General features: G+C 41.4%; 1 protein-coding gene across 2 annotated transcripts; it reads right to left on the bottom strand.

Annotated features, from left to right (window-relative positions):
* Nucleotides 1-15,013: 15,013 nt before the first annotated feature.
* On the bottom strand, nt 15,014-109,244 carry LOC126174282 (histone-lysine N-methyltransferase, H3 lysine-79 specific). 2 transcript variants are annotated; one of them, XM_049921022.1, is made up of 7 exons: nt 108,885-109,244; nt 108,575-108,788; nt 71,292-71,486; nt 68,976-69,151; nt 49,269-49,444; nt 17,157-18,468; nt 15,014-15,720 (listed from the first exon to the last, which is right to left on the bottom strand). In XM_049921022.1, exons 1-7 carry the CDS (start codon nt 109,134-109,136, stop codon nt 15,496-15,498), a joined length of 2,550 nt encoding a protein of 849 aa, XP_049776979.1. In that variant the 5' UTR covers nt 109,137-109,244; the 3' UTR covers nt 15,014-15,495. The 2 variants fall into 2 exon arrangements, with proteins under 2 accessions (XP_049776979.1, XP_049776980.1); XM_049921023.1 differs by having other exon boundaries at nt 49,269-49,441.
* Nucleotides 109,245-136,508: the final 27,264 nt, after the last annotated feature.

The raw sequence follows: 136,508 nt of genomic DNA, 5'->3' as shown, positions 1-136,508 counted from the left end.
CACCTAATTGGGCATCATCATTTGTTGCAGGTCGTGGTTGACATTTCACATGTGGCTGCACACTTCCTGTTTCCTTAAATAATGTAACTACCTGGTGAACTGTCCGGACACTTGGATGACGTCGTCCAGGATACCGAGCACACGCCCGTTGGGCATTTTGATCACAATAGCCATACATCAACACAATATCGAGCTTTTCCACAATTGGTAGATGGTCCATTTTAACACGGGTAATGTATCACGAAGCAAATACCATCAGCACTGGTGGAATGTTATATGATGATGATGATGAGTCCCATACTCCTTTACAGAGCGTAGGGGAGCGACGCGGGAGACCCGCGCCGCCTTACTAGGCAAGGTCCTAGTGGAGGTGGTTTGCCATTGCCTTCCTCCGACTGTAATGGGGATGAATGATGATGATGAAGACGACACAACAACACCCAGTCATCTCGAGGCAGGAAAAATCCCTGATCCCGCCGGGAATTGTACCCGGGACCCCGTGCTCGGGAAGTGAGAACGCTACGGCGAGACCACGAGCTGCGGACATGTTACGTGATACCACGTACTTATACGTTTGTGACTATTACAGCACTATCTATCACAAAGCGAAAAAAGTGGTCCAACTAAAACATTCATATTTCTTTATGTACTACACGAATATGTAATAAAAAATGGGGGTTCCTAAATTAAAAAACACAGTTGATATCCGTTTAACCTATGGCAGTGCCATCTAACGGGCCAACCATAGTGCCATCTGGTTTCCCCCTTCAAGCTAGACGAGTTTCGTTCTTTGTAGTTTTTTCGTTTGACGCTTATTTCTTGAGATACGAGGGTTGTTTTTTAAGTAAGGGCCGTTCGCGCGTATAGTCCTGTAGTTTGCGCGGACGCCGCAACAAGCCACCGCGCCATTTGCCGGCATCCTTCCCGTTCACACTGATGCAAGTTGCAGCTCTGTAGCTGACGTGTACGCACTGTGCTACTTTAGTTTACGATTATTGAATCGCCCGCCGCGTGTGAAATACAGTCAGCGATACGTTTTTTGACCGCGAGAAGCCTATCAGCTGCAGAAATTCATCGTCAGTTAACAGAAGTTTATGGCTTGAATGCAATGAGTGAAGGTAAAGTGCGTCAATGGGTTAGAGAATTTAAAAATGGCCATCAAAACGTCCATGACGAAGAACGCTCAGGCCGGCCCTCTGTGATCACTGATGATTTGGTGGCTGCAGTCGAAACAAAGATTCGTGAGGACAGAAGATTCACAATTTCCACTCTTTCTTTGGAATTTCCACAAGTTTCAAGATCGGTTTTGTACAAAATTGTGTCTGAAAACCCAAACTTTAAGAAACTGTGTTCTCGGTGGGTACACAGACTCCTCACAGAGGACCACAAAGGGAAGAGATTTGCCACTTCGTTGGACTTTTTGATTCATTACGAGGAAGAAGGGGATGACATGTTGAGTCAAATTGTCACTGGAGATGAAACATGGGTATCCTATATCACTCCCGAAAGCAAGCGACAATCGATGGAATGGCGACACACCACCTCACCCATCAAGGTCAAAGCCAAACAGACGCTGTCTAAGTGCAAGATTATGGCAACTGTGTTCTGGGACTGGCGCGGTGTTTTGCTAGTGGACTTTATGCCACGAGGAACGACAATCAACTCTGATGCCTATTGTGCAACCCTAAAGAAGCTCCGCAGACAGGGTGTATACAGGAACAAGGAAAAAAAATTCCCGGATTATTCCCGGATTTCTCCCGGATATCCCGTTTAAAAAATATGCTTTTCCCAGGCGACCTACTGTCACTTAGCACAGAAAAAGTTCCCTCGGAACTGTAAAACTTATCAATCCTTTGAATGGTTAATGTTTTATATAATCGCGTAGAACTTCCCGAAAAAGAAAAGAAAAGAAAAGACGGAGCAGAGAAGTTTTGGAAAGACCTTTGATTTGCAGCAACATATACGCTGCATATTTTCGTATTACGAAAGTATAAATTCGAATTGCACCAAACACAGCTTGTTACCTTTTGTAAGCGAGTCATATCTCAAGCCACGAGATCTCGCCAGCCGATGACAGCAGCTATTCAGAGCATAGGACACGTGTTCTAGTCAGCCACTAGCAAGATTACTGGTTACATAGCGTGAACACACAAGAGGAAAAATTAACGGTTTACATTAATGTACACAGTACCGTATATCTACAAGAAAAGCTAAGCTTTCACATGTAATATTGGTCTTTTTTTGGTGTGATATACTTTAAGATACATCACACAAATTTGCCAGTAAATTTAAAATTGTGACATAAATGCCTCGGCTCGAAATTCTTGAAGTGGCTGGTCCTCAAACTGTTCAGTTTCGAACGCTCTGTGATTTAGATATCCATCCCACTTTCACACACGTAACATAATTCATCTTGCGTAAAAAGAAATTTACTTTGAGAGTAACGCTTTTCTAACCACCGTTCGCAATACTGTTAGATATAGGTTCGATTTACCAGTTGCCAGAGAGCGCCAAAAACGAATTATTGTGCGTGTGCAACTGCAGTGGTGTAGGAAGCCCGCATGTTCGTGTGTATAAAGCACTAAGAGAGCTTACACTACACCATAAAAGAAACAGGGCATCAGAGGATACTCCAAAAAGCATCAAAATTTCGTGAACCATACTAAAATGCATAATTCGGCTTGAAGTGCAAATTTGCTTTTTCCAGATTCACAATGAAGTAGGTCCCATCTGACATTAAGCTTTTCAGTGTGGTTTTTGGGATGTAAATTTTCTTGGTGTACCAGTACTCTACGATCTCATGTTTGGTTCTTTATTATGGCATAATGCCATACATGGCAAAAGATGATAACGTGCACTTGAAATTCACCGAACAGTTGGAAGTACCCAAAATTGTTAAATGAAACACTTCGTTTCAAATAAAATGTTTGCCTCGGCGGAATTTCTTTAGCAAACTTGCAAAAATAACTTCATTCTTCTGCAAGGCGATTAATGCTTGACTGCTACTAACTTGGAAAGAAAATAAAATCAGAAACTGAAATTAATAATATATTTTTGCCCTCTGTAATTATGTGAATGTATTTTAATTCACTTGACAGCTCCCGGCCACAGAAATCCGTTTTGTTTTCATTTGACGTGGGAGCTGTACACGAAGAGAAGCAGCGGAATCACTTAACGTAAACACACACACGGGTTACGTGGAGAGTAACCCCCTCCCCACTACAACTCAGACAACTCTGTGCAAGCGCGAATCTGGCAGCTAGGGCGCGCGAGAAAAATTTTTCTCGTTTGCATCTGGCTGCTTGCTGCTACTACCGATGCAGCTAACAGCCAAACTTCAAGAAGCGGGAAGCGGGAGAAGGTACTGCTTATACGCGAGTCAAATGCGCATGCGCAACAGACCGCTGGCAACTGGTCAAACGAACCTAATGTGAGCAGTTGTGACGTCATGCTCATAGCAAGCAGTTTATTATTACGAAGAATTACAGTCTGCGCCCTACGGCCTTTAACATATTTTTGCTACTTGTAGACGCTTGTGCGTGCACGGTGTTTTGTTGTCGTAAAATGCACATTTCCTTTGCCACTACAGTTTTATTTTTTTCCCTCTCGTTTATATTTTATTGCTGCAGTATTATTCTCCAGTAGCAGGATTGTATTGTATTCTTTGCTAGAGAATCAATTCTGCAGTCAAAATTACAAAAAATGTAACTGAAAGCTAAAACAATGAAAAATTCCCGGAATTCCGAAAAATTCCCGGGTTTTTCCCGGTTTTCTCCCGGATGAAAAAACTCCCGGGTTTTTCCCGGAATTCCCGGTTGTCCCGGGTCGTATACACCCTGGCAGAGCAATACAAAACAAAAGGCATGCTGACAAAAGGTGTTTTGCTCCTGCACGATAACGCTAGGCCTTACACCTCTCAAAAGACTCGGGATTTGATTGATTCTTTTGGCTGGGAAGTTTTGGACCATGCACCATACAGCCCCGACCTTGCTCCTAGCGATTTTCACCTTTTCCGGTACCTGAAACACCGTCTTGGTGGGCAGCGCTTCAATGACGACGATGAAGTGAAAGCGGCCGTGAACTCTTGGCTGTCGGAGCAGGCGGCCGAATTCTTTGAAGAGGGAATTAAAAACTTAGTTGTACGGTATGACAAGTGCTTAAATAAACAACTATGTAGAAAAATAGGTAAAAGTGTGTAGAATCAGAAAATAAAAAGTTTTTTTACAAAAGTATTTGTATCTTTTTTTAAAAATAAAAACGGGCCTTACTTAAAAAACAACCCTCGTATTTGGCCTGCTTTTATATATATATATAAAATAAAAAAACAGTGAATAATTTTATTAGAGCTTACATGGAATTTGATTTAATCTCCTTCAAAGTAATGTCCTTGGTTAGCAATGCACTTATACCAACATTGAAAGCCTGACTAAAGGGCTTTTTTTGGAAGGGCATTCAGCTGCTCTGTCATGGCCCTCTCAATGTCAGGAATTATCAAAACATTATCCTTTCAGCACAGTTTTAATTTTTGAGAAGAGTCAGAAGTTGCACGGTGCCAAATCTGGTGTGTAAGGGGGATATGGACAGACAGGAACACTTTCTGGCTGAAAACTTATGAAAAAAAACTGAGGAGCGGCATAGCGCACTGTTGTGATGAAGAACGAAACCACTGGCCCATTTTTCTGGTCTCTTTCTTTGTACATTGTTTCGCAAACTCTGAAGTATGCCCTTATAAAATTTGGTGTTTACAGTTGTTGCCTCTTGAGCAAACAATTATCATGACTCTGATATGATTTTGACTGGCGTTCCTTTTTAAGGCAAGGAGATTCACATGTTTTCCAGTGAGAACACTCAGTTTCCATCTGCATCTGAATGAAGATGATCCTTCAACTCTGTGCAAACTGACATACAATTTTCCTTCTGTTCATCACTCAAAAATCTGGGAACAAATTTTGCACTCACTCATCTCATTTGCAAAACATCGGTTAAAATGCTTTGCCAAACTTGTATGAGATGCTAAGTTTTTCGGTAAGCTATTGAATAGTTATTCACCTGTTTGAATGAACAATTTTTGTCACTTTCTGCAAGCTTTCTTCTGTTTTTGAGGTTAATGGTTGTCTGCAATGTTGCTCATCATCTACCAACTCATTTCCGCTATTAAAACGCTCATACCACTTGTAAGCAGACTTCAGAGTCACAGCATTATTGCAACACACCAATTTCAACATTTCATGAGTTCATTTTGTAGTTTTTGGAAATCTGAAACAGAATTTAATTTTATGCACTGTTTGAAATCCGTGATGAATGACAGATAGGTTTAAATACGACCTCACACAAGTGTGTCTGGGTGCTGACCGACACATTAGATTGTCTTCCAACTCAACACTGCCTGTCTCAACAGATCAGGCTGTGAGACAAATTACATCAAATGGTTGTAGCATCAGCAATTGCTGCTAAAAATTTTTTTGATCATACCTTGTATTTCACTCAAATCTACTCAAATTTTGAATGTTGTCTGCACCCAAAATAACTCATCTAACCAAGAATCACTTTTAGTGCTCTGTCTTCAGGTACTGCTCATTCTGAAGGATAGAGCCAGCTTGCAAAGTAATTAGTGGTGAGCAGGTTTGCCACCACTTCCCATTTAAAAAGGACCTGCAAGTTATAGAAAACAAAAGTGTGATCATTGACAGCAAATGACTATGATGCTATGCTAAAATGGGCCATGCTCATTTTGATTAAAGGCTTTTGTGTTTCATATGAGTGAGCTTCCTGGCAGTTAAACATGGCTCATAGCACACAACTTGCACTGAGAACTCCTGGAAGGAAAAATAAACTGGTATGTTGATTGATAAGCTTTGAGGTCCTCACAGTCATGAGGTTAATGTGATGGTAAGTACAAAGCATAGTTTTCATCACAGAGCACTTTTTCTGGAAGCTGAGATTTCGAAGCATTACGATTGGAATCTCCAAATTCCTCTGGTTGAGTAGGAAGAGCAGGAAGTTCAAAGAGGTGGATAAGATGGCTGCATTCATTTATATAGGAAGTTACTGATAAATCTGCATACAGATTATTTGTGTTTGTCATTGAGAGAGATTAAAAATGAAGATAAAAAGAAAAAAGTGTCTAAAATGTATTGCTATCTTTTAAATAGAAAGTCCAAATTCATAATAGTGAATTCTGTATAAACTTGCTCAGTGGCCAGTATGAAGTGAATTTTGTTCTCTATGAGGATGTAACAGCAAATACTGTACAAAAAGGTCTGTTGATTTGTGATCGAGTTTAAATTAACATTAATATTGCTAGACTTGGTGTGGAGAACAGGAAAAAAAGGCTCCAGTGAGGGCAGCTAAAACAGCCTCAGAACAGTGCACTACACATTTTTTTCTGTAGCAAGGAAAAAAGTTATTGTCTTTGGACAATTGCATTAAAAATAGTTTTACTATCAGTGAAATCAAAGTAAGTTACAAACAATCAACAGAAACTTGATACTTTGCTTTTGGGTTAAAAAATTACCACATATACGATCTTCCTTTTAATATTATGAAAATAATTTAACTGATTATTACAAAAGCAGCAGTGTTCTTAGAGACAAGGCTGATCTACGTGGCATATAGCTAGTTCTGGAACATATAGAGGGAATGAATGTTCACAGTCTTTCATCAAATTAATGCCTCCTATGTTTCCTCACTGTTTCTACGACTAACTGATACACCCATGGTATTGTCTGTAACCCCTCATCTACTAGCCAGCTCTTATTTCGGTCAAATAATTGTTTCTTTTGTTTCCTATGGCCAACTTTTGAATTCCCCATTGCCTCCAATGTGAGTGCTGGAGATCGTCAGTGTGAGCATTCTGTCATCATGCCAAATGGTGGTGCTGAAGCACTTCCAGAGTTTACAGCTGCTGAAGGACACTCCCCACTCACCAGCTCCACCCGTTTCAGTAAAGCTAATCCCAGACGATCTGGACCAAGCCTCCTGGAGCGCTCACTATTGAGAAAACCCAAAGACTGTTGCAGCTGTGTAGAACATTGTGGACACAGCAAGCCCATCATCATATCACTAGTAAATTTTCTAGATTGTTGAACAAATCAGTAGGACATCACAGGAAGATCACAGTCACAAAACATAGGGCATGCACATTATAATGTGTGTTTCACATATAAGAGCACTGGTTAGAAATGAAGAGCATATAAGGAAATGAAGTATTAATGGTCATATAATCCACTCAAAAATGTTTTACTCCATTCTAATGATTTGCATAGTACTTTTTTGACTGGAAAATTTTTTCTCTACTCTTTTGAACACAATGACCACTGTTTTTTTAAAAAAAAAAAAAGTGCAAAAACAATTAGGGCCATACACACCCATGTCGGAACTGTAGAATATGAAGACGAAAAACAAGTTAAAAGTGACTCCACGTTATGCCCAATCAACTGAAGGAAAGTCAGCTAAAAGCGGGGAGTTGGAGAAATATCCATAAAATACACCATAGAGACAACAGACGTCCTGAAATAAAGATTAAATGTCCTTTGCCATATTGCTACAACTGATAAAAAGTAAAATGCGGCTGAAGCTCGTGCATCAATCACTAAAACAGCCAATAACTCAGATGGCAAACATAAATTAGAACATAAGTGGTTAAAAAATAGGGCATTCTGTCTGGAAATGGTGAACCATCAAAGATTGAGCACAATGAGTACAAAGTGGTGCGGATCACAACCTAACAAATGGCAATGGCTAAATGAACAGTGCCAATGTGCAACCTAGTTAAAATGATCTCCTCACGGCGAGAGGACGTCAGCCAAACCGATGAGAGGGGTTTAATTCACTGGAGCTTGTTCCCATGAAGGTAAGACCAGTGGTGATGCCAAAGTAACACCACATGCTGACAGACTGCAACATATTGATCATTGGAGGGAATGGAAGAACTAGCAAGCCTAGGTACGAGGACTGCAGCCTTGGCATCAGCATCAGTGGCCTCATTTCCCGTCAGACCACCGTGATCGTGAAAGCTTTCCTGGACCCGTTGCATGAACGAATGTACATTGTAGAGCACACAGAAGCTCTAAAGAGCATTGAGAGAGTCAGAGCAAATGACACAATTGAAAAGCCTGTGTCGCCGGATGTACTGCATGGCCTGATAAAGAGCGAAGAGCTCTGCTGAAAATACTGAGCAGTGTTTTGGCAGCCGATACAGAAAATAGTTGGTGCCAATGATGAAGGCACACCAAACACCATGATCAGTCTGAGAGCCATCAGTGTACACAAAGGTACTATTGTGAAGTTCCGTGTGAAGGTCAAGAAACTTATGGCGATAGAGCGATTCTGGGGTAGTGTCCTTAGGAAGCGAATGGCGTCCAACGTGAACATGGGCCGCTGCACAAAGCCAAGTTGGTGTAGGGTTCACACCCACTGGGAAAGTGGCAGATAGCATGAAGTCTACCAGAGCAATAGCCAGGCGGTACCAGAGAAGAGAGACACATCCCACAATGGCGATCAAAGGAGTCATTGAAGAAGGAGGCATAAAATGGGTGGCCAGGCATGACAGACAAATGGCATGCGTATCTGCTAAGGAGGAAATCATTGTGGTATGACAGCGGTGGTCTGGTAGCTTCTGCATACAGACTCTCAACTGGGCTAGTGTAAAAGCTGCCAGTGGCCAAATGGATGCCATGTTGGTGGACTGTATTGAGACGGTGTAAGATGGACAGATGTATGAATGAAACTCCCATAGTCTAGTTTCGAATAGACAAGGGGCCAATACAAACAGGGGAAGATGGTCTGATCCGCTCCCCAGGAAGTACCACTGAGGAGATGTAGGGCGGCCAGGTAAGACATGTGGGAGGGCCAAAAAAGTTTCTTATCAAGCATGAGTCCCAGGTAATAGGTTCAATGAATGGAAGAGCAATAGGTTCAAGATGTAAAGGTGCTGGAAGAAACCAATTGTGCCACCAGAAATTCATACAAATGGTTTTGTCAGTGAAAAAGCAAAAGCCAATGTCGATGCTCCACAAGTAAAGACAATTGAGACAATGCTGAGGAGATAAGTCTGTGGAGAATAGATGGCAAAATCGTCAACCAAAAGGGAGACCGAGATGCCCTGTAGGGAAAGGTCATGATAAGGTTAATGGCAATAGCAAAGAGGATGATGCTCAGGACGGAACCCTGGGGCACACCATTTTATTGGATAACAGTGTCTGACTAGGCAGAACCTTCATGTACCTTGAAAACTCGGTCTTTTAAAAATCCCTGAGGCAAATGGGACAGGTGGCCTCAGAAGCACTACTTGTAGAAAGTACAGAGGATATCAGTCCTTCAGCAGTTGTCATAGGCTTTCTCCAAATCAACAAACATGGACACAATCTGGTATTTCTGCAGAAAACCGTTCATTACATGGCTCGACAAAGTGACAAGATGTTCAACTGCACAATGGTGTGCTTGAAATCCACATTGTGCAGTGATTAGTAAATTGTGAGACTTGAGCCATCATACCAGCTGGGCACAAATCATACGTTCCATCACATCCCAAACACAGCTGGTAAGAGAAATGGGGCAATAGTGAGAAGGCTGGGCTTAGGTATGGTTATGACAAGTGGCTTCATGTCAGCACCTGGTAAATGTGCCCTCTGCCCAGATGCAATTGCACGTATGAAGGAGAAAGTGCTTGCCTGCAAGAGAAAGATGCTGCAACATCTGAATGTGAACATTGTCTGGCCCTGCAGTGGAGGATCGGGGTGAAGTGAGAGCATGATCTAGCTCCCTCATAGTAAAAGAGGCGTTGTAGCACTCATAATTCTGAGAAGATTTGGGTATCTCCCTAGTTTTGTCCACTCGTTTTTGATGAAGGAAGGCAGGGTGATAGAGGGTGGAGCTCGAAACCTCCCCAACATAGCGGCCCAAGATGTTGGAGATAGCAATAGTGTCCACCATGACATTACCTGCTACTGTCACGCCAAAAATTGGGGAATGAACCTCGGTCCTAAGAGCTGTCAGAGGTTGTCCCATATGATGGAAGAGGGATTGAAACTATTAAAAGTACTAGTAAATGAAATCCACCTAGCTTTTTTGCTATGCCAAAGAACATGATGACTCTGCACTTGCAACTGTTTGTATCAAATACAGTTCGTCATCGTAGGATGATGGTTAAAAATAGAGAGAGCATGTTTTTGCATGCAAATTGCATTGTGGCATGCCTCAGTCACTAAGGGACCAGAAAACAGTGCTGTAAAGATGAAGTTCGAGAAATGGAATATTCTGCAGCGGTGAGGGTAGCATTCATAAGGTATTCGACTTGTTCATCACAACTGGAGAAATGTCGTTTGTCGAAGATCGCCAGGGAGGAGTAGAGCCTCCAGTTGACCTTAGAAAACTGCCATTTGGGTGAGCACATAGCTAGAGAAGGAGTGCAACGATCACTGCTTTCAGCCATCTGTTTAACAGAGGTGGAAGTAAACCAGTATTCGCACAGCAGTTCAGTGGAATGGGGCTGTGACTCCAATCGTCAGCAGAAAATGCGGCTTGTGCACACTGTCCATTCTGTCAACATGCCACAAAGAGTCATTTTAACCTTCGACCCGACACTCATTGTTACTTTACAGCAAGAAGATTTGACAACACAGGAAGTTGCCCACTGCAATGGTGTACACAATAGCAAATTCGTCTGAATATTCAACTGCTACTGTGAGGTATAAAACACTGAAGATCTGCCTTGTAGTAATAATCTGTAGTCAACAGCACCCGCAAGTTATCACTGCCTGCAAACTGTGGCTAACAGGTAATCCAAGGAGAATGCAATAGGACCGCGTGCAGCATTTTTTGAAGCAAATGGAGGCCAGTTCAACCCACACAGCATAGAACCATTGGGACACAATCACTTTGGCCTGTAATTGTTGGAAACAGCAGTACATATTTCCCAGAACCTTGCTGCGTGAAGAATGTAGGTGAGGAAAAACCTGTAACAGAACCCGCATTAATGGTGTTGAGTGCAGGATTTGTTTGAGGCCAAATGATCATTGTAGAAGAAAGTGTAGATAATCAAGTGTAATTGTACATTTCAGACATGCAGTCCCGTAAGTTCTGCATGAATGTGGGCCCGTCATATCACTTCCACTACCTGCTGATGTAAATCCAACTGAGCATGCCTGGCACCAGCTGAAATTTGGAATTTGTCATGGCAGGAATCCTCCTGGCACACAGTATGACTTCTGAAGGACAACTGCCACGAAGCAGGACAGGCTCGAGCAGCAAGGTCTTGACCATCTTGGGCCAGCATGCCAAGCATTCCAGTGTATTACAGTGCACAGTACAGAGAGCAGTGAGATTGTCTGTTACCTGACAATATTTTTTTTTTACACAGATGTGTAAAGATATATACTTCTGAACTAAACTTTGGATATTATTTTGTTTTTGTTTCACAGTAAAGTTACTTTTTAAATTTCATACGGCTTGTTTTTCATTTCTTCCTAAGTCTATTCATTGATATGCAGATGAAGCAAAACATTTATTGAGCAGTTTATACCTAAAGTTATTAATTACATTTATATTACCATGAAACAATTTTATAAAATAATCCTGATCTAATTAACCACTTCCAAAAGCAATTTTGCATCCTGATATTAAGAGGTAACATTGACTGATCTTATAATCACTAAACACTGGCTAGATGACCAACAATTTCCCATTTTTTCAGCTTTCATAAAATTAATGAAGGAGAGACTTTCTGGGGTCAAAGCTAGGACTGTTGATATTTTTAAAAACATCGGGAATCCACTATATCAACAGCAAAAAAAAGTATCATTATCGGCTCTCGATATATCAGAAACAAGTATTGATATATCGACGAAAAAAATATCGGCTGCACATTGTAAATATGCCACTTTTAGATCCGTATATTTAAGTATTGATTTATTATTCGATATTCTGTAAATCAACAAGTTTGCAGCCTGCCTATCCCCCTTAGAGCAAGAACTGAAAGGAAAATGATGCATGTTCATGCTTGACAACAACCACTTCACTAATAATGGTAACTGAAAGTAAGTGACAATAGAAGGTGTCCAATGGGTCCGTCATTCAGTTTTGTCACATATCGGATCTGCCTAGGATACCTCCCTGTTTTTTCGTTTCTGCCAATGCCAGTGACCTAGCAGTTGTAATGTCGAAATTGCATGGTGAAACTAAATGTTGCAGTTCCTGTTGGTAGCGTGAAGAGCTGATTACGTAGTTATTTCCCCTCGCAAGTCTACGCCCGCCACAAAGACCAATCTTGCCACTTGAAGAAATAGCACACGAGTTGCACTAAAAATTGTTTTTAACCACGACTAGTGTGCTATTTCTTCACGTCAAAAATCCTGTTATTCCACTCACACCGCCCAACCCCAATAGTGCAATCAGACTACTTCTTCTGTGCCACATATACTTGCTTCCCACAGTGAAAGACTGAACATGATGAAAGTTCAAAAGGCAGTAAGGTTCCTTCACACACTGAAAGTAAAATTATGCTCTACTATACTTTCAATAGAACAACTTTAAGTATTTATCAAAAATTGTGAAAAAAATATGATATAAAATAAAAATATTGGCAGTGGATATTGTCATTTTGACATTCAAATTTTATTAAAAGCCCTATCAAAACATACTCTGTCATTTTCCTTTGAGACCAGCTTTCTCTGCATTTATTTAGATGAATCAGCTGTAAACACAGCACTGGAACAAGAAATCCATATGGACCCACCAATGACGATACTAGACTCCATTACACTTATGAAGGCGGTTCAAAAAGACACACAATATTGTCAATCTCCAATTCCTGAGCATTATAAATGCTAACTTGCTGGCAAGCACCCATACACTATATGGTAACCTAGTTTGTCAGGCACAGTCCAGAGCATTGTTGCTGCTAATTGTTTTAGAAACTCTATGTAGAGATCACTCAAAGCAAAGCACCCACTTTTCCCCATTGACACACACATATAATTCAGGAGACGATCAGCCTGAAATGGAGGACAGACAATCTTCTCCTTATCAAAAACAATTTAACAACCTTTCTGAACGTCATAGCATGACTACCTCATTTTGTGTTTATTTATAGTTGCAACAATAACAGTCTGCTTGAGATCCATGTAGCAAGTGATATTATTTATCACCAAATGGCAAGAAGAGGTGAGAAAATCTGTAAGATACTTTCTAATATTGTGTCGGACCTCCCCCTGCCAAGTGTAGTGCAGCAACTTGACATGACTTACGAGTCAACAAGTCCCCTGTAGAAATAATCAGCCACGCTGCCTCTACAGCCATTCACAGCTGCAAAAATGTTGCTGGTGCAGGATTTTGTGCACAAACTGATCTCTCAATTATGTCCCATAAATGTTTGATGGAAATCATATCGGGTGATCAAATTAATCATTTGAATTGTCAACAGGCTCTTCAAACCCATTGCGAACAATTGTGGTCCGATGACAGTGCATTGTCATCCATAAAAATTCCATCTTTTTTGGGAACATGACGCCCATGAACGGCTGTAAATAGTCTCCAAGTAGCTGAACATAAACATTCCCAGACAATATATGGTCCAGTTGGACCAGAGGACCCAGTCCATTTCATGTAAACACAGCCCATTCCATTATGGAGCCACCACCAGCTTGCACAGTGCCTTATTGACAAATTGGGTCCATGGCTTCATGGGGTCTTCACTACACGCAACCCATACCATCAGCTCTTACCACCTATCAGGACTCATCTGATCAGGCCACTGTTTTCCAGTCATCTAGGGTCCGACCGATGTAGTCATGAAACCAGGAGAGGCGTTGCAGGCAATGCTGCGCTGTTAGCAAAGGCCCTCACGTCACTGTTGTCATAGGGTTTTGATACCAAATTTCACTGCACTGTCCTAATGGATATGTTTGTCATATGCCCCACATTGATTTCGGCATTTATTTCAAGCAGTGTTGCTTATCTGTTAGCACCGACAGCTCTACATAAACACCACTGCTCTCAGTTGTTAAGTGAAGCCTGTCAGCCACTGCATTGTCTGTAGGGAGAGGTAATGCCTGGAATTTGGTATCCTCGGCACACTCTTGTTACTGTGGATCTCAGCAAATTAAATTCCACAACAATTTCTGAAATGGAATTACCCCATGAATATAGCTCAAACAAGCATTCCACATTCTAAGTCTGTTTATTCCAGTCATGTGGCCATAATCACATCAGAAACATTTTCACATGAATCACCTGAATACAAACGACACCTCCACCAATGCACTGGCCTTTTATAACTTCTGCATGTGATACTACCACCATCTGTATATGTGCATGTTGCTATCCCATGTCTTTTGTCACCTCAGTGTTCCCTGACCAGTTATCAAAACAGTGTGCACAGAAAACTGTCAGTATGGCTGGAAATCTGAAAATGTGCAGTCTAACAAGATTATTGACAGGCTGGAATTTCCATGCTCTACAGGTGAAAAGTTACAAAACATGCACAATCTGACTCACCAAAGCATTTTCACCTTTGTTCTTGGAATGAATCTCACATGAAATGTATTTCAGTTGGGTTACTATCACAAAGGAACACTTTCGTGCAACACTGAAAAGCTCACAACTATGGAAGGACTGACGGAATGCATTTATCTTAGCATTTAGTCTTCTATTATCAAATTAGAAGTCACTTGGAGGTGTTTTAGTTTGGAAGGCTACCTATGTAGCTACACAAAATAACAAACAATGATATCATACATTACTGATGATCTGATAGCTAATAATAATATATGTACAACCACACTTTTATGCTAACAGGCTAAATGAGACCGTAACTCCAGAATAACAGTGGGGTTTGTATCAAATGGAGTTAAAACTTAATGTAAACTGCATCATTTGTGTAATACTAAGGTTGTGTGACAAATGGGAGCAACAGTAACACTAAAACAGAAAGAAACAGCATGAAGTGGTACCTGCGAAGAAATATTATCATCAATCAGAATAGGATTTCTATGTAAATATAAAAAAAAACAAAGAGTGATGGAAATAGCATCTTTATTATTTTCCTCAACAACTATCATGTTTCATGTCAACAATTCCTCTTGTTTCTGAGTTACTTATACAAAGAGATTTTCTTGCCACGTCTTTGCCATTCTGTTTTACTTTTTGAAAACAAATTTAAAAGATGTTTCATACAATTTACATTGCTGTTGTACAATGGATCATTTATCTGAAAATCAAAGTAAGAATTCTTGTCAGTCAATAAGATACATATGTCAGCCTCTCACTGAGCATTAGCTATCATCCACATGTATGATCACTCTGTACCATCACAATCATCACTGACATCTGTATCAAGAACAACATGTTTTTAACTGAAGGTAATAACACATTTCCATTACATGCATGTGTATTTCAGTCATCTAGGGCGCCAACACAGAAAGACATGACCAGGAGTAAAATATTCCACCTCAGAGAAGCAGCTTCAAATGTAATTACCAAAGTTATTTGCTTCTGCGCTTATTTTTCACGGCTAACACTACGTTTGAAGGTCATGGAACGAAGTTCTTGGCCTGCCCTACTTCTGCTTGCAGAAATTGGGCGTAAAGACGGCGAAGGAGATGGGCTTGTCGAAGGTGAATCCTGTTCCAGGCTACTACCAGTAACTGCACTTTTTTCACGTTCTTTACGCTGCATACTGAATCTTCCCATACCTGGTCTGTAGATTTCGATACTTGGTCGATCCTGCAAGGAAAACCAATTTTGCACATGATTTCATTTGTTCTCATTTGGAGAAGAAATTTATTAAAATTTTTATTCTACACTGGAATAAGCTATGCCCAAAATGCACTTCTAAGCAGGAAGAACAACCAAGGTATTGAAACTAGCCTGTCAGGATGTTTATTATTTGTGGTTTTCATCTCTTACCCTTAGGAATGTGGGATTACAACTACATTTAAATTCTATACAAAGGAAAAAAATGCTGAAACTGTAGTCCTTTGTTACAAAACACAACACAGATGACAGAGAATGGCCTCTCCATCCAAACAGAAAAAAATTCACAAGTACACACAGCCCCAACCTGCAGTTCTTTCCACTATGTTTCATCACTCTATGAATCCTTCCATTATTTTCATCATCCCCTGTCCTCCTCCAAAATCATTCCTACCCTTCCAAATCTAGACCACCATTGAGTCCAGAGACTTAAACACAAGCAATCACTGACTTTGTAATTATGTGACAATCAACACTTCACTTCATCTTAAAAGTACCACAATCATTATTTACACTTTATAGTAAAATTAGCACACAGAGGTCATGAATGACAGTGTGTGTCCAAAAAGTAGAAACTTTATCTCAAAAGACAGACCAAATGACATAAAGAAACAGGTTTCATGCATGATATTTTATTTGATGTTAAGCTGACACATTGTCTGATTTACTATGAGCTGAGTCAAATGAAAATATAAATAAATTCCTTTTTTAATTTTTATTGTTCACACATGGCGCAAAACTGTATCTCTCTTCGACATAGTCTCACCCATGCCCACTGAAAGTTCATCAGCATTTACAAAGAGCCTAAATTGTTGTATAAGAGAAATCTTTTATGGTCTTCATAATCACATATGCTTCACGTGGCATACCTTTCCAATAGAGTGGCACTTCTTCCAACCCAGTGCTTCTCTGAGTGGATCAAACATATCAAAATAAATCTGGGAAGGATGTGGTGTTGAGTATAGTTGATGCTGAAGACACTCAAAATTCTAGTCTGCTATTGTTGATAAATGGCCCATGCAATGTCAGGTTGCAACACAACACCTGCAGACCACAATCTACTTTGTTTCAATCTGACTGCAGACCAAAGATGATTTTTAATGTCAGCAGTTGCAAAGTTTTACCAATTTAAGGCTACTGGCACCATTTTTTATTTTTTACTGCTACACTTATAATTTTTATTTGACCCTCCTTCATGGGAAAAAAACAGTTATTTATCAATCGTGTTCAGAAAGCTAGGAACAGAGTTTTTTCAACATACCTTAACACTGAGTATTTCCACTTTGAACTTTTACATGTGTAAACTTAACCTGTGAGCCTGAGCATACACACTGGCTCTTCATATTCCTCATATGAATGTTAACAGCATACGTAATAATTGCCATTGCATTATACATTTTACTCACCTTATTTCTAATTCTTCTCTCAGCACGAGGATCTCGCTTACTTTCTGATTCTGTAATATTGCCAGATGCGTTCCCCGAAGTTGTGGAAGAGACTGAACTATCATTACTTTTTACATCTCTGGATTTGTTCACAGACTGGTCATCTCTCAGTTCGCAGTTTTCACAAGCAGACATTTCATTTTCATTTATATTCTGCACACTGTCTGCTTCCTGGTCTTGATTTTCTCCATTCTCTTGATCTAGTGTCTGTTCTTTTTCTTCCTTGCAGCTGACTGCTTCCTCATCTGTGTTAATGTTGTGGCTGTCTGTATCATTTTCACCACAGTCGGGAAGGAGCATGCCATTTTCTGGGTTGGTACTTCCTTTTTGTTCATTATTGTCATCAAATTGGTAGGTTTTTCTGTCTTCAGCTCTGCTAACATTCTTGGAAACAGTCTCCTCAGTTAATAAATTGTCCGGTTTATCAGTTTTTTCATGCACTACAGTATCTATGCCCTTGCTGTTTGAATCAATACAAACATTAGTAAAATCTAGTGAATTACTTCTTTTCAGTGGCTGACCAGCTTTCGTTTTTATATCAACAATTATTTTTTCGTTGGCCTTAACTTGAGATGACTGGTTACTGCCATGTCCGCCCACAGAACTGCTCCTCTTCGCAGATTTCTTGTTATCCTGCTGACTAGCTGCTTCTTCAACAATGTCTAATTGTGCACTATTATCTTCAACACCAGACACTGCTTCCTGTTCAGTTTCTTCATGACACTGTTCCTTATTTTCTTTGTCCTCTGAGGCACCATCAGTAGGCTCTCCAGGGTCATCAACTAGTTTCTTAGCACTGATGTCTTTTTCTTGAACTTTGCTGTCTATAGATTTTTTCCTTGTCTCTGATTCACTATGTGAATTAGATGACCTCCTGTGTTCATTGCCATAGCCACTCCTCTTATGTTCTGCATCTTTTCCATATGTATATCTGTCATGTCTTCTTCCTTCATTTTCTCGATAACTTCTCCTGTTTTCTGACTCTTTAATATTTTTATCATCTTTGCTACTGTGTCTTTCATTACCACCCTTTCTATCTATATCTCTCATTTCCTTATAAGATTTTCTGGGATGTGTGTCCTTTGAAGAAACAGATTTATCGAGTTCTTGACTGGCATGAGCATCCCCAGATTTTGTATTCTGGTTCCTCTCATTTACAACCTTCTTCCGTTGGTCATCTAATAATTTTCTATGTATTCTCCCTTCAGCAAGTTTTTGTCGTTCATCTCTGTAGCTTTTTGGCCCACTTTCCCGGCTCTTCACATCACGTGTCCTGTGAAAATTGATTTACTTTTAGTGACAGGAAAAAGACATATGAAAGAAAGGGCTGTGTACAAGTGCAAAATTATCACAAACATTAACTGGGGGCCATGTACATGCGCAAAATTATCACAAACATTAACATATCATAAGTCTTGTTTTTCTTATTGATGTGAAAGCACTCCATTTAACATCTTCCGTGCCAGTTTTTGTTGGCTTTTATAATATGCAGTTAATGAGTGCACTACAGCTGCCCATTTTCTGCTAATTAGTAATGATATAAAACTTGGGCTGGCTTGTTAAATAAATACAGAAAACCCCTTCCCTTACTTAGCAATTTTTGCAGGAAAAGGTGAGACTTGATGGCTTCATATTTTCAAATCAAAATATATTTGTGTTATAACTTAGAGATATTTGCAGCAGCCAAAGACCCGAAGGAAATTAAACTATGAAGTGTACACTAGGGACTCCATCTACAAAATAAAAGCCCTTCAAAATCTTATAAGAATCCACCACACCAGCTTACATTACAGCACTTAGATACTGTTCTATGGTGGCTTCTAAAAGAGTACATTTAATCATGAAAATGGAACAACACTATTCTCAAGACTTGCAGAAGTGGTAAAGAAGTGGAGGAAATGCTAAGTTTGGATTGGTCAAATAGTTAATTACGATTTAGAATTCTTAACATTCATACAGACTTTTTAATGTTGAAATAGTAGGCCCTCTTGAAGTTACATTCCTATATGGTCATAAATGAGTGAGAATTACTTCCAAGAGCTGTAAGATACTGAGTTGAAGAATATGCTACAGCTGCATCACTGTCTCCACTAAAATCAAAAGTGTATGCAGTTTCTAATTGTGATAGTAACTTAAGAAATGTACACACTTAACAAAAAGAAATTATTCCCAAAACTCTAGACATTACTTCAATTTACTACAGAGCAAGGTTAAAAGACTCTCTATGTCTCTGGATGGTAGAACAATTGTGCAGTTCAGCTTGAGAAACAAAAACAGTTCTTCACAGATACATACAAATTGTTATCATTAGATAACAGAAACAAGAGACAGCATTTAAAGATAGGGTCTCACTTTTGCTAGTTTCAGCTTAGAATAAGACAGAACAATACTCTTCCATAACTAACAGAAGAATCATACTTTCACTGCTTGCTGAACATGAATAGTGCCACAGAGATCCCCTGTTGGTTCTGCTGCTCATACTGATAAATGTTCTCCCATCAACTGTTTCACAGACATCCTGTGACAAACTGCTGCTTCAGTGGGCACCAATTATAAGTTTTCAACCTAGATGAGTTCTTACCAAATGCATAAAACATACGTCGCTTCTTACTGCATCTGACTGGGAGGTTAATTTTGTAGGCTCATGTCATTAAATACAATCTGCCTGTGACTTACTCAGTGCTCACCAAAGGACAAGGCTATCAAGTAACTTACTATGTGAAAGGAAACTTACGCATTAAGAAAAGTTATGTCACAGCCAGTAAGGGAAAGTACAACACTGGTTCATCCATTGAAAGCTGCCTTGTTTCCCAGAAGTTACAGCAACATCTGGAAAGTCTGACACACTTCCAGCTGCTGGGATAGTTTTATTAAGGAAGTTATTGAAATTAAATTAGCAAGTAACCTTATGAATAGAGATGGTGGTTTTTGTTTAAATTCTGTCTAGAATCCTGCTGTCTCACTTGTCAAAAAACTGAGGGATAGAATTTAAGCAACCTCATCCACTGATTCTTAATTTCACTATCGATAACTTCTGACACTGGTCATCTTCACTTTGTGATGGTGCTAGTGTTTACTGTGTGTGTGTGTGTGTGTGTGTGTGTGTGTGTGTGTGTGTGTGTGTTTTTTTTATCTTTACAAAGTTTCTCTGAAAACCTAAGTTTTAAATTCGCTTGCACAGTGCTTACTTGCTGCAGTTTTGCCTTGAAAATGGCAGGGTGTGCTCTTATCAAAATATTGGCAGTTGTTGACAATATCACCTACCTGCACTCCTGTAAGGTCCTCAGATGTAACACTTTTGATAGCATTGTGTACTGCGTACATTAGAGGACTGATTCGGAGACAACAATTGCTTTTATCACCATGACAATGTACCCTGTCTTAATGCAACATTTGTGAGGCACTGGTTTATGGACAATAACATTCCTGCAATGGACTGACTGGTCTGCCCGGAGTCCTGACCTGAATTGCTTCAGACCCCAACGTCCAACTTCGCTACCTTCTCTGGTTTTTTGAGGAAGAATGAGCTGCCATTTGTTGTCAGAACCTCACTGAAAGTGTCCCCAGCAAAGCTCAAGCTGCCATAAAGGTGTAGGGTGGACACCCACCCACTAACAGGTGTCTTGATACTTTTGATCCAATAGTGTTTTGCAAAAGGGTGAATGAAAATGTTTTAAAGCAAACTTTCATGACATCATTCAAAACTTGAACAACAACAACACAAGAATCAGGGACTTCTGTTATAGCTATGACTTTTGGTGCTCTAATTACATTATTCTTGAGGTGTTCTCATGTTTGTGGAATTGGTTCACTGCTTACGTAACTTGTAAAGCTTTCACTGATTGTTTGTGCTTGAAACGTTTGTACATTGCGTTTGGTATATTCATTGGTGTTGTGAAGGAAAGAGACCTTGATTTTTGAGAGATAGGACGCAGAATTTATTTTGACATTCACAATCACTCTTGGTACCTTACAGGAGATAGCCACAGAATCTTTCAGAAGTGCACCAAATACGACTTTAGCGAGTGCCTCGGTTTATCTTTTACTCATCCACAGATTCTTGATCAGTGTGGTGTGTGCATATTAATGGAAGAGCACTTCTTGTTAGAGTCTTGGAAAGTGAAAGATGAAGTTCAATAACTCTCTGATGTGAAATCCATGATGGAAGAAAGTTTTAATTTGTTGTTGAAAATTACTGACTTCCTTGCTCTTTTCAGCATTCTGCATTGGAAGGAAGGAAGATCAGGGTTTAACGCATCATCAACAATGACATCATTAGAGACTAATTCTGCACTGCAGTAGTCTAGACTGTTTTGAATCAAAGACATCCTCATCCAGTTACCTAATTATTTATGATGAGTATTTTTCGCTTCTAAAGAGAAATGAGCTTTCTATGTTTTAAGTGATTAAATCATGTTAATGATTCCAAAATAAGTGATATTGCAATACTGCATAAGGACAGTATATCCAGGGATTCCAAAATCCTCCAGCATGGCAGTGCTGGCTACCCAGAATCAAAAATTCTGCTTACCTTATTGCCAAGGGTAGACAGATTATCAACTGGTGTACATTTCTGTAGTGACTGATTCCATACTTAAAAAGCAAAACAGAGTTATGAGATAGGCAGCCCATTTGCAGCAAGCCCTTCCAATTCTGCTCCATGGGGCGGGGCCACCAGCATGCACCTCTCAGGTCACCAGGGACAGGGACAGGCACAGGTAATATAGTGAAACCCATATCTTACATTTTCATGCAGTTCAGATTTAAAAAATACAAAATAGAGAAAAATGAGGAATTGAGGAAAACATGAAAACCCCAAAAATAAAAGCAAAAACATGTGTAATTGGCATATATGATCAAAAATCGTAATCCTCTTCAATACTTTGTATAAAATCTGTATAAGTGAAGGAAATTAAATATACAAGACAAAGATTATACAATAATTTGAGGTAACAAATTTCATCAGTTTTTAAAAGATCACAGATGTGTAACAGCAAATAAAAACACATCAAAAAACTGAAACTGATATCCAGGTAAAAGGTAATCAAGCTATTTTCCGACGTAATATGAACACAAATTATATGTCAAAACACACTTTTTGTGAGATCTTTCCTTTGAGCTCACACAGGAAAAAGCAAAAATTGATGAACATGGTGAATTAAACCAAAAACTGTGAGGTATGGTGAAAGGCATTGGAATCTAACATGTGGTGATGTGTGGTTTCCTTCTGTAGCTAATGGTAAAGCAGCATACTCTGGTGACACAAGTGCAGTGACCTCTAGTGTATTGATTGTAAACTTTTCCTTGTTTATTGTGCTAAGTGGTTGAAGTGGAGTGTTCTGAAGTATTGCCAACGCACACTGTTTGCACTTCAAACTCGTCGTTTGCTGTAGTGTAAACAGAGCTGGTTTTGTAAAAGCATGTATATACACAGAAGTTTTCCTTCACATATAGTACTTATATATACCAAAGAATATGAAATAAAGTTAAGTGTGCTGTGATTTCAGTGTTTCTCTAGCCCAGCAATCCGTTACATTTACAACTACCTGTCTGCCATCACAATATATTACACACCACTGAGGAATGCAACAAAGACAAAAAATGGCTCTCAGCACTATGGAACTTAACATCTGAGGTCATCAGTCCCCTAACAAAGACAAACAAGCCATTACACAACTGTTCACTGAATACATTCAGTTAATTGTGATTCTGCACATAGCAAATGGAGTAGGCTACATTGGCTGCAGTCAGCAGAGGCACAACACATTCCAGATTCTGTCGACAGGTTCCAAACTCCACTACTGCAAGTAAAATTAATGCAAGATATTGAAGGGCATTAACTATATAAATTAAACCTAAGTGGAAAATGCAGTCTCTCCATTTGATATAGCTTGCTGTTTATCACTCTATATGCTAGAAGCCACCACATTAGCATGACATCACCATGATATAAAACTATTGGCTGCAGGTGGAAAACAAACATCTGAGATGTTACAAACATCCGAGATGTTCTAACCCAGCAGTTTCCACTGTATATCATAGCTTTCAGTTTATTTTAACATATAGGCTATACATTTTTGCTATTTTCAAGGTGAATATAAAAAAAAGGCAGTAGTGTGTTGGAAAATGGCTCTTAATTATTTTGTACATGATTAGCAAAAGTGATACTCTTTTCAATTACGTACCCTACTGTATTACTAGTGGCAAAACTCACTTCTCTTCCTAAGAGGTCTCGTATCTGATGTACAATTTTGAAATTTTTTCTTGTTTGTTTATGGATTTGTGATTTGGTTATGTAGTAACCACAACCAACTGCGGGAACGTCTTGGGCTGCGGATCGGAGCCACCAGGCGGGGAAGCTGCCGGCGGTGGAGCACGCACCACCGGGTAAACACCAGGACAAGTTGGACGACAGACCAACAACAATCGACAACAACCGACCACGACCGACTATGACCGACACAACAAGGAAGAGATAAACAACGGAGGTTTGTAGAAACCACAACACCAAACACCAACAGTAAATCCACTCGGAACCAGAGCCAGGCAAAAGTCAACAACAAGCAACGACAAGAACGCAGTACCGCCGAGATAGAAACTCAATTCAGAGCGAGTACCAGACTGACTGGACTAGGGCAGAGCAGGTCCCTATATACGAAACCAGAGGGAGCGGCTATTGGCCGCTGTCTGCACGTGACGTAGCGGTGGTGCCCTCACTGCGCGAGAGCCGCTGCACGGAATAGCCGCCGCGGACGCGGAGCCCTCTATGGGATGACCACGTCCATTTGTTCTGGCGCGTGTTCGACTTCCGCGGCGTGAGGTACTAAAGGTTATGTCAGTTGACATATGAGTGTTGGTAGAATTGCTACCTATGAGGAGAAGAATTAAATTCTGGGATCGATTCACTTATAATTTGTTCAATCACTTCAATGTCAATAGGAAGAAAACTAGATGAATTCAAGTGAGACATCAGCTAGAACATAGAATCGAGGTAAACCAACAAGGAAGAAACGTGAATTTGGGAATTTTTAGCATTGATCACGTGGGTTTTTCACAGGGGCTACAAATTTCTGGTGCAGAATCAGTAAAAAACATAAAATAGGAGAACCTAAAATCGAGGTTCCACTGTATTCGCTATATGGCAGGCAGCCCTACTGCACAGAAGAATTTTAAGACAACTAACGCAATTAAGTGGAATCACTATCACTCTAGACAAACTGTTCTCAGAAACTTAAAGAAAGGAAGCCTTACGATATGTATACGCTGCAGCCTCACTGCTGGCACCTTGCGCCATCTGCTGGCACATCATACCTTGCCACATTCATTTACACTGCAGCCTCGCTGCTCACTGCCTGCTGGGAAAATTATCCTGAAGTTGTTCACATATTGAGCAGAGTACTAGCAGAGGCAAACATCACACTTCTGGAGTGACCTCGAAGCAGCCAATCACGGCTCACATTTCAAGACATGTGGTGATGGTTGTAATGCGAAACACAAACCAGCTCGATATCATCGCTTGGCAAGGATCAGAGCGAGCAGTGATGGTCCAAGTTAAATGGACCAGTAAGACGCAATGGGTTTGATTCATCATCGCCATACCATGCCTGTGAGCCATAAGGTAGAGCAAAAATGCACCGTTAGAGCAACATGTGGGCTGGCCATGGCAGCACAAATCACTGAGTCACATTGTCACAACTTCCTTAAAAAGATATTGGTGACAAGACAGAGTAAGAATGATGATTCCACATACGAACAGTGTATTATCACCATCAAGAAAAACACAGAAAATTTGTTATCTGCCTGAACATAACGAATTTTTTTACTACATTTTGTATAATATAGTTCTGGGTGTATGCAGAATTCTTTGTGACATGAATATCTTAACTTACAAATGCCATTAACAAAACTTATAAAAGACTAAGTTAAACTGTACTGCCTAACACAGATTCAAGAAAGATACCCTGAATTTCTAGATGATTGTGGAACTGCTGCTTAAAACTGAGATCACCATCCACATTTCAAGGGTGTCCAGAGCAACAAGCAGAACAGATTTTAGATGGCTTGTCTTAGTTACCTCACCCTACATAAATTTCTACAGTTACTGCCTCAAGCTTGTTGGTGAGACGGACAAAGAAATAATATATATATCTTCCACTGTTACTGACATTTTTCCCTTAACTCTGCATCCAGACGGTGTCTGATGGTTTAAAATCAGTTTCTTGCAAGCACAACAAAGTGCCCCGCCCCCCTCCCCAAATGCAAATAACTTAATTTCCTGCATATGATTCAGAAAACCTTTCACATTTCACTTACTGTTCTATCGGTTGTTCAAAAAGAGTTGTCCTCTTCATCTTTCTTTTTAAGTGAAGCATCTGAGGAAGGATATGAAACAAGAGGAGCATCAGTGTGTTCATCTGCATAGGAGTCAGGTACATCATTCAAATGTGATAGTATTAGTTACCATACATCTGATGATTAACTGTTGTTTTTATTCTCTACTAGCTGGGTACCTGGTGTCCGAGTATGTATTTATTCCAGTCTTCTGTTTGTGCATCTCCTCTTTCACCTCCTGACTTTCCTCCTTCCCTCTTCACCTTCTCCTCCCCTTCTCTGTTTATTTCGTACTCCTCTTTTCTCTATCCATTTCCTTCTCTCACCGTCCACCTCTAACACCGCTTTGTCTATCTCCTCCTCTTTCCACCTCTCTCTGCCCATCTCCTTCTCTTTCCCCTTCTCTTTCTGCCTGTATCCTCCTCCTCCACATCTTCCCCCTCTCCCTGTCCATCTCCTCCTCCCCCTTCCCCTCTTCCTGCCCATCTCCTCCCCCCTCTGCCTCCACTTCTTCCTCACCCCCAACCTCCCTCCGTCTCCACCTCCCCCTATCTCTGAACATCTCCTCCTTCCCCCTGCAGTTTCATTTACATGCAGCTCACTGTTCATGATGTCTTATATTCTGAACTGTGTGTCATGCAATGAAATAATTTTACAGATACATTCAGCGGCATGTGTAGATACTGTCTGCATAAAGTGTTGGGAATAGAATTAGCAGCAAAGAAGTAATATATTGAAACTTCTACCTCATGTGGCGGTTTTACTGCACCAACAGTGAAAATGTAGTTATCCATAAACTTATTCCTTCCGTCATTTTTTGGTGAATACTCATGAGAAAAAGTTTTGTAAAGATATGAAATTATGTGTAACTTCTTTTTTTCATCTCCACTGCTTTGATATGTTGGTGATTCTTACCTCCACGATACTTCTTTCCAGGCAGTAAGCAACATTTGCATCAAATTTGGTTCGAATTGATCCATCAGTTTAGGAGGGTATGTGGAACAAACGAACGAATGAAGATACACACATACATACATTTTTATAATACATATGAATGACTTGCTCTTTACCAAGGTGTTTTGTTTTTGTTATGGAGTTTTAGGTTAGGAAGTAAGAGCAACTCTACTATGCACATCAGGTTTTTGTTTGAGGCTACTTCCTGTAAAATAGTACCCACATGCGAGGAGCTGTTCCTGATGCATTTACATCTCTACAGTTTACAATACCTTTACTTACACTAAAGCACTGTACCTCTCTGATATTATGGGATACTGGCCCAGACTCATGGTGCTCTGGTAGAATGCTGCTGTTTCTACCGAGTGGCATAGGACAGCTGTTTAACAACTCTGAAACTGTAAGATTTTTTCCAAAACACCTTTTCAAATGCTCCTGTTCTCTATTTATCACAAAATGAATGTTATGACACTCTTGTGCACTGTAACATTCAGTAATTTTGATTTACTTATACCATTTTCTGGAGGACTAGCTTGTCAATTGCTGCTTGTTATTGTGGATTTTGGTGCTCTGTGATGATCCACCAAAGCTGTGGAGAGTTTGGTTTGGCAGAACCCATAAAATCTTAACATGGGCAGCTATGAGGAAGACAATTTATCCCAGTCCCCATTCTCTGAGACACACAATGTTTATCAGCATGGCTCATGGTGGTCAATGACACATGCCCACATTCAACAGTACTAGAGGACTGGTGGCACTTCAGATTCAGGAACCCCAAATGCTAGAAATTTTTTATATCCCCACTGTAAAATAATTTTGATGCTGATGCTATAGATGGTGTTAAGGCAAACAATCACACCACACTCTGCGCTACTCATGAAGATCATGACAAATATGTTTGATGGCTAGCGCCAGGGGCACATGTAGCTGATTAAACATCACCATGAAGTGATGGGCAAGCAGTTCATTAACTTATACCAAACTGTTTGTCAAACATCATATTAGTCCCTTGTTTACAAGCGATCACTGTTATTTCAATTTATTTTGGAATGCTTATACTAAAGTGTATGGTTATACTATGCATACGACGATTTTGGTAAGTGCCTTCGAATTTGATTAGGTTGATAACTTTTGACAGCCAAGTTGCATGCTCTTTTTATTTAGTGTTGTCTGGAATCTACACCCAATAGCGACTTTCACTACAGAATATAATCTTCTGCATCTAGCTGCACAGGAAAGTGGTGAGAAGACCTTTATTCCATGAACATTAACATGATCAGTTTCTTGATTTTTGCTGTCAGCAGTTAAAATAGCAAAGTGGTGAGAAGACCTTTATTCCATGAACATTAACATGATCAGTTTCTTGATTTTTGCTGTCAGCAGTTAAAATAGCAACAACAGCAGCAGTAACAACAACATTAATGAAGATGATTAAGCAGAAACTGTCAGCATAGCTTGTTCCATCTTCCCTATTTGAAAGTTTTCAAAGATTATTGGGTTAATTATTTACTCCATTTTCTACTCTACTGTGAAGCAAGTAATAACATTGGTTCTACTCATAAAAGAGCTTTACAGTTGTCTTCAAATAACTACTTACATGAAGTAATCCAGAAACTAATATCACTCTTAAATCCTAGTAGTATTTTATTTGGTTATATTTGTGACTTACTAATCAACCAACTCCTTCAGGCATCAATCTCACAAAGTATAAGCTGGACTACATGTCAATAAATATCGTAAGAAAACAGATCAATCTCATGCAGTCTTGGTCACAGACTCAGTTGGCAAAGCTACTTTTTTTTGTAAAGAATTCATGATAAGCTATGCTTTGTGACTGTCTTCTTGGTCCTTGACCTATGCCTCACTGATATTGCTGAAAAAGCTCTGTTGTATGATGCAGCACCATAAATGCATAAAGCAATTGGTGATGACATAGAAATTGCTCGTAGTTCCAAAGAATAATAAAAAAATGGCTCTGAGCACTATGGGACTTAACTTCTGAGGTCATCAGTCCCCTAGAACTTAGAACTAATTAAACCTAACCAACCTAAGGACATCACACACATCCACACCCGAGGCAGGATTCGAACCTGCGACTGTAGCGGTCGCGCAGTTCCAGACCAGCACCTAGAACCGCTCGGCCACACTGGCCAGCAAGAATAATCATCAATCATTGAATGACAATAGTTCATTATCTTCTGGTTCACACAATATTGCACCAAAATAAGTCAATGACATGTGAAACAGTAGTTAGTACGAAAATAGTAGTATCAAAACTTCATCATCATTTGATGCTCCGAGCATTGAGCAAATAAGACACTATCATTCCTATTTAACAGATGTGGCAACAGTTATGGGCTGCCTCCTCCACTATGTTAGTGAACAGACTACCTAAGCACTGATAATCTTGATGATGAGCACCCTAAACCCAAAAACAACAACCACCGCATTATCTCTATAGTTGAGGTGAAGTTTGCTATGTATGAAACAGGTAAGGACACTGATGGACATGTCTGTAAAAAATGCTATTGATAGCATTTCCCCATTATCTTTCACTGTTTGTATCAGAACTTGTGTGTATGATATTGTCACAGAAGAAGCTGAGTAGCACTGTGATGAAGTGGACATGATACTAAACTGTTGCATCAAAGGTTGTGAGTTCAAAACACACCTGGACTGCACAATTTTAATTTCTATATTCGGTTCAAGTACAGTCTAGAAGTATCCACAAATGGCAAGAATCACTGTACTGGAATGTTCTGTAGCTGTATATATACTGTACATGTTCTGGCCGGAGGCAATTCGCTCCACGCTCTTGTATGTGCAAGTGCTGAATAAACCTTCATTACGTGAAGTTAGTGTTCGTCATTCATCTACTTCCACCATCCTCTATGTGACACTACTCTGGTGGAGATGTTGGGCATTGGAACTTGTGATACCGCACATTATTGATGACACAGTGGCTCCCCTCAGGCCGCGACAGAGCCGTCGTTTACATGGCGAGAAACCTGAGTTCAATTCATATTCAGTAGATTGCAATCTATCGGAGACAGAAGAAGAAGACATCACGATGACAGCAACCATGTGCCACCACATGAGACATCCTTGCAGGTTCTTTGGTGACTATGGCCAAGATTCAAACAAGTGGCTGAAGGTATATGAGTGTATAGCCAAATTTAACAAATGGGATGACACCGTGTGTTTGGCTAATGTGTTTTTCTGCTTGGAGGGCACTGCCAAGCAATGGTATGAGAACAATGAGGAGAAGTTCACAAGCTGGCAAGGATTCCAGGCGGAACTGCGCAAGTATTTTGGTGACACACAACGACAGAAGTGCAAGGCTGAAGATAAATTAAAGTGCAGGGCACAGCATCCAGGAGAAACGACAGCATCCTACATTCAAGATGTTTTGGAGCTGTGTAAAATAGTGGATCCTCGAATGAAGGAGGAAGATAAGGTTGCACATCTCCTGAAGGGTGTTGCTGAGGACACATACCAGGCCCTACTCCTGAAAGAGGTTTTGACAGCAGACAACTTCATAAAATGGTGCCAGTATATCAAGACAAAGCATCAAAAAGGAACTATACGCAAGAAGTTTGAATGGCTTCCAAACATCGTATCGATGTATGTGGTGGAGGAAGAAACTAATTTCACAAGTGTTCTTCTTCAGATAGTGATAGAGGAAGTTCAGAAGGCACTTGGATTGCACGGCGAGCAAAAAACAGAGACATTTTAAGAGGTCATAAGGGAGGAAGTGGAACAGACATTGAACCCAATCTCTCATCCTTCATTTCCTTTTAAAACGGTAAAAAAGTCGAGACCCAGGCAAACTCACATTCCCACAATGCCACATAAGGAACCTGTTTGGACACCAAGGAAGACTGATGTCTGGAGGACCCAGGATAACCAACCAGTATGTTTCCACTGTGGATGACCGGGACATGTGCTGCACTATTGTCGAGAAAGGCAGCAGATATTTGATGACGCCCACGCTAAAAGACCGATCTTAGCCGACGCCAATTCCAGGATAACAAAGATGAACAAGAAGATGTGGATGCAGGACGATGTAGGTCACCATCGCTGCAAGCTACCCGCTGGAGGACACTCCCCAACATGCCGATCAAGGTCTCCATCGCCGTTTAGAAGCTCCAGCCGATCACCTGGCTGCCGCAACCTGGAAAACTAAGGGTGCGACCTTTCTTGGAGGTGAGGCCGCCAAAGAGAAAAATCATCCACCGTCAATCACTGCAAAAATGATAGGAAACTACGTTGATATCCTCATGGATAGCCGACCAGCCCAAGCTCTTCTGGACTCTGGATCATCATATTCAGTCATTTCGGAGAAGTACCATTACCAGTTGCAGAAAACCATATTTGTCGACAGCAAAACGTCTTCTGCTGAAGATCGCTAATGGGAAATATGCAAAACCTACAAGAAGATGTGTCATTCGTGTGGGTATAAGTGGCCATACACAGCCCTTATAATTCATCGTCTTACACGATTGTAGTCATGACTTCATTCTCGGATGGGACTTTTTGAAAGCTTCTCAAGCTATTATAGATTGTGGTCGCTCGAAGATTATGCTAGACGAGATGAGATACGGTGGACAGGAAGATGCGCATCTGACTGTGTGGAGACTGTGTACTGGATGAAGTGATCATTCCTGCAGTCAGCACTAGAAAGGCAGCTGTCATGTGTCATGTCATGCATCAACCCATGGATCTTGTTGTGGAATGTAAGAGAAGCATACCACTGAAGAATAACTTGGTCTCCCAGCCTCTGTCGTTTCATTTAAGAACAGATTCGGTGGATTGCGGATAGTTAACTGTCACCGAGAACCACAGATCCTTCCAAGACACATGTGCGTAGCAAATGCTGAGCCATTAATTGCAGAACAGCTGAATGTCATAGAAACCTCCCATGCCAAGTCTGTGGGCGAAACTGGCACTACCGCTACGAAAAAAAGATCTTCTAGCTTGACTATCACCGATCTCACTAAGGAACAACAGGGGAAGCTACTTGCCGTTCTTCAAGAGTTCTCTGAATGCTTCAATCAACAGGACAAGAGCAAATTAGACAAATCAACAGTGAAGCAATGGATTAGCACTGGAGACTATCAACCAATAAGCTAGAGAGTATACCAAGTGTCAGCAACAGAATGTCGAATAATTTGGGACGAGGTAAAGAAAATGATGAAGAATGACATCATTCAGCCTTCGCAGAGCCCATGGTCATCACCAGTGGTTCTCGTTAGGAAGAAGGATGGCAGTTGGCACTTTTGTGTTGATTACAGGAAACTTAATGAGATAATTATAAAAAGGACTTTTATCCTCCTCCATGAATTGACAATACACTAGACTGTCTGAAGGGGGCTAAGTTTTTCTCAACCATGGACATGTACTCAGGATACTGGCAAATCGATGTAGATGAGGCTGATCGTGAGAAAACTGCATTCGTCACCCCTGAGGGCACTTATGAGTTTAAGGTAATGCTGTTTGGTTTGTGTAATGCACCAGCAACTTTTGAACAACGATGTGTCTTTGTTATTTAGATGACATTATAGTGTTCTCAGGGACATTTGATGAACACATAAAAAGACTGAGGGCCGTTCTTAAGTGTCTCCAAGAAGCTGGACTGAAACTTAATCCAAGAAAGTGTCTCTTTGGAGCAAAAGAAATCAAAATACTTGGGCACCTTGTGTCAAATGACCCAGAAAAGATGAGAGCTATAAAGGAATTTCCAATTCCTTAAAGTATTAGAGATGTGAGAAGCTTCCTTGGATTGTGTCCTTATTACCGTTGTTTTATCAAAGACTTTCGTATCAAAGCCAGGCCACTCAAAGAGTTGTTAAAAGCTGATGCCAAATTTATCTGGGATGGTGCTCAACAAGATTCTTTCAATGTGCTGCGAAAAGCTCTGATGATTGGCCCTGTACTTGGTCTGTATGATGAGAGAGCACCTACAGAACTACACACAGATGCCAGTTGGTATGGGATTGGCGCTGTTTTTGTGCAGATTTTGGATGGAAAAGAGTAGGTTATAGCCTCTGCTTCTAGGACACTTACAAAAGCTGAGAGAAACTACTCAACTACAGAAAGAGAATGTCTTACTGTTATCTGGACCATGTACAAATTTCGACAGTATCTCTATGGAATGCCATTCACAGTTCTTACAGACCTTCTCTTTGTTGGTTGACAGGTCTTAAGGATCCAATAGGACGACTCACCAAGTGGGCGCTACATCTTCATGAGTATGACATTACTATAGTGTACACAGGTGGAAGAAAACACCACGATGCCAACTGTCTCTCAAGAAATCCTGTGCAAGATCATCAAGACTTTGATGAAGATAGTGACTGTCTCGCTGCACTCCAGGATCTCTCTGTTGAGCAGAAGAAGGATGCCAAGATATCTCAAATTATGCTTGCCTAAAGTCAGTCAGAGGATGTGAAAGGAGAATTTAAGGTAGTTTATGGATTACTTTGCAAGAAAAACTTTGATCCGTTTGGAAAGAGGTGGCTACTGGTGATTCCTAAACACATGCGCTTAGATGTTGTACAGAAATTCCATGACACATCTGAGGCCGGACGTTTAGGATATATTAAGGCATATGATAGGATCCACAAGAGATTTTTCTGGCCAGATTTATTTAGGAGTGTCCGTCACTATGTGTCGCACTGCCAGATGAGAAAGGCAGTTCCTCAGAAACCACCTGGGCAACTCATACCAATTCCACCAGCCGAAATGCCTTTCCAGCGTGTTGACATTGACCTCCTCAGATGATTTCCAACGTCTGCTAGTGGCAATAGATGGATTATTGTTTGCATTGATTATCTGATGCACTACGCCGTTACAGAAGCCGTGAAAACATCCGAAGCATTCGAGGTAGCCAAATTCACTGTGGAAGGCATTGTATTAAAACATGGTGCCCCAAGGTCATCAATTATGGACTGAGGAATAGTTTTTTAATTGAATCTTGTGACAGAGATTAAACCATCAGTGCAACATTACTCATCACATGACGACTGCCTACCATCCACAAACTAATGGGCTTATTGAACACCTTAATAAGACCTTGGCCAACATGCTATCAATGTTCGTCAATGTTGAGCAGAGTAACTAGAATGAGGTGCTACCTTTTGTGACATTTGCCTACAACACTGCCAAACAAGACACCACAGGATTTACACCATTTTTCCTGGTGCATGGGCATGAGGCAACGATCATGGACACTGTGTTTCCGTTGCGTCTTGATGACGTGGATGGCGACTACATTGGCCAAGTGTTAACCAGAGTTAAGCTCGGCAGTTAGCTCGACTCTGCACACTGCAGGCTCAAGAAAACGACTGCCACCGCTCTGTTGTCTACCAGCCTGGTGACCTCGTCTGGACCTTCACTCCTGTTCGGAAGGTTGGTCTCTCTGAGAAGCTCCTCAGGTGCTACTTTGTACCTTATAAGGTTGTAAGACAGTTGTCCGATGTTACTTATGAAGTTGAAGATTTCGACCCTGACGCAAGACGATGGATCAGAGACACGATCCACGTCGTTCAAATGAAGCCCTGTAAGGATCCTGCAACCCAGGGTAAATTTGAAGTTCCAGCAACAGGCAACAAGCGGAAAGGTAACAAAGAATGTAGCAGCAAGGGAAGTTCTAAGAAGATCACCGCCAGGGCGAACATCAGTCATCGAGAGTCGGAGTATGCAGAACTGATGATTCATTCCCAGACTAGGAGGATGTAAAACCGAGATGCTGTTCTCTTAAGGAGGGAGCAATGTCACAGAATAAGCTGAGTAGCAGCGTGGTGTAGTGGATATGATACTAAACTGTTCCATCGAGTTCAAAACTCACCTGGACTGTACAATTTTAATTTCTATATTCGGTTCCAGTACATTCTAGAAGTATCCACAAATGGCAAGAATCACTGTATTGGAATGTTCTATAGCTGTATATATACTCTATTTGTTCTGACCGGAGGCAGTTTGCTCTGCGCTCTTGTATGTGCAAGTGCTGAATAAACCTGCGCAAGGTGAAGTTAGTGTTCATCATTCATCTACTTACACCTTCCTCTACGTGACAATACGATATACAGTGTATTTTCAAATACGTGTAATTGCTGTGCAAAATTCATACTTTATTCTCAGTGATAAACTATATTTGATTTAAGACATATTCTTGATAACTTTCAAGTGTTTTGAACACTGTGCACAATACATTTCTCAGTAAATCAACAGCTGCAAGCTGAACCTGTGTGTTCTGCAAACTTTTTTCAGCCATATCTAGTTCTGAAAATGGCCCTAACGGCAGTGTAAGTTCACCTGTAGTTAGTACAATACTTCCATCTTTCTTTTATGACTGCACTGTGAACTTAGTCTTTACAAAGTCTAATCCTGTGGCACAATAAAGTGTTGTGTGCACATTACAACTGTAATGTGTTCCATTTTGTTGTGCCCTTCAGTAGCAGTATAGTGAGATGCATGTACTTAGACAACTGCAAGCCAAGGGATGGCCTTATGACGGGACCTGGTCTAAAACCGGTGGTCATTTACATAAATAAAAGTGTGATTGTAGACTAATGATTTTTCCTGACTCTGTTGGTTGCTCATCCAATCAACAGTATGTGGGAAATACATTCCTGGAAATTGAAATAAGAACACCGTGAATTCATTGTCCCAGGAAGGGGAAACTTTATTGACACATTCCTGGGGTCAGATACATCACATGATCACACTGACAGAACCACAGGCACATAGACACAGGCAACAGAGCATGCACAATGTCGGCACTAGTACAGTGTATATCCACCTTTCGCAGCAATGCAGGCTGATATTCTCCCATGGAGACGATCGTAGAAATGCTGGATGTAGTCCTGTGGAACGGCTTGCCATGTGATTTCCACCTGGCGCCTCAGTTGGACCAGCGTTCGTGCTGGACGTGCAGACCGCGTGAGACGACGCTTCATCCAGTCCCAAACATGCTCAATGGGGGACAGATCCGAAGATCTTGCTGGCCAGGGTAGTTGACTTATACCTTCTAGAGCACGTTGGGTGGCACGGGATACATGCGGACATGCATTGTCCTGTTGGAACAGCAAGTTCCCTTGCCGGTCTAGGAATGGTAGAACGATGGGTTCGATGACGGTTTGGATGTACCGTGCACTATTCAGTGTCCCCTCGACGATCACCAGTGGTGTACGGCCAGTGTAGATCGCTCCCCACACCATGATGCCGGGTGTTGGCCCTGTGTGCCTCGGTCGTATGCAGTCCTGATTGTGGCGCTCACCTGCACGGCACCAAACACGCATACGACCACCATTGGCACCAAGACAGAAGCGACTCTCATCGCTGAAGACGACATGTCTCCATTCGTCCCTCCATTCACGCCTGTCGCGACACCACTGGAGGCGGGCTGCACGATGTTGGGGCGTGAGCGGAAGATGGCCTAACAGTGTGCGGGACCGTAGCCCAGCTTCATGGAGACGGTTGCGAATGGTCCTCGCCGATACCCCAGGAGCAACAGTGTCCCTAATTTGCTGGGAAGTGGCGGTGCGGTCCCCTACGGCACTGCGTAGGATCCTATGGTCTTGGCGTGCATCCGTGCGTCGCTGCGGTCCGGTCCCAGGTCGACGGGCACGTGCACCTTCCGCCGACCACTGGCGACAACATTGATGTACTGTGGAGACCTCACGCCCCACGTGTTGAGCAATTCGGCGGTACGTCCACCCGGCCTCCCGCATGCCCACTATACGCCCTCGCTCAAAGTCCATCAACTGCACATACGGTTCACGTCCACGCTGTCGCGGCATGCTACCAGTGTTAAAGACTGCGATGGAGCTCCGTATGCCACGGCAAACTGGCTGACACTGACGGCGGCGGTGCACAAATGCTGCGCAGATAGCGCCATTCGACGGCCAACACCGCGGTTCCTGGTGTGTCCGCTGTGCCGTGCGTGTGATCATTGCTTGTACAGCCCTCTCGCAGTGTCCGGAGCAAGTATGGTGGGTCTGACACACCGGTGTCAATGTGTTCTTTTTTCCATTTCCAGGAGAGTATGTTACTAGTAATTACCACTGTACATGGAAATGAAGTTGGCTTAGCATTAACTATATATTATGGAATGTACAGGTATAACTGGTTATTATTTGGGGTAAAAACATGCCTCTCATATTCCAAAGACGTTTGGAACAGCTCATCCAAAGAATAACACAATATGTAAACTGCCTAGATGACATCACAGGAGCAGCATGTTACAAATTTAGAAGTTTCTTTCAATAGATTTCAGTCCAATTGCAAAATACACTTTCTTTGTTTATTGTTAAATATTTAAGCCATAACTTCAGCAAAGTGCATCTTAAGCCAGTGGCTAAGTACATCACAGAAGAAAATAGTCTGTGAGACCATAAAAATGTAAAATAATACAACCCATCTTCAGTAAAGTGACATACAATGGAAATTTTATTCCTTAGGACACCCAAACAGAGCAACCATTGAACTGGTTGTGCAAAAAAGATATTGCCTTTTACTGGTCCACAAACTGCTAGAAGGTCTTCATATAATTAAGAAAGTGTGTTACATTTGCTTCTGCCTAGCAACCTTCATGCCATTTAAAATGCTCGCATCATGAATAGGTGCACTGCAACATGGTACCTGCACACTGTTGCTGCACTGAATGCTGATGCCATTTAACGATTGGTGGTGTATGCCTCTAAAACATTATCAATGTTGCAATAAAAATTTTCCCAAACAGAAATGGAGGCACAAGGCCTTAATTATGGGCAAAAAAGTTTCATTTATACCACTAAGGGACCAAGTCCCACCTGATTACCGTATTTACTTGAATCTAAGCCGCACTTTTTTTCCAGTTTTTGTAATCCAAAAAACCGCCTGCGGCTTAGAATTGAGTGCAGAGTACGCGGAAGTTCTGCAAAATGTTGGTAGGTGCCGCCACAACCAACTTCTGCCGTCGAATATATAGCGCTACACAAGCATGCTTTGCAGGCACAAAGATAAATACTGGCGCCAAAACCTCTGCGTTAGTAAATAAATTAAAAAAAAAAAAAAAAAAAAAAAAAAAAAAAAAAAAAAAAAAAAAAAACGGAGCGGAAGACGAGCTTTTTTTCTCTGCCCCGAGTTTCGACCACTGCATTTCCTACATTATCCAACGAAGTAAATACAAATTCCGTATTGTAAATCTTCAAATGTAGCAGCATTTCAATGAACAACGAAAATCGTACTGGCAAGACTGTTTGGGATGTTAGTCAATATGGCCAACTGTACGTTCTGAATTTTTTCCTACCTGTGAGAAGAGATGGTTGCTACTAGGAACTTTTATGAATTGTGAATCACATGCAGTATTCTCTTCACCATATGAATAATGCGAATATAAACATTTTGCCATGTATTCTTTCGTGTTTGCTGCTATCTCATTTAAATACTGTCTGCCTAATAAACTATGAAACTAGAGTGAGACAACAGCAAACGCGGAAGGATATTTATATCCTTATTTCATGTTTATATTCGTATTATTCTTATGCCTAATAGTGATACAGTCAGAAATAAAGCACGGCAATTGACTAGATTTTTAAATCTAAGATGACTCTAATTTCTGTGCAGAATGTAATGTACTAAACAGGCGTCTGCAAAGATTTTCAAACGGAGAAAGATTTTCGCTATTCTCTCGTTCAGAACGTCTTCTATCATCCGCAATCTATTATTTGGTTCTTGTTGATCATTATCAAAGAAAGCAGTAGTGTAAGTAACAACAAATAGCAGTCTCTTGCCATTGTTTCGCTAATGAGACGATTCCTCTCTCTCTCTCTCTCTCTCTCTTTTTTAATAGTAAGCGGCGGTAGCGCGCATAAAAGCAAGCCATGTCGCGAGCGGCGACAGGCCGTAAACATCCATTATCAGAATGCGAAAACAATGCATGACGCAGTACACTAATGCATTTTCAGCTTAAAACACCTATAACAAAGAGAACGACATTTATCAGATCAAAGAAAAATAAGTTATCAATTCAAACCAGACGAAGCACGTGGAAAAGGAAGGGTACCCGTATAAATACGGACGGAGCGCCTGACTCATAGCAATGGCTACCTGGTAAAGCTTAACTGCTAAGCTTACGACTCGAACCAAACTACTGTAGCTGCATCGTCATTCATTTGGCCTAAATTTTGTCTCATATTGCAATGGACCAACTTCGTTTCGATTTGGAGGTGCGGCCTAAATCTTTTCTCTCCCCTTGAATTTCGAGTCTCAAATTTCAGGTGCGGCTTAGATTCGGGAATTTTTTTTTTCCCCTTGATTTCGAGTCTCAGTTTTCAGGTGCGGCTTAGATTCGAGTGCGGCTTAGATTCGAGTAAATACGGTATAGCCCATAAACTACTGATCTCTCTGCTCAGCCTTCAAACAAGCAGAGAGATCAGCGCAGCACCTATGGATGTAGGTCTTGTTTCTTTGTAATTAGCATGATACTCATTACATGCCCAACTCTCAACATTTCGAGGCAGATGCACTCTCCCACTTGCCCAGGGCACCCGACTACAATTTTGACATATCTGAGGCACTGTGTTACCAAATAGAAGACAACATGCAATTGATGTGAATTTCTCATAATCACTCATGAAGGAGCTCAATTCATGAGGCAATATATAACAATCTGAAGGGTGAGATTCTGTTCTATGGAAGTGATTCAAACAATTGGCAAAGGAAATACATCCAGTGCATTGAATAATTTTTTTCTGTGTGACACCTATTAAATATCAGCACTGGAGTATTACTGTGGAATACAGATGAAGCTTATTGCAAGGATTGTTCAGGCCCAAACAGCATGCCCACATGAAGCTGCTCCTGTTTAGCCTTTATATGTATGGCCTAAACCACACCACCATTGAGAGTGGGTAAATTTATATTATAAAGGACAGCTCAAGAGGGCAATTTGATTCTGGGTGGTTGATGCTACCTCAAATTTACTGTATGACGATGCTTACAACACAAGTACTGACACAGACCTCATCAAATGTCTTTGTTACAGAAGGAACTCCTGAAATAACAGTGTAACAGTTGTCTGCAATTAGAATCATCTGAGTTTCAGTAATTTTGCGAGTGTAACAGTATCCAACACCTGACCACTGCTCTGTTCTATCAAATGTCCAATTCATGGGTGGTGCAACAGTGTAATCTGATGAAAAACATGATGTTGTCAGTGTAATCCAACATAATTGACAAGCTTCCTCGGATATTTTAGGTCCAGCTATGGTAACATCGGCAGCCCAGTCATATGGACCCAGACATTGGATGCACCCAGGCCAGAGCCCACAGATGAGGCATCATCATTACACAGGGTTGCACGTTTAGCCCAACACCAGGGTGCCATTATCAGTAACAAATGTTACAAGTCAAAACTTGTCAGAGCCAGGATCTGCCAACACAATCAGCTCCAGCCACGATACTGAGATGAGCAGAAACTTCAGCAAGCTCACCCAACGCTGAATTGCTACATACATGTACCACTGCGTGCCAACTCCCACTTAGCCCCCCTCCAACCATCTTTCCGTCAGCTATAGGCTCAGGTCCACACACTCATATCAGCCTATTCATTACTATAACTAGTGTACGTGGCACAGGTCAGAGTGACATCTAGTTGTTGCCAGCTGTTGTCCACCTGGCATGTCACACTGAATGTTCAATATTTTAGAGGAGATACAGGGTTAGACACAAAACATGGCTGCTGGCCAGCCATCACAGAGACTAATTCTAAATCATTCACACAAAGTGCCAATAAAACAGGCTGCACTTCAGAATTCTAAGTTCTTTGTACAATCTGGCAACACTGTAGGTTACCAAAGTGTCTGGAGGAAGTGTAGCTTTCCACTTGAGGTATTACAGTGCTGTATCTGCTTTCAGTCTAGTGGAAAATGTTTGCAATGTACACAAAATCGTGAGTTCTAGCCCATGACTTCCTTCATTATTTAAACTGCATTGTAGCTGTCTGCTAAAGGTAGCAATCTCACAGAACCTCAAAGATAATTTGCTTCATTTTCTAACCTACCAGCAATACCAAAACTTTCTGCAAAAGAACTCGTGGCTGTGTCAAGATCAGGACAATTTAAACTCGAGAGTTTCCTCACTCTACAGTGGCCAGCAGCCACTGCCACCCACAACCAACCACTTAACAATGGTTGACATCCTAACAGGTGAACATGGTGTGGAGTATCTTGAGCACATTTCTGCTTTCCCATGGGTATGCATAAAATTGTTTCTTATTTTAGTTTGATTTTCCACATGAAATAACTTTGATAAATAAAGTCATCAGTGTGCAGTACACGCATGTTGGCTGCTATGAGAGTTTTTATCAAGTGTCATTTTCTTATTTGAAGTTATATTACATGTCTTGCTATTAAAAATTGGATTCTGTACACTTGAGTCTTATGAAAGTCGTTTAAGTGTTATAAAATAGTGTCACAAGTGGAAAAAGGTGTAACATTTGCAACATATTCACTTTGAGTTTAATGGAGAGATACAGGCAGGGAGGCACCTCAAAACATTTGTATTGTGTGGGGAGAGTGCTACTGGACAAAACACATCAGAAAAGGGTCTTCTTGTTTCAAGAAAGATCATTCTGGCAAGAATGATTTTCCACAACCAAGAAGTCTTAATAATTAAGATATGTGGTGAGCTGTGAAATTTGCATGCAATAGGCTCAGTGCAGAGACTGGTGTAGATGTAACACTCGCTTAATTAAAAGCAACAAAAATCAAAGCATTGAGTGTTACTGTATTTTTGCTTGAATGTTATGTTTGCTCACTGAACATTCCTAAGCCATATTATAAATGGTGATGAGTTTTGATGGTTTTATGTTAATGTCTTAAGAAGAAACTAAAACCCATCTCCTCATTTACATAGTATTTGAAGAGAAAATATTTTGCACATTTTGGCACAAAAAATGGTGTTGTGCACAACAAATTCCTCCCCAGGGGTGTTTCATTGCAACTGGCATTTTGCAAAAAAACTGAGACACCTTTTAGTTGCATTATAAGAAAAACAACCAACAAAACTGCATCAAGTATTGGTACTACAAAAGAGGAGTTAGTTTTGTAAATCATCGTTCTCGCACGCTGTTTCATTTGAGCTTGTGCCTTCAAATGTTTAATGTTCCCACTCCTCACAAAAATTCCTTTCTGGTTGAAAATACAATCTAAACCTAGCTTGAAGACACCTTTAACTCCAAACGAGTAGGTTTCTGCAAGTGTGGAATTGGTTAACTACAGGAGCACTGTCAGACTGTTTTACATAATGTGAGAGAATATAAAATGATGTTGAAATATGCAATGTACTAATGCAAATGGCTTACAACTTAGCATCAAAACCTTACAACAAAGGCTTAATTTAATAAAATAAAGTATCAGTAACATGAGCATGCCTAAATCAACATGAATTAGTAAGATATTATGCACTTTGGACTTTGGAACGGTCTGTGTTTAAGTGCTGCCTGTGTCATAGTCAAGTCATATGGAAATTTGACTGTTGGAGTAGATGCATAAAGAAGCTCTATTAAGAAATTAGTCAGTACCACAATTTCATAAATAAAATTGTGCATTCACAAAAGCCAGAAACTAAGTTGGCAGAAATAGAAACAGGAATTATCAAGTTTGCAGTATCGTAAGTTTTGTGCCCTTACTCTCTGGGGTACTGGAAGTAGTGGAAGGACTTATGATTGAGAGGTTTTTTAATATTTCCTTATTGATTTTCAATTTTGCTACTTGTAGCTCTGTTACAGGGCAAAACTTGAATTATGGCATGTAAAGAAAACTTTTATTAAACTAGCATGTGCCACATCATTACGAAGTTTCATATTCATGAACTGTAGAACAAGCATTGATCTATCTAACCTACAGTAGGTAAGAAACTGGCCTCCATCACATAATGCTACAGTTTTGACTTTATGTGCTGGAAGTGCTCTGTTGTGTCATATTATGAGACAGCCTGAAAGCTTAAGTAACTATGTGAATCAGCCCCGCAACTTACAAAAGGTTGCTCATGCCTGGTATAGAGCACGATTACTAATAATAACCAGATGCACTGTCTACAGACAAACATCATAAATAACTATCACAATAATTTATGTTTTTCACCCTTAAGTGTCCTGAAAACTGAAAGCTGATTCAATTTTTGGAGAGTTTCCAGTGGTTATACCGCAAACATTATGAGCAGCAACATGTCTTTTGATTGTTACAGATGTAGAAAATATTTTCTTAAGAATACTGTCACTATCCACAAAACAGAGGAAAACAAATGAAAAGACACAACACAGCAGTGGCTCTGAGCACTATGGGACTTAACATCTACCGTCATCAGTCCCCTAGAACTTAGAACTACTTAAACCTAACTAACCTAAGGACAGCACACAACACCCAGCCATCACGAGGCAGAGAAAATCCCTGACCCCGCCGGGAATCGAACCCGGGAACCCGGGCGTGGGAAGCGAGAACGCTACCGCACGACCACAAGATGCGGGCACACAGCAGTGATAGTAAAACATGAACAAACACAGAGACTTTACAAGCTATGAATAATATGACCTAAAAAGCAGGCTAAGAAAGCTGTGGAGAAAATTAATGTAGTAAATGTGTGCAATTCAAGTTTGATTCCACATTCTGCTAACACGAAAGGAGGAACAGTCATCAGAACACTGAACAAAGAATGCAAGATGCTGACAATAATGCCTACAATAAATTAACCTTAAGCAAAATTATCATTCAGTTTATAAATACTGAAAGAATGAAAAGTATCATCTACTCATAATGATTGCAATATAACCACTGCTTGTGCTTTGTCAATGACAGAGGAAAGCATCTATTGTATATTGAAGAGCTTTACAGCTTGCAGTGTTCAGATACAGAGAGAACCCGAAATAACAAAAAGTTTACCAACCTGAGCAAGGGAATAATTCGTTATGCAGTGCTTCACATCAGTGCAGACTTTATTAATTTAATCCCTGATGGTTTCATATGTACAACACCTAAGGGCTGTCACGATGTTCATATCAGAATTATCAAGGTGTAATGCAATGGTACACAAGGGCAGATACCTTTAGTATCTGCCGATACTATCCACACATGCTTATGCATGATGTCCAACTATCACTATCTTGGAATATAGCCCTGACTCGGTTTTTGCCTGTGTAAGAATTTCTCAACTGTGGGTGAATAGCATTAACACCCCGGCAACAAACACAGATACATTATATGCCAATAATCACAGCAAACTGCCCTAAGCTTGTGTCTTCCTGCCAATGAGCCTTCCCCCCCTCCCACATCCCACAGCAGACTGTCCGTTGTGGAGGCGATGAAGTGTTACAGTGCTGAAGATCGCTGTGAATGGAGACATCTAGTTGAAGATGTGATTGTACAAAAAATGAATGAAAAAATGAGGTAACAACACAAAGCAATGAGTAAACCAACTAATGATGATGACAATGATGGGCGGTCATGAATTGAGTGAGTACTATATTCCTGAAGTCATATTATTCAGATTGATGCCGATTACAAGACACATTGTTTTCAAGTTGATCTTGAGGTGTGTTTTGCAAACAATGGTGCCCAATTTAAACTACAAAGTCTGCAATTTTAAATTGTCGTATAACATATAATATTATTCTTAAAAGGAGGTGCATAAAGAACCATTATACTGCAAAAATGATACTATGATAGGCCTTATAAAAGTATGAAGCAAGCTATATTGAGTATTATTATTTACAGTAGTTACTTATTTCATGAAAAATTGCAGTTATGATCTATAAGTATGTTTTTGAGTGAACTACATTACATATATGTATTACAGCTACATGTGAGAAATTATGCCATTTTAAAGGTGTTATGGAACTTTTATTTGCAATTTCTGTAAAAGGAACAAACAAGAGTTTGCACCATTGCAGAGGTGATATGTAGGCCTTTAACTTTTCATTTTTCAGTCTTTAGAATCTGTAGAATGTCTTGTTCCAGTAAAATGTATACTTCCCAGAAAGATGACAGCGATAATGGGTTAAGTAAATTTGCCACAAGCTATACACAACTTACAGTTGTAGCCAAAATTTATCTTTACTCCCCCAGACTGAAGCTTACATTTAATTAGTCTTAACAACATTACACATATTGCATTAACAGTATCAAAATAGTCATTAAAGACAATGGAGAAGAAATTATTAACACTGATGGTTAATATAACTGCCAATGACATTTCATTGCACTCACTAACTGTAAAATATGAAAACCAATGACATCATTAGAATATGAATATTTCAAGGCACATGTCACCAAAAGAACTTAAACATTCTCTCATTGTTATAGTAAATTACGTAAAAGATGGGAGAAATCATAATTTGCTCAAAAAATAATTTTTTTGCAGTCAAAGAATTAAGTTTTCTAACTCAATGCCATTTGCTGTGCAAGAATTGTTCAGATTAGTTCATCAAAACCACAAGTAAATATCTAGTGAACATATATCTAAAAACAAAGATGATGAGACTTACCAAACAAAAGTGCTGGCAGGTCGATAGACACACAAACATACAACCATACACACAAAATTCAAGCTTTCGCAACAAACAGTTGCTTCGTCAGGAAAGAGGGAAGGAGAGGGAAAGACGAAAGGATGTGGGTTTTACGGGAGAGGGTAAGGAGTCATTCCAATCCCGGGAGCGGAAAGACTTACCCTAGGGGGAAAAAAGGACAGGTATACAATCGCACACACACACACATATCCATCCGTACATACACAGACACAAGCAGACTAGTGAACATAGTAAGATAATTCAGCTCCAGTCCAGAAAGTTCATCAACTACGTATTCTTTCCTTAGTCATCATTTTGTGATGCTGCCAAGCCATGACAAATACAAGTAAAACAGAGAAAAGAGCATTCTATTTATTCAAATAATAAGTGGTCAGTATATTTTAAAAGAGTGGAACCAGGAGTGCAGAAAACTGATTAACTAGATATAACATAATGAACTTGTATAGTTACTGCCATTTCAGCTACACAGCAACCCGTAATATGCAATTATCTGCAGAATTAATGTAATTATAACAATGAACTCTGTTGTCATTTTTGTTTCATTAGTAGCTCATGAACTGAAGGCTATGTTTGTTAAGTCATTTCTCCAAGCACATCCAATATTACCTGAATGACACCTTTCCAGGATGTTGGATTGGAAGACGAGGAGTAGTAGATAAACTTCATTATTGGTGGCCTCCCAGGTCTCCAAACCTCACACATTATGACTTTTATATGTTTGGTTATGTAAAAGACTGCCCCCCCCCCCCCCCCCCCCTTCCCTGTGCCTGACACTCTTGAGAGTCTGTGACATCACACCGTTGAAACCATGAATTCAATAACGAAAGACCAGCTGCTTCGTGTGTGGCAGGAAATGAGCCACTGTTTTCATATTTGGCATGTAACACATGTTGCTCACATTGAATGCATAAAATTTTGAACTTTTCTCTTTACAGGAATGTTATAATTATGTTACTATCTTTTGTAGTTTGGAAGCAACAAATGTTTGAAATCTGTTCCATTTTTTTTAATAGCCCTGTATAGCCACTGGAGGCTCTCCAAAAATGCAATAGTGTCTGGTGAATAAGTTTCCCAGTTTACAGGATGCATATGAGAGAAAAATAAAAATAACTGTGATAATTATCAATTTACGATGTTTAATTTACAGTTGGAGCATCTGAGTATTATTAGCCAGCACACTGTAAACACTAAACCTAGTTAGGGAAATGGAAATAAAACTTGCTGATATATACTTTTCATTTTCTGGTCCTCGGTGGCCACATCTTTCAAATGCAAACTATAGTCACTGATGACATTCAAGCAAAAATACAGTAATAGTGACTCTTTGACTTATGTTGCTTTGTACGAGGGTGGTTTGAAAAGTTCTCAGAATCACCATGAGACGTCAACGCTTGAGCAACGAGTTGTTCACGTGACATTCATTGGACTGTTGCCTGTAAATATGTGCCACCTCAGTGCTCTTGGAAGAGAGGTGTGGCAGTGACGTGGCTGTTGTTCCTGCGTAGTGATTTGCAAAGATGGGAGGGGGATGGAAATCGAGATTCGAGCAGTGATTAAGTTCTTTGTAACAAAAGGTATGAAAGCAAAGGACATTCATGCCAATTTCCAGAATACACAGGGGGATCCTGCTCCTTCATATTAAACTGTTGCCACGTGGACAAATGAATTTAAATTTGATTGCGAGAGCTTAGATGATGATCCGTGCAGTGGTCAGCCACGATGAGTCACTACTCCCTATATCATTCCAAAAGCCCACAAAATGGTCATGGAGGATTGCCGAATGGAAGTGCGTGAAATTGCTCGTGTTTACCACATGTCATCTGAAAGGGTATATCACATTTTAACTGAAGAATTAGAAATGAACAGATTATCTACAAGATGGGTGCGCCCACACATGTGCTGTCGCCATGGCAAAATTACACAAACTAAGGTATGAATTGTTTCCACACCCACCTTATTCACCTGATATGGCATTGTCAGACTTCAATCTCTTTCCAGAACTGAAAATTTTTCTTGGTGGACAAAGATTCACTTCAAACGAAGAACTGATAGCCAGAGTTGACACCTATTTTGCAGGCCTAGAAGAAACTCATTGTCAAGATGGAACTGAGGCACTGGAACATCATTGGGCCAAGTGCATTAATCTCCAAGGGGACTACATTGAAAAATAAAAAAAAGTTTCAGTGATGTAAGTACTATTTTTCTATTCCATTCCGAGAACTTTTCAAACCACCCTTGTATTAGAGCTTACAGTACTCCCCCACCCAACACTTACACCTAGCCTATTGAATGGAAATGTCACCATTCATGATATATTTCAATTATAGAAACTTTCTGAAGGTTGAAAATCATTCACATCAGAACGTTCTTCTTGAAACAACAAAATCCTACTCAGATGTGGTTTGTCTGACAGCACTCTCCCCCCACACACTACAAATGTTTTGAGCTGCTTCCACTGCCTGCACCTATTCGCTAAACCCAAAGCAAACAATATGTCATAAATGTTAGACCTTTTTCCCCTTGAGACTATTTTGTAATACTTAAACAACTTTCAAAATCATGAAGCATGAAAAATCCAATACTTAATTGTTTAATGCATACTAAACTTCAAATAAGAAAATGACACTTCAAAAATACAGTTGTAGCAATCTATGCATAACAGACTGATAACTTTAGCAGACAGCCAAAATGTGTTAAAAAATGAGGGAATGAGTGTAATCAAACTTTGTGTTTTACATTGTGTCACAGTACAATCACAAAGCTGGTGGACTGGCCACAAGGGTTGACATCTTTCACTCTAATGCCCAGTCCCAACACTGAGATATCACTCAATCCTTACTGGATGATCACAGTGTCATTCTGCCCCTTTGTTTGCCAGTCCAGGCCAATGTCAGGACTAGGGCCTATTTGACCCAATGTAGTCATTAAATGTAGAGTTGTTTTCTGCCCCAACTGAAGGTAATACAAATATGAGTGGTAAAGGTTTGTGTTAAGGCAGTGGGAGCCAAATGCTCACTAGTACAGGTTGTGTTAAGCCAGTGATATGTTCCACAGCTGGAGCCAGATGCTCACTAGGAAGATTAAACATAACTGTACAATGACAGCCACACAGTTCACTTGCTTGTATAAGACTGTTTGTCACACGACATATTAACCTGCAGTTTAAAATCCTGCTGTGTTGTTTGGATTTGCTTTGTATGGTTATATGAAGCTCGAGGTAACTTGACCCATGACTTTGTATTTGATCATGCTTACAATTTCGCAAATTGCTCATTCCTTCTATTCATTGTCATCTGGGGCTCACTCCTAATCATAGTCTCACTGCTCATTCTGGACTATACTTTTGTGTATCCATTAACACTGCTTTTAACCAATACTCATGTAGAGCTGGTCATGTTTCCCAAGGTAAATCTGAAGAAGTGGAGAAAATATCTGGTTAAGAAAGAAAGTGAAGAAGGACCAGGTTGAAAAAGGACAGAGGACGAAATAGGGAGACAGAAAATACAACTCTAACATCAAATGTCGGGAAAGAAAAAAATGAAGAACATCTTGAAAGTTAAAAAGGCTGTGCATGAAAAAACAAATACTAAAAAATAAGCAGAATACCACTGAGTGACCATGGAGAGATTAAGAATGGAACAGAGACACAGTAGGACTGAAGGAGTGAGTGGAAGAGTGTGGAGTTGAGAGACAGCAAGGAGTGAGACTAGCAATTGTTTTATCTTTGTGCGTGAGTAAACCACAATTGAGTGAGAAAATCATTTCTATGAAGTGCCAGAAGTGTGCCCCAGGCCTTCACAACAAAAACTTGAATTTTAAGATCATTTAAGAACATTAATGCTCTAGCACTTTAACTCAAGAGTATCTTGATTTTCAAATGCAGGCCTCCTTAAACAATTAAAATTTGAAATAAAATACAAGCATATAACGAATTACTGATGGCATAGCAAATCAACAGCAACTCAAATCTCTCTCCAAAACTAACATGAAGTATTGAATCCATGAAACAATTTTATCATAACAGCAATAACATTTCTTAATGAACAATCTATTCTTCCTACACAACTTTAACTCTGATATGTATTTACATGCTATTATCTATTCTTCAGCTTCTTTAAAATATTCATTTCTAGCAATTTCCATGTTCACTTCTGTAACAGTTTCCTCCTCCTTTGATTATGATGATAATATAAAACGCTCTTATTTGCAATAATTGTTACCTGTTGTCTGGTACAGGCCTCTCTTTCTTTTTCTCTTCTCGCTGTTTTAATTTATCATCTTCTCTTCTCTTGCTACTCGGTGGACCCTGAGGCAATGGTGACCATTCTTTCTCCTTCACATCCTTCCCATTTTTATTGTCTTCATTATCTTCAGTTTCATGACTGCGTAACACCTGCTTGTAAAATCATTGCCAATAACATAAACAATACGTGATGTCAAAGATAACTGTATTTAATACAATAAAGTGTTTCTTAAGAGAAATCACAATGGGATGTCCTTACTGCAAACTGACGTTATAGTACTACGAAGTTGATGTTTAACACTCATAATATACCTCCTTTTGTACTAATGTGATATGCAGGAGCAATCATTGCATAGCTAATCTCTGGTAGCAGAAATATCCTTTTTTTTTTTAACTTTACAACTATAATCAACCAATCCAAATGGTTCTGACAAATGTGCAACAAATTTAATTTTAATGTAAACTTTCAATGCAGTTTCCTTCTTTGACACCTAAATATTAAACTATGACTTGATCAAAAATAATAAATGAAAGTAAATGGTGCAGATGTATTTGTTGAGCAATAGATTGTTACTGCCCAATCCTTTAACTTGCCCTGAGTGCCACGTGTATTGTCAACCACCTGAGACCGAGTTGCCCTTGTGACCAGTGTATCTCCGTGTGCTGAATATTTCTGGAGCACTACATAAGGCAAATGATGGTACCCCTTTGGAAAATGGCAGCAAGGGATGGGAAAGGACACCAGGTGCATTCAGTATGTACGCCTGGGGGCATCATTCAAAATGTTGAAGAGGCTATTCCGACAGGACAGCCACTGAGGGAACAGGGTACAACCAGCTGTAGTTTGTGGCACACACTGGAACAACTATGCCTGTCACCTGGGCTCTCAGGTCACCCTTCGGTAATTTCAGTGACTGGCAGAGAATATTGAGAAGACCAGCCATGTGCATGGAGTTTCCATGAAACTCATAATTTGCAGCATTGTCCCCAGAGCTGACTGTGGCCCTTTGGTTCTGATTCAAGTGGAAGGAACCAGAGATTTCAAAGGTTCTGTGACAAGTTAGACGGCAATTTCTTGGATGTGCGCCAAAGGGTTGTCAGCTATGTGGTCCCCCCTAAATGGCTCTGTTGTGCACTAAACATCAGATGCTGCTACTACTGACTATGTCTCGAGTGCACACAAGGGATTTTTAGATTATGCAACTATCCATCCAATCCAGATAATAATAACTGTACCAAACTCAGAAGTATCAACAAAAGAAACACCTCCCACAGGTGTGAGCATTAAAATCCTAATGATTGCAACAAAGTGCCTGAGTTTGAAGTGCTCCTGAGAAGCAGTGAAGCTCACATAATACTGGCTACAGAAAGCTGGTTGAAACCTGAAATTGATAGCAGCGAGATTTTTGTGGAAAATTTGGGTATTTATCAAAAGGATAGGCAAAGGTGGTGTGTATTTGTCGCAGTAGGGAAACTAAAATCTGCCGAGATAGAAATTGCTGCTGCATGTGAGACTGTTTGGGAAAGACTCAGTATCATGGATGGGCATCAAGAGATAACTGGATCCTTCTACCACTCACCAGACTCACTTCATGGTGTAACCAAAAACTTCAGAGAAAATCTCAGTTCACTTGGAGATAAGTTCCCCAATCATACTACAGTCTCCAGTGAAGGTATTACGTTTCCAACAATTAATTGGGAAAATTATAGTTTTGTTAGTGGTGTGCGTGATAAGACATCAAGTGAAACATTACTAAATACCTTCTCTGGAAACTACCTAGAACAGATAGTTCAGAACCCCACTCATGATGGAAATATATTGGATCTCATGGCAACAAATATACCTCAACTCTTTGAGGATGTCCACATCAAAACTGGTATTAGTGACTATGATGCTATTGTGGCAACAATAATTACCAAAGTACAAAGGATAACTAAAACAAGCAGAAAGATATATATGTTCAGCAAGTTAGATGAAAAATCGGTAATGTCATATCTCAGTGAGAAACTTGGAACTTTCACCACAGGGCAGGAACTTTCAGAGGAACTACGGCACAGTTTAAAAGAATAACTGACCATGTGCTGGATAGATACGTATCCAGTAGAACAGTTCATGATTTGAGGGGACCCTCTAAGGTATACAGTCACTGTAAACAAACTTCCAAAGAAACGGGAACTACTGCATAATAGGTGTACAACAAAGCAAAGGGCTATAATAGAGAGATGCTGAATAAAACAGGTTTTACTGTCAAGAGAACAATATACGATGACCCCAATGACTACCACAGCAGGATATTGTCAAATGAGCTTCCACAAAACCCAAAGAAATTCTGGCTGTATGTAAAGGCTGTTAGTGGCACCTAAGTTAGTGTCCAGTTGCTAGCAAATCAGCCAGGAACTAAAACTGAGGGTAGCAAAGCAAAAGCTGAAATGTTTAACTCCATTTTCAAATGTTCCTTTACAAAGGAAAATTCAGGACCATTTCCCTCAATTTAATCCCTGTACCACTGAAAAGATGAGTGCAATAAGTATCAGTGTCAGTAGTGTTGAGAAACAGCTGAAACTGTTAAAATTGAACAAAGCTCCAGGGCCCAATGACATCCCTATGAGATTCTATACTGAATTTGCGACTGAGTTAGTCCCTCTTCTAACTATAATCTGTAATATATCCCTCTAAATAAAGCTACACCCACTTCTTGGGAAAAATCACAGTTCACACCTGCCCACAAGAAGGGTAGTAGAAGTGATCCTTAAAACTACAATCCAATATCCTGAAGATTGATTTGTTGTAGAAACTTAGAACAAATTCTGTGCTCAAACATAATGAGGTATCCTGAACAAAATGACCTCCTCAATGCCAAGCAGCATGGATTCTGTAAATATTGGTCATGTTAAATTCAACTTGCACTTTTCTCACATGATGAAGGGAAAGCTTTGAACCAAAGCTATCAGGTAGATGCAACCAATCTCAATTTTCGAAAACCATCTGACTCAGTAACCCACCTACATTTATTGTCAAAAGTATGATCATATAGTGTATAAAGTGAAATTTGTGACTGGACTGAAGACTTTTTGGTTGGGAGGGCACAGCATGTTACCTTGGATGGAAAATCACTGTCCGATGTAGAAGTAACTTCAGCTGTGCTCCAGGAAAGTGTGTTGGGACCCTTATTGTTCATGTTGTATATTAATGACCTTGCAGACAATATTAATAGTAACTCAGACTTTTTGCATATGATGCAGGTACCCATAATGAAGCACAGTCTGAAAGAAGTTGCATATACATTCAGTCAGATCTTGATAAGGTTGCAAAGTGGTGCAGAGATTGGCAACTTGTTTTAAGTGTTCAGAAACATAAAATTGTGCACTTCACAAAATGAAAAAGAATAGTATCTTCTGACTGTAAATCAATGAGTCACTGTTGGAATTGGCCAACTCATACAAGTACCTGGGTGTAACGCTCTGTATGGATATGAAATGGAATTATCACACAGACTCAGTTGTGAGGTAAAGCAGGTGGTAGACTTCTGTTCATTGGTAGAATACTTGGGAAGTGCAGTCAGTTTACAAAGGAGATTGCTTACAAATCACTCGTGCGACCAGTTCAAGAATATTGTTCAAGAGCCTGTACCAAATACGACTATCAGGAAATACTTAACGTATACAGAGAAAGGCTGCAAAAATGGTCAAAGGTTTGTCTGATCCATGAGAAAGTGTCACAGAGATGCTGATAAACCTGAACTGTCTAACTCCTGAAGATACGACATAAACTATCCTGAGAAAGTCTGTTGACAAAGTTTCACAAACTGGCTTTACATGACAACTCTAAGAGTATACTAAAATCTACTATGTGTTGCTCACATAGGGATTGTGGGGATAAGATTAGAATAATTACTGCATGCGCAGAGGAATTCAAACAATCATTCTTCCTGCACTTCATACATGAATAGAAGTGGTGGTGTTTATATGATTTCCCTGTCTATAAAGAGGTGATGTTAAGCTTCCTTAGGTTGCCTCTGTTTAATCTAAAACATCATACTAAATCACGTATGGATAAATGAAGTATTCCAATCATTTGTGAGATACAGTGGCATTTATAGTGGATCACATTAATAATTTTTCCAATTTATTTCTGCAGAATGAGTATCACACAAACTGAACAATAGCTTCATATACGATGTGTTATTTATACTATAGAAAATGGATTACTTACTCATTGGAGGACGACAATTTACATGGCGCACATATTATGGGTAGGCAAACAGTGCAGCTACAATAAATTAAATTCTGGATATGCAGCTATACAAATTGCAAGTCTTCCACCAATATTTTGTTCACAAAGCAAGGACTGCATTTCATACATTGCCCAAATTAAAGCCACTATCACAATTTTTAAATGTTCCACTAATTGAATCTCAAGCACTTCCTTGAACAGTGAGTCCCAAAATGACAATGTGGAAACTAAAATCAACATGTTATTGTAGATGAAAGAGTAACCCACATCTATACAATGCTCTACCAGTGCTGACTTGTTTGTTTGTACAATACAGGTGATTAATGGATCTCTCATGTTGATTGGCCAATGAATGAAGTGACACAAATTTGTAAAGGAATCTGCATCTGTTTTTTGATGCAACAAAATATCTTTACATCTTGTTGTTGTTGGTGGTGGTTTTAAGCCTGAAGACTGATCTGATACAGCTCTCCATCCTAGTATTTCATATGCCAGTCTCTACATCCCTGCATAATTACATCAGTAACATGCATTTGAACCTGCTTACTAAATTTCAGCGTTGGTCTCCCTCCCTTAATATTTACCTCTCACACTACCTATCATCATCACATTGAAGATTCCTTGGTGCCTGAGGATTTATTTATTATTTCCATGTGATCTGATGGTACACAGTGTGTTACAGATGTCGGAAAATACCAATTAATTATTGTTAACTTATATTAACATAAAGTATCCTAATGTATTATATTGCAAAGATTGGTTAAGTTTACTTCACTCCATTCCTTAGTGTTTTCAGTTTAACGTAAATAGCAAGATTACTGTTCTAGGTATTCATTTATAGAGTAAAAACAGTGACATAACAAATATGACTTCAGGGCGTTGCTAAATTTTATGTTGTCTTTGATGGACTTAATACTAGTGGGAAGATTGTTGAACAGTTGGAGGGCCACATTGAAAGCTCCCTTTTTACAGAGTTGAGTGTTTGTATGTAAAACATGCAGATTTGAGTTTTTCCTAGTGTTATGTTTATGGGCCCTATCAATGATTGCTTCTTTTAAACAGGCTGTGCCATAATTTTTTTTTTTTTTTTTTACCCAACCAAATTTGAAACTTCTTCATTATTTATTCGATTTGCCATCTATCCTCAAGCACTATTGTATAGCACCAAATTTCAAACTCTTCTATTTTCTCCTTGTCCAAACAGTTTATTGTCCATGTTTTGCTTCCCTACAAGGCTACAATCCAGACAAATACATTCACAAAATACTTCCTAATATTTAAATTTATATTCAATGTCAACAGATTTCTCTTTTGCAAAAATTCTTTTCTTGCTACTGCCAGTCTGTATTTTACATTCTCTCTACTCTGGGCATCAACAGTTATTTTGTTGCCCAAATAGTAAAAATCATCTATGAGGTGCTACCCAAAATTTTCGTGACTAGTGCTGCCATCTGTTGAAAATCTTACCTTTGGACTTATAGTCACCATCACTCACAAAGTAGTTCCGATCCGCTTGTACACACTGGTCCCAGCACTTCTGCCACTGGTCAAATGGTTTCTGGAAGCCCTGTTCTTTAAGGGTGTTTATCACCACCAGCGATGCTTCTTCAATCCTCTCTAGTGTCGAACTGATGACATTTCAATTTGAGTTTCAGTTTTGGGAATAGCACGAAGTCGCAAGGTGCCAAATCTGGCGAGTACAGTGGGTGGGGTACAACCGCCATGTTGTTTTTTGCCAAAAGGTCCTGGTGAGCAAGGACGTGTGACAGGGCATGTTGTCGTGATGCAACAGCCAGTTCCCTTGACCCCACAGTTCAGGCCATCATCGCCACACATTTTCACAGAGCCGTCACAGTAGTATGCGGAATTCACTGTTTGGTTGGGTGGGATGAATTTTTTGTGCACAATTGCCTTGGTATCAAAGAAAACGATGATCATGCTCTTCACTTGCCTCTTCACCTGTCTCGCTTTTTTGCATCTTGGAGAGCCCAGGATCTTCCACTGGGACAATTGGTGCTTTGTCCCCCAAACACTTGTTGAATAATTGCAAGGGTCTCCGTAGCACTTTTCCCGAGATTCGCACAGAATTTGATACGCCCACGCTCTTCTGTTCGCGGATCCATCGTAAAATCACCATACATCAAACACAGAGTATTATGGAAATCACTGTGGACACGCAATATGTCCTCCCAGCTGAATGCCACTCCGCACACTGACTCATCAGATATGCAGCTCTTGCCACCTAGCGGTGCAAAAATCTACTACTCCTACTTTCCAGATGGCAGCACCAGTCCCAAAAATTTTGGATTCCATCTCGTATTATTTTTAGTATCATTTCCTAATCTGATGTCCTCAGCATCACCTGATCTACATTACGTTACCTCTGTTTTACTTTTGTTCACATTCATCTTACAAGACACTGTACTTTTCGTTTCACTTATCTTCCAGGATTTTTGCTACAGTAACAATGTCATTGACAAAAACCTCAAAGTTATTATTCCTTCTCCCAGAATTTCAATTCCCAGTCCAAATCTCTTCTTGGTTGGCTACATAGCCTTATCAATGTACATGGTGAATAACATCGGGGATAGGCTACTTCTCTGTCCCCTTCCCTTTCATGTCCTTTCACTCTTGTAACTGCATTCTCTGTGTTTTATCCCTGCTACCTACAGAATTGCAAAGATTGTAGTCAACATTCCCAAAAGCTTTATCTAAATCTACAAATGTAATAAATGTACCTCTGCCTTTCTTTAACCTATTTTCTAACATTAATAATAGAGTCAGAAATACATATTGTGTCCTACATTTACTGGAACCCAAACTGATCTTCTTTGATGTCGAGCTCTACCAGTTTTTTCATTCTTTCCTAACTAATTCATTTTAGTATTTTGCAACTATGGCTGGCTCCTCCCAAAGGATCTCAATAATGTTGAGGGAATGTTGTTTACTCCAACTTAGGTTTTTCAGAATTCTGTCATTACTTTTCACATTATTATATCTCCCACCTCACCTTCCTTTACTTCCAGTTTCTTTATGAAAATGTTGTCTTTCAGTTCATTTTCCTTGTTTAACCTTTCTGTTTATTCCTTCCATCATTAATTTATATGCTTAGTCCTGCTTTTCATCTGAGCTCATGATATTCATACAGTCAATTCTCTAATTTTTCTATGGATGGCACCCATTTTTTCCGTATTCACACATGTTTGTACAGCCTTGAATTTGTCCTCTAGGTGTTCCACCTTAGCAGATTTTCACTTTCTGTCAGTCTCATTTTTTGATGTCTGTACTCCCTTTTGCCAACTTTCCCCAGTTAAATTCCATATCTTGTGTGCTGTTAGAGGATTTAATCAGGGGTCAAATGTCTGCTCTTTTTGTCCTCTATTGCCTTCACTATTTGACCTCTAAAAGCTACCCATTTGTTTTGCACTGTATCCCTTCCCGCAGTCACAATCAATCGTTGTCTAACACTTCCTTTGAAACACTCAACACCTTCTGTTTCTTTCAACTTATCCAGGTCTCATCTCCTTAATTTCTTACCTTTCCACTGCTTCTCAGTTTCAATCTACAATTCATAATCAATAAATTATGGCCAGAGAAGGTAAAATCATTCCCTAGAAATGCTTTGCTGTTTAAAATCTGTTTTTGAAATCTCTGTTCAACTATTAAGTAATGTGTATGAAACCTTTTGGTATCACCATGTCACTTCTACATATATTACGAGGGTGTGCAGAAAAGTAATCCAATTTTTTATCCTGTTCTCCATACTATTTGAGGTACTACATGTCAACTTTCCCACTTTGCTAATGCAAGTTGCAACTCTCTGCTGCTAGAGGGGTCTGAACTGTAGCATGTAACAGGGCACTGTGTAACGTAACTATGTTGGTGTGTGAGAAACAGGGTGCTTCGTCCACACATGGAGCACCCTCTCCTTCAGTATGACAATGCCAGACCACACTTGAGTGCTGCTACATCTGTAACAATCTGACACTTTGGGTTCACTGGCATTAAACATCTTCCATGGCGTCATGACTTGGTCCAATCCAATTTCCATTTGTTTTCCCATCACCAGGGTGACTGTGTTGAGAAATAAATGATGTAAAGAATAAAGATGTACATTGTTAATTAAGTTTGTTTTATTTAAAAAGCTTTAACAGTTAACACATAAAAAAATTGGAGATGTTACTTCAACACGCCCTTGTATCTTCTTTCATGATTGTAAAACAAAGCATTAGCAACAATTAAATTAAGCTGTGCAAAATTCTATCTGCAGGTTCCCCTTCATTCCTTTCCCTCAGCCCACGTACTCATACCATTTTTCCTTGTTGCTTTTCCTACTATGAAATTCCAGGCCCCCCATTACAACATCAGTTAAAAGAAACTGATTCCCTTGCATCTCACAGCCTCATTCATCAGCTTCATTAGGTATAAACTGCCTATCATTTCATAATTACTGTGATATTTCATGATTAAGTACACTACTCCGCAAAATTTAAGTTTGCAATGAGAAATAGGGGTTGCAATGAGTTTGCGTTTGGTGCATGTTAGGTCTCACAAAAGTCGTACCAAATGCAATAAACATATTGAATTATTCTTTACACTTGATATGAGAACTATATCTATCTCCAATCTTGAGAAAATTGATTGTATGCTGTGCATTTACTTCCACTCACATGCAGAAACTATAGAGTTAAAATGAAATATTTGTAACATGCCTCATACCTCATAAATGGGTCAAGATATTAAATGAGTTTTGGCAAATGACATCAGGCAAACAGAGAATATTTTGCCATATAGTTAACATGCAAAACTTTCTTATCTACTGTGATGTGTGAAGGAGGGAAGGAAGATTACAGTTTAACATCCTCTCAACATCGTGGTTATTAGAGACAGAGCACGAGCTCATATTACGAGAGGATGGGAAAAGAAATTAGTCACACTCTTTTCAAAGGGACCATCCCAGCATTTTCCTGGAGTGATTTATGGAACACCCAAGTCTGGGTGGTCAGACAAGGATTTGAACCGTCATCGTCCCACTGAAAGTCCAGTGAGCCAGTCATGACACCACCTTACCCAGTAGCAATATATGAGAAATTTCAGATCTTTTTCAGTGAAGTGATGAAATTATTTTAAGGGCCAATGATAGTTGGTAAAATAAGAATTGGTATGGGTTTGCAACAACATAAGTGAAGAAATCACAAGTTTATTTTTATACTGAGGATGAGTTATTCATTTGCTACTGAGCACATTTCTCCATGAGTGTTTGTTTGATTATAGACTGTTTCAGGACTTTGTTACAGCTGCAATTGCATTAGCATGTTAGAGAAGCGAAACCTTGTAAACATCACTGTGTTTTGGCTAATGAAATGATTCTACATGGAAACAAGAAAAGGAAAACAATGTTTACAAGTAAGGTGATAATAAACTGCAACTACCATTGCAATTTATGTGTAATCCCGTAACACAATGTGTTTTTAATAATAAACAGTTGACTTGTTGAATTACTAATCATACTAGCATGTTGTTGTTGTTGTTGTGGTCTTCAGTCCTGAGACTGGTTTGATGCAGCTCTCCATGCTACTCTATCCTGTGCAAGCTTCTTCATCTCCCAGTATCTACTGCAACCTACATCCTTCTGAATCTGCTTAGTGTATTCATCTCTTGGTCTCCCTCTACGATTTTTACCCTCCACACTGCCCTCCAATGCTAAATTTGTGATCCCTTGATGCCTCAAAACATGTCCTACCAACCGATCCCTTCTTCTAGTCAAGTTGTGCCACAAACTTCTCTTCTCCCCAATCCTATTCAATACCTCCTCATTAGTTACGTGATCTACCCACCTTATCTTCAGCATTCTTCTGTAGCACCACATTTCGAAAGCTTCTATTCTCTTCTTGTCCAAACTAGTTACCGTCCATGTTTCACTTCCATACATGGCTACACTCCATACAAATACTTTCAGAAACGACTTCCTGACACTTAAATCTATACTCGATGTTAACAAATTCCTCTTCTTGAGAAACGCTTTCCTTGCCATTGCCAGTCTACATTTTATATCCTCTCTACTTCTACCATCATCGGTTATTTTACTCCCTAAATAGCAAAACTCCTTTACTACTTTAAGTCTCTCATTTCCCAATCTAATTCCCTCAGCATCACCCGACTTAATTTGACTACATTCCATTATCCTCGTTTTGCTTTTGTTGATGTTCATCTTATATCCTCCTTTCAAGAACACTGTCCATTCCGTTCAACTGCTCTTCCAAGTCCTGTGCTGTCTCTGACAGAATTACAATGTCATCCGCGAACCTCAAAGTTTTTACTTCTTCTCCATGAATTTTAATACCTACTCCGAATTTTTCTTTTGTTTCCTTTACTGCTTGCTCAATATACAGATTGAATAACATCGGGGAGAGGCTACAACCCTGTCTTACTCCTTTCCCAACCACTGCTTCCCTTTCATGCCCCTCGACTCTTATAACTGCCATCTGGTTTCTGTACAAACTGTAAATAGCCTTTCGCTCCCTGTATTTTACCCCTGCCACCTTCAGAATTTGAAAGAGAGTATTCCAGTTAACATTGTCAAAAGCTTTCTCTAAGTCTACAAATGCTAGAAACGTAGGTTTGCCTTTTCTTAGTCTTTCTTCTAAGATAAGTCGTAAGGTCAGTATTGCCTCACGTGTTCCAACATTTCTACGGAATCCAAACTGATCTTCCCCGAGGTCGGCTTCTACCATTTTTTCCATTCGTCTGTAAAGAATTCGCGTTAGTATTTTGCAGCTGTGACTTATTAAACTGATAGTTCGGTAATTTTCACATTTGTCAACACCTGCTTTTTTTGGGATTGGAATTATTATATTCTTCTTGAAGTCTGAGGGTATTTCGCCTGTCTCATACATCGTGCTCACCAGATGGTAGAGTTTTGTCATGACTGGCTCTCCCGAGGCCATCAGTAGTTCAATGGGAATGTTGTCTACTCCCGGGGCCTTGTTTCGACTCAGGTCTTTCAGTGCTCTGTCAAACTCTTCATGCAGTATCTTATCTCCCATTTCGTCTTCATCTACATCCTCTTCCATTTCCATAATATTGTCCTCAAGTACATCGCCCTTGTATAAACCCTCTATATACTCCTTCCACCTTTCTGCCTTCCCTTCTTTGCTTAGAACTGGGTTGCCATCTGAGCTCTTGATATTCATACAAGTGGTTCTCTTCTCTCCAAAGGTCTCTTTAATTTTCCTGTAGGCAGTATCTATCTTACCCCTAGTGAGACAAGCCTCTACATCCTTACATTTGTCCTCTAGCCATCCCTGCTTAGCCATTTTGCACTTCCTGTCGATATCATTTTTGAGACGTCTGTATTCCTTTTTGCCTGCTTCATTTACTGCATTTTTGTATTTTCTCCTTTCATCAATTAAATGCAAAATTTCTTCTGTTACCCAAGGATTTCTATTAGCCCTCGTCCTTTTACCTACTTGATCCTCTGCTGCCTTCACTACTTCATCCCTCAGAGCTATCCATTCTTCTTCTACTGTATTTCTTTCCCCCATTCCTGTCAATTGTTCCCTTATGCTCTCCCTGAAACTCTCTACAACCTCTGGTTCTTTCAGTTTATCCAGGTCCCATCTCCTTAAATTCCCACCTTTTTGCAGTTTCTTCAGTTTCAATCTGCAGTTCATAACCAATAGATTGTGGTCAGAATCCACATCTGCCCCAGGAAATGTCTTACAATTTAAAACCTGGTTCCTAAATCTCTGTCTTACCATTATATAATCTACTAGCATAACCTGTTAATATGATTGTTTGCACACTTGCTAGTTGTATCTTACAAGTTCTGCTTGTGAATAACATTCAGCTGCTGAACCGCACCTCCCCTACCACACAGCAACTGCCCACAGTGTGGAGCCCCCCCCCCCCCCCCCACACTATAATTGTCCCCACCAATACCACACAATCTGCAGTTGAAGCCAATTTATTTAATGCATACCTTAAACCTAACAGATTTGCACATATCTGCTTTAGTTCGGAAAAACATATACTCAGCTGGCCAGAGATTCTATGCACTTTGTTAATTCCCACTATATCTAACATCAATCTATTAACTTCCCTTTTAAATTCACTAACCTACCTACTGATAAAAGAATCTAGCTGGACACTTTTTTTACCTTCAGAATATTTTACTCAAGAGGATGCCATGATCGTGAAGCCATTTGCTAGAGCTCCATGCCACAGGAAAAGTAGTAGCTTTTGTTTCCCCTTGCCTTCAGCCACTCACAGTAGCAGCACAGCAAGGCCATGTTGCCAATAAGGTCAGATCAGTCAATCACCCAGCCATTTCTCCTGCAACTACGGCTGCTGCCCTCTTCAGGAACCACAGAACCACAGGTCAGTCTGACCTCTCCATAGATAATCCTCCATTGCTGTTGTTGTTGTTGCTGCAACTATAGTACAGCTACCTGTATCGTACAGGCACGCAAGTTGCCACACCTCGGTGAAGTCTAAGGTTCGTGAGGGCCCTACCTTTTAATTGGCCCAAATTTTGACAAAGGTATAACTTCTTTGTTTGATTATGTGTTCATGTCATTTTACTGTCAATTTAAAGGTAGTTTTATGAATGGGCTGATAGAAACACCACGACAAGCCCTCTGTCCAATCTGGTGAGTAATTCACTTATGGGAACTTTGAGGACAAGGCATTGAACTTGGCGAGACTCCAACCAACAACATTCTGTAGGTACAGGAATAATACATTTGTGGTATGGCCTCACATAAAAGATGGGTTTTACCAGTTTTTGAGGCATCTGAATTCCATTAACGCAAGTATTTAATTCATCCTGGAAGTAGAGAAGGATGATTCATTCCTGTCTGTGGATGTCCCCATTCGTAAACTGAAAATACAGCAAGACCCCCCCCCCTCACACACACACACACACACACGCACACACACACACACACACACACACACACATCTCTATTTACATGTCTGCAGTTTCCATGGCCCTTCACAAACTGCTGGGGTCCTTAAAACTTTGGTGTATAGGGTACATATGAGTTTCAGACAATGACACTCTGCAGCTTTGAGTTCTTACTCCTAAAGAGCATCTCTGAAATGAATGGATATTCCCAACAACAGACTCACTAAACATATCACATGAAACCAAAAATATATGAAACAGAGAACACTGATACACTATCAAAAAGATAAAAAGATGAGGGCGAATCAAGTTAATTGCATTTCTGCCTTAAATGGATGCACTTTCCTCAAACATAGGTTATATCCTAGCAAACACTGTGCAAAAGTGTTCTTCCATCCTCCTATGAAGACTGCATCTATAATTGGTTCTGTGAAGGATATTTCGTTGCATCAAACAGAAGGTATTACCAGATTCATTGTGAGAGAATACAGACTGACCAAACACAACCAACTATTGGTGCGAGACACCTTGAACATCATTGGTAGACTTGCTTGCTCAACCAGACAAGTCAGTAGCAGCAAACTTCGTGCAGACATGGCTACTACATGGACTACAGCGACATGAAGATTTTAGTTTCCACCACATCAATTTGGTACTCAGTGTCTAAGGAAGCCACAGAGATACAATTTTTAAAACATTTAATAAATTGCAATACACATTTTCATTTGGCCATGGCTTAAAGTCTGGCCCCTGCTATAATTAAAACAGAAAGAAGTTGCTATGGTGTTACCATCAATGAAGATAAATCGATAAAGGATTCAACCATCTGAGTGCTTTCTCCATCTGCTGCAAGGTGTACATCTTGGTCACTGACTAGAATTTGTGTTGTAGACTTGGCTGCGTAGTACTCCATGGTATTGCATATAAAACCATTTATGGTACTGTGTTGTCAATCTCTCAGCTCACTTTAAGGATGACCGGAAGATATTCAGTCGAACTATCAACTGAAGGGTTGGAGTCTGTGGAACTACAGGCCTTAAATTCAATGGATTATTCAGTACTCCATAAAAATGTACAACACAAGTGTTTAGAGGTTAATCAACACATCTCAAATTATTTCTTGGCCACCAGGTACTGCAGCACAACTTCCTTTGATGATCTGATGCTTATTTTCAGTTTTTTGTATGTAACATATAACACAGATGTCTAAGAATCCAAAATATTGAACATCTCCCATTTGATAATGTTAGTATAGTAATAGGTGTACAGACTGCCTTCGAGACCGAGATGTCTGTATGCATAAACTCTCTTTAGAAGTGTACATAAGTATTCTGAGAAAAATATAGGTTGCCTCTTACACAGAAGGTTACAGCAACCAGCCACATTTTACAGAGCTATTTATTTACTTAAACAGTGCTGTTACTGATTTTGAATCGATAGGATCATCTTCAGACGTCTAATTCACATTTTGCATTAGATTTCGTGTGTTATTTCCCCACCTGATGAAATTTCCTTGGGGTGGTGATGCCCTACAACCAAAAAAAGATGTGTGACAACATCTTTTTAATTGCAGTTGTGCCTCATGACGATTTTAAGTGTTGTAAACAAATTATTATTATTATTATTATTATTATTAAATGGAAGTTGTTTTGGTTACTTACCATGAAGAATCCATGCCATTACGTTCCAGCGCAGGTTGCTTATCATCTTCCAGCATCAAAAACTGCATAATATACAAAAAAGTGCATTATACAGTTTTCGATGCTGCAAGATAATAAACAACATGCACTGGAACGTAATGGCATGGAGTCTTCATTGTAAATAACCAAAACATCTTCCATTTCATAATAATAATTTTTACAACACTTAAAATCATCATGAGGCACAATTACAATTAAAAAGATGTTGTCTCACATCTTGTTTTGGTTGTAGGGCATCACCACCCCAAGGAAGTTTTGTCAGGTGGGGAAACAAAACACAAAATCTAATGTAAAATGTGAACTATCTGTCTGAAGATGAACCTATAGGTTCAAAACCAGTAATGAGCTGTTTAAATAAATAAATAGATAGATAGCATTGTAAAAAGTGGCTGGTTGCTGTAACCTTCTGTGTAAGAGTCAACCTATATTTTGTACACAGCCATCGACTCAAAATGTCTGTTTTTTACAAAATAGCATTTTGAGCAAACACTCAGAATATAAAACTTCCTGGCAGATTAAAACTGTGTGCCCGACCGAGACTCGAACTCGGGACCTTTGCCTTTCGCGGGCAAGTGCTCTACCATCTGAGCTACTGAAGCACGACTCATGCCCGGTCCTCACAGCTTTACTTCTGCCAGTATCTCATCTCCTACCTTCCAAACTTTACAGAAGCTTTCCTGCGAACCTTGCAGATCTAGAACTCCTGAAAGAAAGGATATTGCGGAGACATGGATTAGCCACAGCCTGGGGGATGTTTCCAGAATGAGATTTTCACTCTGCAGCAGAGTGTGCGCTGATATGAAACTTCCTGGCAGATTAAAACTGTGTGCCCGACCGAGACTCGAACTCGGGACCTTTGCCTTTCACGGGCAAGTGCTCTACCATCTGAGCTACTGAAGCACGACTCACGCCTGGTCTCCGCAATATCCTTTCTTTCAGGAGTGCTAGTTCTGCAAGGTTCGCAGGAGAGCTTCTGTAAAGTTTGGAAGGTAGGAGACGAGATACTGGCAGAAGTAAAGCTGTGAGGACCGCGCGTGAGTCGTGCTTCGGTAGCTCAGATGGTAGAGCACTTGCCCGCGATTGGCAAAGGTCCCGAGTTCAAGTCTTGGTCGGGCACACAGTTTTAATCTGCCAGGAAGTTTCATATCAGCACACACTCCGCTGCAGAGTGAAAATCTCATTCTGGTCACTCAGAATATATTTTGACTGGGCAACCTTAAGAGGCTAATAATCAAAATGCTGATATACTTTTTGTGTGTGTGGGAATAACTTTTGTACAACAGAATCAATATTTATAATTTTTGTTTAGCTAACTCACTATACACAGTGCCACACATTTTATGAACACCACACACAAAATTGATATTACAACATATGAAATGCCTGGAATGTTTTTTGGTCAGTGTAAAACTTTTCAGCTGCAGGGAAGTTTTAAAGTCAAATATTTTAAGTGTCCTAATACTTTTATATCACTGTAGGTATATTTCATCCTCCTTCATTTATAAAATGGGCCAAGTTAAAAACTTATTTTGATGTTAATTTTCTTTTTGTTTTACAAAAAAATTGTCAGTACTTCTTGTCGGTGAAATGAAATATTGTCACAAAGCAGAGCAAACACATAGTAGCAAACTGTAAGTTATTCATGCATATGTGGTTTCTTGGTACACTGCTGAGAGAACTGTATTTGTGCCCAGTAACATACCTCTCATGGAGTTTTCATTTAAAATAACATTTCTAAAGACCTTAGTAAACCATAGGTACTTAAAATCATCAAAGCCCTTTCCTTTCCAACAACCAGCTACTCTAGGGAACAAATTTCTAAAAGTTATCTTGCCAAAGAATGATGGAAATCGCTATTGATATTTCTTTGCCCTGTGAAAGCATAAGCATGAGCATTGAGAACACACAGAAGCACAACATGGAAAATAAATGTTACATCATTTTGTGACCAGTCAATCTAACCTCCACAGCATGTTGAAGCAGCCACCTACCTCAATACTCAAGTCTCAATCTACAAAAACATTACAGTCTGTTGATCTTTTTATCAATATTCCTGTCAGTCTTTTCCATCCTAACAATTTCTGTGGAATAAAGGACAACACTATACTTCTCTTTTGTCAAACCACTTCATGGAATGCATCATATCAGTTGACATCAGATCTCTTGTAGTTTTGGCATATTGCATCCGTTCTCATGATTAGTGCCACATGTGATTGTGAAGCTAGTGGGCCACATCTGAGTTTGAATACTACTTGTCAATAAAGAGCATGTCCAGTTCAAAATAGTTCTAAATGTTGCAATTATTTCATTACTTTTTCCCAAACTGCAGAACTGCATTTCCATTGTTGTGACTGCATATACAATGAAATCTAAGAAATTAAGTCTTAAGGCCAAATATCATAAACATAAACCTCTTTTATTTGCATGGAATAAATTAATGAAATCTAGCTGATCTTCGAACAATATACTTTCATCACTGCAGAGTTTTGATGTGTTGAAAACTACTGCAGATAGCTCTTCAATCGTTATCACTGATATTCCAAATTTTGAATAAACTATTTTCTCTGGTACTGGCGAAATTATCACTGAAGTGAAACCTCATCTGACTTTATATAAGGTCCTGGGACAAACTTTTGTTGAAAAGTGGAATGTTTGAAAGTATCTCTGCTGATAACCACCAATTTTCAATTTTCCTACACAAGCCATGGAAGGGAATTGTCTGAAATAAATTCCATCAGATCATCTGTCGGAAAGATAGTTAATAAAAAGAAGCTGCATGAATCATTCTCTAGTTAACACATGCATTCTAACAGTAATCAATACACACATGCATAAATAGGTGTAAATAAGTTCTTTTTCTCAATTAAGCCTGATGGTATAAACTTCTCTTTTCAACATTATTTCAATACCACTTCTAGGCTCTTGAGATTCTGAATAACAATCAGATAAATCTCTGGTAGAAAGGGCATATTGATGTGTGATATACTGATGTAAAAGGCTCAGGATTGGTACTCTGAGATTCTGTAACTGTCATTAAGTTCATCTTATTGTTTCCTACAGAGACTTTCCAGGAGTTTATCCTCTGCACAACTATAGCAAAGTTTAATTTCTTATGTAAATATGTAACTCACTTTAACTATACAGAGACCACAAGATCAAATGTTAGTATACACTCCAATTAAGCAGCCCAAACTTTGAACATTTACTGGGGCCACGTGGACGGGGGAGACAAAGACAAGGGAGGAGGGGGGGGGGGGGGGGTTGACAGATATTTGAAGATGCTTGTTAATGTGTTCACAGTGCACAGGTACCAGTACAGCAGCATGTCTTAAAAGATACCCAAAATGACACAGTGCTCAGAGTCGAATGATATGGCACACATAAATGCATATATACCAACAAAAATACCTACAGCACATGTGAAATAGTGTATATGTCACATGTGACATACCATAACATTCAAAGGGTTAATAATTTGCTCTTTATTCATAAAAATTACAATGAAGAAGCTATTAAGAACACATTCTCCTGACATATTTCATTCAAAAACAATCAGTGAAAACATTGCAAGGAATTACTCATGACAGAGTTACCAATTATTTAGTCATCATTTGCATTTTGTCCAAGTATGTAGTGCCCACCTATAGACAATCGGTAACTTATTTCAATAAGTGCTTTTAATAAGGTATATGTTTTTCCCCCACCAGCTGCTACGTTTAGCAGCTTGCTAAGTTGAAATTCAGTTCGGATTGTAAAATTCGGTGTCCATTCACACGTGGAACAGTAGCAAAACTGAATTATATGTGAAAGCTACTTCCCATCGCTGTCTTCACTCACATTTGATATGCTCAGTACAGTACGCATCAATACTTACTTTCATAATTCTCACTAACAACATATCATTTATTACAAGGTGAGGCAGAGAAAGTACAGGTTTTTTCCAATGGGTAGAGCACTGGAAGAAAAAGGGGGCAATAGTCATTCCTGTCCACCAACCACCGCTGTAGACACTGATGTTTTAGCTCATTAACTATGGCACTGTGACCCACAGAATACTGTGCGTTTAGAGTGTAGCAGTTTTTCCCTGTAAAAACGTGAATCTGTGATGACCGTCTTCAGACAATACTTCAATGCTACCCAGTAAGAGTGACAGCACACTGCAACATGCTACAACAATTGGCAGATTTGCTCCATAGTACAAAAAATGAGACAGTGTGGAAACTACACCGCCTTACATAAAGCAATGAAAATCGAAGCAAGTAGAAGCAGTGAGACTTCTAACTGTAGTGTTATCCATGGCATCACTCTGTGGCTTTATACATGTCAGGTTGGTTCCTAAAGTAGGTAAAAGTGCACTTACAGTGAATTGCACTTCCACCTGTAGTTGAAGGCCACTGAATTATATAAAAGAGTTTTGTTCACCACTTTATTCTCACACATACCAGATTAAGTTCATTATTTATACTCAAGAGGTCATCTGAAAGTTAGGATGTATGCAGCACAAGCAAAACCACAAACAGTAGGTGACTTAAAAAATGTTATTATTCATGACCTGGTGGAAGAGCCAGTGCAAATGTTAAGAGTGATCAACAGATAATTTTGCACAATAGTTATGAATTTGTGTCTCTAATGACTGATGATATCTTAATTTTATCTTTTATAAATAACTCTCAGTGTTCCTGTTCAAGTTATGTGAACATATCTTACTTTCTGTGTATGTATGTCTGTATTTTTTTTCTTTTTCTTTTTTTTTTTAATAAACCAAGTACACATGTTTCAAAACAGCGTGATTCTTCTACCCCACACTGTGTAAATCTGTTTTAGTTACAAGGAAATACTCACTTTCAAAACTGACTCTCCATCCTTCCGTCGTTTTTTTTCTTCATCCTTAATTCTCTTACGTTCCATTTCCTTCCTGCGCCTTTCTTCTCGTTTCTCATCACGTAACTTCTGCTGCTCTGCTCGCCTCTGTTTAATGTATTCCAGTAGAGGAGTTGTTGTTATTTTAGGTGCTGGCTCTGTTAAGTTTTACTGAAGTTTTACTTCAATACATTAGTTGTACAAAAACCTAATTTTTTGCCCATGCAATATACAAGAACAATGAACATCTATCATATTCTGAAACATATCTGACATCAAAAAGCACATAAAGGTCACCATAATGGCCATGATGAAAATTATCATCTATTATTGCCCATAAGACGTACCAAAAACAGAATTACATTTATCATAAAGACTGAGAAAGAAAGAATTAGATGCAAACAACGTAACATTACTAAAAACTTACTTGTTTCAACTGGATAACTGAACAGATACATCAGCCATACAAAAAGGAAATACATTACTATAGATGAGTCGGCATAAGCTGACCCCTGACAATTGCAGTGGACTGGATGCAGCAGCTTTGCGTGCCTGCCTCTTCTGATAACGTAATGTGAATTTGTAAATATCTCTATGGCAAAGCCTCAGTGTTGTCACAGCTCTGTAAATGGCTAGTGTTTATGCCGGCAATCATTAGCGCTTTGCAGTTGTAAGCTGGCAACAGTGTTGCAAACTGTCAGGACTCTTCTTATGCTGTCTTGACTATAGATCAAAGGGCCATTTGAGCCTATCAATGCAAGACTTCTGCTTTTACACATGAAATAACGATGACAATATTTATTTTGCTTCTATACTTACTGTTTATTTTTAAGATGTAATGGGTCAAAGTAGATGTATGGTATAAGTAGGTTCAATATTTACAGACCAAATAAGGGCTGACTCACACTGAAACATTAACATTAATACAGTAGCCGTGTGCTGAGTAAAAGGTATAGTACTCTACTGTGAATTGCCTTTTTGAGCATTTTTGAGAACTTGAGTAACAATTATATTGCAATTTAGTCATTGATTTCATATGTTTCTTCTTTACAATGTAGAGGTCTCATCACTGACTATTTCAGTGTATCTAGTAAAACACCTGATAAAAAGGATGTGTAACCCAAGTAACTAAGTCCCAATCTAATGCAGAGTGTACAAATTTTCAGTATGCTACATGGTGTCTGACTGAAACCACATGAATCCATATGCCTCAGTGAGCTAATAACTCTCTCAGTTCCCTTGCTATTTCTATACAGTACTTCCATTTCCAGCTATTGCTACAAAATTGTGTTCTTGTAAGAACTCCACTAAACTCATATTACTAAGCAGAACACAGTGAAAGTATTTTCTCATTGGATGCTGTGTAAGCTGCGATGAGAAATAAAAGTTAAGCTGTTATGTCTGTGTTTTGTGAAGCAGTTCTGGCAATGCTTGCCTAGAGGTATGCTGGGGCTGCAAGAAGATCTGTCAACATCCAATTTTAAAAAACCCATTAGGGAATAGCACACACATTTCATCATCATGAACTGGCTGTAATCCTTCACGTCCCAGTAATAAAATAATATCAGGGCATGAAATATATTTAAAAAGTGATAGCAGGGAACTAGTGGCAGCTTCTGTAGATTGTAAAACACAGTCACTTTGGTGGCAACAATTTAAGCTGAACTTTGCCATTAAAATCAACCATAACTCAACCTGAACTATGTATTCCAAGAAATGATGGAGAACAACGAACAAGCTGTGAACAACATTAAATAGTTCATATAACTTATGGGAATGCAGCCAGATGATGCCTTTGATAACCACCAGTATTTTGACAGGTGCACATCCAGTCATATTGGACAACACAAATGCAGCAAGGAACGGGTGCACACCTATCAAAATATCAGCAGTTGTCGAAGAAGTCACCTGGCTGCATTCCCTTAAGTTAACATTATTTCACAATATGTACAAGATTTCAATTTTGACACAAAAAACACATCACATATTGCTTGCTTCTCATAAATTATCTCAAACTATCTTCTCTTTAAGCCAACATCGATGTAGTGTCAAACTACAGATAGTAAAGGAACAGTGTCCTGCCCAGTTCTTATGCTCTCCTTAACATTGTCTGAGGAGAAGGATTCATTTTGATGTGATAATGCCAATGAAAATAAAATCTTGGATGAACAGACAGTAAATGTATTTATACACTTTTGGGACAGAATATCCTCAGTATACACACATTGCTGTGATCTATTCTATCAGCAATAAGGCAGAAAAGTAATTAAATTCTCTTCAAATAAGAGGTTTACTTACTGTCTGGAGGTACAACCACATCAATAGTCTGCTTTGATGAGTTGGCTTCCTTTTTCTCTCTTAGTGTTTCCAAAAATGCAATATATTCAGGATCATCTTTTAATGTACCCGCTTTTAGATCTCTCTTTTTCCCCTGACGTTTTTTGGGTATCCTTTGAAACTGTGCAAACTCAACAACTGCTGGATATTCATTCCCTGAAATAAAGATGATTATATCAAATCAAAATTGGAACTCCACAATGAAGCCACAAGAACATCACAACATCAAACAAATGCAGTGTCATTCTCTGCCCTAACATGACATAAAGAAAAGGTATAGAGAGGCATGGGCTTAGCTCAACCCTAGCCATGTCAAAAGGCTTGGATGCACCCTGCACTAATCCTCTTACCAAGGAAGAATCCATGTCAGGACCAAGAAATGAAGCCAGATCCTCCAGATGGTAGTCAGACATACTGACCAATCAGCCACGCAGATTAACGATGACATAAATGTTGGTAAAAGTAATTGGTGCTATTTTCTGGGATATAACAATTGCTTTGATAAACAAGAGTATATCCTTCTACAAAAATGTTAATTTAGTTTGTGTATCAAAAACTAATATTCTGGTTGATCACAACTCTCCAAATAACCATGAGGTGCATGAGTGACCATTTTCTCAAGAAACTAATGTATATTAAAAGAATGAGTGTCATGTATAACACATTTTTATCAATGTAACTTGAGGCTACTGGCTTTACCTAGGTTGGAAATTTTATTCCAAGCTATTGCAATTGGATTTTTCAATAATTCATCAGCACCATTCACTCAATGGCATCTGCTTGCTGTCAAACTAAATGTGTGATGAGCAATTGGATTATCACACAGTAGACAAAATGTCTGTACAGTCACTTCAAAAACTGAAAGGTTTCAAGTTAGTTTCAGTAATGAAACTGATCTTGCCTTTATACAACTGATAAGGAATAGGAAAGTGATTCACAAACATGATTATTCATATATATATATATATATATATATATATATATATATATATATATAATAGAGGGAAACAGTCCACGTGGGAAAAATATATCTAAAAAGAAAGATGATGAGACTTACCAAACAAAAGCGCTGGCAGGTCGATAGACACACAAACAAACACAAACATACACACAAAATTCTAGCTTTCACAACCAACGGTTGCCTCGTCAGGAAAGAGGGAAGGAGAGGGAAAGACAAAAGGATTTGGGTTTTAAGGGAGAGGGTAAGGAGTCATTCCAATCCCGGGAGCGGAAAGACTTACCTTAGGGGGAAAAAAGGACAGGTATACACTCGCACACACGCATATCCATCCGCATATACACAGACACAAGCAGACATCTGTAAAGGCAAAGAGTTTTCACACATATCCGTGTGTGTGCGAGTGTATACCCGTCCTTTTTTCCCCCTAAGGTAAGTCTTTCCGCTCCCGGGACTGGAATGACTCCTTACCCTCTCCCTTAAAACCCACATCCTTTCGTCTTTCCCTCTCCTTCCCTCTTTCCTGATGAGGCAACAGTTTGTTGCGAAAGCTTGAATTTTGTGTGTATGTTTGCGTTCGTTTGTGTGTCTGTCGACCTGCCAGCACTTTCATTTGGTAAGTCACATCATCTTTGTTTTTATATATATATATATATATATATATATATATATATATATTATGACAATTGTCCAGGACCCCATGTTAGAGAGGCACAGTAGGAAAAGTGTTGGGAAAATCCAAACCAAAATGAGAGGAAATAAGGATGAATATGATTTAAAAATACACACATGCCAATATCATTAGAGACAAAGCACATACTGAGATTTGAAAAGTATGGGCAAGGAAATCACCTATGTCCTTTACAAAAGAACCACTCCGGCATTAGGCTTAAACTATTCAAGGCATCCACTGAGATCAAAGGTTGAAATCTGAGAACCTTTGATATTTAAAGCAATGAAAAGAGAAAGGAAGGACTTGTTGAAACTATACACAAAGATGAGGTAAGTACTGACACTGACATAAGTCGAAAGAATAACAACAATATGAACGGACAGATGCTACTCACCACATAGAGGAGCACTGAGTGGCTGACAGGTGCACAATGAAAAAGACTGCTAGATACGATTCAGTTATCAGTCTAAATCCATCAGAAGTACACAACAAAACACTTACACATTCATGCAAGTACACGTCACACACATATGACCTCTGGGTACTAGGTTTTGACTGCAAGTGCATCTGAGGTGAGCAGCAATCTTTGCTGGGATTTGTTGTGGGGATTCAAAGAGGTTTGGGGCAGGGAGGGATACAGAACAGGGGTGGGGAAAGATGCCTGTGCTTTTTCCAGAAGCATGCAGGGAAGTGGTGGGGGCAGGATAGTGGGTATAGGGATAGGGCAGTGGGGCGGGGCAAGGGAGAGAGATAGAGAAGGGGAAAGGATTACGCAGGTACTGGCAGGACATACATTGTGTGTCAGAGTGGGAGCAAGTAAGGGGATACAAAGGTGGAGGGTTGGGACTATTGAAAGTTAAGGACAAGGGGTAACAGGAATGAAGGATATGTTGCAGGGAACCCACCTGTGCACTTCAGAAAAGCAGAAGTTGCTGGAAAGATTGCAAAGGTTGTGAAGCAGTCGAAGTCGAGCTAATCGTGTTGGGCAGCATGCTTAGCAACAGGGTGGTCCAGCTGCCTCTTGGCCATGGGTTGGAAGTGGCAAGTCATGCTAACTGACAGAGTGTTGGTTGTCATGTACATGTGGAATGCAGTACAGTGGTTGCAGCTAAGTTGGCTGATCACATGGCTGCTTTCACAGGTAGCTCTGACTTTGATGCAGTAACAGATGTATGTGACAGTGGATTAGGTGGTAGTAGGAGGACATACAGGACAGGTCTTGCATCTGGGTCTACTGCAGGGATAAGAGCCTTGGGGTAACAGGATGGGAGCAAGAATGGAACAGAAATGAAGACAGATATTGTGTAGGTTATGCAGACAGTGGAATGCAGTTGAGGGAGGGGTGGCGAGGATATTTCTCATTTCAAGGCACAAAAGAGGAAGTCGAAAAAGTTATTGAGTGGTACTGAATCAAAGGAGCAGTGCTCCTATGTGGCCAAACCAAGGGTATGTGGGAATGATAGGTGACCAGGGAGACAAGGTATGGTAAATCTGTTTCTGGACTTGGTATGGAGGATGAATTTAAGGAGTGAAAGACATGTACATTAATTCTCAGATTACAATAAGATGGGAGCTGTGTGAACCAAGCACATTCTGTAAATTAAGTTCTCATATGGCACATTATAAGGCACCAGTATTTATAGGAAGAAAAGAAATTTTTGTCACAAAGAAACAGTTCTGCATCATGCCAAGCAGTGATATAGAAATTGAGAAGCGTGAACTTCTACATGAGACTGACATAAATATGGAATGCAAAGTTAATACTATTGGGTCGAGCTGTTTACCCAGTAGGCCTCAATAGTGGTGGGAAAAACTGGATGAAAACAAAACACTCATCTGGTTGTTGGAAAACAAACGACTCATTTGGTTGTAGTTTTATGCATCAGTTGAATTATTCATTCATTCTTTTAAGTGAAACTAGTCTGTGGGGGCAACTGAATGAAAACTGATTCAGTCAGTTGGACTACTCTCCATTCTTTTGAGTGAAACTATGTGAGAGTAACTGGATGGAAACAATAGAACCAGTCAGTTGTAGTTTTATGTGCCAGTTGGATGATGATGATTATTATTATTTTATTTATTTATTTATTATTTTTTTGAAAGCAGTCTGTGGGAGTAAGCGAATGAAAACATTCGGCACCATTGTAGCATTGTGTATTAACTGAATTTTTCATTCTTTCTTTTCGACTGAAAACAGTTAGAAGGTTTCCTGTCAGTTGAACCACATGTTCTTTCTTTCAAGTGAAAGCACTCTTTAGTGTTATATCTGACTGACCTAGCTATTCATTCTTCTGAGTGAATCCAGCCTGCAATAGTTCCATTAGCTGAACTCAAGCAGTGCTACATTACACCACCAGAGGGTAGCCCTACCCCAGGGGTAAGCGAAAACATCTCTCAGGGGGTATGGTGAAGTTACTTCATCTCCTCCCCCCAGCCCCCAACAATGCTACAGAATGAGTGCTCTTGTTCCAGGTGCCATTAATGCTTAGCTAATTAAGCTGACATATCTCTGGGGTAGGCCTGCCATCATTTATATTGCTGACCCCAGACAAAAACTTCGAAAACCCCAGCCATCTGAGTTAAAGAGGATTATTTTCCCAGACACATACAGCCTGTAAACGATAAGTTGGCCAATGGCCCTCGGGAAGTGTTTCAGTGCTGACAATGTCAGTGGGTGCTCACCTCCTACTGATCAGCAGACATAAATTACACACAAAGGTAACAAGGATTTGTGAAAGTGCATTGTAAAGATATTCGTGTACAAACATAGTACTCAATTGCTATAAGGAATATGAATGTAAATTAAGTCTGTTTTAATACAGCTCAATGAGTAGAAGGAAATGAGCTTTAAAATATTCAGTTGTCTGGTGGACAGGACAGTGTCATGGTGCATGTGATTGCCAATATTCAGCGGCTTCTCAATGTCTCAGTAAAAAAGTATGGAAAATACATGGTGTTTAAAAATGATCTTTACAACTCTAATCACATTTATTTCAGAAATGGGGAGAGGTAGAAATGTGCAGCTTGCAACATAATGTTTATACACACCTAAGGTTCTAGTATCTGCTTAACAGAGTTCACTGTGTTAAGGCAATGATATTTTCAACCAAACTGCGGCACATTAACATATTTACATATTGCGAAAAAGTCTTAATGAAATGTAATTAATGCAAACTATCACCTTACTTTGTTACAAAAAACATATTAATTTATATTTTATTGGTATCTTGTAAGATGAAGAAGTGTAAGCAGATATGCAGTATTTATCGGTGCTGTAAATTTTCTTCAACAGCATATGTAAACATTCAAAGCAAGTTTCGTCATAATTCCATCTATACTCATTAAATCTCCAGAATGAGATTTTCACTCTGCAGCGGAGTGTGTGTTGATATGAAACTTCTTGGCAAATTAAAACTGTGTGCCGGAGCAAGACTTGAATTCGGGACCTTTGCCTTTCGCGGGCAAGTGCTCTACCAATTGAGCTACCCAAGCACGACTCACGACCCATCGTCACAGCATCAATACTGCCAGTACTTCATCTCTTACCTTTCAAACTTCACAGAAGCTCTTCTGCGAACCTTGCAGAACTAGTACCCATGGAAGAAAGGATATTGCAGAGACACAGCTTAGCCACGGCGTGGGGGATGTTTCCAGGATGAGATTTTCACTCTGCAGTGGAGTGTGCACTGATATGAAACTTCCTGGTGGATTAAAACTGTGTGCCGGAACTGTGAACCTTGCAGAACTAGCACTCCCAGAAGAAAGGATATTGTGGAGACATGGCTTACCCACAGCCTGTAAGGTTTGCAGAAGAGCTTCTGTGAAGTATGGAAGGTAGGAGACGAGGTACTGGCAGAATTGAAGCTGTGAGGAAGGGTCATGAGTCATGCTTGGGTAGCTCAGTTGGTAGAGCACTTGCCCACAAAAGGCAAAGGTCCCGAGTTCGAGTCTCGGTCCCGCACACCATTTTAACCTGCCAGGAAGTCTCATTAAATCTGCTTTAGTAGTTTCTATAAGAAACTTTGTTTCGGCACTGCTCCATACATTACTTACTTGGGAAAATACCCTTTCAGTAGCAGCATACTGATACAGGTGATATGAACATCTAATTTGGGTGAATTGTTTCACAATTATTAAATCCAGAATGAGTAACTGTCCTGAATTACTTTTGAAAATATTCAGGACAGAGTTAGAAAAACCATGACTGTCACAAAAGGGGGGGGAGGGGGGAGACGGATGGTTACCTTACATTTATGCGCCATCTGTAGCACACAGGGTATCTAAGCAATATTTCAGTTCCATGTCTGGCCTAATGCACCCTCGTTAACCTGTGTTGTTGCTGCTCTGATGTGAACTCACAGTTCCTGCAGGCTCTCCCCTCCCCCGCCCCTTTAAAAAGAACTGCAATGGGGTTCTGCAGGACATGGGTGTCAGATTTGATCTGTATAACTATTCCATACATTGTGCCAAATGCTGGATGGTGGCCAGTCAATAACTAACATGGGGGGGGGGGGGGGGGGGGGAGGGGGGGGGGGGGGACAGACAGTGTCTGTGAATGTTATGCCACAATCTGCACATTTCTACACATTTCTGTTTTAGAAATATACATGATCAAAGTTGTAAAGATCATTTTGGAAAAGCCTTCAGATGTATAGGAGATTCTAGTGCACTTGCCTCTGGATTTTTGATAGACTAAAACGAAAAAACTACCTACAGACTGGTTCTCGTTTAATGAATTTTAACCAAGCTTTATTGCACTCTGTTTACTGACAATCAATTGAATTTCACCAAACACGAAACGAGGTCCACACAGTTGGATAAAAATCTCTCCAGTATGACTCTGGATGCCCTCAAAGCTAAGACCAATCCTGGGAAACCCCAATATTGCAAAATTAAACAACATAAAATCCAGAATGGAATGTAACAATATTACAGAAAGGATGGTTGCTACTCACTATATAGCAGAGGTGCTGAGTCGCAGATAGGCACAAAAAAAGACTTTACACAATACGATTTCAGCCAACAAGGCATTTGTCAAAAAAGACAAAAAACACACACACACACAAAACCAACTGGATGGGGGTAAAGCAGAGTCTGGGTTGGGGAGGTGGAGGGATAGCAGCGTAAGGGCGGATGACGATAAAGAGCTGCTGGGGGAGCATGCAGGGACGAGGTGGAGAAAGGGTAGGACAGTTAGGTGCAATAGGGAGGTTAGACAGAGGGCAGGGGAGAGAGGGTAGGCGGTTGGTGGGGAGCAGAAAAGGAGAAAGTAAAAAGACCGGGAGGGTCAGTGGAATAGAGGGGTGTGTAGCATTGGAACGAGAACAGGGAAAGACCTAGATGGGTAAGGACAATGACTAACAAAGGTTGAGGCCAGGAGGGTTACAGGAACAAAGGATATAGTGCAGGTAGAGTTCCCACATGCGTAATTCAGAAAAACTGGCATTGGTGGGAAGGATCTAGATGGTACAGTGTGTGAAGCAGTCACTGAAATGAAGAACACAGTTTTGGGCAGCTTGGTCCAGTTGTCTGTTGGTCACGGTTTGTCAGTGGCCATTAATGCGAATATACAGCTTGTTGGTTGTCATGCCCACGTAGCATGCAGCACAATCGTTGCAGCTTAGCTTGTAGATCCCATGACCGGTTTCACAGGTATCCTTGCCTTTGATGAGATAGGTGATGTTTGTGACTGGATTGGAGTAGGAGGTGGTGGGAGGATGTATGCGGCAGGTTTTGCATCTATTACAGGGATATGAGGCATGAGGTATGGGGCTGGGAGCAGGGGTTTTGTAGGGATGGAAAAGGATATTGTATAGGTTTGGTGGACAATGGAATACCACTATGGGGGTGGCGGGAAGGATACTGTGTAGGACACTTTTCATTTCAGGGCATGACTTGAGGTAGTTGAATCCCTGGCAGAGAATGTAATTCAGTACCTCCATCCTGGGTAGTACTGAGTCATGAGGAGAATGCTCCTTTACAGCCACACAGTGGGACTTTGGGAGGTGGCAAGTAACTGGAAAAATAAGGCAAGAGAGATCTGTTTTTGTACAATGTTGGGGGAGTGGGAGTAATTACAATCTGCATATGCCCAGTAGGACCCTCAGTGTGTTTTGAGAGGAACCACTCGTCACTGCAGATGTGATGCCACAGGTGGCCAGGCTGCATGGAAAGGACTTCTTGGTATGGAATGGGTGGCACCAGTCAAAGTGGAGGTATCATTGGTGGTTGGTAGGTTTGATATGGACGGAGGTGCTGATGTAGCCATCTTATAGGTATTCAACATTGAGAAAGGTGTGAAGCAGGTTATAATGTATTAAAGTCTGCCTCCCTTCCCCACCAATTTAGAGATGAGGCCTGATAATTCACAAAATTTCACTACTCTTTATTACACTGGAATCAGTACCTGCAAGGATGGTGGGCAGATCTCCATCAATACTGAGGGCTGCCCTAATATCAGTATATAGGACACACATTGCCAAAATATGTTTAACTGAAAGTGGTACACCATGAACTTCACAGAGTGGTGGAACCTCCTGCCAGAGGAGGAAGCCATGTGTTAAACGGCTATGTCCGATGTGCAACCTGGTAATCAGAATCTCCTTCCACCGGTGAGTCTGACATGCCTTTGTGGTCAATTTGAGTGACCGCAGTTTGTTTTCTATCATCTGCAACCATTCAGTCTTCCACTGATGCACAATATGTCTGTCAGAAAATGGGATGATGGCATGCAACAGGATGGGACACTGATGGACAACAGCATCTTGACATACTTCCTTGGTGGCTTTGTTGGCCATGTCATTTCCCTGTAGCCGGATGTTGCCAGGTACCCAGCAAAAGATCACCTCCTTGCCAAGGTGTTGGAGCCACTGAGTCATGGAAAAGCTGAATCAGCTGATCTACTTGATACACTTGGTGAAGTCCTTGCATTGCACTAAGTGAGTCAGAACAGACAAGAAACCTCATACAGTGATGTCTGTGAACCATCTCCAGTGCTATCAGAATGCCATGTAATTCCGCATCATAATTTGTGAATTGTTTGGGAAGATGCACTCTAAAAGCTCTATCATGAAAAATAGCAAAACAAAAAGAGGACATTTTCTTGCTGGGATCCATCTGTATAAACAAGAATAAAACTGTGGAACGTACTTAAAATAGATGAAAACAAAGTCGTAAAAAACATAATCTGGAGTACAAGTTTTATTGTACTGTATCAAGCTTAAAATCACTTTGGGCCTCTGAAGACATCAAGGCAGCGATGGATTCCATCCCTGACTGTGTATTTTGATGCCTAATAGATCCAGATCCTTGAGACAGTCTGTAGCACATATCCCAGATGGCTTGGTTGCATGGGGCCGATTCCTGAACAGCCATTCAAAGGTGGGTTGGACCACTCCACTAAATGTCAATGACTGAGGTGACACTGAGATTTTCAGTGCCTGTCAAGCCAAAAGGATACAATGCTGAATCCAGAGTGGTGGTTCACCAGCCTCTCACATAGACTCTGAACAGGGCTGGTCTGAAAGGCCCAATCGATATCCGAATGCCCTTATGGTTGTCAGCATCTAACATCTTGATGCAGGAAGTACAGGCTGATACACAGACCATGCTGCCTTAACCTAAACATGATCGGACAAATGCCCTATAAAACTGCAAGAGGCAGGACCTGTCAGCTCCCCATGTTTTTCCGCTAAGGCATTTCAAAATATTCAATGACTGGAAGCCCTTTGTTCGTAGGTCTTTCTAATGCGGATGGCAAATCAATTTCGAGTCAAATAATAATCCCAAAAAGCACACAGTTTCTTGAAAATGTAAAATATTGTCCCCCGCTGTGATCATTGGCTGGTTAAAACCTCCACAAGCATGGTTAAGATTTACATGCATTCTTCCTGGGTGAGAACTGAAAACCAGTTGTCCTGGCCCAGGTTTCCAGCCTCCTAAAGGTTAGCTGTAGCTGCCTCATCATCATTATAAGATTAGAGGAAGAATAGAAGATTGCAATGTCATCCACAAACAAAGAGCATTTAACAGGGCTCCTGACAGCAGAGGAAATGCCATTGATAATGATGGCAAACAATGTGACAATGAGGAGACTGCCTTGGGGGACCCCATTCTCTTGAACATAGCAGTCAGACAAAGTATCGCCAATGCAATATCAAAAAAGCCAGTTCTTGTGAAAGGATTGGATAAGAAATGACAGGTGTCCACATAGACCTCATTCATGAAGTTGGTGAGGGATGTTGTACCTACAACTAGTGTCATATGCTTTTTCAAAGTCAAAAAACACACAAACCAAATGGTTTTGGTGTAAAAAGGACTCCTGTATCACTGTCTCCCGGAGAATTAAGTTGTCAAGAGTGGAATGGTAGCACATGAAACTACACTGGGAGCAGCTCAGGTGACCTCGGGATATGAGCAGCCAGACGAGGTGGTGGTTGAGCATGCGTTTAAGAGTCTTGCCCATAGAACTGGTACAAGCTACACTCTGACAACTGTTAAAGGCACTACAGCCCTTGCCTGGTTTCCAGAATGGAATTAATATTGCCTCCTTTCAAGTTGTGGGGTACTGTCCATCAATCCAGATCTGACTGAAACAAGAGAGGAGCTGTCCTTTCACTTCAGGGCACAGATGACGAAGCATGCCACAATGGATCTCATCAAGTCCTGGAGCACTCTCTCTGGCTGCAGACAAAGCTGATTCCAGTTTCCACATGGGGAACAGAAGGTAGTACACTTCCTCATTATGCAAGAAGAAATTGAGCTTCCTAATCTCTGCAGTCCTACAGAACACCTAAAAAGCAGGAGCTTGTATGAATGACATAGTGAAAGAAGTGTTCAGCTAAAACCTGAGCCATGTCTTCTGGCGTGTCCCCCATTACTTGACAAGGCCGCAAGGGGATGCATACTGCCCTTGCCTGAAAACCATCTTATTGAGCCCTAAATTTGCGCCAGTGAATCCCTCTTCCATTCTTTTATCACTCACCTCGCAGTTCTGAAGACATGAAGGTTTTCTGTAGTTGGACGGCGTTTGGAGTTCCGCAAAGCTCTTTGTCTGGCCCTGATTGCCAATCAACAGTCGTCATTCCACCAATGTACACGCCATCATCTGAAGTGGTTACTAGACTGGGAGATGGACTCTGTGCCACCCCACTGGACCTAACAAGTGATAAGGGCCACCGTCTCCTGTGCACAATCCTTTTGCTCAAAAATAGCCTGTTGATTGCACAGCAAACAATTCGCCCTTTGTATCACCCGTCTGTGTGGTCTCCTGACAGCCACTGTCCTAGTCAGCAGACGGATCCACACTGGGAAGTGGTCACTAGATTGTAAATTTGTAACTACTTCCAACTGAACTGATTCCGCAATAGCTGGGGAACAAAACCACAGGTCAATGGCTGAAAAAAGACCCTGTAGCTGTGGAAAAGTGTGTTATCTGATCCATGTTCAGAAGACAGATATTCTCAGAATAGACAAGTCACTCGATCATCCGACCCCTGGAGCAAGGGGTAGTCGAGACCCACAGCACATTGTATGCACTGAAGTCACCCACAAGGAGGAATGGGTGTGGGAGTGCCCGGAAGAGTTCTGTCAGTGTGTCTGCATCCAAAGCATCATTAGGTGAAAGATACAAAGAACACACTGTGATATTAAAGGGTGTTAGAACTTTCACAGCAACTGCTTGTACGGTTATGGTAAGAGGGACATGAGAGGAGCGGTACTTGTCATCAATGAAAACAGCCACTTCACCTTTAGCTGCTGTAAGGGTGGTAACCCCGTAATGCAGGTGTGTTGGTGACTTTAAGACGTCTTTCTTGTAAGCAGATGCAAAATGGTTTCTCCTGGACCAGGAGCTGTAATTCTTCCAAATGTGAGTGATATCCATTTAAATTCCACTGTAATACAGAAGTCCCTGTAGAAGCCAATGTTTAGTGAAGATTGTTCTTGGCTTTCTGTCTTGGAGTTAGTAATTTACCGGGGAGGTCAGGGGGAACGTTAGCTGGTTCTCGGTTCTCTGGTTCCTCCGATTGGAAGTCCATATCCACAAGAGCATGGTCCCCATCAGAGAGAGAGAGAGCTCGCCAATCCAAAGGTTTAACTACCAGTTTCTTGGCCTTGGAACTATTTTTCAAAGATCGTTTTTCTTTACTTGTGGGAGGTGGTGGTTGCTTGGGTTGTGGGGACAGCTTAGCTGGCTTCTGCTGTTGGGCAATTGTATGTGGCTTAGGTGGTAAGCCCATTGCCAACAGCTTCTGAATGTCTTCTGTTTAAAGTGGATTGTTTCCCCAACAGGTACACCGATAAGTGCACATGCTTGTACTTGAATCTTGGTCGGAGTTAGTGTGGAGGCATCACACTTGGCGACTGGCATCTTAAGGGCTGATGCAAAAGAAGTAGCAAAAACTGGAGGTTGCATAACTATGTAAGCTTTTTTAGTTTCACCATTGTGTATGTCTCTCTTGACTTTCAACGCCTGAATTTTCTTTTCCTCATTGTAAACCACACACTTTCTGCTCCAAACTGGGTGATCCCTGGAGCAGTTTACACATTTTGGAGGAAGTATACAAGAATTGCCTGATTTGTGAACTGAGTCTCCACAATTGCCACACCTAGCCCTCCCATTACATCCCATGGTGGTATGGCTAAATTTTCGACATTTGAAGCATCGGATTGGGTTAGGAGCAAAAGGGTGAACCTTAAGACGGATATAGCCTGCAAGGATATGTTCAGGTAATTCCGGAGTATTAAACATTAGAATAAACGTTGCCGATTTTTCCAATTTGCCATTGACTCCCCTCATATAGTTCTGCACTTCTGTAATGTCCATATTTTACCAGCCTTCAAGTAACTCCGTGGGGTCCAGCTACATTATTCAGAGCAGGTAACCACACCTGTATTAAAGTTAAGGGTGTTATGCAACTCAGCTTCATCCCAGAAGCTTACATATTTGTTTGACTTAGCAGTTTCAACTAGAAGTGTTTCATTACAAAGTCGTTTGACACTTTTTAGAGATCTAGAAATAACTTCCAATGCCTTGTGAATATAGAAATGTGAGACCTTCTCAAAGATTCCCCTCTTCTCCTGATTACAATGAAAGTGTTATGGCACACTAATGCCCTGTTACTATCATTCTGAGGCTTCTTTTTTGGAGGACTGACCAACTGAGCTCTCTTTGACAAGTGGGTGTAGGTACTACCTGAGGGTACACCTGTCCTGTCAGGAGTAGTAGTTTGATGAGACCACTCCATAAATATCCCACAAGACTCTAGGGAAACAAAAGTCGACAAAGTCAGAGCCTCACATGTCTGAGAAAGGCTTATACAACCTGGGGGTGGCTAGAGACCGTTTTACCTCAAAAGCCGTTCACCTCATCAGCATGTAGCACACCTTGAGTTTGAGGTTTTTTTATCAGAGAGGTGTGTACCTTTCTTGTGGTCCAGGCAGTGAAGCCAATGTCCCTGTTCTCCGAAACATACAACATTCCACTCCTGCACCACACAGTGGTCACTAAAGCATGCTCAGAGCTCACAGTGACAGGGCTGGTGGTGCTTACTGGTCCCCAGCTCAGGAATACCGAGGTTGCCAAGCCCCGTACTCAGCAAACAAATGTTGATCCCCTGAGGGGGAGTAGGACCAGGTGAAGTGAATGGGGGGAGAAGGTGTTGAGGTTCTGGAGGAATGTGGATAGTGTGTCCTCACCCTCAATCCAGAGCACAAAGATGTCATCAATGTACCTGAACCAGGTGAGGGTTTAAGATTCTGGGTGTTTAGGAAGGATTCCTTTAGATGGCCACTGAATAGGTTGGAGTAGGATGGTGCCATGAGGGTGACCGTAGCAGTATCCCAGATTTATCTATAGGTAATACCTTCAAAGGAGAAGTGATTGTGGATGAGGATATAGTTGATCGTGGTGACTAAGAAGGAGGTTGTTGGTTTGGAATCTGTTAGGTGTTAGGAAAGGTAGTGTTCAACAGCAGCAAGGCCATGGGCATTAGAGATGTTAGTGTAATAGTGACAAGCTGGGCACCGTGTGGTAAAGGAACAGGTATTGTGGAGAGTCGGAGGAGGCATTGGCTGACATCTTTTATGTAGGAGGGTAGGTTGCAGATAATAGGCTGAAGATGATGTTCTATGAGAGCAGAGACACAGTGGGAACACAGTAACCAACCACAATGAGGCATCTTGGGCAGTTAGGTTTATGGACTTTAGGAAGCATGTTGAAGGTAGGAGTGCAGGGAGTCGTAGAGGTGAGGAGAAAGATGGACTCGAGGGAGAGGTTCTGGGATGGGCCTAAGGATTTGAGGAGAGATTGGTTGGTTGGATTAAAAGAGGGGGAAGGGACCAAACTACGAGGTCATTAGTCCCTTGTTCCAAATAAAACAATGTTACAAGTGTGAGAATAAAGCAAACGAGACTGACAACACAAAACAGAATGACAGGAAAAAGCACAAGAGCGAGGAAGGGCAACAAACGTGTAAATGGACAAAAGAGGGACAAAACCACAGAAATACAAGAAACGGGATGAAGAGAGTAAAACAACAAAGCAGATAACCATGGCTGGCTGACCATGAGAATAAAAAGGAGAAGCCAGCAACTCTGCAACACATTAAAACTTCCACCCTAAAAGCACTAGGGTGGAGGACACAGAGGGACAAAGGACATGCACTAAAACTTAGATCAAATGATAAAACCCACTCTCATGAATAAAACGTACAACTAAATCAGCCAATGAGGCATTGTCAGATAAAATTAGCGGCAACGAGTCCGATAAACCAAGATTCCATCGCTGGGCAGTCAATGTGGGACAGTGCACTAGAAGATGGGCCACTGTCAATCGGGCGCCGCACCGACACTGAGGTGGGTCTCACAATGCAGGAGGTAACCGTGGGTCACCCAAGCATGGCCAATGCGGAGCTGGCATATGACAACTGATCCCCTGCGAGAGGCCTGCATGGAAGACTTCCACACATTCGTAGCCTCCTTAATGACACGCAGTTTGTTGTGCGTACTGTTATGTCATTTCATCTCCCAAAGTAGAAAAACCCTGCAGCTTAAGTCAGAACGTAGGTCAGGTTCAGAGATGCCCATCTCCAGAAGTGGTTTCCATGTAGCCTGTTGGCAAGTTCATTGCCTGGGATTTCAACGTGACCTGGGATCCAGACAAACAACACTGAACGACCGGACCGTTCCAGGGCATAGATGGACTCCTGGATGGTCGCTACCAAAGGATGACGAGGGCAGCACTGGTCGATAGCTTGTGGGTGGTCAATGCACAGAAGAAATGACTCCCCAGTGCATGAACAGGTGTGCTCAAGAGCACGAGATATAGCCACCAGCTCTGCAGTGAAAACACTGCAGCCATCGGGCAATGAATGCTGTTCAATATGTCCTCCATGGATATACACGAAGCCAATGTGACCTTCAGCCATCGAGCCATCGGTGTAAACCACTTTGTGGCCTCGGTACGTGTCAAGAATCAAGAGTAAGTGGTAGCGGGGAGCCGCCGGGGTTAACTGAGTCCTTAGGGCCATGTGAAAGGTCCAGATGAAGCTGCAGCCTAGGTGTGCACCACGGAGGCGTACATGAATGGACCTCAAGTATAGGTGATAAAGTACTCCAGTTCAGAAAGAAGGGATCGGACACAAACTGCAATTAGAGGCCAACAGTTGTACATGCCTAAGCTGCAATGGAGTGACTCTGGCCTCCACAAGGACGCTGGTAACCGGACTCATTCTAAAAGCTACTGTTGCTAGGCGAACGCCACAGTGGTACACTGCGTCGAGTAAACGCAATGGTGAGGAAGCCACCAAACCATAAACAAGACTCCCATAGTCAAGGTGGGATTGAACAATGTCTCTGTAAAGCTGCAGCAGTGTAGAGCAATCTGCACCCCAGTTGGTGTTGCTCAGGCATCGGAGGGCATTGGGGTGCTGCCAGCACTTCCTCTTAAGCTGACGAAGGTGAGGAAGCCAAGTCAATCGGGCATCGAAAACCAGTCCTAAGAATCGATATGTCTCCACTACAGTGAGTGGATTGTCATTAAGGTAAAGGTCTGGATCTGGATGAACGGTACAATGCCGACAGAGGTGCATAACACACGACTTTGCGGCCGAAAACTAGAAACCATGGGCTAGAGCCCATGACTGCGCCTTGTGGATGGCTCCCTGTAGGCAATGCTCTGCAATACCAGTACTGGTGGAGCAGTATGAAATGCAGAAGTCGTCTGCATACAGAGAAGGTGAGACGGACGGTCCAGCAGCTGCTGCTACATCACTAATGGCCACTAAAAATAGAGACACTCAATACAGAGCCCTGTAGGACCCCATTCTCCTGGATATGGGGAAACCTATGGGAGGCACCATCTTGGACACGGAAAGTATGAAGCGACAGGAATTTTGGATAAAAATCGGGAGCGGGCCTCGGAGACCCTGCTTGTATAATGTGGCAAGGATATGATGTTGCCAGGTGGTGTCATATGCTTTTCGTAAATCAAGAGAGACGGCAACCAGGTGTTGGTGTCTGGAAAAGGCTGTTTGGATGGCAGACTCAAGGGACAGAAGATTATCAGTGGTAGAGTGGCCCTGGCGGAAGCCGCCTTGACATTGAGCCAGTAGGCCTCGTGACTCCAGCACCCAACCCAAGCGCCGATACACCATATGTTCCAGCAACTTACAAGGAATGTTGGTGAGGCTGATGGGCCGATAGCTATCCACATCAAGTGGGTTTTTACCAGGTTTGAACACCGGAATGATGGTGCTCTCCTGCCATTGCAATGGAAAGACGCCATTGCACCAGATCCGGTTGAAGATGACGAGATGTCGCTTGTAATCAGATGAGAGATGTTTGATCATCTGACTGTGGATCCGATCTGGCCTAGGAGCTGTGTTGGGGCAATGTGCAAGGGTACTGAGGAGCTCCCGCTCTGTAAATGGAGCACTATAGGATTCACTGTGGCATGTAGTGAACGAGAGGACTTTCCCTTCCAGCTGCTGTTTGAGAGTATGTAAGGCTGGGGGGTAATTCTCCGGCACAGGGGCTCGAGCAAATTGCTCGGCAATAGCGTTTGCGTCGGTTGATAATACACCATTTATGTTAACACCGGGAACACCTGTTGGGTTCTGGTACCCGAAAACATGTTTGATCTTTGTCCGGACTTGGGAAGGTGACGTATGGCACCCAATGGTTGAGGCATATCTTTCCCAACACTCCTGCTTCCGTTGTATGATAAGTTGGCGAATGCAGGCACGGAGCCGTTTAAAGGCTAGGAGGTGCTCCAGGGAAGGGTGCCACTTATGCCACTGTAGAGCTCGCTGACATCCCCTTGAATGCTTCACTGACTTACGGCAACCACCAAGGTACTGTCTTTCGCTGGGGCCACCCTAAAGAGCAAGAGATTGTGTTTTCTGCCACAGAAACGATTGTTGTAGCCACCTGCTCAACCATTACATCGATGTTACCGTGTGGGAGAGATTCAATGGTGACAGCAGAGGTGGAAGTTTTGCAGTCCGCCTTGTTTAAAGCCCATCTGGGCACGCGGCTGTCGGCCTGATGCCAGGGCAGTGACAGGAAGGTGGGGAAGTGGTCACTACCAAACAGGTCATCATGTGCTCTCCAGTGGATATATGGGAGAAGTCCTGGGCTGCAAACTGATAAATCAATGGCTGAGTAACTACCATGAGCCACACTGAAATGTGTGGTGGCCCCAGTATTTAAGAGGCAGAAGTTGAGTTGTGACAGTAAATTTTCGACATTTCTGCCTCGGCCAGTAAGCACGGTGCCACCCCACAAGGGGTTATGGGTGTTAAAGTCTCCCAAAAGTAGGAAAGGTTTAGGGAGTTGGTCAATCAGTGCAGTTAATACATTCAGGAATACTGCACCATCTGGAGGAAGATATACATTGCAGACAGTTATTTCCTGGGTCATCCTTATTCTGACAGCCACAGCTTCAAGACGGGGGCACAGTTTCACTACAGACTGAGTTTAAGACATAAACGCAAACTCCACCTGACACTCGATTATAGTCACTACGGTTCCTGTAGTATTCCTTATAGCCACGGAGGGCAGGGGTACGCATTGTCGGGAACCTGGTTTCCCGGAGGGCAATGCAGAAAGTAGGTGTAAATCTTAACAGCTGCCGTAGCTCAGACAGGCGGTGGAAAAAAGTGCCGCAATTCCACTAGAGGATGACATCATCGTGAGAATGGGAAGGCATGGAACATTCAATGGGGCAGTTTACGCCAAAGTCGCCTGAGCAGTCTATATCCATTGTGTCCAAGGGTCCAGCGAGATCTAGGTCCTCAGCGGATGCCAGAATCTCTACCTCATCCGCAGACGCAGAGCTTGAAGGTAGTGTTGGTGTGGGTGCCACTGCAATTCTCTTGGTCTTGGGGACCTTTTTTTGGATTTCTCTCGCTGTTCCTTGGGTTTTCTGGGCTGGGAGGATTTCTCCGGCTCTGAGCGTGAGTGTGAAGTCCTACAACCAACTGCTTTTGGGCTCTTCAGCCACTGGCGGGTGTCTTCTTTCCCACTAGCAGAAACCTGGGAAGGGAATGCCCCAGGGTGACAGTCATCTACTCCTTGGCATACGTGGGGAGTTAACAGCGCAGGCATCAGCAGAGTGATCCCTGTGTTGTCAGGGGGCTATAACCAACAGGGTACATGGCGGCACCACCACAATGGACTGGCTACTGTGCTGGATATCAGGTGCAAACTAATCCATGGTCATCATCGGCGCAGAAAGCGACACTGCATAGTGCAAGGTGGAAAACGCACCCAGGAAGGTGTCCTCGCCCAAGAGATGGAGAATGAGCAGGACTGCAATGCAACGATGAGAAAGCGGGCTATAGATCCATGGCACAATGGACACGATGCACCATGTAAGGGGCCCTTCCCCAATTGGCACGCTTTTCGGAAAAATTTAGAAGAATGGAGGTCAAACCCTACAAGGGACTATCACATAAATGCCGAAATGTGCGAGACTCCTTTTAGTCGCCTCTTACGACAGGCAGGAATACCTCAGGCCCCCTGGACCCGCGGGGGAGGGGGGGGGGGGGGGATTTGAGGAGAGACTGGAGGTCCTGCTGGATTTCTGGAATGGGGTCACTGTGGCACAGTTTGTAGGTGGATGAATCAGAAGTTGGTGGAGTCCTTGATTGATCCATTGATTGATTGACTGATTGATTAATTGAGAGGGTTTATGAGACCAAATGGTGAGGGCACAGTCCCACGATTCTGAATTAACTCACAGAAGAAAGAGAGTCTGCTAAAAGTGGACGGATCCAATCAGGTGAGTCAAATTATAAAATAATTAAGTTAAAACACACACAATAAAAGGCACAAAAGCTGAGACCGAACCTAAAAACTCAATAAAAGGGGCTGTCCTTCCACGGAGGAGTAGTTGTGGGGTCCCAGACCGAGAAGACATGAAGAGAGATTGCAACTAAAATCACACTTCCTCTGCTCCAGGAGTAAAGCAAAATCTTATATCTCGGAATAAAAACCACTTCCACAGAGGAAATCGAGGACAAGTTCAACCATCCACGAATTGTCAGCTGATATTAAAATTAAGGAATTGGGAAGACTATACTTAGCACTAAATGCTAAAAGCAGGGGACATTCCACCAATACGAGGGATACTGCCAGTCTGGCTCCACAAACACACTATGAGGTTGATTTGTTACACAGGAGGAAACAATGGGAGAGCCTGGTATGACCAATGCATAGACGGCATAAAACAGTGGACTCCTTGTGAGAGGAGCAGAAGGAAAGAACACCTAACTGCATTAAACTCCTTGATTGTGCAGAGTTTATTACTATGAGCAGTAGTGCACCAGATGTCATTCCACTTTTGGACAAAGAGAGATTTGACATAGATCTGCATATCCACAGCCGGAATCATGAAAGGGAATAGGGATTAAATATCTGTTGCTGTAGCCAGGTGGTCAGCCTGTTCATTCCCTGGGATGCCCACATGACTGGGACCCAGAGAAAGACAAATGAGCAGGCAGCAAGGCCAAGGGCAGAGAGAAGGTCACAGATAGCAGAGACCATTGATTGATAGCCTGGAGGCTGCTCACTGAGTCTGAACAAATTAAAACAGTGTGGAGGGAGGCCTGAAAAACAAAATGGAGGGCTCTACGAATGGCTAGAAGCTCTGCTGTGAACACGCTACATGATTCCAGCAATAAATGGTGTTCTAAGCCAGTAGGAGACATGAAAGCATATCCCACATTATCAATTGTCCAGGAACCAGCAGGGTAGAAGATAGTAGCACCCTGGAACTCAGCAAGGATGGCACATAGAAAACGCTGCAAATCATAGGGATGATGGAGACTTTAGGATCTGGAAAAGGTTGGTCCTAATCCATGATATAGACACCATCCAAGGTGGTGTATGCAAGGAAATACACGGGATGCATTCCTGTGAGTGGAGATGGAGATCCCAACGAGAGGATGTGAGACGCATGCCAAGCGGCAATCCCACCGGGGGGCGGCTGTGAGAGGGAGACATCCCTCGTTTGCGAAGAGGACAGGGTACACGGAATGGCCAGGGAATTGGCAAATGGCGACTGCATAAGATACCAGGAGTTGGCTCCGTGATATTTGTAGAGGGGGAATCTCCACTTCTGTGAGGAGACTGTCAATGGGACTAGTGGGAAAGGCACCAATAGCCAGATGCACCCCACAAAGATGAACAGGGTCAAGTAGTTGCAAAGTGGAACGAGCTGTTGAGCCATAAATCTGACTACCATACTCTAGTCTGAACAAGACCAGAGTATGGTAAAGATGGAGAAGAGTGGTATGGTCTGCATCAAAAGATGTGTGGGCCCGAAGGGGGAGAGCATTAAGCTTCCACATGCATGTAGTCTTTAGGTGGCAAATATGGGCAGCCCTGTTAACTTTTTATCAAGAATAAGGCCCAAGAAATGGGACTGTGCTACAACATCGAGGAGCAGGTCACCTAAATAAAGTTCTAGATCGGGGTGTACTGTGAGCCGACGACAAAAATGTATAACCTGCATTTTAGAGGGAGAAAACTGGAAGCCATGGGAGATGTCCCATGCAGAGACCCATCGGATGGCACCTTGGAGTCAGCACTCAACAGATGCTACTGAGTGGGAGCTGCACCAGATGCAAAATCTTCAATGTACAACACCGGGCTAACCACAGGCCCAACAGAGGTGACAAGCCCACTGATGGCTATGAGGAAGAGTGTGACACTTAGCATAGAACCCTGTGGGATACTGTTCTCCTGAATCCGAGGCGCACTGAGTGAAGTGCCAAATTGAACCGGGAAGAGCTGGTGCGATAAAAACCCTTGGATAAAAATTGGAAGGGGGGGCACAGATGCCCCAGTCATGTTGGGTAATTAAAATTTGATAACACCAATCCATGTTGAATGCAAGTCAAAGAAGACCATGAAAAGGTGCTGGCGGTTAGTAAAAGCCTGTTGGATGGCTATTTCCAATCTGAGAAATGGTCAGTTGGAGGTCGTCCTGCCCGGAAGTCACAATGATATGGGGACAAAAGGCCCCAAGATTGGAGTACCCAACATAAACGGAAGCTAACCATTCTCTTGAGCAGTTTACGAAGTACATTCGTCAGGCTAATCAGGTGGTGGCTGTCGAGAGATGTTGGGTTCTTCCCAGGCTCAAAGATGGGAGTAACTACACTGTCTTGCCATTGTGACAGGAAAGCAACTGTGAGCCAAATGCGGTTGAAGACCTTGCCTCTGGGGAATGTCCAAGTGATGGAACATCTGATTGTTGATGGAATCTGGGTGTGGAGCCATGTCTTGTGAAGAGGTAAGAGCCTGCAAGAATTCCCATTCAACGAAGGGTTCATTATAGGGCTCAGCGGGGTGCGGGCGGAAACAGAGGAGTGTTTGTCCAATTTGGCGTTTCTGCCACAGAAAGGTAGGAAGAGGACGCTGATGCTATTGCATAGTGTGTTGCTAGGTGTTCTGCAAGGACCATTGGATCAGTGGACAGAGCTCCTTGGAGGTTAAGATCCTGGACAGTTGACTTTCGCTGGCGGCCCAGAAGGCTACGGAGCTTTGACCAAACCTGTGATTAAAAGGCAAATGTCCCCACTGAAAAAACATAGTGCCCCCAGCATTCCTTTTTACTCTGCATAATAAGGTAACGAGCCTTAGCATGGAGACAGTTAAAGGCAAGGAGGCTGGTCTGTTAAGGGCATCTCTTAAATCGTTACAGTGCCCATCAGTGGTCCTGGACAGCAACTGCTACATACTTGGTCCACTACGATAGTGGTCGATGATGAGGGACACCTGTGGATAGGGGGACAGCAGTACCAGCGGGATGAAAAAAGGGGCAGAGATGCCTTGCACGATGACATCAATGAAATTCGAGAGGGAGGTGTCGAAGTGCACAGTGGATGTATATAAAGGCCAACTGGCCTGCAGCAGCAGGGGAATGATAGAATCACCAGAAAGTGGTCATTGTCACAAAGGTCATCATGGGATGACCAAAGTAAGGAAGCAACAAGAGCAGCGGAGGAGATCGTGAGATCAATAGCAGTAAAGGTGCCATGAGCAGCACTGAAATGAGTAAGGGAACCATAATTGAGGAGAGACAAATCGAGGTCTGAAATAAGTTGGTCAATCAGGAGACCCCTACCCACTGAAGTGGCACTCCTCCGCAGTGGGAGACAGGCACGGAAGTCTGCAAGGAGGAGAAATAGGAGTGGGAGTTGCTGGATTAAGGTAGATAGTTTAACGTAAGGAACCTGCCTACCTGGAGGGAGGTAGACATTACAAATGGTGATTGCCAGAGTTGTTTGCACTCTAACCACTATTGCTTCCAAGTTGGTACATAGTGGGATCCAGTCCCTAATGACATCAGAGCGAACCAAAGTGCACACCCCGCCAGATGCTACCTCTGGGTTCTGACGGAATGCCCAATAACCACAAATGCTGTAGAGTGGTCATCACAGAAGAGCTTTTCTTGAAGAGCAAGACAGAACACAGAATAGGAGGAGACAAGATGTTGTATTTCTGGTAGTTGATGATAGTATCCGTTGCAATTCCACAGGATGATCATATGGCAAGAGTCCACGTTAGACATAAAGAAGCCGAGAAAATGTCATGTCACTCAGTCAGTGGTAGTCACCAACAAGGATGGGGTGACATCCACAAATAAGATGTCAGACTCAGGTTGCGAGGGAGAAGATGGCACCTCCATGGGCACCGGGGAGGGGTGGGAGGGGAGGGGGGCATTGTCTTAGGACTTATGTTTCTTCTTCTTTTCTTTCAGAGGTAGAAGGGGACAGGGCATGGAGGGAGTACAGGCATCTGCAAGATCCAGAACCGAAAAAGAACAGACAATCTTGGGGCACACAGATGGTGTGTCTCGTGGCCGAGAGGTGGTAGGAGGCTTCTTGCTTGCGAGAGGAGCCCGATTGCCAGCCCGTGCCGAAGAAGGGGGGCACTTCTTCGGCTGGGGAGGGGGAGTGGCTCCCAGATGAGAGGTTGTGGAAACTGCAGGGGAGGGGATGGGCAGAGGGGTACAGGGCTAGGGTAAGGAAGAGGTAGGAGGGGGCAAAAGTTGAAGATAGTGACTCTGGATGGAGTCTCTCGTATTTTTGGCGAGGCTCAGCATAAGACAGGCGATCCAGGAACTTGTATTCTTGGATCTTCTTTTTTCTCTTGTAAGCCGGACAATCCAGCGAGTGAGGGGAGTGTCGGTCCTGACAACTGACACACACAGGCGGCAGAACACAAGGGCTTCCCTCATGGAGTGGGTGTCCACAATCACAACACAGAGGGCCCGCCATACAGCAGGAAGACGTATGCCCAAAATGCAAGCACCGAAAGCATCACATGGGTGGTGGGACATGCGGCTTACGTCACATATGTAGCACATAACCTTGATCTCCTCTGGGAGGGTATCCCACTCGAAAGCTAGAGCGAAGGTGCCGGTATTGGGGGGGGGGGGGGCATTGTCTTTTCGACCCTTCTGTACATGTCGAACAAAATGAACACTGTGTCGTTCCAGGTTACCTCCGGTTCCTCATCAGTTCGCAGGATGAGGTCCCTATGAAAAATCGCTCCCTGAATGATATTCAGAGACTGGTGAGGAAACAGACACCAGGAAATTGCTAAGATTATCACAGGCATGAAGAACTGCGGACTGGATGGCAGAAGCAACTTTGATCAACAGGGGGGCCCTACCGCATCTTACTCAGAGACTCCACTCCACTTCACCAAACTTGTCCTTGACATTCTCCACAAACAAAAAATGGCTTTTTGGCAGTGGCTTTGTCACTATCAGTCGTAGTACAGACGAGGTAGCAGGGAAAGTGTTTCATCCCAAGATGGTCAGCCTGGCCCTCCTTCCAAGGTGTAGCCAGGGAACGAAAGGCTGCCGGGTCATACGAAACAGCATTCAAGGATCCTACACCATTTGAAGAGACGGCCATTTGAGAACGGCCAGATCATTGTAGCTTGATATGCTTCATGTGCCAAGCATCTTACCAGATACCCAATCCGATCTGGGGCTCTCCCAATGGGTGCCATCCAGCCACAGCAAGGGACGTCTGGCACTGCGGCTGTTTCCGGGAATTCCAATGCTCCAAGAAGACAAGCAAACACTCCTTAGCATACATGGGAGGGAACAGTTCAGGTATCAGTAGTGTGATCCCTGTGTTGCCAGGGGACTCAGCCAGATGGGTACACAACAGCTCCACCACTTGGACTGGCTCCTCATGCTGGTGATCTGGCAGTATGGAAGGGGGTTACAGTGGGGAAGGGAGAGGAAAAGGAGAGGGGGAGAGGAATCCACACCGTAGATGCTAGGGAGGGACTGCTTCCCCAAATCAAACATCAAGTAGAGACCTAAACACCAAAAAGGATGAAAGAACAGACAGAAGGAACATAACTGCAAGCAATACAGGGAACCAGGTGGGCAGACAGGTCGATATAAATCAGAACACCGAGAGAGGGGAAGGAGAAAGCAATAGGGAAGGAGGGAGGACAGGGAGGGAGGGCAGGGTGAAGGAAATGCAGCCAGGGAAGGAAAAATTGTTTGCAATAGCTCGGGGACCCATGTGCGCCGCATTCAATTCACAAAAGAACTGTGAGCCCCCTGGGAAAGGGGGTGGGGGGGGGGGGTAGTGGGGATGCAGTCCTCCTGCCACGTAATCTTTCTGCAGTTCAAGACAACAGTGGCGGAGCCTCTGTCAGCAGGTAGGATTGTAAGTTTGGGATCAGTTTTTAGAGGGTGGATTGCAGTTTTTTTCTGTGTATCTAAGGTTAGTTTGCATGTTGTGGGATTTGGGGAATGACGGTGATGCAAGGTTCAAGGTTAAGAATTTCTGGAAAGTTGACAGGGGTGTGATTTGGGGGCAGCGGGGGTAGGTCACGGTTGGATAGAGAATGGAACTGAGACAGGCAGGCTTCAACATTGATCTTTGGTTGAATCTGACTGGTAGGGTTGGTGGCGAAAAAGTGTTTGCACTGTATGGACCTGGAGAAGGAGAGAAAATCTTTAAGAAATCCTGCATGTTGAATTTGGTAATGGGACAAAAGGTGAGGCCCTTGGAAAGGACTGATATTTCTACAGGGATGTGGCGTTTGGAGGAAATGTTTGTGACTGTGTTCCAGGTCTGTTTAAGTTCTGGATTCTTTGTGGTGTTGGGCGGGAGTATTGGAGGGTGGGTTAAAGGTAGTAGGTCTGCCAGACAGTGTTTGTCAGTTGTGAGGGGATATGGGGGAGGTTTGGAGGTGGTTGTAGAAACAGTGGAATGTGGCAGTCCAAGGTGGGAGTAGGAAGTGGGCAGAGCGGAGAGTTTTCTAAGGTGGCTTCAGCTGCCAGAGACTGTGGTTGTGTGCATGTGTGTTCATTTGCATGAGTGTGTGTTTCGTCTGGTTTGAGAAAGGCCTTGTCGGCTGAAAGCTTATTCTGTTGTGTGACAGTCTTTTTGTTGTGCCACCTGCGACTCAGCATCTTAGCTGTATGGTGAGTAGCAACTATCGTTTTCACAACATTGTCACATTCCATGCTGGATTTTCCACTGCCTGATTTTGCCTGACAGCTTTTCTTCCATCCTAAACCAGTGCTGTTTTCCTCTGTTAGTATTTTCTAATGAACTAGTATAACCGATGTCCGTCCTTCTTTCTCTTCATTCCCGTGTTTCTCTTGTTACCTTACAAACTGCACTGCACACACAACCTACAAGCCACACTGTAACAACCGTCTCAGCCGCGGACAACAGACGGCTACAAGACCAAGCAGATTGATGATGCAGCATCTTATATCCCACATTACTCCTGCTGATATCATTAATCCTTTACCTTGAAATTGATCTCCCTCCCTGTGTCACTCTTCCATATTTTCAAACATATTTCCTGTGCCACACGATCCCCTATCACATCCTACCAACCCCTCCCCAACCTACCGCCTTCTCCTCTGTATTCCAGTTTGCACCTACTAATTTCACCTAATCCAGTCACATTTGCTGTCCCCTTCTTCACACTTATCCACCCACAGACCTGCAACACACAGTAACTTTTTTTAATTATACTTTTTCTTTGATCTCTTTGTGACTTCACACTTTTCGCTGTTGATGTACTCTCTCAGATTTCTTCTTGTTTCCTCTCTTTCCATCCTTTTTGTTTTTTTTTCTCACACATTTGGGTGTTTTTTGAGAATTTTTTCAGACGTAATTTTACGTTATTTACATATTTTTTCCCGTTTTTTCCATCACCATGGATCCTTGCTCCTTCTATCTGCATCAATACAGAAACATTTCCTTGTCCATAGCCAGAACACATTCCCACATACTGTTCCTGTGTTGTTGCTTGGTTCATGGAATCCCCCCCCCCCCCCAAAAAAATGGCTTTACCATAAAATTACCCATCTCCTTCCTTCCACAATGACCTCCATCTGTTCAGATTCCATAAAAACTTAGCCCTCACCAACACAGTCCTGCAAAACCACATCAAGCAAGCCCAAACCTCCTTGTAATACCTTCTCTCCACCCACAAAATTATTGTGCTATGAAATCCCAATGACCTGGATCTAATTACACACATTGAAACTCTTGCCCTCCAGGAACTAGAGCAACATGCACAACATCACCTCAAAGAAACTCTCCGTCCTGCTCACTTCCTGCTCTCACCTTGGACTACCACTGTCTACTGCCTCTACAATAACCTCCAAACCTCCCTCACATAGCTGACAAACACTGTCTCTCAGACATACTACATTTATTCCACCCTCCAACACTCCCACCACCATACAGAATCAAGAACCCAAACAGACCAAAAACACAGTCATCAACATTTCCTCCAAAAGCCTTATCCCTGTAGAAATATCAGTCCTTTCCAAAGGCCTCACCTTTTGCCCCACTCCCAAATTCAATTATACAGGACTTATTAAAGACCTTTTCTACTTCTCACAGTCCCTACAGTGGAAACACTTTTTCGCCATCAACCCTACCAATCACATTCAACTGAAGACCAATTCTGAACCCTGCCTGGCGAATTTCAGTCCTCCATTCAACCATAACCCATCCCCACTGGCTCCAAATCACCCCCTGTTAAATTTCCAGAATTTCTAACCTTGAACATTGCTTCACCATCATTCCCCAAATCCTTCAACATGCAAACTAACCTTAGATCGGCAGAAAGAACTGCAATTCACCCATAAAAACTGATACCAACCTCATAATCCTACATGCTGACAAAGGCTCCACCACTGTTGTCTTGATCCACAAAGATTATCTGGCAGAAGGACTTCACCAGCTGTCAAATTCTTTCGCCAAAAAATGCACCACAGTGATCCCGCTCCAGAAATCCAGCAGGATCTGCAGTCTCTCCTCAAATCCTTAGGCCCATCCAACAATCTCTTCCAGGAGTCCATCTTGCTCCTCACCCCTACCACTACCCTGCACTTCTACTTTCAACGGGCTTCCTAAAGTCCACAAACCCAACCACCCAGGACAACCTATTGTGGCCGGCTACTGTGCCCCCACTCTGCTCTTGTATACCAACACCTTCAGCCTATTATCCGCAACCTATCCTCCACCGACTCCCCTCAGTACCTGCTCCTTTACCATACGGTGCCCAGGTCATCACTACTGATGCCATCTCCCTTTACACAAATGTCCCTAATGCCCTGGCCTTGCCACTATTGAATAATACCTTTCCTAACACCCAACAGATTCCAAACAAACAACCTCTTTCCTAGTCGCCATTATCAACTATATCCTCACCCATAATTACTTCTCCTTTGAAGGTGTAACCTACAAACAATCCTGGGGTACAGGTATGGGCACCTGCATGGCACTATCCTATGCCAATCTATTCATGGGTCATCTGAAGGAAACCTTCCTAACCACCCAGAATTCTAAACCCACCTGGTTCAGATTAACTAGTGACATCTTTGTTATCTGGATTGAGATTGAGGACACCCTATCCACATTTCTCCAGAACCTCAACACCTTCTCCCCCATCCACTTCACCTGGTCCCACCCAACAAGCCACCTTCCTCAATGTTGACCTCCCCCGCAAACATGGCTACATCAGTACCTCTGTCCATATCAAACCTACCAACCACCAACAATATGTCCACTTTGACAGCTGCTACCCATTCCATACCAAGAAGTTCCTGCCATACAGACTAGCCACCTGTGGCCGTTGCATCTGCAGTGACAAGCGACCCCTGTCAAAACTCACTGTAACACTGTAATTACCTCCCCCTCACAACCTTGTACAAAAACAGATCTTCCATGCCTTATCTTTCCAGTAACAAACACCTCCCAAAGTACCACAGCCTGGTCACAGAGGAGTATTCCCTTCATGACTCAGACCACACAGGACTGGAGGTACTGAAATATAAGGGGGCTTCAAAAAGAAATTGGACAGAGGCATAATTACAGGAACCAGCACTTCTATGTTAGACGTATTGACCCTGGCTGTTGAGACACTTGCCCCACTGTGACACAAGACGGTGAATGGCTGTTTCATAAAATTCCCAGGGCTGCGATGTTAAACATTTCCACAGGTACAGCTGGACGTCATTGTCCGAGGTGAATCTTTTGTCCCTCAGAGCCTTTTTAATGGGACCAAAAATGGCGCAATCACAGGGAGAAAGATTCGGGCTGTATGGAGGGTGGTTGAGAACCTCCCATTTAAATTTCTGCAGGAGTGTCGCAAATGTGTTGGCCATATAAGGCTTTGCATTGTTGTGGAGCAGAATGACCCCACAGGTGAGATTGCCTGGTCATTTCGATTTGATTGCTTGGCAAAGGGTGGTCAAGGTTTGCGAGTAACACTGGTCCCATGCTGCAGGAAGTGAATCAGAAGGGGGTCATCTCAGTCAAAGAAGAACATCAGCGTAACTTTTCCTACAATCATGTGGATGGCCTTGGATTTTTTTGGTGGTTTTGACCCTGGATGCTTCCACTGGAGACTTTCTTTTGATTCTAGTTCGAAGTGATGACACTATGACTCATCTCCAGCCGACACTCATGCCAGGAACGCATTCCCTTCCCGAGCATAGTGCTGCAGGTGAGCCAGACAGTGGGCCATTCAACATGCTTCCTGGTGTGGTTGAAGACTGTGGGGCACCCACTGGGCACACAATTCGCACATGGACAGTCATTCCTTCATGATGGTGTGAACACCTCCGACACTCAATCCGACCACAGCGGTTATGGCTTTCACTGTCACTCGGTGGTCCTAGGTAATGAGTGCATCCACCAGTTAGACGATGTGATCAGTAATGCAGTGTGGCGCTCCAGACAGTGCGTCATCAGCTAATGACACCCGTCCTTTCCTGAAGCACTTGTGCCATGCCTTGACCCTTGCACGGGACATGCAGTGTTCACCGTACACTTGCGACATTCGATATGACAAATGTCCATTCCTCCTACTGCTTCTGCTGTCAGGAAACGAACAACACCTCTTTGCTCTTCTGTTGACGCCTCCATGTCACTGCAATGCGACTGGCAGTGTTGGATGATTTATGCATGCTGCTGCTAGCTCTGTATAGTCACGTGGTGTCCACGCGTGCCGTCTAGCAATGGGCTGTGAACTTCCACACACTGATCAGAACCACACCTCATTACACATGCCACGATATTACCCTCCTGTCACCGGTTTGCGCATTCCAGACTCTGGCTCATTTCTTTTTGAATGCCCCTTATATATTCTCTGCCAGTGTTTCAACTACCTCCTATTGTGCACTGAAATGAGAAATGTCCTACTCACTATCCTTCCTACCACCTCTACAGTGCCACCCTCTGAACCTATACATTATCCTCATCCATCCCAACAAAACCCCTGCTCCTAATCCCTTGCCTCATGGTTCATATCCTTGTAATTAACCTATCCGATGTGTCCTACACATTCTCCCACCGCCATCTACTTCAGTCTGGTCACATACATTACCTATCCCATCAAAGGCAGCACTACCTGTAAAACCAGTCATGTGTTCTACAAGCTAAGCTGCAATCAAAGTGCTGCATTCTCCACGGGCATGACAACCAACAAGCTGTCTGTCTGCATGAATGACCACCGACAAACTATTGTCAAAAAACAACTGGGCTACCCTGTTGCTAAGCATGCTGCCCAACAGGACTTCCTTGATTTCAATGACTGCTTCACAGTCTTTGCCATCTGGATCCTTCCCACCAACACCAGCTTTTCTGAACTATGCATGTAGGAACTCTCCCTGAAGTATATCCTATGTTCCTGGAACCCTCCTGGCTTCAACCTTTGTTAGTCATTGTCCTTATCCATCTAGATTCTTTCCTGTTCCTGTTTTAATGCTATGCAGCCCTTTATTCCACCAATGCACCCAGTCTTTTTAATTGTCTCCTTTTCTGCCCCCCCCCTCCCCCTGACCCTCTCTCCCTGCCCTCCGTCTAACCTCCCAACTGCACCTAGCTGCCCTACCCTCTCTACACCTCGCCCTGCATGCTACTGCAGCAGCACTTTACCATCTCCCGCCCTTCCCTGCTATCCCTCACCCTCTCTGCTCCAGCCCCTGCCTTACCCTCACCCAGTTGCCTCTCCCATCACACTCTGCTATTTGTAGACTGGCTTCAACTGGCAGAGACTGTGGTCATGTTTGTGTGTGTGTGTGTGTGTGTGTGTGTGTGTGTGTGTGTGTGTGTGTGTGTGTGTGTGTGTGGTGTTGGGGGGGAGTTGGCCAAAAACTTACTGTGTGACAGTTATTTCGTTGTGATTATCTTCGACTCAGCATCTCAGGTATATGACGAATAGCAACTATTCTTTTCATAATGTTGCAAAATTATAACTTTTCCCTTGAGCTGAAATATATTTGTGCTCAAAGTAACATTGAATAAGTTAGTTAGAACATGGATACAAGATGTAATTCAATTTATTAATTTTACAGCATTATTTTAAAAGTGCGACTGCTTGCTGAATGCCAGAGATGGAAGGCAAGAGCCATTTCAATCGATTCCCCCATCACATCAAATTGCTTTCACCAGCTAACCTGAGCATGGTTTTTATGCAGTTTTTCCACATTCGTCTAGGTGAATGCTGAGTGAGGTACCCATTTACGCCTCATTTACATGACACAAAAACACTTACAACATGAAAAACTTATCTACTTACGAACATTATTACATAGATACATTTCAACACATATAAGACTACCTTTAGCGGTACCCTTGCCTAGTGTCGTAAAGATTATTGTGTTTTGACTGTTAATAGAACTGCAAAGTTTGGAATTTATAAATGTATTTTATTCATTTGTACCACTTCATGGGAACAAAAAATACTGCATGTGATTCTAATGTACCAAAAGCCTGATGAAAACAAAGAAGCATTAAATATTACATCATCAACATATGTACATACGAATGACAGTCATGTTTATGAATGGAAGAAATCTTACAAATAAGTAAGATGTGATCCTGAAGATAAATTCATGCAATATACTATATCTGCAAAGATGATTCATATTATGAAACAATATCAGCCAAAGAAATTCAAAGGACTTTAATAAACTACGACAAATACTATATGCGAAAAAATATTTCTTACAAGTGGCAGTATATGATTAAAATGTAACTGATAAAAAAAAAGTACCATATGTGGTTTATGTCCATGTCATCTCAGCATTTACTGAAATACGGAAGCGTCCGATCCCGCCCGTCTGCTTTGACCCATGACGTCACAAATATGGCAGAAACGTCCATAAACCACGATTCCAATATGGCGCATATGAAGTCGGTACGTACACATTATGAGGAAGAAAATACATCGAAAAACAAACACACACACTTTTCACAAAAAGCCTAATGACACAAACGAGACAAGCGGGGGAAATGGGGTGTTTTTGGGTGGGGGGAAAACTAAATATAAACAAATTTAGACACCCACCCCCATACAAAACCACGCAAAAAACCGACATCACAAAACTCCCCAAATACCACTAAACACAATATCATCTGGAATCAAACACTTCCCTTGACCTACATAGCTCAACAGCAGCTCCCAATCCCATAAATTAGGAACAAACACTTCCCTTGGCCTATATAGCTCAAAAACATCTCCCGATACAAATATCAACACACACAGCCACACATTGGGATCGAACACCTCCATTGACCTGCGCACCGTTAATTTTATCCGTCATATCCATTCCTGAACAAAAACAGCAACCGATTAATTTTACTAAAATTACCACATGATGTACAGCGAACAACACTAAATTAACCTTCACACAAAATCATTAACTCACTGAAACGAATTCCACTACAAACACAGCCGACACTCCAACAATTCTGGATAATGAGCAAAAGCAAACTGAGCCCATTACACCACACAAACGAAAACCCTGAACATACCACCAGAGAGCACAACAAACCACAACACGACGACATCTAAAAACATGCCACACTCACAAACCAAACTCCGCGCCGTCATGACGTCACACAACAACACCCTTACGTCACGGGTCAAAGCCGACGCGTGGGATCGGACGCTTCTGTTTACCCAGAGTGATGAGTGGGAAGACAGAAAGAGAGCTTCAACAAATTTAAACTAAAAATAAATATTTACACAAAAAAACCTTTTAACATATCACATTTTTAAAACAGACAATGCATGAATAGTTCATCTAAGTCACTAACAGTTTTACTGCAGTTCAAATGACATGAACTGTTCAGTGATTTTTCTGAATGACAGTAATTTTCCATACTACTTACTATTATCTATTCCATGCATCTCACGTTTTCTGCTTTACTTTTACAATTGTTGCCATAGCTATTAAAAACCCACAAGCATAAATCTTCAGGGCTATTTTTACAGCATTAGGAATTTGTATGGGGTGGGAGAGATTATTTAATACTTTTTAATTCAATATAAAAATGTGTTATATTCTGAGTTTTAGTCAAGTGTGGGTGAAATTTTTCAACTAACTTCAAAAAATTTTATGAGATTAGAACAGACAGTTTCTTTTTAACCAATTAAACCAATATATTACTTCCTTCTACCTATGTCTCATTAGAGAGAATTGAACTCACACAGAAGCTTAGCAGCAATCATTTTTAACAGTGAAACATTTGCAACTGGAACAGGAAAACAAGGAAATGGCAGTGGTACACTAAATAGTCTCTGCCACATATAAGAAAACAGAGTGAGTTAATATTGTATTGTCCTCCAGTTCTGAGCTAAATTTGAAAGTTTCAATTCTTTAGCTTACCGAGAAGTTTATACAAAATCAGTTGCAAAATTTGTATTGCACAGACAGACAGACAAACCGAAAAATAAATTACCTTCCACCACATCTACACTTGGAAGCAAGTCAGTATTGCACTGTAATCCAGTTCTGAGTTGTGTTGAAAATTTCAGGTGCCTAGCTTATTGGGAAGTAGTTTAAAACCAACTGCAAAATTGTACCGAACAAACAGACAAGAAGTCGATGATAAAAATGTGTTAAAAAGTGATTGTTCATTTATATATACATAAATTTACAGTGCAGCAATGGATATTAAACTTTTAAAACAACCAAAATTGATATTTAATGCCACAAGTACGAAAGTTTGTATTTAAGTAAGTAAATGCATACATTTTGGAAGTACTTTATTTTTTAGAAATTTACATTTCATTTATATCTCCTTGAAATAAGATTCTTTATTTGTTTGAAAATGATTTGTCAATCCTAGTCTTGGTTCATGTATAACCCAAAAGGCTGAAAAAGTGTGTAAATAAAAACACTCAAATAAGGAGACTGACTGAAAACATATGGCCACAACCAACAGACTTGTATCAATCAGTTGTCCTGCGTCGAATGAAACCACTCAAACCTGGTAAGTGAGGGAAAACATTCATATAGCTGACATGGCCGCATAGACTATTTTCATTTGGTTGTTTCATTTGAAGCATTAAACTAACTGAATGAAAAGACAAGCAACTGACCAATCAATTGTCGGTTGTCCCATCACCAATGTGTCATTCTGGTATGGGTCACCATAAACAACTTGATGCGGGTTGCAGCCCAGTTGCACTCAATGTGTTGCTATTTAACATTCATTTAGAATTGCATAAGCACCTGCCAATGCGTGCTCTCACCCCCCCCCCCCCCCCAAATTGCTTTTACAAATTTCAACAGTGATGCGTTTTCTTCTGGGAACCCTGAAATGTGACCCACCCTGACTACTACTCTCCCCATGACACAGACAACAGCTTCCTGCTTTCAGCTCTCTTCAAGGTAGCAAATAACACAGAACAAAAAAAATGCCATAAAACAATGGAGAAATGGTTAAAGGTGTTATACCTGGGATTAAAACACAAATAAAATGCCAAAGAAGCTAAAATAACAGCATAGGGATATGCGACTGGCTGACAATATACAATAACCAAGGGTGAGCCAGTCTGTAAAATACCTTGAAGGCACCGAAACAAAGTGAAACAAGAAATGCGAGAAAAGAGATAAAATAGGACAATAGGGAAATATGACTCACTGACCACTTACAAAAAACAAGGGTGAGCCAGTCACCCTGTGTTAATACGTTATGGACATCTTCCTAAAATTTCTGGAAACAAGTGTGACACATTACAAAATCTTAAAACTCTAGTCACATTTGTTCAAGTGTCACATAAAACAGATGGCAGATTTGCTGGTAAATCTGCCACCGCCTTCTGGTCTAAAAATAAAATGGTCTAGTAATATTTTGTGCACTGTGATCTGTACGCCACAAGCACCACACACTGGATGGCCCTGGGGCTGGAGAAAAAGAGATGCATTGTAGGGCTGTGGCCTATGCAAAAACAAGTAAGGAAGACGTCATCCCACCTGCTTCACTCAATGGAGGTATGCCACAGCTGCATTGTGGACTATATGAGATGCAGCTTATTTTCTGTCAGTTCCATGCAGCCGGCCGGAGTGGCCAAGCGGTTCTAGGCGCTACAGTTTGGAACCGCGCGACCGCTACGGTCGCAGGTTCGAATCCTGCCTCGGGCATGGATGTGTGTGATGTCCTTAGGTTAGTTAGGTTTAAGTAGTTCTAAGTTCTAGAGGACTGATGACCTCAGAAGTTAAGTCCCATAGTGCTCAGAGCCATTTGAGCCAAGTTCCATGCACTCTTTTTCCCACAGATGCATGACTCTGTACAACTGTGAGATGACAGCTTGTAGGGAGAAATGCAGACTGAACTAAATGAGGATCTCAACTTGCCTCCTTGATTGCTACATCCGCCCTTTAGCTCTCCGCAATACCCATGTGCCCTAGCATCCAGCAGAAAGACACCCCCTTCCCTAGCCTTTGTTAAGTGGAGAAGGGTGCCGTGGATACCCTGGACTACTTTATTGGTTGAATGCAAGCATTGCAGAGACTGAAGGACACCCAGGGAGTCAGAACAGACAAGGAATTTGGCACACACAACATCTCTTTTGCTCCAACATCCTCAAGATCGTGGATAATTCGGCACCGAAGCAGTGAAGTCTGGCGGCAACCAAATGTTGAGGGCATGATTGAGGGGGGGGGGGGGGGGGGGTACAGAGCAACCAGTGAAATCCCTGTGTATGGACACATCCATGAATACAGCTACACAGCTGTGGTGCTTATTTAAAATGTCAGAAAATATCATTTTAGAAACATAAGCAGGAGTGCACGCCCCCTACTTGGACCCATCCGTGAGTACAGTTGTATGGCTGTGGTATTCATTTAAAATGTAGGAAAATATCATTCTAAAAGCATGAGCAGGAGAATAATCTCCCAAGTACTGCACTAAATCTAAAATTATTCTGGCTCCTGCATTAGTTACTACCTCATATTTGAGCAAGAACACGCTCCACAGCACACATTTTGTGTGGATCCCAAACAGCTTTGTTACTCATGGACAACCGTTAAAGAGACAGCCCATAGCTGGATGAGCAGTATCATTTGCCAATCTACAGGCACCTGGGTCTTAAATGTAGTGCTTTCCAGTTGTCTTTGAATCCATTAACCCAATTTTCGAATTTGACACCCTAAAACTCTTTGCTGAAACAAGACACAAACTCGGAACTTTTCCATTTCACAAAGAAATACTCAACCAGTAGAGCATTTCCCCGTAACAAGCAAAGGTCCTGGATTCAAGTCTTGGTCCGGCAAACAGTTTTAATCTATTACAAAACTTTAAAAAAATAGTGTTGTGACTACACTTGCTATAAAACTTTATTCATACTCCTTTGACAGAACTATATTTTCTAGTCCTATCACAGGTAAACCTGCCACACACAAGTGAGAGCTACAAGTGAGGTGACATGTTTCATATACAAAATTTCATGAAACAAGTGGAGCACATTCTGCAATACAACAATTTCAACATTTGATCTTGCTTCTCCACATGGATGACTGATTCCTCAGTATGTTTTCACCTAAGTTTTTAAGATCCACTAGCTGACATGGTTTTCTTCTGTCCTCTTCAAATTCCCATCTTTTTCTCGTTTACACATTTGTTTTTCCACACTTCGACCTTTTTACCCTTCCTTCCATATCAGTCGCTTTGTGTAGCTTCATTTCAACCAATTGTTTGTTTCTTTTATGACCATCACTGCATTTCTTAGTCTGATCTACTCTCGCAGTCTGTACTTCAGATACAAATACCTCGGAGAATACACACTGTTCCGTTTCAAAGGTCTTGGGCAAGATTTAACACTGGAGGCCATAAAAAACAAAGCATGATCTCTCTGGATATCGAAGGAAATTATTCTCAAGTACTGATAAAATGAAGCTGAAGCAAATAATAGTATGCCAAGTTTGTATAATGTGTTACTGTGCCCAAAACGAACCTTACACGTTGCAAAAGACACTTACTTCAATTCAGACCATTAACACCCCAAAGAGTCCATATATCCATAGGTACTTTCCTCATCACTAAACACACGCTGATAAGGTGATAAATTCGTTACTAAAACGTGAAACTTGAGAAAGAGATTCAGCAGATCAGTGTCGCCGCAAACAAGATTTCAGCGAACGTCCATTATCACATTTTAACTCAATAATATATGTAAGGCCTGTTTAACATCGAGATACTTGTGAACTCGCTGGCTGATACAAATTGCAGAAAGTATAAAGGTTGGCGTTTGTAAACATAGTTCCGAAAGGTATCACATAACAGCGGTAATACATACCTTTGTTATCCATAAACACATAATTGTCGAACTGCTCATGGAAGGTAAGCAGATCTGCCATGTTTACGAAATTTATGTACACCCTCGAAAATGCATTGCTGCCCAGACTCATGTCTGCAGGAACAAAGTAAATGAAATCATGCTCTGGTAGAGGCGAAACAAGGTCAACAAACACGTCGAGCGTCATCGTTGGTGGAAGCCTCCGAACAACAACCTGCAAGAGTGTCATATAGACATGGGTTCTTCAACTTAGCAGCGATGGTTCCAGTAAATAGCACAAACTACTACAATGTAAGTAACTCAGTCTTGCCTTCGTCGGCGGACGAACACGATCTTTCTTCTCTTTCTGTTTATCAAAATCAGATGACTCGTTCTTCGTGTTCTCTCCATTCTTTGATACAGTTTTGTTGATAATGACAGGCTTTTCCTGGAAAACCACACGTTTACTCTTATTCGTTTCTTCATTAACTGCATCCTTCGATTTGGTTTTCAACACAGATGGTAATGGATTTGGTTTAGAATCCTCCGTATCCTTCGTCTCACCAACTTTCTCTGAAGACATTTGTAACGAATCTCATTTACTAAACGTTAGCAACAACCTCTTAACCTAATCTCGTTTCGTGACACTCTCAATCATAACAAATACACGACAAGCAACACAAAACTAAGATGTACATATCAGTCCAAAGATGATACTGATTATAAGGCAATGAAATCGATACACAGTATTCCAATCTAATAGCGTAAATCTTAAAATGTTTACAGTAATTCATAAAATTCTTACTCTGTACTGTACATAGCTCCAGAAAAAAACACTTAGATGTTCTTTGCTAGTTAAACAGATCAGAGTTCCCAACTTTTCGCCTTGCGGAGTAGTAAATATCGTTGAAATGCCGTAAAATGCCAATGGCATACTTCATTAACGCGAGCGAACACTTGTACAAGGAATATCACGAACAGCATTTAATGTATTGGGTAACAGTAATCTGCATATACAGATTGGTTCCATCGAACTTTTATTTATGTGTTTATTTTTGATCCAACACCAATGAATGAAGTATTATACTCAACAAAGTTTTGACTGGTTAAGAAGCGTCGCGGACATCGATGTCATATCTCATCAAAAGTATAAGATATGTGATTAAACTGGAAACACATTATGAATTACATTCGAGATACATACATACCAAATGAGGTAATAAAAGACTGCAAATACCCGTTTTGTTTTTCCTGAATGACTCCGAGAATTATGAAGAAATACAAAGTGTTTATCCCTTGTTACAAATGACAATCGAAGAAAATTTACACAAAAAACTTAAGGACAACTTGTAAATCCATAGTAAGAGCCATGCTTCAATTCTACAAACATAACTTTGATGCAGTTTTTCTAAAAAAAGAAAGTGTTTTGCAGAACAGACAGATTCAAGGACTGGTTTAAATTATGTATTAGAGTACTTGTATGTTTTAAATGGAAATATATTCCTTTCCTGCTCACAAAAACTAACAGCAGTCTAGAATATCTTAGTTATTTGAAAAAATAAAGTTTGTCTTGAAACACGTCATAAAAGAGACAAAAATAAACGAAAATGACAAATATTATGTAATCATCAAAACAAAATTAAGTCTATGCGGAAATCTACACAGGGGTCACAAAAATAATGTATGTGTTATCACAGACTGGAAAAAATGTTACTGAACCTAGGACTGTTGTAAACAATTTCAATTTTAATCATAAAGCAGTTGCTGATAAATTTTAGAAGGAAAAAGTTTGGAAATCCGCCTAATACAACATTGAAAGAATTTTCATGTACTGAAATAAGTAATCTATTCCTGTTTCTCGATCCAGTAGGCCAAACTGAACTCCTAAATACCATTAATGTACAGAAGAGTAAATAATCAACTGTTATTAATGATGTTCCAGATTAAATCATAAAAATATCAAGGCACATACCCCTACTTTATTTGACATCTTCAGTCCATTTTTATCAAATGGCATCTTACTGAAGCAACTAAAAACATTGGAAGTAACACCTCTAAATAAGAAAGTGACCAATATTGTATGTGTAACTGTAGACATGTGTTACTACTGCTAGGGCACTAAAAATTAGTGAAAAAGTCTTCCTTTCACAAATGATTACATTGTTCAACAAAATAATATTATTTCTGGATGTCAAACTGAAATGGCCACTTTCAATATGATAAATTATGTTTTAAATGCAGTAAGGAATAGCAGAAAATTTCAGCATTGTTGTTAGATTGAAAGAAATCTTTTGGTGTGATTGATCATTCTGTGCTCCTGAGATTGCTTGAATGATATGGTGTAAGAGGTGTGCCAAACGAGTAGACTAAATCATATTTGTAAAATCGCTCTCCGGTAACTGAAGTAAAGTATATGGATGGAATGAACTCCAGGTAAATTTTTCAGAACCATATGGACTAAGTCATGGTGTTCCATAGTGTTCAATTCAGATCCATTCCTATTTCTAATATACACTAATTATTTATCATTGCATGTTTGGGCTTCAGAACCAGTACTGTTTGCAGATGACATCAGTCTATTGATTGAAGGAAATAATGAAGTAGAGCTTCCTGCAGTTTTAAAAGATATTATGAAAGAATTGTCTGAATGATTCTGCAGAAATAGGTTAACAGAAATTCCCCAGAAAAGATACTCATGCAATTCCACAGAGAACAAAATAAAAATGCAGTACAACCAAAAATATGTGTGAATAATCACTGTTACTGAAACTAAATTTCTTGTGGTTTTTATACAAGAAAATCTTACATGGAGCTCTCATATCACAATCCTAACCTCAAAACAACCAAAAATGAACTATGAAGTAATAATTCTTTGCAACAGCACTTATACAGAAACAGCAAGAGCCACAAACATTGCTCAAGAGCATTCATTACTGAAGTACTGTATCATTTTTCTGGGCGAATGTACACCAGACCAAAATAGTTTTCACAATACAAAAGGCACTTACAAGAATAATAACACAAACAAGCACCAGAAAACCACGCAAATCTTTCTTTAAAGATCTAAATGTCTTACCTTTTCTGCTGTTATATATTGGAAGTAGTTATGCATGCCAAATAAAGTGTGCAGAGAAAAGACAACTTTTTTTCCTCAACACAAAACTGTCAATGATTACAGCACTGTCAGACAGTGACAATACATGTTACTCATTGCAACACCACATTACTCCAAAATGATGTATATAAAGCAGGAACATAACTACGCAATAGATTATGAAGTCAATAAAATCTCTTTCTGAACTGCAATACTTTAAAATGTCTGTGACATCTGATCCACTCCAAAACTGCTTTTATTCTGTTCCACAATATATTATGGATGCAAACATGTAATTCAGGTTTTAGTTGCAGAAACGATGTAAATCTGCACGAATGGTCAAATGTGTAATTGTACAGTATATGGTTTCAATTTGTTATAAAAATTTAAGTGACATATTTTTGATGGTTGTAAAACTAACAGTTAGAAAGGTTTTTCTGTCCAAAATCTCATATACAATGTATATGCTGAAAAAGAAACAAATAAATAGACAGATGAATAAATAAATAAAGTTCCATAATCAGATCCTGGATAGCGCTCTGTCAAATAATTCTAGGAAGTTTATATCATGTCAATGAACTGATCAAGTCCTTGCATGGAATCCCTCACAGAGAAATATAGTGTCGAAACTGGAGACAATGACAGAGAATTGAAATATTAAACTTACTATTTAATTATCAAAAATGAATGATATTGAATTAAGCACTCCACAAGTTGGTTTTGTAACACTGTTCCAGATTTAATTACAAGAAGAGAAATAACACAACAGAAGCAAATTAACAAAGTGTCAGAATTATAGTAGTACCAGAAACAACCATTATAATCGGTGTCTTATGGCTACAGTGATTCTTGTTCTCATCAGTTTTATTTCCCTGTTTGTAAGCTAATGCAACAGTTTGAATACCAAATCTTGGGATTAAATTTTGTCCATTACCACAGATATTGTTTTAGAAAATGTATGGTGTATTGCGGATCTCTGAGGCAGAGAAAAACCATCAATCTGAAGTCTTGTATTTGGGTACTAGCAGCCAGCTCCCTAACACTCTTACCAGTACTGTCAGTAATAATTAAGCTTATAGGAACTAATAGCTGATCATAAGAATTCAAGAGATTTTGAGATATAAATTAAAGACTTTGGAAAGTAACACAATAGAACAGTACATTTAATACAATACTTTTAATATATACAGTTTGTCAAAAGATGATGATGGAAAAGGCGCAGCAGACAGATGTAGTTGAGTAGCACATTGAGTGGAATTGTTATACTAATCCTAGGAAACAAATGCGAACTGGTAGGTAACATGAGAAGCCAGCAATGAGGAGTACTGGGTAGGAAAATTCCTGACAATCAGTGGAGCTATGTTGGTTTCAGTAAGCTATCGAAGAACAACCATCATAGGGAATATATGTATAAGTGTACAAAGCCACCAATAGAGGATGGTGGAGGTAGCACTTGAAAGTTTTCTTCAAATAATATTCTCTGGTGAAGTAACTATGACTGGGTGTCATGTATTTTAGGAGCAACAGATGGATAAGGATTTGTAATTAATCTTTTACCACGAAAATTTATATTTCCAAACAGAATATAGGTACAACATATTTGGTTGCCATTGAGGAGCTCAACAGTGAAACATGTATACTTTGTCTGTAGGACTTCCACCACTGTAGGCAGCAAACTAATTAATTATCAAATTAACAAAGACAGATGCTCCTTGAATAACAAAGCAACACACAAAGTTTCTGATATACATAAGTTATAAGATAGTTAAGACGAAATAATATGTGGATGCTTATATACATTAATGGCAAATAACCACATTTCATCTTTAATATGGGAATTAAGTGAGTTTTGCATTGAAACAGCGGATTATAAGATGTGAAAAAAATTACAAATTATGCACAAAGCTGTGGAGGGCATAGATTAGCCAGAATTTTTATGTAATCAGATTTAACAAATTTCCTAATATGTTAGAATATTAATGATTCAGTTTTTCAAGGAACTGTAGAATGAAAACCAACTTTAGGGTAGCACTTTAGGAGTGTCACAGGGTTGTTATATCATACAAAATATGTAAAAGATTTAAAGAGTAATGTTGAAATCTCTATGAGGCTGTTCACAGACGATCGTTTATAGACAGAATGTTCATTCCAAACACCATTTACATATGGAACAGGGACACAGGGATACAGTTAGCGATACCAAAAGTAGTCCCCACCACATATCACAAAGCACTTACAGAGTACTGATGTGGATGTAGATACCATTACTAGGTGGTATTTGGCTGTGCATGGCTTAGAGTATGCAGTTTCTCTGCTACACACCTAAGTCTGAAGCATAGCTAGCAGCATACTTAGCAGCAATGACAATGGTTTTTCCAGGTGGTCGTGCCACTATTTGCTGACTACATGATGCAAAGTGGGCTCTAGAACGATCAATATATACAAATGTTCCAATGTTGGCTGCAGTAACATCTCTTGTGGTCGATTTACCACAGGTATTTTCAGAATTTCATTAAATATGAATACAGTTGTTGTAATAAGTGCTATGACAATTGTGCGTAGGAGTTGACAGTGAAGGTGTGAGGAAAAATATTGGAAACATCTAATACTGAATGAGAGATGAACAAAGGGAATGTTTATCTTTCTACATAAACAAGTTCAAACAACCCTTATAGAACTATAAAAAGAACATAACATGCTTTTGACTATGGCCATAGGTCAGATCTGAAAAAGAAATGGCCGATTATCAGCATAAAGAAAAAATTGTCAATAATATGAAAATATATTTTTATTTTTTATTGGAATTTTTCACAGTTGGGGTTTATCAGGAAAATGTATGACTCAACAGAATTTTTACACCTCAAAAGTGATTTGGGTTCATATAATTTATTTCTCAAAAATATTAATAACTGAACATACAGAATCTAACTGGATGTCACATTGTATTTGGTGCAATATGATACACTATTTCCTTAGAAAGAAAATCTCGTGGAAGTGGATGATGTCATGAAACAAGTGCCATGGAGGGAACTAGGTGAAGAAGAGGCTGCAGATACTGCATTAGATTGCAGAAACTGCATTAGATTGCAGATACTGCACAAATTTCTTTTGGAAGTCAACTATGTTTTGGAGCTTTGGTTTCTTTAATAACAGCAGATGTGAAACAAGGAACAGCTCATACTCACTGGACAGATGAGAAGAGATACAGTTCCTTTCGACACATGAATTATTTCTTTCTCATAGTAATCGTGTCTGCTGCTCTCTTATTTCAGCCTCGAAATATATTTTCAGAAATGACATTTTAGCTGTAGTATCGTTTCTTCAATCTCAATACTTCTGTTTTATTCATACACCCCGAGAAGTTAAATGAGCATTTCTATGTGAGTAACACTTCACAAGATTATATTTGCTAATAAACCAACTGAAACAGTTAGTCTGTGGTCCCAGCCAGAGTCAGACGATTATGATATAGTACTGGAAGAGATGGAAACCTTTTTGAAGACACAAGTGCACTCCCTTCAAAGGCTACGCTCTTCAGCCTGTGGTGAGTAGAACAGCAGGAAGACATCTGCCTCGTGGAGCGAAGAAATGCTAAAGCCAGCCACTTCATTTGTGTCTATGTGGTTTGTAGTATGCAGTGTGCAGTAAGCAATGACAGTATCTACTTGGACATGATGATGTGTATGGCTCTGAACTGGGCTCTGATTGTGTTATTTTTACCTTTTGTGCATGTTTCACTTTGGCCATCAATGTAGTTGTGTATGACTCTTTGAATTTGTGTGCAGTTCACTTGCTGTTGTTTATTATTATGTGTCTCTTGTCAAGCCTTTGTCAGATTGTCTCTGTTTAGTTTTGAAGGTCATTTGCTTTAATAAAGTCTAGCATGCAAGCTTGAAAAGTTGGCACATTAAGTTAGAACTTTTTATGGATGTTATGTTAGTCAGCACAGAACAGGTTAGGTCAAAATTATTCGAATGGTAGGTTTTTTCATTATTTCGGCATCTGAAGGAGCAGCAGAAACCGTAGTGAAAAGTCAAACCGACTTTGCAAACAAGATCCACAACCGATTCTGATACTGACCCAACTACAGTTTCACCAGGTAAACAGACATGTCGTTCTTCCAGGATTTCGACTGTATGACGAAAAAAATGAATGTGTAATACCACATTTGTCGGCTGCACCAACTTTATGCCACCTTTCAGGTAACCAACACTAATTTTCTTTTTGTTATAGAGAAAACTGGAACTTGCTCTTTAAACTTCTCCATCAGATTACCCAATTAAATTGTTCTTAAATGACATTAGCAGCTCCGTAACAAACCATTTATAACGGAAGTCCCATGTCTTATTGCTACGTTTTCACTTTCACCAGCTCCAGAAATCAAGTTCAAGGTTGTGCCTTGCTTGTGAATTTGGTTTGCATAGTCTTAGTAGATTTTATTTACAACCCTAAAAGTAAACAAGCACATGGATTGGATACAGTCATTTGTGAAGTATTAGCAACGTTCACTCTGGACACTGGAGTCCACAGAGCAGCCTTGAAATTCACTGATCAGTCGTTATATAAGCTTGATCCGTTCATGTGTGTCCCACTTGGTGGTGTCTACATCTCAATAGCTGATTCCTGGCACCTTATCTTTCAATTTTAGATAATTTCTCGGATTCTTTTGTGAACAGTTTTACTGTTAATAAGCACTGAATTTCTGCACCAGTCCTTTTAAAAACTTTATCATTCCATTCAAAACGCTTTCTTTCTATTAAAAAAAATCACACTTGCATCTGTGGCTGAAACTGAATGAACCTTAGGTCTTAAACGACTCACTGTATATATATATATATATATATATGTATATATGTATATGTATATATAATCAGTCCTATGGGTAGCGTTCTGATTCACGTAAAGTTTGAAAATATCTGGGAAATACCCTGACACAAGGGGTTCATTGATATGGGAAACATCTGTGGTATTCTGTCACAGCTGCATGGGCACTGCCATTACAGTACACATATACAAACAATATGTTTACATGTTCTGCATGGGTAAACATATGGAGCATGTTGATGTTCATTGACACAATGAACTTGCTCAATTAAACAACACTCAGACATGACACATGTATGGTCTCATACCTGTTCACTGATCCAACCCACAATTGCACACTGGGTACGCTTGCAGCTGCTGGCATGGTGTGACATCACAGTGCTGCCATCTGTTGAAGAACCCCCATACGTCTTGTAGGATGGATCAGTCGTCTGCTCCACTATTATTCTGACCTTCACAGGGCATACACAACATTTCAGTAAGTAATATTCACACTAGTCTTCGTAATCATTCATGGATGTGTATAGTCTTCAACCTGTTCCAGTTTCATAACGATCGAAAACCAGTCACATGTTCTTAGGAATTTTTTGGTTTATTTTCGCATGTAGAATCACTCGCAAATTATGTGACATTACTCCTGAATCACCCTATATATATACACATATCAAAAAAAGTTGTGCATCACCTTGTTTCCGAGAGTTCCGGAACCTGTACAGAAAATTGGAATGGAGGTCAACATAAACATCATTTCCGCCCTTTTTATTGCTAGTGAAAACCACACATTGCATGTTGTACCACCGTACAGCGAGACCTTCAGAGGTGGCGTTTCAGATTGTTGTACACACCGGTACCTTTAATACCCAGTAGCACGTCCTCTTGCATTGATGCATGCCTGTATTCGTTGTGGCATACTATCCACAAGTTCATCAAGGCACTGTTGGTCCAGATTGTCCTACTCCACAACGGCGATTCGGCGTAGATCCCTCAGAATTGTTGGTGAGTCACATCGTCCATAAGCAGCCCTTTTCAATCTATCCCAGACGTGTTCGATAGCACTTATGTCTGGAGAACATGCTGGCCACTCTAGTCGAGCGATGTCGTTACCCTGAGGGAAGTCATTCACAAGATGTGCACGATGGAGGCGAGAATTGTCGTCCGTGAGCAGCAGGAAACGTTGCTGCACTCGCTGGACAGTGTGTCTAAGGCGTTCAGCCTGACTGGTTTGCCTCGAAACAGGTCTCCGACGATTGTCTGATTGAAGGCATATGCGAGAGTCATCGGTGAAGAGAACGTGATGTCAATTTTCAGTGGTCCATACGGCATGTTGTTGGGGCCATCTGTGCCGCGCTGCATGGTGTCGTGGTGGCAAAGATGGACCTCGCCATGGACGTCGGGAGTGAAGTTGCGCATCATGCAGCCTATTGCGCACAGTTTGAGTCGTAACACAACGTCCTGTGGCTGCCCGAAAAGAATTGTTCAAAATGGTAGTGTTGCTGTCAGGGTTCCTCCGAGCCATAATCCATGGACGGTATTGACTGTCTAGGCATGGTTGAATTACAGACAACACGAGCCGTGTACCTACTATCCTTGTGGAATGACTGGAGCTAGACCCCCTCCGTCTAGTAGGCGCTGCTCATGCATGGCTGTTCACATCTTTGGGCTGGTTTATTTACATCTCTGAACAGTCAAATGGACTGCGTCTGTGATACAATATTGACAGTCAACGTCTATCTTCAGAAGTTCTGGGAACAGGGGTGATGCAAAACTTTTTTTGATGTGTGTATATATATCACACAGGGTGTCTTGAAAGGTACAGTATAAATTTACTGTGCTACTGACTCCAAACTAATTAAGATACACACGCCAGTTTCAAGATGAGAGTCTTCGATGACCTGTACAATATCCAGTCTGTATTCGAGCTCTGTCGACAGTTAGTGCCACAAATCTGTATCAATTGTGGCTATGGCAGCAATGATTTGGTTCTTCAAATCACTGATGTGGCTGACAGGGGTTTGGTAGAATCTGCCTGTGCCATAACCTGACAGAAACATGTACATCAATGTAATGTCAGGCGACCTAGGACGAAAGGGAACTGGGCCACCTCTGCCAATCCACCGACCTGGAAACACATGGTCTGGTTTCAATGTGTACAACAGTTGCAGTCGGTATGGACACACCTGTAAACGTTTCTGAAGGAGCGAGTGCAGGACATGCTAGGGATTTGCAGCTCCTGTGACACTCTTCTGAACAGAATTCTGCCGTGAATGTTGAAAAGCCAGCTGTATCCGTTCTGTATCGTCTTTACTTGTTTCAGGTTGTCCAGTGTGATGTTTTACACTAACGGCTCCTGTCAGCACAAAAGTCCTGTACACAGGTGTATCAACGAGCAATTGCCCGTGAAAGGCAAAGGTCCCGAGTTTGAGTCTCGGTCGGGCACACAGTTTTAATCTGCCAGGAAGTTTCATATCAGCGCACACTCCACACAGGTGTAAAGATGTTTGCTTCCTATACCACAGTTGGAAGTTCCTTTTTAACCTGAGTGTCCAATCTCGTCTGAATAAACAATTCTACACACTGAATATTTTCTTAAACCATTGTCTTTATGTTTCAGTTGCGACAACATAGAACACATGCAAGCAAAACTCTGTGAGTCTGTCTGTCACATAAGACAAACATGGTGCAAATATCTGAATTAATTTGGGTGCTATAGCACACTGAAGCTGTAGCGTACATTTTATGCGTGTGTGTTTGTGTGTGTATGTGTGTGTGTGTGTGTGTGTGTGTGTGTGTGTGTTTGTAAAGCCCATGTCTCGCATATTAGAAGTTATGGGTTTGTTTCATACCTGATGGGTCCACTTATATATTAGATAGAGGAGTGTTTTCTGGTTTATGTTTTTGCATGTTCATATGTTGTTTGCTTACAGGTTAATGTGAGATTGATGAGTAATGCTATGCAAGCACTAAGTTCTGTAAGGTTTAGACAGGTGCAGAAATTTTGTTAGCCGAATGATCAGAAACATGTTTATATGTTGTCTTCCATTTTGGTCGAAGATTATTCTTTTTACTTATCTGTCTACGACTGCTGCAGAGGTTTTGATGTGAGAAGTGCCTTGTGATAGTCTTACTCATTCTCTGACAGATCAGAAATTGTAACGATCATTAACAATCTTAGATGTAGTATATCATGATGTATTAGTTAAAAGGGCTGATATGGACCACCTGATGGGAATAATTTAGTGGATAAAGGTACAAATTTAGTATAGTTTGATTTCCAGTTGCTAGTGGAACTTATTATTGGTTAAGAATAGAGACTGTAAGGTGTAATACGTTTCTCAAAGTGATGAAGAACACTGCTTGAACCTAACAAGCTTACCATTAGATTAGAGAGTGTTTGCGTTGTATCAAGCCTTCGATGCAGACCAACAGTAAGTGGAGAAAGTTGCTCAAATTAGAACGTTTTTATAAAACGATTTGCATTTACCTCATGTCGGCGCATGACGAAAATGTGCTAATATCAGTAGAATTGTGAGTTTGTTTTGAACGCAGTCTAGTGACACAATACTGAACATTATAGCACTAGCAAAGGAAAATGAAATTTTCACTCTCAAGGGGCATAGACAGTAGCTTAGTGTGGCGATCTTGTGTCCTAAGGGCTTTAGTTAAACTGACATGGGAGCTGTGATGCAGCAATCACATGTGGAACTGATAATGTATCAAGACAATGTGGTGGCAGATAATCAAGGCTGTGACGTCACGCTGTGTACAAATAGTGACAGTGGATGACAGAACTTGAAGTAACTGGGGCAATAACCTATCATCACATTAGTTGTGGCCTAAGTGGCGTAAACCAGTGCATGTCGACACATAAGATAAGCTCAAAGTGGCAGCAAGATCCTTTGTGGACGCTCTGTACAGCTTATTAGACCTCTAATAGTGGAGAAATGCTTTGTAATTGATTTGTTGAATTTTGAATAATGTGCCTCTCTCCTTAGGAAAGCATTTGATAAATGTTACGCATTTATATTTGCACCTAATCACGCAAGACTCACGTTTATTCCAGGTAGTACAGCAAATGATTTGTTTACATCTGTTACTATTGGTTATCCATTCTGAGCTGACTGCAATCTAAATAAAAAGAATTACAGCAGATGCGTTTCGTTTTTATTTATAAAGCATCTTCCGTGGTTATTGATGTTTCTTTGCATATTCTGCTGTTTCCATCCTCGCTAGCAGTGGTTGGTGTCGAAAGGCTTAATTTCACATCTGCATTTGGCGGTTTTTGGCATTATGCAGTATGTCCTGTGCTGCACTATTTACAATTCACTTTCTTAAATTGTTTCTCATTCTGCACTCATTTCTTCATACTCTACTTTATACAAACATCATGTAACTTCTGTTGTTTCATCTATCTGAGAGCTGAGGATCAGTTGGAGATTATGAAAGAAAGAAGACTCGGATCACAGAAAAATGAGCCGGAAGTTAAGATCATATATTTGTGAGAAACCACCGATCTCAGAGACTGTAATATGTCAGAACGACCAAGAGGTGTGGTTTGGGAGAGACGGGTGACTCACGCCGAAGCATGCAGAGAAACACCGGCAAATGTGTCACTGACTATATTGCATCGAAGGTACACAGTGGGGTTTCCACTGGCCATAGTGCCGCACAGCGTGCATGCATGAGCCAGCGCCAATGCCAACCTGTAGCATCGGTGTCTGGTGGCCCAGCCTTGCAGATGTAGCTCTCCTGCTCACACCACAGCGAAGTGGCTGCTGTGTGCATTAGCTGCACCAATAGCGCAGAACACAGCTGACTGCTCCCTCAAGCTCGACTCGTGGAACCCATGTAGAACGCCAAAGGGAAACTACCCATCGCCGTCCTTGTAGTGAGCCTTAGCACCTCCGACCATCTGTCCAGGGCAGCTCGTTCAGTGACCACAGACAGCTCTGCAACCGAAAAACCGCGAGTTCGTGGCCCAGCCCCGCTCCTGCGGCCGGCAGCTTGCAGTCCGCTGGACGATCTCATCCAGAGAGCGGAGGCCAGCAGCCCTTCTCATGCTGGTGCAACTCCAAGGGCGACAAGCCCCGCCACATCTATGATACATCCGTGCAACAAGGGTTGAAAGTAGTTTCAGTGGGCCGGTTGGCCTCTGATGTCCATCACCAAAAGATCGTCGTGGTTGGCCTGTAACATAAACAATCGTCTTCTTTCCAGATCTAGATGCGGACAGAATGGCGACACGTCTGCCTGATTTGAGCCTCCGGGCTCGATTCTTTACATGTTTTTTTCCCTATACCTCTGACGTAGATCCTCTAGAGGGGATAAGTGGAGTACTCTTTAATAATTACAACGTCAGCTTCCCTCAGCCCACTTCGGTTCGTACACACAGGTCACTAGGCGGTGTTGTAACTGCAGCTTATGTGTTCTTCACAGCATGTAGCTGCCCTGTGCTACCCTGATTACTTCATATTTGTATATAGTGCCCGCCAGTTTGTGCCTTCGTGTCTGTGAGTGGTGTTGTACACCTGTCTTGCAGAATCATTTGCAAAATACCAACATTGCCTGTGCCTGTCATCTGATGTGCTGATTGGACCCTAAGTTCAAGCCACAGCTCTGCAAAATTTACAAGAATTTCCCAAATCCATGCCTGTTGTGGTGCAGCAACACATATACACAGGGTGTAAAAAAATTATTCAGTATTTCAAGGGATGATAGTATTATGCATGAAAACAAGGCGAAAAGTCTTCTGACCGTGGGTTCTACAAAGCATACATTCTGACATATGACATACGAACACATGTTCATGGGAGGTGCTCTTATGATGTCATCAATGGCAGTGCATTACTTGTCCTGCTACAGACGACTACCCAGTAAATAACGTTAATTACAGCACCTGGCATTGAATGCTGCGAGGTAGGAAGGCATCAAAAACATGTGGTTGCAGATATAAAGCACCATAGATGCATTGGTGGTCCATATCATAACAGGGTCAACAGTGTGCTGGGATATTGCCATGCATTATTGACATAAACATTATTGGCTCAGTGGTGTGCAGTGAGTTGTTCCGTTTACATTGTATGATTGTACTGTTGTCTTGATACATCTGTTTCGTGTACATTTCTCCTATCTCCAGGGGCATACCGTGGTATTTGGCCTACTTACAGGTCAGGTTTGAAGTTCATGTTATTGTGATGTTTTCTCTCTTGCAGATCCTCTGACGTAACCTAGAAATGGAGGCTTTTTATTTCACAAGGGAAATTGCAGACATGATTTACTGCTATGGTTTAGCAGCTGGAGATGACCCTAAATAACGAAAAGTGTGAGGTCATCCACATGAGTGCTAAAAGGAACTCGTTAAAATTTCGGTTACACGATAAATCAGTCTAATCTAAAAACCATAAATTCAACTAAATACCTAGGTATTACAATTACGAGCAACTTAAAGTGGAAGGAACACATAGAAAATATTGTGGGGAAGGCTAACGAAAGACTGCGTTTTATTCGCAGGACACTTAGAAAATGTAACAGACCTACTAAGAAGACTGCCTACACTATGCTTGTCCGTCCTGGTTAAGAATACTGCTGCGCGGAGTGGGATCCTTACCAGATAGGACTGACGGAGTACATCGAAAAAGGTCGAAGAAAGGCAGCACGTTTTGTATTATCGCGAAATATGGGAGAGTGTCACAAAATGATATAGGATTTGGGCTGGAAATCATTAAGAGAAAGGCGTTTTTCGTTGCAACGGAATCTTCTCGCGAAATTCAAATCACCAACTTTCTCCTCCGAATGCGAAAATATTTTGTTAACACCGACCTACATAGGGAGGAACGATCACCACTGTAAAGTAAGGGAAATCAGAGCTCGTACGGAAAGATATAGCTGTTCATTCTTTCCGCGCGCTACACGAGATTGGAATAATAGAGAATTGTGAAAGTCGGCCGTTGTGGTCGAGCGGTTCTAGGCGCTTCAGTCTGGAACTGCGCGACCGCTACAGTCGCAGGTTCGAATCCTGCCTCGGGCATGGATGTGTGTGATGTCCATAGGTTAGTTAGATTTAAGTAGTTCTAAGTTCTATGGGACTGATGACCTCAGATGTTAAGTCCCATAGTTCTCAGAGCCATTAGAATTGTGAAGATGGTTCGATGAACCCTCTGCCAGGCACTTAAATGTGATTTGCAGAGTATCCGTGTAGCCTCTAAACGTTACACTGAACGATTTACGGCACGCAGGGTGTTGTCTGTTACACTGTTCATCTGATTGTTCCAGCGTCTTGAGGAAACAGATTCCATATCAGCCAACAAAGTAGACAGTGGAACGCCTTGTTCAGTTCACACACCTGATATGGAGGAACATCCTGTGGACGGCAATCCTGGAAGCAGTGTGCGAGGAATAGCAGCAGGTAATGGTGTTAGTCATTTTCTGGTCTGGGTAGTACTTCATGAGCAACTAATGCGTCAGTACCACGTTCAGTGCGTCCAACTTCTTAGGGCACAAGACGATCCTGCCAGAGTGCAGTTCTGCCAATGGTTCTTGCAGCAGAGTGGTGCAGATCCACAATTTGCTCCACGATTTTGACTACTGCTGAGGGAGGGTTTACACGAGATGGCATTGTAAATTTCCATAATCAGCATGTGTGGTCCGATGAAAATCCTCATGCAGTTGAAGAAACAAGGCAGCAGGATCGATTCTCAATCAATGTACGGATAGGCGTTTTTAGCGACAGATTCCTAGGGCCATACGTGCTACCACAGAGATTAACCGGTGATCATTATCGCCGCTTTCTGAAGAACGTGCTTCCTATCTTGCTGAAGGACGTGTCATGTCAGGACAGACTACGGATGTGATTCATGCATGATTACACACCAGCACATTTTCTCTGCATTGTTCGTTGGTACCTGAGGAGGACACCTGAAAACTGGTGGATTGGCCTGGGAGGTCCCATACCGTGTCCTGTTCGTTCTCCGAGCCTAAATCCACTAGACTTCTGGTTAAGGGGACAGATGAAGCAGTTGGTCTATGCCACTCCAATACAAAATGTGCAGACACTATACAATTTTATCTTCTGTGCATTTCAACACATTCAGAACCAACCAGTGTATTTTTTCTGATGTTTCAGCGAATATTTGCAATTTTCTTTTTATAATATGTGGCTGGTATCAGTCCAAACAAATACTACTCATGCCCACTCTCCTCTGACATCTGCTGCCAAAGGAAAACGATTTTTTGTTTTCTGTTACAAACCACATGATTTTTAAAACGGAATATAACGAACCCATTCGACAAAGCGATTACAAATTAGTCCAGAGTGATTTTGGTTTATCGATATGTACGCTACTGGCCATTAAAATTGCTACACCAAGAAGAAATTCAGACGATAAACGGGTATTCACTGGACAAATATTATACTAGAACTGACATCTGATTACATTTTCACGCAATTGGGGTGCATAGATCCTGAGAAATCAGTACCCAGAACAACCACCTCTGTCCGTAATAACGGCCTTGATACGCTTGGACATTAAGTCAAACAGAGCTTGGATGGCGTGTACAGGTACAGCTGCCATGCAGCTTCAACACTATACCACAGTTCATCAAGAGTAGTGACTGGCGTATTGTGACGAGCCACTTGCTCGGCAAACATTGACCAGACGTTTTCAGTTGGTGAGAGATCTGGAGAATGTGCTGGCCAGGACAGCAGTCGAACATTTTCTGTATCCAGAAAGGCCCGTACAGGACCTGCAACGTGCGGTCGTGCATTATCCTGCTGAAATGTAGGGTTTCGCAGGGATCGAATGAAGGATAGAGCCACGGGTCGTAACACATCTGAAATGTAACGTCCACTGTTCAAAGTGACGTCATTGTGAACAAGAGGTGACCGAGACGTGCAACCAATGGCACCCCATACCATCACGCCAGGTAATACGCCAGTATGGCGATGACGAACACACGCTTCCAATGTGCATTCACCGCGATTTCGCGAAACACGGATGCGACCATCATGATGCTGTCAACAGAACCTGGATTCATCCGAAAAAAATGACGTTTTGCCATTCGTGCACCCAGGTTCGGCATTGAGTACACCATTGTAGGCGCTCGTGTCTGTGATGCAGCGTCAAGGGTAACCGCAGCCATAGTCTCCGAGCTGATTGTCCATGCTGCTGCAAACGTCGTCGAACTGTTCGTGCAGATGGTTGTTGTCTTGCAAACGTCCACATCTGTTGACTCAGGGATCGAGACGTGGCTGCACGATCCGTTACAGCCGTGCGGATAAGATGCCTGTCATCTCGACTGCTAGTGATACGAGGCCGTTGGGATCCAGCACGGCATTCCGTATTTCATCCTGAACCCACCGATTCTATATTCTGCTAACAGTCATTGGATCTCGACCAACGCGAGCAGCAATATCGCGATACGATAAACAGCAATCGCGATAGGCTACAATCCGACCTTTATCAAAGTCGGAAACGTGATGGTACGCATTTCTCCTCCTTACACGAGGCATCACAAAAACGTTTCACCAGGCAACGCCGGTCAACTGCTGTTTGTGTATGAGAAATCGGTTGGAAACTTTCCTCATGTGAGCACGTTGTAGGTGTCGCCACCGGCGCCAACATTGTGTGAAGCCTCTGAAAAGCTAATCATTTGCATATCACAGCATCTTCTTCCTGTCGGTTAAATTTCACGTTTGTAGCACGTCATCTTCGTGGTGTAGCAATTTTAATGGCCAGTAGTGTATTAACATGGGCACTAAAACACGAAGAATAACCAGTAATCCAGCAGTAGCTGAGTTCTGCTGCTGCATCGCGGCACATAAGGCGGGACAGGTTGAACAAGGAGGACGTGTCTGCTGTGGGTATTGACTGCATTAGAGACAGGTCGAGAGTAACCTACATAGCCATATAGCAGTGGAGGTCCATATTCCTACCACGAAAATATCTACTGAATTTTAGGAAGGTTAAATAAACATAGCACAGAGAAGACGTAAAACCTTTAATTTAGCTTAATTACAACTCATGCTGAGTGGTAAGAGTATACATTTTCAATGCAATTCCCTACCAACAAAACAGTCAATAAATTATGTAGTTGCTACCAAAGCAATTTTCTGCAGCTGTTTTGCATTTCATAATCAATATTGACCTAATTTTGTTACATTGTTATTGATTCTTCATTGTGCACAGATGATCCATTCACAGTCATGTAACATAAAAAAGAAGCCTAAAGTCTACTCAGAGTAAAGTAGCCAACAGACGCTTAGAGTAAAATAAATTAAAAAAAAGGAATCAGAAAAAGAGAAAACCAAAATTAAGCACAATTTCATTGGGTCGGTCCCTTACTTTAGGTGTTCAGACAAACCGGCGTTTTGTTCTCGACACTGTTCCAGCCTAGAATTGATACTAGCACTAGCACACGCTACATCATATGACCTATCAAATGCAGAGAAGACCTTCCTGATGTGATTTTTCATCTCGTCTCGCTTTTCATATTGCCTAGCGTACACAATGTCCTTTTTGACCCAGAAATAAGAATCGAGGACAGCCGAATCAGGCGACATACGTATCTTGCCATTCAGTATCTACAGTATAACTCTGTTTATTTTTTATTGGGAAAAAGACCCGAGCTGCTTGGCACACAGATGCAGTGCATTGGCTATGTGCGCCATCCTGTTGCACCCACGTCACTTGACTCGTCCTTAAATCATTATCGTTAGACAGAGACGCAGTTCGTTCAGAAGGAGAATTGCGTCTATTCTCCCCCTCAATCTACCTAAAAAGAAATGGGAACCAGCAACTTGCTTACTGATAAAAGCACTCCAGCAATTGACATTCCATCATAGTTGATGATCTGCCACACCCGACCAATGGATGTTCATGGAACCCATTGGTGTTTGGCAGTACAATCTGGCATACGTGTCTGTGAGTAGAGTCTCTCTAACAACTCAGTAGATTGGCTTAATTCCCAGTCCCACAATATTATCCTATCGGCCTTATCCTCTACTATAGCCTGTAGAGCATGTGTTGGCGGAATGGATGCATGTCTGAGCCTTTCAAAATGCGATGCACCGTGCTGTGTGAGTTTTATAAGTCCCTGGCGAACGTCCTTGTACTACTGTGTGGATCTGCGTGTTCCTTATCAAACGTAATGGCGTTGGTTCGATTTTTCATAGGCGTTTTTCGCTGGCGTTTCGCCAGGCGCAAATCCCCTGTGTCTCGAGCTTGTTGTGTGAGGGCTGTTCAACAAAGAATAATCATTTTTTTTTGACAACATACCTTTACTCATCCTCATAATTTTGTTGGGCCTTCTCAAAGTAGTCTCCCATGTGCGATGCACTTGTACCAGCTGGACACCAATTTTTGAGAGGTCCTTCAAAAATGCCTCCGTAGCCTTCACCACATGATTGATGATGCCTCCCATGAAGGCGTTTCTGTTAAAGTAAATAAATCAAAACTGTGTTTCCTCTCCTCTGTTACGGTTGTGCTTGGTTCTGTGTTGTGAATTTCTTTGCCCCTAAGAGTTTCTTTTGTTTTCCATGTCTTTACTTTTTGAAGTATCTTTGAGATATTAAATGAAGAAGACGACTATTCCTAAAAGTGTTGTGTTCTTGCTATAAAATTATATCTTAAGTTCATCCACAACAGGTTATGGGCCCAGGTTTGAACGCTTCAGGAGCTGAGAATTATAGTACTGGTTCGTGAGACTATTTTTCCGTTCACTAGGATATTCGCGAGACTGCAAAATTTTTGGAATGGCACACACAGCGCTTCAGTTGAGTGATGATATTAGTCGTACAAAGATTCGCAAACTGTCAAGTGAAGATCAGTGGGAAACATGGAAACTTTGTTCAAAGGAACATTCTCTTTATTCGATTATAGATGGTACACGTCAGTGTCCGTCATTAGCGGAAGGAGAAGAACCATCCGATGCATATCGGCGCTGGCAACGGGACAATGTTCGGGGAGCTCGTATCATTGGAACGGCGCTTGATGAGGAACCTGCTATTCATGTAAAAAAGAAGACTAACGCAAAAGAAAATTGGGATACCCTTATGTCTGTATATGAACAATCTTCATTGCAGCGACTATACAGGGTGAGTCACCTAACGTTACCGCTGGATATATTTCGTAAACCACATCAAATACTGACGAACCGATTCCACAGACCGAACGTGAGGAGAGGGGCAAGTGTAATTGGTTAATACAAACCATACAAAAATGCACGGAAGTATGTTTTTTAACACAAACCTACGTTTTTTAAAATGGAATCACGTTAGTTTTGTTAGCACATCTGAACATATAGATAAATACGTAATCAATGCCGTTTGTTGCATTGTAAAATGTTAATTACATCCGGAGATATCGTAACCTAAAGTTGACGCTTGAGTACTACTCCTCCGCTGTTCGATCGTGTGTATCGGAGAGCACCGAATTACGTAGGGATCCAAAGGGAACGGTGATGGACCTTAGGTACAGAAGAGACTGGAACAGCACATTACGTCCACATGCTAACACCTTTTTATTGGTCTTTTTCACTGACGCACATGTACATTACCATGAGGGGTGAGGTACACGTACACACATGGTTTCCGTTTTCAATTACGGAGTGGAATGGAGTGTGTCCCGACATGTCAGGCCAATAGATGTTCAATGTGGTGGCCATTATTTGCTGCACACAATTGCAATCTCTGGCGTAATGAATGTCGTACACGCCGCAGTACATCTGGTGTAATGTCGCCGCAGGCTGCCACAGTACGTTGTTTCATATCCTCTGGGGTTGTAGGCACATCACGGTACACATTCTCCTTTAACGTACCCCACAGAAAGAAGTTCAGAGGTGTAAGATCAGGAGAAAGGGCTGGCCAATTTATGCGTCCTCCACGTCCTATGAAACGCCCGTCGAACATCCTGCCAAGGGTCAGCCTAGTGTTAATTGCGGAATGTGCAGATGCACCATCATGCTGATACCACATACGTCGACGCGTTTCCAGTGGGACATTTTCGAGCAGCGTTGGCAGATCATTCTGTAGAAACGCGATGTATGTGGCAGTGCTCTCCGATACACACGATCGAACAGCGGAGGAGTGGTACTCAAGCGTCAACTTTAGGTTACAATATCTTCGGATGTAATTAACATTTTACAATGCAACAAACGGCATTGATTACGTATTTGTCTATATGTTCAGATGTGCTAACAAAACTAACGTGATTCCATTAAAAAAAACGTAGGTTTGTGTTAAAAAACATACTTCCGTGCATTTTTGTATGGTTTGTATTAACCAATTACACTAGCCCCTCTCCTCATGTTCGGTCTGTGGAATCGGTTCGTCAGTATTTGATGTGGTTTACGAAATATATCCAGCGGTAACGTTAGGTGACTCACCCTGTATACGTTGCTCGATTGTTTCTTTGAAACGTCAAAAGATGACGTCAGTCTATAACAAAACACATGTCGCTACTTGCGAAAATTTTCCATGAGTTGAGCAGTGAACTGAACAAAATTAATTCAAATGCAACTTTTCCCCTTTCACTGCTCCACCATCGTATTTTCAAAACATTAGGACTGGAATATCAATTTTACAGGTCGACCTGGTATTGTGTTCCTGAACCTGAGCAGACGACACAGCTTCTAATTGAGAATTTGCTTTCGATTGAGAATTCGCTAGCTACAAAGGCAGCTGGTGTTTTCTACGCAAAATGGAATGAGCAACTTAAAAAACAGAAAAAACTGCAACAGACGGGAGTAAGCCAAAGAAGAAAGAAAGTCGTACGTGTATGTATTGCAAGAAAGCTGGAAATATTATCGCGAAATGCCGAAAGCGCATGGCCGCAGAAGAAGCAAAAGCGACAGCTAACAAGAATAATAATTCGAGTTCCAGTTTAAAGGTGAGCAGCAAACCAAACACATTTCTAGCCACTAGCTTGTTGTCTCACGTTAATTTTAATAGTGTAGATTCTTGGACTTCGGACTCTTGGTACGACACATCATATTTCGCCAAACAAACAGCATTTCGCTACATTCAAAATGTTTCCGATTCTACAATGTGTGCAGACAGCTGGCAAATAAGTTATTTTTGCACATGGGACTGGCAGTATTCATACTGAAATATTTATAAACAAAAGGTGGACACCTACTTTGCTTGAAAACGTCTGGTATGTACTTGATGTCAGACACCAACCTTTCTCTGTCCGTCATGCCACACAACGTGGATATAATGATAACAAAGGTGTTATCATTCGGCGACGTAGTGAAATATTCGCAACAGGAAGACTAGTTGGTTCAGTATACATTATGAACATGCGAGTTTGACCTCCGGATTTACAAGTAATGATTAACTTAGCAACTTCAGAAGAATAACTACAATGTTGACATGAGAGGCTCGGTCATCAAAAATGTTCAAATGTGTGTGCATTCCTATGGGACCAAACTGTTGAGGTCATCGGTCCCTAGACTTACACACTACTTTAACTAACTTATGCTAAGAACAACTCACACACCCATGCCTGAGGGAGGACTCGAACCTCCTGCAGCAGGGAGCTCGGTCTTCAAGATAAACGTCATGTACGAGATGTGCTCTCTCGTTCCGGTATATCAGTTAAGTGTCCTGATACCACATCGTTTTGTGATGGATGTGTTCTGGGCAAATCCCACAGTAAACCATTTAGCCATTGCAGAGATCGTCCACAAACTGTAGGTGAGTTGATCAATGCAGACGTTAATGGACCAATCTCTGTTGACTCATAAATAGTTTTCGTTACTACACTCCTGGAAATTGAAATAAGAACCCCGTGAATTCATTGACCCAGGAAGGGGAAACTTTATTGACACATTCCTGGGGTCAGATACATCACATGATCACACTGACAGAACCACAGGCTCATAGACACATGCAACAGAGCATGCACAATGTCGGCACTAGTACAGTGTATATCCACCTTTCGCAGCAATGCAGGCTGCTATTCTCCCATGGAGACGATCGTAGAGATGCTGGATGTAATCCTGTGGAACGGCTTGCCATGCCATTTCCACCTGGCGCCTCAGTGGGACCAGCGTTCGTGCTGGACGTGCAGACCGCGTGAGACGACGCTTCATCCAGTCCCAAACATGCTCAATGGGGGACAGATCCGGAGATCTTGCTGGCCAGGGTAGTTGACTTACACCTTCTAGAGCACGTTGGGTGGCACGGGATACATGCGGACGTGCATTGTCCTGTTGGAACAGCAAGTTCCCTTGCCGGTCTAGGAATGGTAGAACGATGGGTTCGATGACGGTTTGGATGTACCGTGCACTATTCAGTGTCCCCTCGACGATCACCAGTGGTGTACGGCCAGTGTAGGAGATCGCTCCCCACACCATGATGCCGGGTGTTGGCCCTGTGTGCCTCAGTCGTATGCAGTCCTGATTGTGGCGCTCACCTGCACGGCGCCAAACACGCATACGACCATCATTGGCACCAAGGCAGAAGCGACTCTCATCGCTGAAGACGACACGTCTCCATTCGTCCCTCCATTCACGCCTGTCGCGACACCACTGGAGGCGGGCTGCACGATGTTGGGGCGTGAGCGGAAGACGGCCTAACGGTGTACGGGACCGTAGCCCAGCTTCATGGAGACGGTTGCGAATGGTCCTCGCCGACACCCCAGGAGCAACAGTGTCCCTAATTTGCTGGGAAGTGGCGGTGCGGTCCCCTACGGCACTGCGTAGGATCCTACGGGCTTGGCGTGCATCCGTGCGTCGCTGCGGTCCGGTCTCAGGTCGACGGGCACGTGCACCTTCCGCCGACCACTGGCGACAACATCGATGTACTGTGGAGACCTCACGCCCCACGTGTTGAGCAATTCGGCGGTACGTCCACCCGGCATCCCGAATGCCCACTATACGCCCTCGCTCAAAGTCCGTCAACTACACGTACGGTTCACGTCCACGCTGTCGCGGCATGCTACCAGTGTTAAAGACTGCGATGGAGCTCCGTATGCCAGGGCAAACTGGCTGACACTGACGGCGGCGGTGCACAAATGCTGCGCAGCTAGCGCCATTCGACGGCCAACACCGCGGTTCCTGGTGTGTCCGCTGTGCCGTGCGTGTGATCATTGCTTGTACAGCCCTCTCGCAGTGTCCGGAGCAAGTATGGTGGGTCTGACACACCGGTGTCAATGTGTTCTTTTTTCCATTTCCAGGAGTGTATGTAACTTTCGAAGATGATTTTTCTCGTTTCGTTCGGATGTATTTCAGGCGAAATAAATCTGAAGTGGCTAACAATTTGAAAACGTTTTTGAAGGAGTGTGATGCTATTGGTCATAAGGTTAAAGTGTTTCGGTTTGGCGGTGGAGGAGAGTTTAATTGTAACGTGGTAGCTGCTGTTCTACGGGATCGAGGTATTGAGTTTTGCCTTACGTGTCGAGACAATCCTGAGCAAAATCGTGTTTCTGAACAAGAAAATCGACATATAGTTGAATTAGCTCGCTCTTTGTTAACATCTAGCAAGTTACCTAAATCATTTTGGACTCATGCATGTGACGCAGCCGTTTTTCTGCTCAGTCGTGCAGGGAAGTCAAGTGTTGAAGGTAAAACACCTTTCGAATTGCGGACTAGCAAAGTGTTTAACAGTTTTAACTATCTACGAATTTTTGGATCAAAATGCTTTGTTTATTTGCTGAAGAAATTTCATTCTAAGTCCAAAGAAAAGGTTATACCTGGTCATATCATTGGCTACATGAATGACAAAAGATGGTTACAAAGTGTGTATTCCATCAAACCATCGTGTGATGGAATCACGCAATGTTGATTTTCAACCAGAAAAGCTATGTACAGCTGGAAATTCGACTGAATTGGAATGTAATTCCGTACCTGAAGGAACAGAAGAGAAAAGTGAATGTACTGTTGATCAGATTGAAACTAGTGACCAAGAATATTTGAATGAGTTACCAAATCGACGTCCAGTTCGTGAAATACGTCCCTCAGTAAAATTTGTGACTACGAATTAGGATACCAGCCTCACCACTCTCAAGAAACAAGTGCATTAGTTTGCCTGACAAAAGCAATCCATGAAGAGCTTGCACCAACAAATTTCAACGAAGCTATGGAAAGCAGTAATTCTAATGAATGGTTTAATGTGATGAAAGAGTAAATGAAGGCATTTGAAGAAATGATACCTGGGATTTGGTAGCAATGCCTAAAGGGAAAGCTATTATCGATAATCGATGGGTGCTTCGCATTAAATATAAGCCTGATGGATCGATTGATCGATACCGTGCTTGCTTGGTTGTGCGCGGTATGTTTCAACGCGCCGGACTTGATTATGATGAAACGTTTAGTCCAGTTGGTCGTTATGGCGCTATTCGTGCTGTAATAGTGATTGCAGCTGAAAAAAAATTTGAAACTTGTTCAGTTCGACGTTATAACCGCATTTTTATATGATGGCTTGGATACAGAAATATACATGGCTCAGCCAGAAGGTTTCGATGACGGGTCAGGTCGTATTTGTCGACTCAAGAAATCGTTGTATGGAAGCACTCACCTCGTTGCTGGAATAATAAGTTTCATTCATTGATGAGAAAAATTGGCTTTATTAGTTCAACAGCAGATCCTTGCATTTACATTCAACAAAGCAAAACAGAAAAATTGCTGATTGCTATTTCTGTCGATGATGGACTATTCGCAGGAACAACTGAAAGTGTGCTGAATTCATTTTTAGGTATTTTAAAGTCTGAACTCAAAATAACAGTGGAATCCTGAGACTCCTTTTTAGGTACGCATAATGTACCTGGCATGCTATACTCGTCCAAATTTCGCTTATGCTGTTTCAAAAGTTGCTCGATCTGTGGCTAATCCCAATTCTTCTGATTGGAACACCGTAAAACCTATTTTCAGATATCTTCGTGATGCTTCAGACTTAGGTCTCTTCTACTCTTCGCATGGAGGTAATCTTTGTGCCTATGCTGATGCTGACTTTCCTTGCAACACTAAAACAAGATGATCAATAAATGGTTTTGTAACAATGATTGATGATACGGCTGTACCCTGAACATCTCAACTGCCGAAATCAGTTTCACTATCAACCACAGAAGCTGAGTTCGTTAGTGCAAGTGAAGGAGCTAAGGAGTTAGTATGGCTCAACAGGCTGCTGTTGGAGATAGTGGGAAAAGAAACAAGCCCGTATTGTTCATTGACAACGCAAGTGCCATTAAATTAGTGAAAAACGCAGAATTCCTAAAACGTTCTAAGCACATCGACGTACGGTATTATTTAGTGAGTGAACTCTATCAAAATGGGGATATCATTGTAGAATATGTGTGTTCTGAAAATGAATTTGTTGACTTGTTTACAAAGCCTTCAAATTCAAACATATTTAAACCAATGTGTATTCAGACAGGACTTCGTAACTAATGTGTTTTGATCTCTTATTTTTTATATAAAAGTTTTTCAGTGCACCACAGTTTGATTTGGGAGGGAAGTGTTAAAGTTTATAAATCAGAGCTGTGTTTCTTCTGCTCTGCTACGGTGGTGCTTGGCTGTGTGTTGTGAATTTATTTACTCCTAAGAGTTTGTTTTGTTTTCCATGTTTTTATTCTTTGAGGTTTTTGTTGTTGCTGTGAGTTATCTTTGAGATATTAAAGGAAGAAGATCACTATTCCTAAAAGCGTTGTGTTCTTGCTATAAAATATCCTAAGCTCATCCACAACAGTTTCTTCGTGTTAGGGAATAGAAAAAAGTCACATGGGGCTAAATCCGTACTACAGGGAGGGTGAGGGATGCACTTCACTTTGATTCACTGCAAGATATTCAGCAACAACTTTGGCAATATACGGCCGCTCATTATCGTGGTGCAGCATCCAGCCTGCTTCACGGAAATGTGGCCTTTTGCACCTGATACGGACCTGCAATGTTTTCAGGACTTCCCTGTGGTACTGTCCAGTTACTGATGTCTGTGCAGGTACAACATGCTGATAAACCATTCCATGAATATCAAAGAATGAGATGACCATAACTCTCCCAGCAGAAGCAACCACTTTTGCTTCTTTGGGGGTTGGTGATGAAGGAGATTTCCACACTGAACTTTGGTGTTTGCTCTCAGGATCAAAATTATTTAGCCAAGTTTCATCAGAAGTGATTAAATTTGAAAGAAACTCCGAATCTTCCCCTAACATCAACTTTAACTGCGTTCAGACCTACACGCAAATATCCTTTTGTACGGGAATCAACAGTCTTGGAACCCATCGCTCACAAACACATGTCGTGTGTAATTTTCTGTCACCAACATGTGGGTGGCACCCAATGAAATGTTCAGTATTTCAGAAACTGATCTTAAGACAATTCGTCGATTCTCTCTCACAATGACAGCAGCAGTGTTGACGTTTTCTTCTGTACGAGCAGTAATTGGAACACTGGGTCCACCTTCCTTTGAAATTGATTGTCTCCCTTCTTTAAACATTTTAAGCCACCTTCGAATTGTGCTGTAGGGAAGAACTGACACTCCACAGGCCTCCTCTAATATTGTATAGACCTCAACGGAAGATTTGTTGAGACGAAAGCAGAATTTCAAAGCCACATATTGTTCCTCGAGTGTTTCCTCCATTGCAGCGGTAGGCGATACTGAACATGTCTGACCTGGATTGCCTCTCACAGGAGTCCCAACAATGAAACTATTACGCCATGTTTGTTGCACATGAAGCTAACACACTATCATAAGATAAAATTTTAGCGCGAGAAATTATGACAAAAAAAATCTTTTTTTTATTGAACAGCCCTCAGTCTGTGAAGTGTCTGCATAAGGATTTCATTCTGGTTTCAGCGTACATCCAAGCTGTATCCCTGGAAATTTCATTACACATGACTAAAAAAATAAAATTCGTAATACGCGATCGAATCAGGAAGATCCACTACACCAACAACAACGAAACAGGATGCTAGTACAGGTATGCCTTAGCAGCACTTACCCATTATCAGAATCATGTATGTTAACTTGTGTACAGTATTCTGTAGTATGGCATGAAGAAGACTGAAAAGCGTCTATTCCCAGCTCCAATGTCTTATAGCATTTTT

This window comes from Schistocerca cancellata, chromosome 1 (genome assembly GCF_023864275.1).
Source record: "Schistocerca cancellata isolate TAMUIC-IGC-003103 chromosome 1, iqSchCanc2.1, whole genome shotgun sequence".
Classification (NCBI taxonomy): Eukaryota; Metazoa; Arthropoda; class Insecta; order Orthoptera; family Acrididae; genus Schistocerca; species Schistocerca cancellata.
The sequence above is the reverse complement of the archived record's forward strand: the minus strand, read 5'-3'. Positions and strand labels throughout refer to the sequence as shown.

Coding starts and splice junctions, on each gene's coding strand:
- LOC126174282 (XM_049921022.1), bottom strand. CDS start 109,136: ATGTCTTCAGAGAAAGTTGGTGAGACGAAGGATACGGAGGATTCTAAA. Junction 18,469..49,268: donor AGGCCTGTACCAGACAACAG/GTAACAATTATT, acceptor CAATTTTCACAG/GACACGTGATGTGAAGAGCC. Junction 15,721..17,156: donor AGAGAAGAATTAGAAATAAG/GTGAGTAAAATG, acceptor TTTTCCTTGCAG/GATCGACCAAGTATCGAAAT.